The 144,179-nt window shown below is 39.4% G+C and overlaps 1 protein-coding gene across 4 annotated transcripts; it reads left to right on the top strand.

The window, feature by feature from the left end:
- The first annotated feature begins 31,130 nt into the window (after positions 1–31,130).
- PRKAR2B (protein kinase cAMP-dependent type II regulatory subunit beta) lies at positions 31,131–141,674 on the top strand. Of its 4 annotated transcripts, XM_019940604.3 has the most exons (11): positions 31,144–31,650; positions 61,533–61,568; positions 99,979–100,031; positions 107,191–107,274; positions 117,333–117,439; positions 120,891–121,044; positions 125,678–125,779; positions 127,189–127,263; positions 136,787–136,852; positions 136,981–137,119; positions 139,515–141,674. In XM_019940604.3, the coding sequence occupies exons 1-11, from the start codon at positions 31,350–31,352 to the stop codon at positions 139,646–139,648; spliced, it is 1,251 nt and encodes a 416-aa protein (XP_019796163.1). In that variant the 5' UTR covers positions 31,144–31,349; the 3' UTR covers positions 139,649–141,674. The 4 variants fall into 4 exon arrangements, with proteins under 4 accessions (XP_073665678.1, XP_033718785.1, XP_073665677.1 ...); XM_033862894.2 differs by lacking the exon at positions 136,981–137,119 and having other exon boundaries at positions 31,132–31,650; XM_073809576.1 differs by lacking the exon at positions 125,678–125,779 and having other exon boundaries at positions 31,141–31,650.
- Positions 141,675–144,179: the final 2,505 nt, after the last annotated feature.

Raw genomic sequence — 144,179 nt, 5'->3', positions numbered from 1 at the left:
CTCAGAGTTTTATAGTGTCTGGTCTTACATTTAGGTCTCTAATCCATTTTGAATTTATTTTTGTGTATGGTGTTAGGAGTGTTCTAATTTCATTCTTTTACATGTAGCTGTCCAGTTTTCCCAGCACCACTTATTGAAGAGACTGTCTTTTCTCCATTGTATATCCTTGCCTCCTTTGTCATAGATTAGTTGACCATATGTGCGTGGGTTTATCTCTGGGCTTTCTATCTTGTTCCATTGATCTATATTTCTGTTTTTGTGCCAGTACCATATTGTCTTGATGACTGTAGCTTTGTAGTATAGTCTGAAGTCAGGAAGTCTGACTCCTCCAGCTCCATTTTTTTTCCTTCAAGACTGCTTTGGCTATTTGGGGTCTTTTGTGTCTCCATACAAATTTTAAGATTTTTTGTTCTAGTTCTGTAAAAAATGCCATTGGTAATTTGACAGGGATTGAATTGAATCTGTAGATTGCTTTGGGTAGTATAGTCATTTTCACAATATTGATTCTTCCAATCCAAGAACATGGTATACCTCTCCATCTGTTGCTATCATCTTTCATTTCTTTCATCAGTGTCTTATAGTTTTCTGCATACAGGTCTTTTGTCTCCCTCGGTAGGTTTATTCCTAGGTATTTTATTCTTTTTGTTGCAGTGGTAAATGGGAGTGTTTCCTTAATTTCTCTTTCAGACTTTTCACCATTAGTGTATAGGAATGCAAGAGGTTTCTGTGCATTAATTTTGTATCCTGCAACTACCAAATTCATTGATTAGCGCTAGTAGTTTTCTGGTGGCATCTTTAGGATTCTCTATGTATAGTATCATGTCATCTGCAAACAGTGACAGTTTTACTTCTTCTTTTCCAATTTGTATTCCTTTTATTTCTTTTTCTTCTCTGATTGCTGTAGATAGGACTTCCAATACTATGTTGAATAAGAGTGGTGAGAGTGGACATCCTTGTCTTTTTCCTGATCTTAGTGGAAATGCTTTCAGTTTTTCACCATTGAGAATGATGTTTGCTGTGGGTTTGTCGTATATGGCCTTTATTATGTTGAGGTAGGTTCCCTCTATGCCCACTTTCTGGAGAGGTTTTATCATAAATGGATGTTGAATTTTATCAAAAGCTTTTTCTGCATCTATTTAGGTGATCGTATGGTTTTTCTTCTTCAATTTGTTAATATAGTGTATCACATTGATTGATTTGCGTATATTGAAAAATCCTTGCCTCCCTGGGATAAATCCCACTTGATCATGGTATATGATCCTTTTAATGTTTTGTTGGATTTTGTTTGCTAGTATTTTGTTGAGGATTATTGCATCTATAATCATCACTGATATTGGTCTGTAATTTTCTTTTTTTGTATTACCTTTGTCTGGTTTTGGTATCAGGGTGATGGTGGCCTCATAGAATGAGTTTGGGAGTGTTTCTTCCTCTGCAATTTTTTGGAAGAGTTTGAGGTTGCGTGTTAGCGCTTCTCTAAATGTTTGATAGAATTCACCTGTGAAGCCATCTGGTCCTGGACTTTTTGTTTTTTGGAAGTTTTTTTTTTTTTTTTTTTTTTTTGCGGTACGTGGGCATCTCACTGCTGTGGCCTCTCCCGTAGCGGAGCACAGGCTCCAGACGTGCAGGCTCAGCGGCCGTGGCTCACGGGCCCAGCCGCTCCGCGGCATGTGGGATCTTCCCGGACCGGGGCACGAACCCGCGTCCCCTGCGTCGGCAGGCAGACTCTCAACCACTGCGCCACCAGGGAAGCCCTGTTGGAAGATTTTTAATCACAGTTTCAATTTCATTCCTTGTGATTGGTCTGTTCATATTTTCTATTTCTTCCTGGTTCAGTCTTGGAAGGTTATACCTTTCTAAGAATTTGTCCATTTCTTCCAGGTTGTCCATTTTATTGACATAGAGTTGCTTGAAGTAGTCTCTTAGGATGCTTTGTATTTCTGCGGTGTCTGTTGTAACTTCTCCGTTTTCATTTCTAATTTTATTGATTTGAGTCCTCTCCCTCTTTTTCTGGATGAGTCTGGCTAGTGGTTTATCAATTTTGCTTATCTTCTGAAAGAACCAGCTTTTAGTTTTATTGATCTTAGCTATTGTTTTCTTTGTTTCTATTTCATTTATTTCTGCTCTGATCTTTATGATTTCTTTCCTTCTGCTAACTTTTGTTTTGTTTGTTCTTCTTTCTCTAGTTCCTTTAGGTGTTAGGTTAGATTGTTTATTTGAGATTTTTCTTGTTTCTTGAGGTAGGCTTGTATAGCTATAAACGTCCCTCTTAGAACTGCTTTTGCCACATCCCATAGGTTTTGGATTGTCGTGTTTTTATTGTCATTTGTCTCTAGGTATTTTTTGATTTCCTTTTTGATTTCTTCAGTGATCTCTTGGTTATTTAGTAACGTATTGTTTAACCTCTATGTGTTTGTGTTTTTTACAGTTTTTTTCCCTGTAATTGATTTCTAATCTCATAACGTTGTGGTCAGAAAAGAATTTTGATATCATTTCAATTTTTTAAAATTTACTGAGGCTTGATTTGTGACCCAAGATGTGATATATCCTGGAGAATATTCTGTGCGCACTTGAAAAGAAAGTGTAATCTGCTGTTTTTGGGTGGAATGTCCTGTAAATATCAATTAAATCTATCTGGTCTATTGTGTCATCTATTAATTTATTTATTTGTATTTGCTGTGTTGGGTCTTCATTTCTGTGCAAGGGCTTTCTCTAGTTGTGGCAAGCGGGGGCCACTCTTCATCACAGTGCGCGGGCCTGTCACTGTTGCGGCCTTTCTTGTTGCGAGCACAGGCTCCAGATGCGCAGGCTCAGTAGTTGTGACTCACGGCCCCAGCCGCTCTGTGGCATGTGGGATCCTCCCAGACCAGGGCTCAAACCCATGTCCCGTGCATCAGCAGGCAGATCCTCAACCACTGTGCCACCAGGGAAGCCCATATTGTGTCATTTAAAGCTTCTGTTTCCTTATTTACTTTCTGTCTGGATGATCTGTCCATTGGTGTAAGTGAGGTGTTAAACTCCCTCACTATTATTGTGTTACTGTCGATTTCCTCTTTTATAGCTGTTAGCAGTTCCCTTATGTATTGAGGTGCTCCTATGTTGGGTGCCTATATATTTATAATCGTTATATCTTCTTCTTGGATTTATTCCTTGATCATTATTTAGTGTCCTTCCTTGTCTCTTGTAACATTCTTTATTTTAAAGTCTATTTTATCTGATATGAGTATAGCTACTCCAGCTTTCTCTTGATTTCCATTTGCATGGAATATCTTTTTCCATCCCCTCACTTTCAGTCTGTATGTGTGGGTCTGAAGTGGGTCTGAAGTGGGTCTGAAGTGGGTCTGAAGTGGGTCTCTTGTAGACAGCATATATATGGGTCTTGTTTTAGTATCCATTCAGCCAGTCTGTGTCTTTTGACTGGTGCATTTAATCCATTCACGTTTAAGGTAATTATTGACATGTATGTTCCTGTTATCATTTTCTTAATTGTTTTGGGTTTGTTTTTGTAGGTCCTTTTCTTCTCTTGTGTTTCCCACTTAGAGAAGTTCCTTTAGCATTTGTTGTAGAGCTGGTTTGGTGGTGCTGAATTCTCTTAGCTTTTGCTTGTCTGTAAAGCTTTTGATTTCTCCATCGAATCTGAATGAAATCCTTGCCAGGTAATCTTGGTTGTAGGTTCTTCCCTTTCCTAACTTTAAGTATATCATGCCACTCCCTTCTGGCTTGTAGAGTTTCTGCTGAGAAATCAGCTGTTAACCTTATGGGAGTTCCCTTGTATGTTATTTGTCGTTTTTCCCTTGCTGCTTTCAATAATTTTTCTTTGTCTTTAATTTTTGCCAATTTGATTACCATGTGTCTCGGCATGTTTCTCCTTGGGTTTATCCTGTATGGGACTCTCTGCAGTTCCTGGACTTGGGTGGCTATTTCCTTTCCCATGTTAGGGAAGTTTTCAACTATAATCTCGTCAAATATTTTCTTGGGTCCTTTCTCTCTCTCTTCTCCTTCTGGGTCCCCTTATGATGTGAATGTTGTTGCGTTTAATGTTGTCCCAGAGGTCTCTTAGGCTGTCTTCATTTCTTTTCATTCTTTTTTCTTTATTCTGTTCCACAGCAGTGATTCCACCATTCTGTCTTTCAGGTCACTTACCCGTTCTTCTGCCTTGGTTATTCTGCTATTGATTCCTTCTAGTGTAGTTTTCATTTCAGTTATTGTATTGTTCATCTCTGTTTGTTTGTTCTTTAATTCTTCTAGGTGTTTGTTCTTTAATTTTTCTAGGTCTTTGTTGAACATTTCTTGCATCTTCTCGATCTTTGCCTCCATTCTTTTTCTGAGGTTCTGGATCATCTTCACTATCATTATTCTGAATTCTTTCTCTGGAAGGTTGCCTATCTCCACTTCATTTAGATGTTTTTCTGGGGTTTTATCTTGTTCCTTCATCTGGTACATAGCCCTCTGTCTTTTCATCTTGTCTATCTTTCTGTGAATTTGGTTTTTGTTCCACAGCCTGCAGGATTGTAGTTCTTCTTGCTTCTGCTGTCTCACAATGCAGATATTTAGATAGAAAGACTAAGATATTTTTAAGTAGCAATTGTCAAAGGGCAGGAGTGACAGCAGAGTAACTTCTGTCTTCCCCCCATCATCATCAGGCATGATGGCCCTTCTCCAGTTCATCTTGTAATCCTCTGTTTTTGGTAGAGGGAAAAAAAACAAATAAACAAACAGAAAAATCCCAGAAAAGCTAGATCGAGAAGGTCCACATTTTATGTGGAGGTTAGAGTCTAGGAAAACAACGTGAGAGTGAAATGACTTATAAAAGAAGATTATATTCTTACAAAATTGATATAAAAAGCCTATCCTCCCACTACCCATTATTTTTTATATTCTTTAATACTGTTTAACAATCATAGTAAATAATATTTAATAAAGCTTTATAAAAATACAAATTATTAATTTAAAAGACTAGTATTTAACCATGAAACTGTTTACTCTGGTCTTGATAGAAGCTATAAGTTACTCTAAGCCAGGCTCAGCAAATATTTTCTGTAAAGGGTCAGATGGTAAATATTTTAGGCTTTGCAGGCTACAGAGGATCCCTTTAAAAATGTAAACATTATTCTTAGCTCAGCTGTACAAAACATAATTTGCTGCCCCTGCCCTAAACTACTGCAGCAAGCATAAGGTCTGTAAAGGGCAGGAGGGCAGAATGGACGGATCATCTGTATCCACCTCCATCCCCTGCACAGATCTGGTCCATCTTGTTCACACTGTATCTCCAGCCCTTAGAACAATGCCTAGTGCATATTAGGCCTAAATCCATAATTGTTGATTCAGTAAATGATTGCTAGATTCAGATGGCTGAAGAGAAGTTGCAATTTGTGGAAAATCTTCAGATCCTCCTCGCTTCATCCTTCTTGTTCAAAACTAAAAAATAATTTGGTGTTGATTCTTTTCTACTATGAATCCTAGTGTTAAGAATCCCCAGTAATAGGCCTTTGCTCTCTTCTGGGCAACAAGAGTCTTATCAATAATGAGATGACTAAATATTATGACTTCTAGCACAATATGTTATACGTGGCCCAGCATCTAAATGGAAAACAGTATTAGAGATAGTTAAATATGTAACAGAGACCTGTTTTCCATGCTGATCATCCTGAAGAGAGGAATACAGGTATTTCCTGATGAGTGGAAGGAAACTAACAGTTCCTGACCAACTTTACACTAATGTGTTGTACACATTATTTAATATAATCCACATATGTCATGACAAGGTAGAGGATATTACATTTTATGGGTAGAAAACTGAGACTTGGGGAGTTTGAATAACGTGTTCAAGTTCCAAAAATTAGTAAAAAACCATGATTCAAATCCAAGCCTGTCTGTTCCCAAACGTCAGGGTTTTTATATTATACCTGACTATAGTAGAGTATGTATTTCTAGCTCCATCAACCACTTGCCTTGTGACCTGTGAGATGATCACTTTACCTCATTCATTAAACACAAATATAAATAGCTACCCACCTGTCAGGGAGTTGAAAGAATTCATGAATGTTACAAAATACAGCACATAGCACTACCTTGTCCTCAATAAATATTTGCTGAATTTGAATTTTGCTGAATATCTGAATTGGCTGACAGTCATGAGAAAGGAGAGAAAAATATGTGGAGCAAATGCCTGATTTATCATCCCTGAGAGGGAGAAGAGAAAGAAGTACGAAATGCAATTAAATGATTGTGTAGTTGAGGGTATAAACTCAGCCAAAGTGGGCTGCAAAGCAGGATTCAGAAAATAGAAGAAGTTGGGTTTCTAGGAGAACTAACATGAATGGTACGTTAACAATTTTCAAAGGATTTTTGTTTTTGCTTTTGTTAGCAACAGAGCCTTTCTTCAGAAATCTTATTTTAAAGCCCAGTATAGAAAAGAAATACAGACCTCTTCTTAGCCCTGGTTTCTGATTTCCATGGTGTCCCCCAAGAAACTTTTATGGAACCCCTCAGGCTAGCTCAGGGCGTGGTTTGAAACTTTCTGCTCTTATATCTGCCTCTTTCCTCAACACCCAATCAACCACAGGATGTATATTTAATAAAGGGGGCAATCTATTTCTTGTAATAACACTATAAATACCTACTCTATAGAGTGTTTTCCTGTTGATGGTTAACACAGTCAGAGGTTGAGGCATCCTTATGCATGGTTTGATTCGGGCTCTAAACGATGGGGTCAAGAATATCTGTCTCTCCATTTTTCTACATTGCATTCTCTGTGAATACTCCATTCTCAAACAGGCTCTCTCTACTTGTGGCAGAGATGGCCCTCAGCAATTTTGGGCTTAGATCATCCTCAGTCCCTACAATCTTGGGAAAGCGTGACCCTTGCTTAGTAGCACAAGTCCCCTTAAAAGATTTGATTGACTCATCATCAGTCATGTGCTCATCCCGATCCAATTACTATGGTTGGCGTAATTCAGAAAATGGTTGGCCAGGCCTGGTTCATGGTTTCACCCTTAGAGCTGGGGGGAAGCCAGTTCTACAAGAACACAAGGTTCAAGAAGGGTAGGTGTGAAAGGTGATGCCCCAAAGTGATACCGAGCACGGAAAAACACATGTCCACTCTACTGCTCAGAGATGTGATCACGATGAGCCCAGGCCAGGGAGATCTGAAGACCACGTTAATTGAAGTGATGATGTAAGAAAAAGGCAGAAGTAGAATTCAGGAACAAAAAGTAAAGAAAAAAGATGGAAAAAGCGTCCTGTTGGCGGTGTGGACTTGTGCTTCCACAAGGAGAAGGAAAGGACTTTCAGTCTCTGGAGGAAAGGCAAATATATTGTGAAGTCATCCAAAGAACTATTTGTCATCAGGAGAAGATAAAAAGTAGTCAACAAGGGCCTGCAGGAGGATCTTGTGTGGGAATTCAGATTGTAAACTCACTGGGGAAGACTTCAAGAGACATTTTTCACAAGGATTCAGTTGCCAAGGGTGAAAGAGCAGAGAGAGCAAGACTTGAGCCTTAGGAGTAAAGCAATTTCTTATTTATTTTGGACACAGTGTCTAAAGAGTTAGACCAGTTGGCTAGACACAAGTAGCACTAAGCCAACCAAAGATAAAGACCACTTCTGTGGCAGGGTAACATGGTGGTTAGATGCTCAAGCTCTGGAATCAAGTTGATATAGGTTTAAATACTGACTTCATTCATTCGTGATGTGACCTTGACAAGTGACTTGTTCTTCCTGGACCATGGCTTCCTCATCTGGAAAATGGGAATGATAATAGTTTCTAATTCACGGTCTTTCGTGATTTAGGATTAATAGAGATAACATTTGCAAAGGACTTCATACAGTGCCCAGCACATAATAAGGGAACATAAATTCTGGTGTTCGTATTATTTAGAAACAAAATGGTTGATAGTTACCATGTAGGTATTGTATGAATTATATCAAAACATGAAATCTAAATCAACTAAGTGAAAAACTGCATTGCCTCTGAGAAAAAAGTTGGAAAGAGACATAAATGAGAGTAGACCAGAATACCTGAATATTTTACTTGAAATAGAGATGCCATTGCAGTATATTTTTTCATTCATTCATTCAAGAATTTTTTGTTAAAAGCCATTAAGTGCCAGGCACTGCATATATGGTGCTAGGGATAGAAGGAAAAAGATAAAACTCTCAGCCTCAAATAACTCACAGTCTAGGAGAAACAGAGAAAGAAAAACATAAACGGTATCACAACAGCAGGATGAGAACTACCTAAGTAGAATTTTGTTCAGAGTGTGTGATGGGAACAGAGCAGTGAGCGGCCAACTCTGCCTCGACATTCTATGGCTCCAGACAGCATTTGAATACAGTCCGTTTCATATTTGCAGGTTGGAGGTAAAGAGAAGTTCAGTAACATATAATCTTAGAAGGTCACATCTAGAAACAAAACTGGCAAATGTTAATAATTGTTGAAGCTACGTGATAGGGATTCTTTCTATTATTCTCCCTACTTTTATGTGTCTTTGAAAATTTGCATTTTAAAACTTTTTAAAAATGGCAACTGAAATCTAGTTTCTCAGAGCCAGAAAAGAGCAGTGAGGCAGAGAAGCACATGGCAGTAGCCATAACCAGGAACATACAGATGCTTAGGCAAAAGAAAAAAATTGTGCCTCACTTGATACGGACAGAGGAGTAAATAGAAGAAAGTAAGGGGTAGAGGCTTGAGAAGGACCACTTAAGGCAGTGAGAGCAAGGGGAAAGGAATAGAAATGGAAAGACAAGTGGGAGCAAAAAAGGGGAAAACTAACGATGACCAGAAATTCTGAACACCCACTTACCAAAAAAAAAAAATAAAAAAGAAAGAAAAGGAAAAAACCGAGGAAGGAAAGAAAGAAAGAAAAATGAAAATGATCAAAGGAGACCTAGATGAAAGCATTATGGTGAAGCTGAATAACAAGGGTAAAGCACAAGCAAAAAATTATTCTCTGAGATGAAAAGAGATTAGGATTGTGCTCCAAATAAGTAATAGGGAAAGATAAAACAGAAAGATGCTCCACGAGGAAACCAAGTACAGAGGGAGACTAAGAGTTCAGAGAAGCTACACAACACAATGTCAATTTAAGGTGCTACAGTGTAAAGAAAATTTTCAGAGTGAGGTTGGGTTACTTTTGGGAAGATCCACATATACACCTTGACAAGTTCCTTCCTTCCTTCCTTCCTTCCTTCCTTCCCTCCTTCCTTCCCTCCTTCCTTCCCTCCTTCCTTCCCTCCTTCCTTCCCTCCTTCCTTCCTCCCTCCCTTCCTCCCTCCCTTCCTCCCTCCCTCCCTCCCTCCCTCCCTCCCTTCCTCCCTTCCTCCCTCCCTCCCTCCCTCCCTCCCTCCCTCCCTCCCTCCCTCCCTCCCTTCCTTCCTTCCTTCCTTCCTTCCTTCCTTCCTTCCTTCCTTCCTTCCTTCCTTGTAGTTTATTAATCTTGTTCTCTGGCAATAAACCAGAAAGTCAATCACAGAGCTTAGAGCCTAGCAACAGAGACAAACAACTAAACAAGCAATTATAATAAACTGTGGTGGATCCCAGACAGGTAAGTACACATGGCAGGTACTCACAGAGCAGGCTTCATTTCCATGCAGGGAGTTCCCCCAATCCAGGGGCTGGGCCTTGGGCTTTGCGGGTACAGAAAGCTGACCTGCTCCCATGCCAATATCCATCTCTTGGGGAAGGACACACTTTAGTCAAGCTCACAAAGACATAACCACCAGAAGGCCAATTTATTTATTTATAGTAAGAGAAACAAATATGAAAGATTTAGAGATTTTTATTCTCTGATGAGTACATTCTTTCATGATAGACAAATCTAAGTGGGCTAGGATTAATGAGACAGGAAGGAAGTGGGCAGGGCACAACTGTTAAAAGAATGAGAAGGGGGACACAGTATTGAGAAAAACAGAATATAACAAAAGCTGGTTAAAACCAACTAGGGCCAAGATGGTGGAAGATTTGCCTTCCATTAGCCATTGAGCCTCATTATACCTTCACTGTAATACATTAGCATGCTAAATGACACACCCACCAGCAATAGGAAAGTTCCAAGGCTGACCATAAAAAGCCAAAAAGTGGGAGGTGGTCCAATTTCTGGAAATCCCACCCCTTCCCCAAAATAGTTGGAGCAATCTTCCCACTCATTAGTGTATGAAATTACCCAGCCCATTAAAAACTAACAACTCCATACCCAGGGCCCTCTCCCCTTCTGAGACAGCCCATATTCTGTCAGTGGAGTGTGTATCTTCCTGTGTAGATCTGCTTTCACTCTACTCTCTACTAACTCTTGAATTCTTTCCTGTGCAAAGCCAAGGACCCTCACCTGGTGGCCCATGTCAGGGGCTCACTGGAGACCTGGGACGTGACCATTCATTCTCTCGTGCCCTCTTCTCCTTCATTACCATCAAAGGATTGCTAAAGAGAATGGGTCACAGCAAAGGGGTGAGAGGTGGATACTCTTCATGCCCAGTGTCACTGAGCAGTGGTAGCCCAGTGCGTGCTATCAGTCATTATCTGCCTCACAGAAGATACTGGTGTTCATGGGTCAGGGCACCATCCCTCTAGCCACTGCTAGAGAAACTGTCACAGTCTTTCTTTCTCAATATCCTTCTATTTATTTCTATTTACACATTCATTCTCTAGATGCAATCCAATATAATTAACTAAATATAATTTCCTTAGATACAATCGCCATTCAGTCTTGCCTCCCTAAAGTGATACACAGATGACCCAGATTATATTGGTGCTCAGTCTGTTGGGTCCTCTCAAGGTGGGTCTGGTTTTATCTATAATGTTTTAATTATTCCTATTTTCATGTTCAAAGTTTAATTTTAAACTCATTTTAGGGGGTGTGCTGCCTATTTTCCATTTATTAGGTCTACTCTTTAGCCAGCTAAGGTTGTGTTTGGCCAATAAATGGGACATCAGAGATCAGAGAGAAGGAGGAAAATGAGGTTGGGACATTTCTCCCCCTTTTCCCCTTTTGGCGTCGGGGTGGTAACGGTTCCTGGTGTGGCTAGTCCCACTGTACCTTGTTGGTCTCCCTAATTCCTGTTCACACCATCGTAAAGTCTCTTTGTTAAACTCTCCTCCATTATCTACTTTGGACATGCCATCTCTTCCCTGTTGGAACCATGGTATAAGTTGGTGTTGACTTTAAACCCATATATTACCAATGGGAGGTAAAGGTAAATAAGACTGGAGCACAAATATGTAGCCAACTAGTTATATAGTAATAAAACCCCAAAGAGCTAGAAATTTAATCTTTGGGGCTGTGAAAGAACAAATGTTAGGTATTACTTTCCTGAAAAATAAATAAATGAAGTAAAGTAGAATTTTGGGTTTGGTGGGGGGTTTTTTTGTATTTTTAAATTTTTTTTAATTAAAAAATTTCTTTTATTAAATTTATTTTATTTATTTATTTTTGGCTGCATTGGGTCTTCATTGCTGCATGAGGGCTTTCTCTAGCTGCGGCGAGTGGGGGCTACTCTTCGTTGCAGCGCGAGGGCTTCTCATTGCAGTGGCTTCTCTTGTTGCAGAGCATGGGCTTTAGGTGCACAGGCTTCAGTAGTTGTGGCACACAGACTCAGTAGTTGTGGCGTGTGGGCTTAGGTGCTCCACGGCATGTGGGATCTTCCTGGACCAGGGCTCAAACCTGTGTACCCTGCATTGGCAGGCGGGTTCTTAACCACTGCACCACCAGGGAAGCCCTAAATTTTTTTTAAATTGAAGTATAGTTGATTTACAATGTTGTGTTAATTTCTGCTGTACAGCAAAGTGATTCAGTTATACATATATATATATATATATATATATATATATATATATATATACATTCTTTGAAAATTCTCTTTCATTATGATTTATCACATTGAATACAGTTCCCTGTGCTATACAGTAGGACCTTGTTGTTTTATACATAATAGCTTATATAGGCTAACCCCAACCTCTCACTCCACCCCTCCCCCCATCCCCCTCCCTGTTGGCAACCACAAGTCTGTTCTCTACGTCCATGAGTATGTTTCATAGATAGGTTCATTTGTGTCACATTTTAGATTCTACATATAAGTGATATCATATGATGCTTGTCTTTCTGAGATACTTCACTTAGTATGACAATCTCTAGTTGCATCCATGTTGCTGCAAATGGCATTATTTCGTTCTTTTTTATGGCTGAGTAGTATTCCATTGTGTGTGTGTGTGTGTGTGTGTGTGTGTGTGTGTGTGTGTGTGTGTATATATATATACACACACCACATCTTCTTTATCCATTCATCTGTTGATGGACATTTAGGTTGTTTCCATGTCTTGGCTGTTGTGAATAGTGCTGCTATAAGCACAGGGGTTCACATAGTATCTTTTTGAATTACAGATTTGTCTGAATATATGCCCAGGAGTGGTATTGCTGGATCATATGGTAACTCTATTTTTAGTTTTTTAAGGAACCTTCATACTGTTCTCCATAGTGGCTATTACCAATTTACATTCCCACCAACAGTGTAGGAGGGTTGCCTTCTCTCCACACCCTCTCCAGCATTTGTTATTTGTAGATTTTCTAATGATGGCCATTCTGACCAGTGTGAGGCGGTACCTCATTGTAGTTTTGATTTGCATTTCTCTAATGATTAGTGATGTTGAACATCTTTTTCTGTGCCTATTGTCCATCTGTAGTAAAACAGAATGTTTAATTTTAAATGAAGCTTAAAGAGTGTCAAGTTTCTTAACAATGTATAAAATTGAGGCAAGTAAGGTTAAGTGGCTCACCTAAGATAACAAAGTTTCTTAACTAGAGAACTGAGAGTAAATTGACTTTCTGGTTCTTAGTCCTTTGCTACTCTGTTTCTTCCAGGGAACATTATTTTAGTTTCTAGAAGAAAGACAGCAACATGGGTGTTTTACAGTTTTCTTTCATCCAATAAGAATTCCAAAAATGGAAGGTAGAAGGAGGTAGATGTTGTGGTCTTAAAATATGCCCACAATTTCTTTGGTAATGTAACCAAGCAGGACCCCATCTTCCTAGGCTAGATCCTTCCCTCATATCCTCTGCTGTAGCTCTTCTCTGAAGTACCTAGATAGCAGCATCTGATGCACATTTCCTGAGTGGTTTTACAGATGCTAAAACCCTCGCTAAATGGAAGGCTTTAGCTACTTGAAGACCCAGAGCACATAGCAGCCAGGCCTAAGGATTAATGATGTTAACCCCTGTGACACCACCCTGTTACCTCACCATCAACCAATCAGAGTATTTTGCATGAGCTGATCATAAACCCTGGAACTCCCCTCCCTCGCCTGTCCTTTAAAAATGCTTTGTTGAAACACATCTGGGAGTTCGGGCTTTTTGAGCACGAGCTGTCCTGGACTCCTCGTAGGGTACATTGGCTCTACTGCATGCGGGTGAGCGGACCCAAGTTTGGTTTGGTAATAATAATTCTCCCTTTAAGAGGTGGAGCTAGATTCCTCTCCTCTTTAGCGTAGGCTGGATTTACTGACTTGCTTCTAACAACAGAATCTGGTAGAAAAGATTGTGTAGCACTTCCAAGACTAGCTCATGAAAGGAAATGTGACTTCCTCCTTGCTCTTTCTCTGGGACATTTGCTCTGGGGGAAGCCAGCTGCCATATTGTATGGACACTCAAGTAAACCTGTGGAGAGGAACTAGGACCAATTGCCAATAGCCCTTCGAGTGCGCCATCTTGGAAACCGACTCTCCAGCCCCAGCACAGCCTTCAGATGACTGCAGCCCTAAATTGCAGCTGACTTCCATCCAGAGCCAGAACCACTGCTCTAAGTTTCTCCTGAATTCCGAACCCACAGAAATTATTAGCTAATAAATATTTATTGTTTTAAGCCGCTAAGTTTGAGGGTAATTTGTTACATAGCAATAGTTAATACAGTAGAGAAGAGGAAGGAAGGAAGAAAAAGAGAAAAAAAGGAGAAAGAGTAATCAGGAAAAAATGCTGCTTATAAAACGTTCTTGTACAGCACAGACAAAAATGTTCAGAGAATAACTAAAAACCACAGAAGCCCAATGAGTTAGGGAGGTGCCAAATCAACATACTTGGAGCACAGAATGTCGAGGTTTCTGTAAGAATATATGAGAAAAATGTTTTATAATTTTAAAACGTGCAAAGTGCCACTCCGATCACATCGATCAGATCGTGGTCTGTACAAGCCCAATATTCTATTTATGATTGTGGGAGAAGATTTTGTGGGAGAATATGATTACTCTTTATGGCAATAATCTCTGAAGTCAAGAGAATATGCTCATTATTTATAATTTCACTCATATATATAAAATATATATTTATGTATACATACATATGTACACACGTATGTATATTTAGAGAGAGACCAAAAAAATATTGAGTTATCATCTTTTTTTTTTTTTTTCTTAAAACTGCCTCCAAGCTCCAAGAGTTGATCCTTCCATCTAAAATCCTTGTGACTGTCTTTGCAGGAAGATCTGGGAGCCTAGAGGCAAAGGAAGCTCTGCTAGTTGAGTGTTAATATTTGGGGAGGGGATGGCTATCAGGGACGTAAGCCCACATAAAATAACCAAAGTGACAGTAATTAGCCATCTCAACAAAAGATTTAATCTGAATGAAAATCAGTTGATCATATTGTCAGTTAATTCTCTGGTTTGGGTCTTCATGAAAGACACAAGTCCTTCTTGCTAAGTATAAATGCCTCACTATGAACCTCTCCTTTTGTGGATTTACGTTACATTTCATACAGGATGAGGGGGCCCTCTGAACTTTCTCCTGATTCTGATATTTGTGGATGTCATTCCTCCTAAGTGTGGATTATTTCTCGTCTAGTCTTTGATTCCTTTTCCATTCAGCTTTCATCTTCTCAGACTCAACTATGGACCAACATCAAGGAGGAAAGCAAAGCTAAAGACAAATATAAAAACTAAAGTTGAGGGGCTTCCCTGGTGGTGCAGTGGTTGAGAATCTGCCTGCTAATGCAGGGGACACGGGTTCGAGCCCTGGTGTGGGAGGATCCCACATGCCGTGGAGCAACTAGGCCCGTGAGCCACAACTACTGAGCCTGCGCATCTGGAGCCTGTGCCCTGCAACAAAAGAGGCGGCGACAGTGAGAGGCCCGCGCACCGCGATGAAGAGTGGACCCCGCTTGCTGCAACTAGAGAAAGCCCTCGCACAGAAATGAAGACCCAACACAGCAAAAATAAATTAATTAATTAATAAACTCCTACCCCCAACATCTAAAAAAAAAAAACCAAAGTTGAATTTTTTCGAACATGGTCGTATAAAACGTAATAACTTGCTCCCAAACAAGCAAGGACGTGTGATAAGAGAGTAGCTGCGCTTTGTGCTTGGAATCAGAAGAGTCATCAAGTAAAATGCCTAACCTAGCATGTGTGAGATTGGAGAGTGGGGTCGGGTTGCGAGACAGAGATGTTGAGGAGGAGGCCTGGAGTCGGCACGCCTAGCACCACGGAGGCAGCCGAAGGAGTGGGGGTCAATCAAGAAGAAGAAATCCCTGAAATTAAAGAAGAAATGAGTCTATCCTGTGATAACCCATAATGGAAAAGAATATAAAAACAGAATGCAGGGCTTCCCTGGTGACGCAGTGGTTGAGAGTCCGCCTGCCAGTGTAGGGGATGCGGGTTCGTGCCCCGGTCCGGGAAGATCTCACATGCCGCGGAGCAGCTGGGCCCGTGAGCCATGGCCGCTGGGCCTGTGCATCTGGAGCCTGTGCTCCGCCACGGGAGAGGCCACAACAGTGAGAGGCCCGTGTACCGCAAAAACAACAACAATAACAACAACAAAAAAAACAGAATGCATATATGTGTATAACTGAGTCACTTTGCTGTACAGCAGAAATTAACATTGTAAATCAACTGTACTTCAATTAAAAAAAAAATGAGTCAACCTAGCTTGGGAAAGGTAAAAGAGGGCACTGACTCGAGTAAGTTTTACTGAGAGACAGACTAATATATACAAGTTGGATGGAGGAGAAATTGGTCCTTGGTTTGATAGCTTGCTGGATGAGTAAGAAAGTAGGAACTAAGTAAGTAAAGAAATATCAGTAAAAAGAGAAGATGAAAACAATAGCAGAGTTTACCTAATGTTGGGCTTTTTTTTCCCCAGAGAAAAGAGAAGTCTGCAATAACTTGTGAGTGACACCAAGACTGCTAGGGCGTGATTCATGCCCATGCAGTCCCGCTCTGAAAGGAGAGCCTCTTAGGATTATGCAAGTATTAGGGGATGAAACAGGACTCCTTCTAATGCTCTGGGATTGTACTGTTTATTTTCCTAATGGGAGACTGTATTTTCAGTGGCAGAGGAAAACGTCTGAGAGTTAGAAAGCATAGTAAAGTTCAGGAGGAAGAAGAGAGAGTTCCTGGAACAGACTGACTTACCACTGCATTTGCACATAATTCCCCTACTGTTAAAAATAAGCCTTTGGCAGATAGATTCGGTTTTTGCTTCTGGAGAAAAGGGAAATAATAAAATCCATTACACCAGTGCTTTTGACTATTTCATTGAAGGAAGCTAACAAAAGAATAGCAGTAATTGGAGGTGCTCCACACTTTTTGATTCAGATTTAAGTTTTCATAATTTTATTGCAAAGACTAGTAGTAGCAAGCGACAGAATAATACCTCATGCCTAAAATTATGCTGCAAAAAGAAGATGACAGACTAGACTTTCCAGTATCTTAAAATCAATAACAGAATGACCAAAAAGAGCTTGAATGGTGCCTTTATCTGAAGAGACAGTCGTCAATACGAGACATAAATCTTTTAAAAATAGAGTCAGCATATGGGTTGCCTTCTGACTGTGTGAAATACATAAAAACGCTAGAAAAATGTGATTAGAATTCCAATACATTATGGATAAAGCTTGAAATAAGGCAAGAATATTCATGCAACCCTCTGCAATATGCATAACAATAGAAACTCTGAAAATATACTCCATGGTAAAATGCTAATGAAACATTAATAAGCAAAATTTTCTGTGCATAATCAGTGAAAGCAGAGAGCTGTTAAAGATTGGAAATCTCTTATTTAGAGAAAAGTGCAGCTATATAAATAAAGAGGACAGAATTAGAAATGGTAGAAGCAATCTGTTCGGTGGATCAAGGAATCAGGAGAAAATAATACATAAAGTATGATCCCAAACTTGCTTTAAAAAATAACAGCTATTGTCTCTGGATATAGGGAATACGTGAAATTCTAATATTTTCTCAGTATTTTCTTGTTTTTCAAATAATATCATGTATTATTATTTAAAATATTATTTTTAAAAATTGTGCCACAGATTTAAGGCCAGTACACTGTATCAATAAGGGAAAGAGCATATGTAAGTTGTAATCTACAAAAATAATATTATTATAAGGATGACAAGAACAGATGGATTCTGTTTTCATTTTGGTGACAAATACGTAGGTCTAGATTCAGTGTAAGCAACTATAGAGTGATTGAGGCAAAGAAGAGGAAAAAATGAGAAAAGAAAATTAAATTTTTATTAGAATCTTAAAAGTAAGATTTTTTAAAAGGTGAAAGGAGGCAAAACAAAATTGGAAGAGATATTAAAGAGAATGTTAAGCAGAGTTGATTTCCTATAGAGTTTAAAATTATAACATCTATGTACATTGTATAGGGTGTGAAGTATTTCTATTGAAACATACCTAGAATCATAGAACTCTAGATCTAAAAAGAACCTTAGAGATTACCTAGTATTTAATTCCTTCATTTTGTAGAAAAAACTGAGACCCAGAAAGGTAAAGTGCCCAAACCTAGTCGTCAGCATTCAGTGCTTGTTTTGTCTGGCTTTACTGTGGTTTATGGCATATGTAAGCATTGCAATCTTCCTCTTACAACTTCCAAAAAAGAGAAGGAACATTCATTAGGGCTGGGCCATGACATGATAGTGCATATTTTAAAGGGATGTGTTCAACTTTTCTAAAACTGAAGAGGATTGGATAACGGACAGGAAACTTAAAGAAAAGAGGTAAGCTACTTGTAAATTGAGTGGAGAAAATTGAATGGTGGGATGGGCACGAGGGATGTCAGTGAACTCAGAACTCAGGAAGCATGAGTAAAAGAGATTAGCCAGTGGAGACTGACCTTGAATCAAGGGTAGAATGTGACAGCTCTCTATAGAACATTGATGGTCAATGAAAATGGTGACATTGTAGGTGTTCAGGGTCTAAATTTGTAAAAAGATGGATAGACTCAGAAATAACTTTTCGTGGAAAGCCAAGTAGCCGAGTTTTCCAGAAGTCGTGAATGGAGAACAAAGGGTTAATAGAGTTCTTCTGTTCAGAGAACTATGACAAGTAAAAAATAGGAAGAAAAAAGAGGGTAGGTCAATCAGGAGATGTGTGACACAGAACACTGAACACAAGAACACAGAAATAAGTTAGCTTTTTAAGGAATTATTTGACATAAAATAGTGCATTCAAGCCTTAGGAAGAAAATTCTGGGTAAAAATAAAAATGCACAACAATCCCCAAAATATATAAAGAGTGGGTAGAGATATTTAAATTTAGGTTTCTGTTATATTAACAATTATTAAATCTGAACTATAAAATGAATAGAACTTCATGAAAGAAACTCATCAGTGTATAAATAATGAAAGGAGAAAAGATTAGCTTTGGATAAATATTACAATTATGAGTGTTTCAAGTTTTATCTCTTTTTATATCACCCAGAAAAATTGTTTTAAATTAAAAATATTGGGACTTCCCTGGCGGTCCAGTGGTTAAGACTCCACTCTCCCAATGCAGGGGGCACGTGTTGGATCCCTGGTCAGGGAACCAAAATCCCGTATGCCACATGGCACAGCCAAAATAAATAAATTAATTAATAATTAATTTACAAAATTAAAACCATTTATGAAGTCTTATGACTAAAGCACTGGCCAGCTTTAAAAAAAAAAAAAAAGGTTGTCAAGTGTTTTTTTCATGACTAATGCTGACCTGTTTGTCCCCCTACCCACTAGAATCAGAGGCTCCTGCAATTATACCATAAAGCCAGCTTGGTGGGGGACTCAACAGGGTCCCTGCACACTGTGGGGAGATGTATTTCAAGGGAGGTAGTTTTATGGAAGTTCTGGTAGTTTTGGTAGTATGGTAGTTTTATGGCTACATTTTGTCAACTGCTGTCTCGGGGGCTCTGGCTCTGAGCTGGGGATCTGCATAATGTTATCAGCTGCTCTGGCCCTGCTGCTAACATCCTCTGCCTCGATTTGATAGCAGAAGATGGCATGCTTATACCCAATACCAGCAGTCGACTAGGAGGACGCAATTCCACTCACCTCCAAATTAATTAGGTCTCCCAGTTTATACACTCTCAGACTCATCCTATATTTCTTCATAATTATGTAATTTGTTTTCTATTTATTTGTGTAATGTCAGTCTCCCTAACCAGAATGTAAGGACAGGAACCTTTTACTTCGATCCTAATTGTCCCTTTGTGTGAACAGAACTCCTAGCACAGTGCCTGGCACAGAGTAGGTGCTTTAAATAATGTTGACTTCATGGCAGAATTCTCTCAGAGAGCCACTACAGCTATTAAAGGAAATGTTCCTTAATCTATGTCAAACAGGTAACTTGCCACATTTTTTAATCCTGGAAGATAGGTGCATTTCAAATATCTTTCAAGGCTTATTCTTATTTATTTTGCTTACTGCAACTCTCAGCATTAGTATTTTTGATTCATTGGGATGTACTCCAAAAATAGGAAATCAAATCTAAATACATAAATTGGACCAGGAAGTAGCCTCCTGGACATATTATTATTCTTATGGATGATAAACTCTCTTCCCAATAGCTTCCCATCCTCCCTGGATTATTTCATACCAAAAAAGGCATGCTTCACAGAGCTCTTCGTCCTTTAAGTGTCAAGTTCTATTTAAATACATAGATAAGCCTTGTCACGCTGTGCTGTATTAAGAATGAAGTACTACTGTAAAGTAACATTGCAGTTAAAACAATAATTTTGGTAGCTTTCCATGCTTCTTCAATCCTTCCTCATCTTTTGGAGACCTTGTGAACTTCGGGCCCGCCTTAAAAGAAATTTTTAAAACATCAAGAACTAAGCAACAGCTGGAAATGCCATTATGATATTAACATTGTCATAGATGCAAGCATACACAAGCAGTAAATATGTTTGATTTCCTAATTATTGCATGATCCTAGTATGACAGTGTCTCTGAGAAATCGTGGGGAACACTATATGTTCAAATCTTTGCTCAATCCTTACATTTTGTAGAGTTTTTTGTGATTTTTAGCTTGTGTCCAGCCTTTTAAGACGATAGGCTTATTCTATTAGGATCCATGGAAAATAACACATTTCATGAGAAAACAAGATCTTGCCCAGCCTTGAAGTACCAAACAGTGCCTGCAAGAAATGATTTAACAAGATTTAACCTTAGGTGCCCTCACTTGAGTTACGATGATTCGTTTCAGATGTTATCTTCATTTTCCTGGTAGCACGGTAATATCTCAGAAAAGATGAGGTCACTAAGCTGCTCTACAAATACACCTTTCCAGTTGACGCAGTTTATATATATATCTTGCTGATTCTGTTTCTGCTACTAAATAGCTGGGAAACCTTGGGAATGTCATTTTTAATCTCCACCTGGCTTCATTTTCCTCGTTTACGAAGTAAAGGAGTTGCGTAAGATCAATGGTTTAAAATATTTGGCAACAAAACCCTTTCTTCAAATAAAATATTTTGTCAAAGCCTGAGGTATGGAATAGAATATGGCTCCAATTAACATAGCTTGAAAATCACTGATTCAAATACTATCTTATGTCGATTTGACTATGAAATATTATAATTCCCGTTAATAGATTCATGGTTCATATTAACAAATATTCACTGAATGTCTGCAGGTATTAAGCCCTGCAAGGATCTGCTGTATCATATGCAAGCCAGGCCATGACCTCTTTCTCCTAGTAGATTGTTTTCCAGAGGGAGACCACATAATTCCACAAATAAAATAAAAAGTTATAATACAAATACAAAAGGATACACAAAATAGGGAGTGGTTACTTCTGGCCAGGGGATCAAAGAAGTTTTCATGAATGAGGGGTGGCATTTGACCAAGAGGTAGGATTTTTAACTGTTGAAGATATGTAAGGGTTTCCAGGTGGGGCAAACCTGGAAATAGTAAGTAAAATAGTAATAGTAAAATAGTAAGTGAAGGTTTGGAGGCAGGAAATTGAAAGGTACTTTAAGAGAAAGGCAAGTGTCCCAGATTGGTTGTGGTATAAATGGCATGATGGGGACTTTGAGCTAAAGCTGGGAAATTAGGTTGGAATCAGATTATCAGAGTCCTTGAATTTCATGATAATGAGGTTTGCTTTTATTCTCCAGGGTACAAAAAGTCATTGGAAGATTTTTTTTTTTTTTTTAGCAGAAAGGGACATAAACAGAAATGTATCCAGGAAAGATTTTTCAAAATAATGTGTAACAAGAAATGGGAAAAACTGGAGACAGGATGGTTAATTAGAAGACAGTTGGCTGGAAAGAAGTGACAAAGCCCCAGCCTGGCACAGTGCTATGGACTGAAATGTGTCACCCCAAAATATCTATGTTGAAGCCCTAACTCCCAGTGCGACTGTACTTGGAGACAGGGCTTTTAGGAGGTTATTAAGGTTAGATGAGGTCATGAGGATGGGGTCCTAATCCAATAGGATTGGTGGTCTTATAAGAAGAAGGAAAGAGAGATTATCCTCTTTCTCCAAGCACACAGACTGAGGAAAGGCCATGGGAGGGCTTGGTGAGGAGGTTGTCAACAAGCCAGAAGAGAGCTCTCACCAGAACCTGACCATGCTGGCACCCTGATCTCAGAGTTCCAGCCTCCAGAAGTGTGAGAAAACAAACTTCTCTTCTTTAAGCCACTCAGTCCATGGTATTTTGTTATGGCAGCCTGAGCATACTAAAACAGAGACATTAGGAATGGCAGAGAGAGGACAAATGGCAGCAAGACAGCATGGAAATAGAATCAACAGGATTTGACAACTAATCCAGTTTGTGATGTGGGAGGCAAAGGTCAACAGTGACTGTAAGCCAATGACTAGAAGGTGTTATGATGCCATTTATGGATCTAGAGAACAAAGGGGAAAGAACAATTCTGTGGGGCCAGAGCTTAATTTTTGTTTCTGACAAGTTTGGTGATTGAATTTGAGGTGTTGGCAACATAGCCATGCAAAGTCTTCCAGCAGGTGAATAAAATTGTGGGTTTGCTGGTTAAAAGAGATGCCTGAATTAAAAATCTAATTCATTTTGGAGTCCTCTGCAGAGGGATAACATCAAGGACTGATTGCAGATGAACAAAAACATTCATGCACAAAAAGATCTGAATGACCCCGAGTCTATCAAAAATGAGAGCTCTCTCTATGTTTGCCATGTAGGCCTGGCTTATATGTGTTTTTACAAATTCTGGAACTTGGGCGGTAAAAGAGAGTTGGAAAATACAGAAGATCTACCTTTAAAATGGTAAATAAAATGTAATTTAAACACCTCCAAGTATCCCCTTCTGCTTTGATACATGTGTAATTTGTTTCTGTTGACAAGAAAAAGGCCAACTAGAATTTTCTTGACCATGCGGTTCGACAAACAAAAGATACTGTGACCCTGAAGCAGGGTAAAGGGTAAAACTTTTCTTCAAATAAAGCACACATTAGCTCTAAGAGGACTGAAAGCAAAAATGGAACATTCGATCCCAGAAGGATGCTGATTAGCAAGAGAATTCTACACCTGGGAACCTTGGTTCTTGAATTTCACAAGTGACAATGGAGTAACTAAATTGGAGACAGAACAACAAAAGGACATAACTGAAGTAGAATAAGATATTATAAAACAAAGGAAAATTTCATAAACATTCAACTCAGTGAGACAATAAATAGGACATTTAGAGAATGAATACCTTGAAGGTCCTTCCCTGTAAAAAGTAGCTACCTGTCTTAGGAGCAACTGATTTCTAAAATTCATGAAACTTGATGCAGGTTTGGGTTTTCCCATGAGATGTTCAGCCCACTAAATAAGGACTGGAAAACGACAGCTGTATGATCTCCTGAACCCAGAAAAAAAGAAAGAGTTATATGAAATGTGGGAATCCCTGTAACTTAGTACCTGCCATAGTAATTCATACTCTTTAGTTTAACAAAGTATCCATAGTATGTGTAGGTCATTCCCAGTTGCTGGAAACAACCACTTGCAGTTAAATTTAAGTTATTTCTTTTGCTACTTAATGACATATTTCTAAATAATATATATGTTAGCTATTTCTTGATTCTCCCATTAGATATTTCTATTGACTTCCTGTTACAGAATGTCAGGATTTAGTGCAGCTATGCCATGCTTCCATAACACATAAACATACACGCAGATGCACTCTTCCCTTTTTTCCTTTTCTGCCCAGTATAGTCATACCACAGTTTTTGGTTGAATCAGTTCTCATTGTTATGACTACATAAATATTGCTCATGGCTAAGTCACATAGTGTTCTTTGATTTTATTTCCTTTCTTGTTCAACCTTCTGTTTTCCCTGGAGTAGATCTTGCTGTTTTCTTCAGTTGTAGTTTTCTCTTAAACTATTGTTCATTCATTTCCCGAACTCTCTGCCAGAGGTGTAGTTTTCTCAGTATAATCAAACACATTAGATAATTTGTCAGTGCCTTTCTTCTTCCTTGGGGATTTCCTTCTGTATGTCTCTGATTTCCTGCTTCAACTGGGCCTGGACGATCTCTAGACCTGCAAACAGCTGCTATCTCAGGCCTTCTTCACCATCATCCTAAGAATTCCCTTAGCCTTCCTTCTGTGTGCATTCCCCTCCCCCAAACAACTTCCTCCTTTCTTTTCCCTTTCCTTCTTCCTTTTTACTCAGTAAATATTGAGTACCCATAATGAGTTCAGTGTTGGACGTGGTGAGTTTGAGGTGCCTATTAGACATCTCGCTGCAGCTGGATATAGAGGTATTGGGTTCAGAGAGAGATTAGGACTGGAGATGGAAATTTGAGAATCATTCAGATATAAATGGTATTGAAAGCCGCTGGGCTTGATCACCTGGGAAGTGAGTGTGGAGAGAGAAGCTATCTGGGGTGCCTCAACATTTAGAGGACAGAAGGATTAGACATATCCAGGAAAATAAGACTGAGAAGATATGGCCATGAGGGAGAAGGCGAACAAAGAAAAGTAGTGTCCTGAAAACTAAGTGAAGAGGACTTCCCTGGTGGCACAGTGGTTGAGAGTCCGCCTGCTGATGCAGGGGACACGGGTTCGTGCCCCGGTCCGGGAAGATCCCACATGCCGCAGAGCGGCTGGGCCCGTGAGCCATGGCCGCTGAGCCTGCGCGTCCGGAGCCTGTGCTCCGCAACGGGAGAGGCCCCAACAGTGAGAGGCCCGTGTACCGCTTTTATTCTACCTTTATTTTGCTGGATACAGAAATTCCGGGTTGAAAATCATTTCCTTCAGCATTTTGAAGATGTTGTTCCATTGTTTTCTAGCATCCAGTGCTGCTGCTAACTAGTCTGATGATTTTCTTTGTTTTTATACTCTTCTGTTTTTGTTACTGTTCTGAAATTTCAGTATTATAGGCTTGGTGAGAGTGTTTTCATTTATTGTCCCATGGGCTTGTCTATTGGTCCTCTCCAGTCTAGAAATTCATATCTTTCAACTCTGGCGAATATTCCTATATGATTTCTTTAACAATTTTATCCATTTCTCATTGTTTTCTTTCTTGAATTCCTATTATTCAGATATTGAGTTTCCTGGATCAATCCTCTAACTTTCTTATTTTCCTCTGCCATTTTCTAGATTTTTTTCTTTGTGTTCTATTTTCTGATGTCTTCAACTTTATCTTGAACCCTTTTATAGATTATATTTTTGCTATCATAGTTTTAATTTCTGAGAGTTCTTTCTTATTCCTTTCAAATACAGAAGACTGGCTAAAGAGCCAGACTGCCTAGGGTCCCATCCCAGTACTATTTGTGAGCTGTGTGATCTGGGCAATGACTTAACCTCTTTCTGCCTTGGTTTATTCATCTGTAGTATAATAATATTTATATCTCATAGGGTCCTTGTGAATATTAAATGAGTTAATAGACTTAATATGCTTAGAACAGTATCTGATAAACAAATGTTAACAATTGTTATATTTTTATTATATCAGAAGATATTAAAGTGCTTCTTGATTTTTCTTCTGTTCACTGCAGCCTTCACCTCTCTGAGTTTATTTTTTTAGTTCATTTATTTTCATCTCAGTCTTTCATACTAAAAGTTTTCCCTGGAGATTGGGTGATTCCTACCTGAATTCATGTTTATGAGATGTGTAGGGGTGGGGGTGGTTATTGACTGGTGAACTTCAAATAGGGTGGAAAGACAGAGAGCTAAGTTTTTCACCAAGGGAACCTCAAATGTCAGCATCTGTAGGTCTTGTTTCTTGGGTTGGTCAGTTCCCTAAAAAGGAATCCTCTGATTTCCTGCCTAGGAGGGTATCTGCAGAGTCCAAATCAGAATCTGCAGAGTCCAGTAGGGAAAGGAGGCCACTGATAAGTAGTTCACCAAATCAGAATCAGTCCCCTTCCTTTCAGTACAGAACTTTATCCCCACAATCAGCTGTGCCAACCTCTATAGAAAGTCAACGCCTCCATCTCCTGCTGGGAGTGAAGGAGAGCAGTTGCTCGCCTCTGTAGAGGAGGGGCCAGAGAGTGGAGAGTGTTGTCAACACCCGTTACAAACATTTCACTAACCCTTGCTCCTTCTCCCCCTTCAGGGGCACCCAGTGTCTTCAGATTCTCTGTTTCTGAGCCCTGGGACACAGAAGTGATCTTGCCTCTTGCTGGCTTCCTCTCACTGACCTCTCACCCGAGCTTGTGTTCCAGCATTCTCTAGTTTGCTCGGTTAGTTCCATAGTTCTGGTAGACAACTGTCACTTGCTCTCTTGTCTCTTCTCCTGTTTTTTTCTTTTAATTAAAAAAAATTTTTTTTAAGTTTTTAACTGTGGTAAAATACACAAAACGAAGTTTACCATCGTAACCATTCTTAAGTCTATAGTTCAGGAGTGCTAAATGTATTTAAGTCTATGTAGCGTCAAGTATATTCACATTGTTGTGCAACCAACCCCAGAATGTTTCCATCTTGCAAAACTGAAACTCTTTTGCAAATTAAACAACTCCTCATCTCCCTTTCCCCTAGGCTCCTGGAAACCACCATTCTACTTTCTGTTTTGAGGAATTTTGACTACTCTCGATACCTCATACAAGTGGAATCACACAGTGTTTGTCCTTTGTGACAGGCTTAGTTCACTTAGCATAACGTCCTCAAGGTTCATCCATGTTGTAGCATGTGGCAGAATTTCCTTCCTTTTGAAAGCTGAATAATTAAAATTTTTTATTGTTATGTAAAATTTTTATTATGGTTCTTTTGTCCTTATGAGTTTATAGTTTTATTTTCCCCATTCCTTTAGCCATTATTTTAGTAGAGTTTCAGGAAGCAGAGATAAACTTGAGAGTTCACCCTAGTCCTTAACAGGAAACCCACATTCTATTTATGCAACGTAGCATTTGAGGATCCATCCTCTATTGCTTTTGAGAATCTCTTTAACTTTGCAAGAGCCCTTAAAGGAGAACAGAATAATGAAGTTGCTTTTAGTCCTCATTTAGCCAAAGAAAAACTTACGCTCTGACGTTAAGCAAAAAAGTTACTTCAAACAGTTGTTTTCTCAGAACGCACATGGTATGTGTATAAACCCTTCCCTGGGGAATCTGGTGTAGAGGATCTCAAAGTGTGGTCCCTAGACCCACAGTATAAGCATCACCTGGGAGTTTGAGAGAAAAGCAAATTCTCAGGCTCCTCCTCAGACTTACTGAATCTGAAAATCTGGGGTATGGGCCAGCCACTGTATTTGAACAAGTCCTGCAAGTGTTTCTGGTGCTCCCTAGAGTTGGAGAACCATTGGTCTTCTAGAGGCAATCCTTTGAAAAGCTGCATCTAGAGATTAAACATTTTATCTTGTCTCAGTGCAAACGTTTACAAGATTTTCAGGCTATGAGGTGACCACCTTTTAGCATATAAGTGTGTGGTGCCTATACCACCGACAGTGCCCATGTTTGGGACTTCACTCTCTACTGAAGAGGCGGGCTTTGTCATGTATTTGTACTACCTAACCACTTTCTTTATTTTTTAGTATTTATTTATTTTTTTCTGTTTCCATTATGGTTTATTACAGGATATTGAATATATTTCCCTGTGCTATACAGTAGGACCTTGTTGTTTATCCATTCTATATATAATAGTTTGCATCTGCTAATCCCAAACTCCCAATCCAACCCTCCCCACCCTTCCCCCTTGGCAACCACAAGTCTGTTTTCTATGTCTATGAGTCTGTTTCTGTTTTGTGGATAAGTTCATCTGTGTCATATTTTAGATTCAACATTAGATATCATATGGTATTTGTCTTTGTCTGACTTACTTTGCTTAGTATGATAATCTCTAGTTGCATCCATGTAGCTGCACATGGCATTATTTTATTCTTTTTTATGGCTGAGTAATATTCCATTGTGTGTATATGTGTGTGTGTGTGTGTGTACATATATATATATATATATACACATATCACATCTTCTTTATCCATTCCTCTGTACCTGACCATTTTCTTATCCTGCACCCCACTGGCCACACTGACTGAACCAGGAGAGAACCTCTCACTCAGGCCAGCCAATCCCACTGGATTCTCTTGAGAATATGAACTAGAGGCACCAAAACTGTAGTCAGTGCTGAACTGTTAAAGGTATATGAGACTAAGAGTGATAGCCACAGTGGGCCCTGCGCAAGCCCAGCCCGTGTCCTTTCAATTTACCTACTTTTTTTTCCCTTGAGTGGGTATGTATTTCTTGCACCAAAGAGGTTTGATCAGGATATATCTATTGATGTATTACATAATCAATAGTTAATATATGAATTATTGAAGTGCTCTATAATTATAAGAAGTGCTGTATGATTGACTGGCCATAGTTATTATTATCCATTGTAAAGGTTGCCCAAACTATTGGCTTCTCCATGCTGTTGTCTTGTTTTAGCTGCAGCATATCAACAAACTGATGTCTCTGTCTAATATCTGTTTAATTTCCCATGTGCAAAAACAAATTTGGTAGCACTCTTATTTCATTCCAGTGCTGAACTCTGAGTCCTTTTGCAATTGCTTCTGATTCTCTGAGGAACTAGTGCAAATTGCTTCGTAAATCAACAACCAAAGAATCAATATCAATGATGTTCTTTTAAAGAAATCAAAGATAAATGGTCCTCATAAGTCACTGTCACTGTACTTCAACATTCAAAAGGAAATATTCGGAAAATGACAGCAAGGGAAATCATATAATATTACCAAAACAGTTATGGGATAGTGAATAAAGCCAGAATATGATTTGAGAAGTGAACGTTTGTTCTGAGAACAATATTAACATAATAGGAATATGAGGATCAAGCTTTACTTTTTCAGGCCATGGTTATTGATTTAAGAACGGACGCAAATAAAAATTGTTATCAGAGAGCTGTTTGCAAAGATGTTTTAAATCCAACATGTCTTCTTTTAATATTGTACTACTATAGAATATCCCAAGATGGAAGAGACCATATAGGTCATCTAATCCAATTATGCATTTCATGTTTGACTCACCTCTATACCCCTAAAAAAATGACAGCCACGTGACCCTGGCATTGTGGTTGATGACAGACCCATCTACCATGCTTCATACAGTAAATCTACGAAAAGGAATAATGGCATTTTGAAACACAAAATATAGGATGCTACTTTGAAATATGGCTCTTGTTAATGTTTGGGGAAGTAGTACTTTTTCTTCTGTCATTCCTGGGGGAAAGGGTGTTAAGCATTGTGGCAGACACCGATTATTGCTCCCAGAATTGGTTCTCCTGCATCTCCAAATGTTTGCTTGGCACAGGACTGCTCAAAATAAAGCTCAAATTCCCAAGCTTCCCTTATAGCCATGCATTTGAGTTACTATTGTTGTGGAAAGTAACAAATTACCTCAAAATGTAGAGGCTGAAAACAAGCTTTTTATTATGCTCAAAGATTTGGGATGGGGCATCACATGGCTGGCTGCTTCTGTCATGCTGGCACGACTTCTATCCATGCAGTCACAAGCCCACCCAGATTCAAGAGGAGGGCAATTAAGGCTTCAACTCTTGATGGGGGAGTGGCAAGGTCACACTGTTGAAGAGCACATGGCACAGGTGAGATTTCTGAAGCCACCTTTGGAAAATGCAATCTGTCACACCATAGGTGTGGCCGTTGACTAAGTTCTGGCCAAGAGGATATAAGAGGAATTGGTGTGTTTAACTTCCTGGAAGTGTCCTTAGATGGGGGATGTGTGTGTGGTTGGAGGGGAGGTTCCCTTCTCTTTTCCACTTTCCTCTTGGCTGAAATATGGATGTAGAAGGAAGGTAGAGCAGCAATTTGGACAACAAATTTAGGATTACATAGCAACAAGCTGGAAGGAGGCTGGGTGCCTAATGATCCTAGAACCACCATGCCAGCCCTGAGCTGCTTGCATTTACATTACAGAGAAATAAACTTCTATCTTGTTTAAGCTACTATATTTTGTATTTTCTTGTTAATCTTAATAAAAACATCATCATAAATGAAGAAAGATGATGCAAACTTGTCTTAAATTATTGGGTCTATAAAGATAATAATGTTTATATGGTCTATATAATATTTATATGGTTAGAGTTTGACTAATATCATGGGCCATGAAGTGAGGATCATAGTATTTCATAAAAGCTTAATTCTTAAAATGCTTGACCCTTACCATTAGAAGTACCTTACTATATTTAAAAACAACTTATTATTATGAAGTTAAAAAATGGAAATAAAGAAAACATTCACTCATGGAGTGAATATAAGTTGTGTCATAAACAAAGGATTAATGTCAAAATGTATTTTTATTAAAGGGACTAGTTTGTTACATCTTGATTTCTAGTCTTTGACGTTTCTGAACCATGTATGTACTTTTTTCTTTTTTTTTTTTGTGGGTAGAAAGATAAGCTAAGTGAGCTTGCTATTGAGATATTTTATTTTACAATGATGGTCATGGTAAAAAATGATGTGTTTTAAAATACCGTTTAATTGGCAAAAGACATTTTCTAATTCAAAACCGGAAACATTCGCAGAATAAGCCTCGTTTCAAAGTCCAGGACTTCTTTAAAGCACACATCTCGAATTCTATTTCTCTTTAGAGTGAAGTACATATTCCTATTTTTGGATATATAATTCAAAACCACTGAAAGCGTAAGGGAACTTTTTAAAAATAAACAATAACAGTTTAATCAGGTAAAGGTTTTTTTGCTTAAGGGCCATCTGTCCTGACACTGACATTTTATTCAAATTGCTGCACCATCCTGTTTGAAGGGCATCGACTGACTTTAAGTGCCTCACAATAAATGGCACATTTGTCTTAACAAGTAGTAACTGCATAGAGTGGACAATGGGATAGTATCAGTGAAGCAAAACAATAAAACAGGATGGACGGAGAAAGACTGGATAAAATGTGGCGGAAAAAAAAGAAAGGTGTCACAAAGATGGGGCATTATTTCTTTGTCCAAAAGATAACCAGTACCACTATACGACTTTAAACAAAAGACATCACCCACACTTATCAATCCAACTAGATTCTCGGAGGAAAATAAAATGCCGCTACCGAGGTGGAGGCCGAAGTTTCAGGGCAAATCGAGTGGCGCCAGCTCTGCGTGGACTCCGTTGGTGAATGACGCGTGGGAATTCTGCCGAGTGGCCCGCCCGCTCCGGGGCGTGCGGACAGGTGGACGGCCAGGCGCGCCTGGGCCGGGGGATGACCCGGGGGATGGCCCCCGCCCCCGCCCCCGCCCCGACCGCGCCCCTAGCAGCGCGCCCAGCCAGCCAGCCGGCGCCCGCCTGCGTTTTCAGTCCCTCAGCTGTCCAGGCACCCGGCGCCCGCAGGCGGAGGTTGCCATGGTTTCCTGGGGTCACGTGGGGCGCGCCGGCGCCCCCTCCCGCGCTCCGCTGCGGGGCGGGCGCGGGGGCGGGGCGGCCCAGGAAGGGGAAAGGAGCGGCCGCGGTGGGAGCGGGAGGAGCTGGAGATGCTTCCAGCTCTCCCGAGGCCGTGCTCGTTTAGCCACCGCAGCTGCACGGAGCAGCCGCGCGACGGGAGCCGCGGGCCGGGCCAGCCGGGCCTCCGGGGCCCAGTGCGCCGCGTTCGCAGCGGGTAGCGCAGCCAGCGTCGTCTCCGCTCGCTCGGCGGCCGAGGGGCCCGAGACCGGTCCGGGGAGGGGGCGAGCGAGGGCGGCGCCCCGGCGCCCGTTGGCAGGGGAGGCAGGATGAGCATCGAGATTCCGGCGGGACTGACGGAGCTGCTGCAGGGCTTCACGGTGGAGGTGCTGAGGCACCAGCCCGCGGACCTGCTGGAGTTCGCGCTGCAGCACTTCACGCGCCTGCAGGAGGAGAACGAGCGCAAAGGCGCCGCGCGCTTCGGCCATGAGGGCAGGACCTGGGGGGACGCGGGCGCCGCCGGCGGGGGCGGTACCCCCAGCAGGGGGGTCAACTTCGCCGAGGAGCCCATGCACAGCGGCTCGGAGAACGGCGAGGAGGAGGAGGCCACAGACGCAGGAGCGTTCAACGGTAAGGAACCGACCCCCGCGCGCCCCCTCCCACCCCCGCCGCTCCCCCTCGGCTCTTCGATCCCGCAGCTCGGCTCAGCCACCTCTCCCCGCCTTCCCCACCTTCCCTACCTTCCCTTCGCGCCCACCCCCTCAGCATCCATTTCTGTCTCTCCCGCTCGCCCACCTTCCTACTCCGCGCTCTCGTTGTGCCCTCCCCCTCGTCCCCTCCTCTGGAGGTGGGGAGCCCAAAGGTGAGGCTTCTCTGCCCACCCGCCCCCTCTCGTCCTGGGCTCGGAGGCAGAGGCCGGCCAGTTTGGGGTGGGCATCTGAGAAACAACTTTCACTGGGGTTGGAGAAATTTCCCTTGACGGATGTCACTGTGCATAAATGAAGCTGGCCCACTTGGCGTCCTCTTTCAGCCGTTATATTTATTAATGGAGTGTCCAAAGCGAAAAGGCGAGCGGTGTTCAATCGGATTGGCTTTACTGTTGTTAGGACGGCAGATTCACTAAAAGGAGCATGAAATTGGACCCACGGGGCAGAACAAAATTTATGGTGATAGCTTTGGCATTCTTGGAAACAGTCATCTATTATTTTCCAATTTAGCAATACCGCGTTGTACTATTTTGGGACACACAACAAAGGATCCCGTTTAGCCTGCAGTCCGTGGGGTGTTTGGAATGAGGAAACGAGCTAATGGTTTGCTTTTTATTTGAAACAAATATTGAATGATTTGGTGCCTTAAAAAAAAAAAAGTGTGTGAAAAACACTGTAGGAAGTTCTGAAAGCTTGTCGGTTGTCTTTAGAATGAAAAGCCAGTGAGTAATTGTAAGGACTGTGCCAGATACTGAAGCTAGTAAGAATGAATGGGAAAGAAAAAGGGATTTTCTCAAATAATTGCTCCTGGCAGGTCCTACCTCTTCTGCTTATAACCCTCTTTCTCTGACACACGCAGACACACTTACACATTAACAGCCTTCTGTATTTACACAACGTGCCTAAATCCCATCTTTGTGGCATCCCAAGCTAAAATACCCGGGTGTGCAAATGTGCAAGTGCTTTTTCTTTGTGGTGTAAGGCAACCATGCAGTCAGCATCGCACCGGCTTTTATTTATTTACACTTCTTGTGGTTTGTGTGTCCGCAGTGCATTTCATATAATGAAACCATTTTAAAGTGTCATTTCCTTATATATGTTCCTAGGAAGCTGTTTCTTTTCTTTGCAAAATTGTTGAAAAGTGTTATAAAATTAAGGTATTTTTAGTTTGTCTAAAGCAATCATAAAAAGCACTGGAAATTAGTGCTCTCTGAAGATAAACGGAAGATTGTTACTTTAAAATTTTTAATTTTGGACTTTTTAGTGTTTTCAGGGGTAGGATAATCATAGTCTTCATTGTTCATTTTGCAGAAGAATTTAATCGAATACTTTTCTTATTAGAAATGAGAAAAGGATAAAAGAGTACATATTTTAAACAGATGGGCAGGAGAAGCCAATGATGAATGACACAGAAGGGGTAGAGACATCTAATATATACTTCTTTTATGCTCCTGAGACACACATGAACACACGAGTACATTCACATGCACACGGACACACACAAAGAAAAAAAAAAGGACTAGTTTCCCAGATTGGAGAAAAGCAAAGACTAAGGGACTTGATAAAGAACGTATATTCGTTCAGTACAATATATTGTTAGTATAAGTAAAATATTTTGTTTGTATAATGTTTTTGAAGTACTTTGCATTTATGATTCTGTTTTCTCTTTACAACAATGTAGATTATACACAGAACAGATTCGATTTTTGTTTTGCAATGAAATAAGCCGTTAAGTTCTGAGTGGTAGGGATCATTTTATATGGTTTTATGGTCTCCAAAGCACCTTTATTGTAAAAATTACTCAGTGTGAGTTTTACTAAATATTTGTTAACCAATTGCCCTATTTATTCCCCATTCCTACCCGCCAAAGACTGTTCTGACTGCAACCAATTTGATCATTTTCCAGTGCACACATATGCATATATGTATAACAGAAACTTTGGTGATGTACTTCCCTTTTCTAGGTGTAGTAAAAAATATCTGTTTAGAGTATTTTCTATCCTAATCAGTTCTCTCTTAATTTTTTTAAAGTAAATTGTGAGACCCCCAGTTTAAAGAGAATTTTAGACTACCAGGGGTTGGCAAACTGTTGGTAAAGGGCCAGAAAGTAAATATTTTAGGCTTTGTGAGCAATGTATGGTCTCCATCGCATATTCCTCTTCTTTTTTTTTTTTTTTTAACTGCCCTTTAAACACGTATCCCTTCTGGAGGTTAAGGTTGTACAAAACTGGCCACAGACCAAGGCCATAGTTTGGCAACCCTCGGTCAGAGGGGAAGAAAAAGTCAAAATAATGCCATTGCGGGGCGGGGAGGGGGGGAAACAATAGGAATGAGCCTATCAGTTTAATGTCTAGGTCTAAAAAAGTGCTAGAATATAAAAAATACCAGATACTGGGTAATCCTCCTGTTATAGTAAAGAATTAGAAAAGTAAGTACTAAAGAAGAGTAAAGTACTAGAAGACAAGTCTTAATTTACTGAGACATAGCACAAGACCAAGTGGATCAATCAATCATTCTTAAACTTTGTATACATCTCAAGGATGTTTGATTCAGAAATGAACATTACCTCGTACTATTCTTGGAGAGCTTTTTTGAATAGGTTGGGGTGGACATCGGGTTTCTTTTTTTTTTTTTTTGCAGACATCCCAGCTCTTTCGGATATCTACAGTTGACTGACCACACTTTGAGGTATATTGGTCAACAGATAATGATGATTATAATATCACTTTCTCTTATTAACAGTTTAAAAATAGCTGCCATTTGTTGACATTCACTGTGCTAGGCACTATCTGAATGTTTTAATTCATTATCCCAGCTTTATAAGAAAGATGAGACAGACTGTCACTTGCCCAGTGTTTCACAGCTAGTGTGCTGCAGGGATTGGAACACCTGTGGGCCTGGCTCCATCCCTGTGCTCTTAAGTTCCAGATTTTATCTCTGGAAGGGGGTGGGGCTGGCATCACTTGAGCATCCCTTGTATGTCAAGCTCTACTTGAGGTCCTTAATGTGTTTTATCTTTAAGGCTCAGAAAAATTAACTTGTCCAAGGTCACACATAGGACTAGTAAGCAGCAGAGCCTGGTTTCTTACTCACATCTCTCTGACCCACGACCATCAGAGGTTTCTTTCTTAATGGAATTTGTATGATGGGCTGACTCACAGGTCAGGTTTTCCTGGTTATTTTTCCAGTAATGGTGATAAATTTGCTTTGATTGATTCATACCCACTCTCATGAATTCCTTAGGACAATGTATTTGTCGATGGTATTTGTGAGAGGTTGGGCAAAAAGGCAAGTTTTTGACCGTGAAGCTGGTGCCCATTGACTCACATAGAGGGATCAAGCATATGACCTTGAACTCATAGTATGGTGGTTGAATCAAGCAAGTGAACCAGGGTTTGGGACCATGGCCACCGATGGCCCTAGGCCAAAAGTCAGATGGGTGAAGGTGGTCTTGACTTCTCTCCTACCTTTCCAAAGGATTCCTTCCTCTGCTGATTGCTTTCCAATTCCCCTTGTATTCTTTTCTAATTTTATCACTTCTAATGTTTACTTTCAGTTTGCTGTCAATTCTTGTTAAAAGGGCAACCCTTAGGTGTTAGAATGGCATATGGCGATCCCCTTTCTGGGGGAAAGAAGCTATAATGGAGTCTCTGCCTCCCTCTTCCCCATCCTACAGAAAGCGAATATAACATGACATGTCTCTTCTGCAAGGGCAGTGTCCCCAGGCTTGGAATTTATTAGGAGGGTTACAGTAAGCCAAAGAGTTGGAATCAGTACCAATTTGGAGTGGAATCTGTGGTAATTAATACAGGCATCATAGTGAGATCTTGTGTTGCTCAATTATTTCTTCAGTGAAATGGCTGAAATTATAAAATGAAGTAAATAAAATTCTCAGTTGACAAGTAGTCAGTAACAAATTACATATGGATATACGAAGAGCAATCAAACTGGAAGAAAAATAAACAAGTATAAAATATGGAAGACCTATTGTTCTGTATTATGGAAGGCAAAGATCTGGAGTTCAAAGTGGGTACACAAGGCAAAAATATAGAACCATAGCTTATAAGCAAGCATGTCAAAGGTATATAAATAGAAATTTAGCATGTAAAATCTGTGACTTAATCCTCTTAACTCTGATTTACGTCAAATGTTTTTGGAGAACTTTATCTACCTTTGCATTTTTACAGTTTAAGGGGATTGTGGAGACTTTACCAGAGATCCTGAAAATTATGCAAAATATTGGGAAGTTGGAGCTTATGGTGGGAGATTAAGGGAACAAAGGTATTTATCATGAGAGGAAATGGTTGAAAGAGAGTTAAGAGTAACATTCATGTGTCTGAGAAGTTTTCTTAGAGGATTCTGAGCAAATATTCTTCATCTCTGTTATATACAGAATTAGAAGACTTAAGCTTCATTGTAACTTGAAGAATAAAAGTCAGAAATTCATCTGTCTGAAATGGCGTATGTGGTCTTCCAAAAATGAGGTGGCAAAGCAGGCGGGGTAATAGATTGACTTTTCAAGAATCTGCTGTGAAAATGTTCTTAAGCTTGTTCATACTGGGAGTGAAAAAATAGGTTGATCTGTATGTTGCATTCATGGCCTAATTGACAGCAGGAAACTGTAGAGAGTAATAATCATAGCTTTAAAAGAGTGTTGCTTTGGCCGATTTTTTAGGCCCACTTCTATGGGCCCTTATTTAAGAACTTGCTCTCTCGATGGCTATTAGAGACTGTTGTGGGACAAGGCAGCCAATCCTTAGCTCTTGCCTCCTACTTCATGTAGCTGTCAACATATGACTAAAGAAAGACATTTATTCTAGTGGTGGTACTTATGCAATGGACTGAAAGTTAAAATATCTTTTTAATATATTATGAAACTCTTAAATCCATTTAATCGGTTTGAAAAACGTGCATGGAAGTCAGTTTTGGGGGGTTAACTTTAAATTCAGACAACATCTATTTTCTTTTATGTATGAGGCACTGTGTGAGGCATGTTGACATGTTATCATAGTAACAGTGCCTGCCTCGTGAAGTTGTTAGCGAGGATAAATGGAGTAATATTGGCAAGGTCCTTACTGATAGCGCACCCAGCAAGCGCTGATTACCTGTTAAACAAATGATCTCATTTATAAGAAGTATTCCAGAAACGTGTTCTTTCTGAGTTGCAATTTCATTGTGCTTGGTGGAGATGAATCTAACGTTTGCACTTTATAGAAAGATGAAGTAGGAAATGAGCTTACTGGGCAGTTCCTCTTAGGATTTAATGTGAAGTTATGTTGCATAGTAATAAAACCAACATCCTTTCAGCTGATAATTTGTAGCTAAGCACACCAGGATTTTGTAATTAATGAGACTTTGTGGTCTTTGGCTATTACAAATTTATATAGTAGTTTTAAATCCTCCTGAAGTGGATTACATCCTTCGTGACAATGGCTAAAATGTTGAAGCCATTATTTTATCTATGAGCTTAAAACAGTAACGTTAGAGAAGATTTTAAAAATATTTTGAGTTGTAGATGGTAATTGTGATTTTTCAAAGAAGAACAGTTAAGAACATTATTCATTTTAATAGTAGTATTAAATGGATTGCTTTAGGAATTGAAATTGGGAAATCAAAGGATTTTGAAAGAGTGTCGTTTCTCAAACTCTTATCCATCTATTACTTTAAACTTTGGGAAGAGGGAGGGAGGGGAGGGATGGAGGGATGGGAAGAGAGAGAAGGCGGAAGAGAGGAGTAAAATTAGTTGGAACTTGTGAAGGGTTCTTTGAGTAACTTACACCTTTTCTGAAGGGATGGCAGAGAATGAAAATACCTGAACAAAAATTGAAGCACTGGATACTTTCATATCTTAAAAATCAAACTCTTTAGCTATTATTTAATGTAAGAGCATTATAAGCTTTCCATTTGAAGACATGTAAGTAAGCTTTCCATTTGAGGTCACACGTAAAGTGATGTACTGTATCTGGGTGGGACAGAGTAAATATTTAATGGTTATTTATTGTTGCGAATCTCACTCCATGGATTCCAGTATATTTCCAGCTGTCAAGGTTTTGTTCATAGCTGTGTCAAAAAACAAATGTGTTTCTTTTTCAGCTGTACTAACAAGAGACCTTTGAAATTGTCAAGGAGGAGTTTATTTGTGATCCATTAAAAAAGCCACTTAATGAGAGTAGTAGCAATAGGGAAGGCCTGCGGTGGAGGTTGGGGTTGATGGGGGCGAGGGTTCAGAGAATGTGATTGAATGACTGAGCTTGGGGTCTGCCTTAGCAGTATCAAGAGTCACAGAGTAAAGGGGCCAGAGACCTGGGTTAGCCCATGAGGAGGAGGAATGTGTATAAGTTGGGAAGTGGGATGCTGGGCTCATTCACTCACTGCAGACATATTTATAGAGAGCCAACTCCCTCCTTTTTTTTATTTTTAAGAAAAAAGAAATAATTATTCTCTTAAGTTTACTATCTCTAGACTTCTTAAGAAACAATCCTTTTGTCAGAGACTGTCTCATAGATAGAATATGTTGTCTATTTCGCTTAACAGATGGAGCAGCTGAAAGCCAGAGACGTTCCTTGCCCAGATTTAGTCTGCTTTGGTCTTTTTGTTCATAGAATTATCACAATTTGTGTGCTGTTTATATTAACTTACATACTATGAATCCTTTCTGTCTTCCATCAGGGTGATAGATAAGGTCTAAAAGTCTAGGCTAAAGAGAAGTACTTTTGTTCTTTTGCCTTCAGAATTACCAATTTTTTTTTCTCTTTGATTTTTTTCATTGAGGTGAAATCTAGCATTAGGTTTTATTTTTGTATCAAGTGCTTAAGAAGAGACAATGGAAAAGAAAAAAGAGTGCAGTGACTTTTCTGAGGTGGATGATTCTGATGATTCTGCAGTGACTTTTCTGAGGTGGATTATTGTCATCGTGTTCTTGGTCCTGTTCTTATTGTCCTTCCGCCTTATCCTTGCCGTTTAGTTGTGGTTGGGTTGGTCCCAAAACCCCATGTAAAAACCTCACTGTGATACTGATCATTATCTTTATTTTATGGGAGTTTTTGTGTTTCGGAAATTCAAAATGACTCAGACTGTTCCATTATGTAATTATTTTGTGGAAAGAATTTGAGCTAAAATTTTCAGGTCATGGCTTACATGAAAACAAAACAATCTAAAAAAATCAGAAATATAAACACAGTTGGTGTAACATTTATAAATGTTTCAGCAATAGGCTCTGCCATGTGTAGCTTAATATGTTTGGAAACTAAAAAAAAAAACCATCATTCCAGTTGCTACTGTTTAAAAAATGTTTCTGTGTTTTACAAAAAGACAAAAGGTCAAAATATAAACACATGTTCTACATAAAAGTGAAGCCAAGAAGATACACTGAATGCAGTGATTCCGGTATCCGTTTGGCTGGGGACTGACACTGTTTAATTTACATTAGCTGTTCTAAGACAAAACAGTTCATGCGAGTGATATTGAGGGGAATTTATTCTTTTTTTTGGATAAAAAAGAAGGAAAAAGCTTCCATTCGTTTAAATACATTTTAGTTAGACTCAAAAAGCATCTTTCCAAAAGGTTCTGAATTAATACATGACTCAGCTGTTTCATTTCAGTTGCTATAGAAAGCTAATGTTTGTTAAATGATATTCTTTTTATTTAATCATTGTTAACTTTTTTGGCTGCTTAAGTGCCAGACGCTGAATAAGGCTATTTATACATATCATTCAGCTCTCCCCAAAGTAAGTGGTAGAGTCAGGATTTGAACCTGACAGTCTGAGTTCAGAGCCCATCTCCTTAACCATGGTACACAGACTTCATTTTTAGTAACTCTTACAGCAGTAACATGGTTGAAAAGAACCACATATCAAAAAACAAGCTTCCAACTTTTCCCTCTAAAAATTTACAGCCTAGCTCAGCATTGATCTTTCCCTTTTACAATTTGTTTTTTCCGTCTGTTCTACACAAATTAGCACTTGGCATACTTTTTTTTTTTTTAAAGAGAACCTTTATTTTATTTTATTTTGGCCGCGCCATGCAGCTTGCGGGATCTTAGTTCCCTGAGCCGGGATCAAACCCAGGCCCTCGGCGGTGGAAGTGCGGAGTCCTAACCACTGGACCGCAGGGGAAGTCCCAGCACTTCATATACTTTAGAAACTCAATAAAACGCTTATTTTAAAAATGAACACCTCATATACTGAGCTGTTTAATTCTCAAAACCTTTTTGATTATGTACAGTCATTAGCAAAATATATTTGAGTAGACATATCCCATGTATGTTTTTATAAATTTTGTGCATGTACCAGTATATTAGCTTACTATGTATATGAGAAAGCATCCCACAGTATAAATTTTGAAAGGGAGAAGTAACAAGTAATTGTAAGCAAGTTCTAATTTTTACTACACCCTAAATGATTGCCTTATACTCTGCCTTGGGGTGCATGACCCCATTTTGGAGACCACAATCCTAACAGTAGAACTTAACCCATACTCTATTAATATGTAAGCTACCTGTAGTAAACTTTGGCTTCCTCTTTTAAGCTCCTGGATTATAAAGGACCTGCAGGTAGGCAGGGTCCTAATGTGTGTGTGTGTCTTTTTTAATAGACATTCATTAGGTAATTGTTTGACTTAGCCAAACTTTGGCAGAATAAAGAGGAAAATTCTATCTTATGAAAAGGAAATAAAATCATGTTACCTGACAGGTAAGATCTAGGCTTTTTCTTTTAAATCTGTATTCCTGTCTGTACCTTGAACTTCAGACTCGATTATAGAGTACTCATGTCCTTGGTGCACATATTGGGGATGTGACAAACAGAATCATACCATGTTACAGGTGTTTAGTTAAGCTTAGTCATGGAAGTGCCAATCAGAATTAGAAGAAAATCTAAAGTTTAAAATAGTTTAAAAGATTAGGACCAGGCAACATCCTAAGGAAAAACATAAAATAAAATAGTTTAAAAGAAATGCAGTTACATAGGGTATCTGAGGAAGGCCATCTCTGGAGATGACAGTTCGTTAGGAGGTAGCCTTTTCACTATCTCCCTTTTCGTAACTTTTGAAAAAAGCTTGTCATATACTTGTATTACCTAGTAAATACATTTTAAGTGAAAAAAGACATGAAAGAAAGGCGATTCTTTTATAAACGTCTGGTGGGTAGTAGATAAAACACTATAGAGGCACACAGTATGGTTCGAAATTGATGTAGCCAAATATTCTTGCCTAAGTTATTCTCTTGGTCCTGGGTACCCAGTCCTCTTTCCTTAACTTTCTGCCAAAATCCCAGTTTTTCTCCAAAGGTTAGCTTACAGTTCACCCTACCAGAAAATCCTTACGAGATTCTCTGGTTGACATGAGTGGTGTCAAAATGGCAGGATGAACGTGCCCTACTTCAGAGTAAGCTTGGCGGATGTCACATGTTCCTGGCACAGGCAGGCAAGGAAACACAGGAATGAGCTCCCTCCCTCCAAGACCTTCCTGCACGCATCTCACTTGGCCCACAGAAGGTGCTCAAATACACTTTAAATTACCCTCAAGTTGAATACTGAATGTCTCATAATAGTAAATATCTATAAGTGTATATTTCTAAAGTGATTGAAACCTTCTTGGGCGCATAAATATTAAAAATAGCCTCCTGATAATCCTTTATATTGTTGCATTTTAAAATGTTTTCATGAAATATAAAAGCCTTAGCCTGTGTTCAGTTTCGTAGGTTTAGACTTCATTATATTAAAAAAAAAAAAAGGTGGCATATTATATTTTGGCCTGATATTTGATCACTCTGCCACAAGCAAAGAACACAAGTGCACAGGCTCGCCTTGCGGGTGAGGATTGCACATTCCCATCGAGGAGACGTTCTGACCCCCCTAAACTTCCCATGTCACTGCTTCTGCTTCTGTGAGCCCTGTGTTAAATCCCAAATGCCTCTATTGCCCTGAACCTGCTTTGTCCTGTTTTCTCTCTCCATCTTGCCTCATTCCTGCCACCTTGAAAGCAGGCTGTCTTCCTCCCTTTATTGCATGAATCCTGCTCACCACCACCCCCCGCCCCCCCGCCCCGAGGTGAGCCCTCCAGTTTTAACTGTAGCTCCAGCGCAGACCTCTCGCCTTCAGATTTAGGTTGACATATCTCCCTGCTTACCAGCCACCTCTGCTTGCATCTTCTTCAGGCACCTCCAGATAATTTTGTCCTAAACTGAATGTGTTATCATCTACCTCTATTATTATTCTTTCCTACTCATGTTACTTTATTCCCGCCACTGATTTGATAAACACAGTCAATAGAACCCCTTTCCTCTGCCTCCTACTTCTTAAACCTGGTAGTTTATGGAAAACAAACAAAACAGTTTGCTTTTATTGCTGAAAATGTTTAAGTAGTGCTGAAAAATCAGCAACACTGGAAACTTTTTACAAATATGACTTCACTTTGGCGTAGGCTCTAGGTTTGAATCCTGACTCTGCCATTTATAACTTTTGGAACCTTAAACAAGTTACTTTACCATCTGTGCCTCAGTTTCCCCATCTGTGAAATGGGAATGATGGTAGGACTTACCTCAGAGGGTTCTGGTAAGAATAAATGAATTGACAGTGTGTGGCATATACTAAGCCTTATATATGGGTTTGTTAAAAAAAGAAGAGAGGAAGGAAGAAAGAGAGGAAGGCAGGTTTTAGAAGTTAGAACCTGATGGTTTTTAAAAATGAAGTTTGATTTGAAATGTAAGAAACTAGAGATTGTTTTCAAGGCAGTGTGATAATAGTCCTTAAAGAAAATGTTATTAATGAAAAATATAAAAGTAAAGTCTTCAGATCTTTCAGCTAAGTGTTTCAAACGTTTAAAAAAAACCCTGCTCTTTTAAGTCTCAAGTCCTCCTTTAATTCCTTTGAAATGCAAGGAAAATAGTCTGACTTAAAAAAAATAAGGTTAAAAAAAAGCAACGGGATAAAGCTTTGCTTTGTTTGCACACCATCTTCTCCCTTGAGAACCAGCGTTTAACTGGTAGAATAAATAAATTTGTGTGTGCAGGATCTCCAAGTTTATGGTTTTATTCAAGTTTTAATAAGTTATTTTAAAACAAACTTGGGAAAGAGTAAGTAGGGATATTGAAAATAGTTACTTAATTTAAATGAGGCAGATGCTTATAGTAAAAAACATGAATATGTGCCTGAAATATAAATTAATTGGAAAAAATTGGTTGTATTAACTTGACAGCTTGTTGCCATTTCCTCATATCATAATATTTATGAAAGTAAGCTCATGGTGGGAGAAACTTTTTTTTTTTTTTTTGGCGGTATGTGGGCCCCTCACTGTTGTGGCCTCTCCTGTTGCGGAGCACAGGCTCCGGACGCGCAGGCTCAGCAGTCATGGCTCACGGGCCCAGCCGCTCCGCGGCATGTGGGATCTTCCCGGACCGGGGCACGAACCCGTGTCCCCTGCATCAGCAGGCGGACTCTCAACCACTACGCCACCAGGGAAGCCCGGGAGAAACTTTTATACCTAAGTTTTACATTAGAATGTGGTTTTATTCTGAAAACCCATCATTCTGTACTTGCTCCACTACAAATTGCTATCTTAATAGATTTCAAAAAAAAAAAAAGACAGTTCTTTTGGATATCTTTGCTTTTACACAGAGTTATTCACAGGTCTTTGATTTTTTTTTAAGGTGTTATTGATTTTTTTTTTTTTAAACCCCACATTTGTTTATTTATTTATTTTTGGCTGTGTTGGGTCTTTGTTTCTGTGCGAGGGCTTTCTCTAGTTGTGGCAAGTGGGGGCCACTCTTCATCGTGGTCCATGGGCCTCTCACTATCACGGCCTCTCTTGTTGCGGAGCACAGGCTCCAGACGCACAGGCTCAGTAGTTGTGGCGCACAGGCTTAGCTGCTCCGCGGCATGTGGGATCTTCCCAGACCAGGGCTCAAATCCGTGTCCCCTGCATTAGCAGGCAGATTCTCAACCACTGTGCCACCAAGGGAAGCCCTGTCATTGATTTTTTAACGTTTGTTGTTTTTTTTTTTTAATTTTATTTTTGGCTGCATTGGGTCTTTTTGTTGCTGTGCATGGGCTTTCTCTAGTTGCAGCACGCTGGTTTCTCATTGTGGTGGCTTCTTGTTGTGGACCATGGGCTCTAGGTGTGTGGGCTTCCGTAGTTGTGGCTCATGGGCTGTAGAGCGCAGGCTCAGTAGTTGTGACGCACGGGCGTAGTTGCTCTGTGGCGTGTGGGATCTTCCCGGACCAGGGCTCGACCACGTGTCCCCTGCATTGGCAGGCAGACTCTTAACCACTGTGCCACCAGGGAAGTCCTTGATATCTTATTTTACTGTCATTAGCAACAGTTTACCAACTAAGCAATATTATGATCTTTGATTCCTCATAATACCTTAAAATAATTTCCTTATAATTTCTTAAAAAGAATTCAGAAGGTATTTTAGTGTTCAGATTTTAAGAAAAATGCATTTGCAGAAAGGATATTTAGTGAAATATATTTTAGGAGCACATTTAGCATTAAAAGTGCACAAGACTTCAGTTATGCAAGATGAATGAGTTCTGGGATCTAATGTATATAGCGTGGTGACAGTTACCAATACTGTATTGTATACTTGAAATTTGCTGAGAGGATAGATCTTAAGTTAAATCTTAACACACACACACACACACACAGAGTGGTGACTGTAGAGGTGATGGTTAAATTATTTAGCTTGATTGGGATGATCTTTTCACAGTGTATACATATATCAAAACATCAAGTTGCACACCTTAAATATACGTAATTTTTATATGTCAAAGGTAATAAAGTAAAAAAAAAAAAAGCAGTGTGAATTAATCTGGTTGGGCTGATAGCATTGAGTATACTGAGAGATTTTTATCTCCGAAACCAAGCAGAGCAGAAGTTTTCTCTCTTTCCCTCTCTCCCTCTTCTTCCCTCTCCCTCCCTCCCTCCCTCTTCTCTTTTTTAAAAATTATGAAATATTTCCAATATACAGAAATGAACAGACACTAAATAAGGAACACTCACATGAGCCATCCCCTGTCTCTAACAGATTTTAACGCTTCAGTTTTTTTACTTTGAAGAAAATATCACATGTACAGTAGGAGTCTCCTTGGATACCCCTCTCTTATCCCGTTCTCTTAACTTCCTTCTCCATAGATACCCAGCACTATGATGAATTTGGTGTTTATATTTCCTATGTATGTTTCATTTATGTAAGTTATCATCCTTCAGCTTGTTTTTTTTTTTTTTTTTCTTTTGCGGTACGCGGGCCTCTCACTGTTGTGGCCTCTCCCCGTTGCGGAGCACAGGCTCCGGACGCGCAGGCTCAGCGGCCATGGCTCACGGGCCCAGCCGCTCCGCGGCATGTGGGATCTTCCTGGACCGGGGCACGAACCTGCGTTCCCTGCATCGGGAGGCAGACTCTCAACCACTGCGCTACCAGGGAAGCCCTAAGCAAATAATTTTTAAGAGTGTAAAGAGGTTTTGAGACCACAAAGTTTGAGGACTGCAGTTCTAGGGTATATACCTAAGCGTAGAAAGGCTGGTTGTAGGGAATGCCCAGCTTTCACTGCACGTCATATTGCCATATTTGCAAAGCTGTTATACTAGTTTATACTCTCAGCAGTGGTATAAGAGTTCTTGGTTCTCCACATTCAAGCGACCATTTGATATTGTCAGATCTTAACCATCTTTGCCAATGAGACAGATGTTAAATTGGAATCTCATTGTAAATTGAATATTCTTTTCCCTGCTTACTAGTGATCTTGACCATCTTTTTTATCTTCATTGATCATATCTCTAGTTCATCTTCTGTGAAAAAAGTTTTTTTTCTTGTCATTTTTCCTGTCTGTGTTGTTCTTACTGATTTGTAGGAGTATCTCCTCTCCTCTCCTCTCCTCTCCTCTCTTCTCTCCTTTCCTTTCCCCTCTCTCCCTTCCATCCTGTCTCCCTGCCTCCCTCCTTCCCTTCCTTCCTTCCACATTCTGGTTACTAATCCTTTGTTGGTAACATGCATTGAAAAAAATTTTCTACCAGTTTTGTGCTTGTCTTTTCATTTTGTTTATGTAGGTTGAACAGAATTTCCTTTGTTTTCTCTTCCAGTGTTATTGAGATGTAATCGACATACAGCACTGTACAAGTTTAAGGTGTACAGCATAATGATCTGACTTAAGTACATCATGAAGTGATGACCACAATAGGTTTAGTGAACATCCATCATCTCATATAGATGTAAAAGAAAAAGAAAAATGTATTTTTTCCTTGTGATGAGAACTCTTAGGATTTACTCTCTTAACAGCTTACATATGTAGCACACAGCAGTGTTGATTATATTAATCACATTTTACATTACATTATTTATCCTGTAACTGGAAATTCATACCATTTGACCATCTTCATCCAGTTGCCCATCCCCTCAACCCTTGCCTCTGGTAACCACAAATCTGATCTCTTTTTCTATGAGTTTATTTATTTGTTTGTTGAAGTATAATGGACCTACAACACTATGTTAGTTCCTGGTGCACAACATAGTGATTCAGTATTTGTATACACTGCAGAATGATTACCATGATAAGTCTAGTTACCATCCCTTGCCATACAAAGATATTACATTTTTATTGACTATATTCCCCATGCTGTACATTTCATCCCCATGTTCTGTAACTGGAAGCTTGTACCTCTTAATTTCCCTCACCTATTTCACTCTTTTCATTCATGTTCATACCATTTAACTCAAGAACAGAATTTCCTGATTTTATTGTAGCCTAACATTAATCCCTTCCTTTATACTTATACTTTTTTGTGCCTTAAGGAATCTATCTCTACCTCGAATTAAAAAGATAAGCTCTTCATTTTCTTGTAAAAATGAAAAAGTCTTGAGTTTCACACTTAAGGTTTTAATCCATCTATAATTTATTTTTGTGCCTGGTATGAGATGAGAATCTCATTTCATTTTTTAAAAATATGCATCATTTATTGACTTTTTTCCCCCACTGATTTTTAAACATCAATTTTCCATTTTTATGTGAAGGTAGTTACAGTCTATTCTGTTCTGTTGGTTTGTCCATTCTTTCATTACTCTCTCTTTCTCCTAATATGACTTTATATGGTCCTGATATGTGGTAAGTAAGTACATCCACCTTATTTTTCTTCAGAATTGTTTAACTGTTCATGGGCTTTTATTATTCCACAGAACTTTTAGGACGAGCTTCTTCAGTGATGTGAAAAACTTTATTAGGTGTTTGTTGGAATTTATAAACAACTTTGGAGACATAAATATTCCATATACATTGCATATCTCCATTTATCTGGTCTTCCTTTCATTTCTTCAGTGTTTTATCATTTTCTCCGTAAAGGATTTTCTTGTCTTTTCTTAGTTTAATTTCTAAGTAACATATTGTTTTTGTTGTTATTATAACTGGGAGATTTTTCTGTTATTCTAATTAGTTGTTACTGAAAATATATAAAAAGAACTGTTAAAACTCAATAACAAAAAGCCCATCAATCTGAGCAAAATCCAACTGAGCAAAAGGCCTAAACAGTTTAATAAAGAAGACATAAACGAACATGGCCACGTGGGAAGACGTGGAGTTAGTGTCTCCCCACAGCTAGGGCGCCTGCCAGCCCATGGTGGGGGACTCTGATGCCCAAGGAGACGGGAAGAACCCCAGAGTGAACCGGTAGGATGTAGGGGGACTGGGGAGAAAGGAAAAGTGGAGGCCAGACAGGATCGGCGCCCCTGCGGCTGGGGAGATGAGGAGAGGCAGGTGGGGGGGACTCTCCAGGAAGAGCGGGAGAGGAGTGGAGGGCATTTGCCTGGCCCACTGGGGCCGGGGAGCCTGCTGAGCTCCCAGGCATATCCCCTGCCCTCCAAGTCCCCTCCAGGCTGCGTGGGTCCTTGGGGGCACAGGAGGGAGGCAGGGGAGAGCAGGAGAGGCAGGTGGGAGGGGCCCTCCCTGACTGGAGGAGCAGGAGAGGAGAGGAGGGCATTTGCCCCGCCCACTCGAGCCCAGGAAGCCTGCTGGACTCCCAGGTGAGGTCCGCTGCCCTCTGAGACCAGGGGTGGGGGACACGCCTGGGCCCCTTCTTGAGCCTAAGCCCCGCCCCCCACAGCCCCCAGAGCCTTTTCGAGCCTTCTGGGTCCTGAGCATTGGCCCCGCCCACCACCCAAACCTCGCCCCTGCTTAGGCCCCGCCCTCCACAGCCAAGGCCTTCCCCACCCACCTTTTTAAAAATTTTCCCTCCTCCTCTTTTTTACTATTGTGGTACTGATGTACCTTCCAGTTGTTTATTCATCTATATTTTTATTTTTATATTCTTCCTAACATATCTGTTAGTTTCCTAGTCTAATTTTATTTTTTCTTTGTTATTGTTGTGTGTTTTTTTGTTTGTTGTTTTTCGTTTGTTGTTTTTGCTGCCCCAGGTGGCTTGCAGGATCTTGGTTCACGAGCCCAGGGTCAGGCCGAAGCTCCTGTGGTGGGAGCTCCGAGTCTGAACCACTGGACTAACAGAGAACCTCAGACCCCAGGGAATATTCATCTGAGTGAGGTCTCATGGAGTTCCTCATCTCAGCACCAAGACCCAGCTCTACCCAATAGCCTACAAACCCTAGTGTTAGAAGCCTCAGGCCAAACAACCAGTAGGACAAGAACACAATCCCACTCATAAAAAAAAAAAAAAAAAAAAGACACAGCAAAAAAATATATCACAGATGAAGAAGCAAGGTAAAAACCTACAAGACCAAATAAATGAAGAGGAAATAGGCAATCTACCTGAAAAAGAATTCAGAGTAATGATAGTAAAGATGATCCATAATTGCGGAAATAGAATGGAGGCATGGATTGAGAAAATACAAAAAATGTTTAACAAAGATCTAGAAGAACAAACAGAGATGAACAACACTAGGAAAAATCAATAACAGAATAACTGAGGCAGAAGAACGATTAAGTGGGCTAGAAAACAAAATGGTGGAAATAACTGCTGAGAAGCAGAGAAAAGAATGAAAAGAATTGAAGACAATCTCAGAGACCTCTGGGACAACACTAAACACACCAACATTCGAATTCTAGGGGTCCCAGAAGAAAAAGAGAAAAAGAAAGGGTCTGAGAAAATATTTGAAGAGATTATAGTCGAAAACTTCCCCAACATGGGAAAGGAAATAGTCAACCAAGTCCAGGAAGCACAGAGAGTCCCATACAGGATAAACCCTAGGAAAAACACACCAAGACACATATTAATCAAACTAACAAAAATTAAATTCAAACAAAACATATTAAAAGCAGCAAGGGAGAAACAAAAAATAACATACAAAGGAATCCCCGTAAGGTTATCAGCTGATTTTTCAGCGGAAACTCTGCAGGCCAGAAGGGAGTGGCAGGATATACTTAAAGTGATGAAAGAGGAAAACCTACAACCAAGATTACTCTACCCAGCAAGGATCTCATTCAGATTCGACGGAGAAGTCAAAAGCTTTTCAGACAAGCAAAAGCTAAGAGAATTCAGCACCACCAAACCAGCTTTACAACAAATGCTAAAGAAACTTATCTAAGCAGGAAACACAAGAGAAGAAAAAGACCCACAAAAAACCCCCCGAAATTAAGAAAATGGTAATAGGAACATACATATCAATAATAACATTGAATGTAAATGGATTAAATGTCCCAACCAAAAGATACAGACTGGCTGAATGGATACAGAAACAAGACCCATATATATGCTGTCTACAAGAGACCCACTTCAGACCTAGGGACACATACAGACTGAAAGTGAAGTGATGGAAAAAGATATTACATGCAAACAGAAATCAAAAGAAAGCTGGAGTAGCAATACTTGTATCAGGTAAAATAGATTTTAAAATAAAGACTGTTACAAGAGATAAGGAGGGACACTACATAATGATCAAAGGATCAATCCAAGAAGAAGGTGTAACAATTATAAATGTTTATGCACCCAACATAGGGGCACCTGAATACATAAGGCAAATGCTAACAACCATGAAAGGAGAAATGGACAGTAACACAATAATAGTAGGGGATTTTAACACCCCACTTACACCAATGGACAGATCATCCAAACAGAAAATAAATAGAGACACACAAGCTTTAAATGACACAATAGACCAGATAGATCTAATTGATGTTTATAGAACATTCCAACCAAAAGTGCCAGAATACACTTTCTTCTCAAGTGCACATGGAACATTCTCCAGGATAGATCACATCTTGGGTCACTGATAATCAAGCCTTGGAAAATTTAAGAAAATGAAATCGTATCAAGCATCTTTTCTGACCACAGTGCTATGAGATTGGAACTCAATTACAGGGAAAAAACTGTAAAAAACACAAATACATGGAGGCTAAACAGTGCAAAACACAAATACATGGAGGCTAAATAACCAAGAGATCACTGAAGAAATCAAAGAAGAAATTAAAAAATACATAGAAACAAATGACAATGAAAACACGATGACCCAAAACCTATGGGACGCGGCAAAATCAGTTCTAAGAGGGAAGTTTATAGCAATTCAGTCTCACCTCAAGAAACAAAAATCTCAAATAAACAATCTAACCCTACACTTAAAACAACTAGGGAAAGAAGAAATGTACAAATTCTTGGAAAGGTACAACTTTCCAAGACTGAACCAGGAAGAATTAGAAAATATAAACAGACGTATCACAAGTAATGAAATTGAAACTGTAATTAAAAATCTTCCAACAAACAAAAGTCCAGGACCAGATGGCTTCACAGGCAAATTCTATCAAACATTTAGAGAGGAGCTAACACCTATCCTTCTCAAACTCTCCCAAAGAATTGCAGAGGGAGAAACACTCCCAAATTCTTTCTATGAAGCCACTATCACCCTGATAACAAAACCAGAAAAAGATATCACAAAAAAAGAAAATTATAGACCAATATCACTGATGAACATAGATGCAAAAATCCTGAACACAATACTAGCAAACAGAATGCAACAGCACATTAAAAATATCATACACTATGATCAAGTGGGATTTATCCCAGGGATGCAAGAATTCTTCAATATATGCAAATCAATCAGTGTGATACACCACATTAAGAAATTAAGGAATAAAAACTATATGATCATCTCAATAGATTCAGCAAAAGCTTTTGACAAAATTCAACATCCATTTATGATAAAAACTCTCCAGAAAATGGGCATAGAGGGCACCTACCTCAACATTATAGAGGCCATATATGACAAACCCACAGCAAGCATCATACTCAATGATGAAAAACTGAAAGCATTTCCACTAAGATCAGGAACAAGACAAGGATGTCCACTCTCGCCACTCTTATTCAGCATAGTTTTGGAAGTCCTATCCACAGCAATCAGAGAAGAAAAAGAAAGAAAAGGAATACAGATTGGAAAAGAATAAGTAAAACTGTCACTGTTTGCTGATGACATGATACTATATGTAGAAGATTCTAAAGATGACACCAGAAAACTACTGGAACTAATCAATGAATTTGGTAAGATTGTGGGATACAAAATTAATGCACAGAAATCTCTGGCATTCCTATACACCAACAGTGAAAAATCAGAAAGAGAAATTAAGGAAACACTCCCATTTACCACTGCATCAAAAAGAATAAAATACCTAGGAATAAACCTGCCTAAGGAGGCAAAAGACTTGTGCTCAGAACACTATAAAACACTGATGAAAGAAGTCAAAGATGACATAAACAGTTGGAGAAATATACCATGTTCTTGGATTGGAATAATCAATATTGTGAAAATGACTGTACTACCCAATGCAATCTACAGATTCACTACAATTCCTATCAAACTACCAATGGCATTCTTCACAGAATTAGAACAAAAAATTTTCCAATTCGTATGGAAACACAGAAGACCCCAGATAGCCAAAGCAATCTTGAGAAAGAAAAATGGAACTGGAGGAATCAGGCTCCCTGCCTTCACACTATACTACAAAGCTACAGTAATCAAGACAGTATGGTACTGGCACAAAAACAGAAATATAGATCAATGGAACAAGATAGAAAGCCCAGAGATAAACCCACGCACCTATGGTCAACTAATCTATCACAAAGTAGGCAAGGATATACAATGGAGAAAAGACAGTCTCTTCACTAAGTGGTGCTGGGAAAACTGGACAGCTACGTGTAAAAGAATGAAATTAGAACACTCCCTAACACCATACACAAAAATAAACTCAAAATGGATTAATGACCTAAATGTAAGACTGGACACTATAAAACTCTTAGAGGAAATCATAGGAAGAATACTGTTTGACATAAATCACAGCAAGATCTTTTTTGATCCACCTCCTATAGTAATGGCAATAAAAACCAAAAATAAATGGGACCTAATGAAACTTAAAAGCTTTTGCACAGCAAAGGAAACTATAAACAGGACGAAAAGACAATCCTCAGAATGGCAGAAAGTATTTGCAAATGAAACAACAGGCAAAGGATTAATCTCCAAAATATACAAACAGGTCATGGAGCTCAATATCAAAAAAGCAAACACTCCAGTTAAAAAATGGGCAGAAGACCTACATAGGCATTTCACTAAGGAAGACATACAGATGGCCAAGAGACACATGAAAAGCTGCTCAACATCACTAATTATTAGAGAAATGCAAATCAAAACTACAGTGAGGTATCACCTCACACTTGTCAGAATGGCCATTATCAAAAAATCTAGAAACAATAAATTCTGGAAAGGGTGTGGTGAATTAGGGAATCCTCCTGCACTGTTGGTGGGAATGTAAATTGATACAGCCACTATGGAGAACAGTATGAAGGTTCCTTAAAAAACTAAAAATAGAAGTACCATATGACCCAGCAATCCCACTACTGGGCATATACCCTGAGTAAACCATGATTCAAAAAGAGGCATGTACCACAATGTTCATTGCAGCTCTATTTACGATAACCAGGACATGGAACCAACCTAAATGTCCATCAACAGATGAATGGATAAAGAAGATGTGGCACATATACACAATGGAATATTACTCAGCCATAAAAAGAAACGAAATTGAGTTATTTGTAGTGAGGTGGATGGACCTAGAGTCTGTCATACAGAGTGAAGTAAGTCAGAAAGAGAAAAACAAATACCGTGTGCTAACGCATATATATGGAATCTAAAAAAAACAAAAAAAATGGTACTGATGAACCTAGTTGCAGGGCAGGAATAAAGAGGTAGACATAGAAAATGGACTTGAGGACATGGGCTGGGAGGGCGAAGCTGGGGTGAAGTGAGAGTAGCATCGACATATATACACTACCGAATGTAAAATAGTAGTGGGCTGGGATAGGGAGGATGGGAGGGAGGCTCAAAAGGGAGGGGATATGGGAACATGTGTATGCATATGGCTGATCTGCTTTGTTGAGCAACAGAAACCAACACAGTATTGTGAAGCAATTATACTCCAACAAAGATCTATTAAAAAAAACCCAAAAGGGCTTCCCTGGTGGCGCAGTGGTTGAGAGTCTGCCTGCAGGGGACACGGGTTCGTGCCCCAGTCCGGGAAGATCCCGCATGCCGCGGAGCGACTGGGCCCGTGAGCCATGGCCACTGAGCCTGCGCGTCCAGAGCCTGTGCTCTGCAACAGGCCACAACAGAGGCCACAACAGTGAGAGGCCCGCGTACCGCAAAAAAACAAAAACAAAAACAAAAAAACCCAAAAAACAAATGTCATTTGGAGTACTAAAGACTTGGGAAGTCCTTTAATTAATAAACCTGTTTTATTAAAAAAAAAAAAAAACTTAATGGCCAATAAGCCCATGGGAGGGTGCTCAGTATTTTTAGTTATTAAGGAGATTAACATTAAAACCACAGTGAGTTGCCACTAAACACAAGAATGGCTAAAATGACATACTTTATGTTAGCAAAGAGATAGAGCAACTGGAAGTCTTGTTTATTTCCTATGAGAGCATGAAATGGTACAAAGCGTTAGGAAATCAGCAGGTTTTTATAAGGTTAAACATTCACTCACCTATGAACCGGCATTCCCACTCTAGGCATCTGCTTAAGAAAAGCAAATGTATATGTTCACAAAACGATTTGTATAAAAATATTTATAGAAGTTTTATTCACAGTAGCCCAAACTGGAAAAAAAAAATCCACAGGAGAATGAATAAACAAATTGTAGTGCATTCACACAATGAAATACTACTCAGCAATAAAAAAGAACTATTGATCCTTTCAACAGTGAGAATAAATCTCACATTTATATGAAATTCACGGAACGGCAGAGCTAAGCTATGGTGGTAGAAATCCTAACAGTAGTTTCCTAAGGGATAGCGGGAATTGACAGTAAGGGGGCTTGTGGAACCTTTCCAGGGTGTTGGAAATGTTTTATATCTTGATTGGAGTGTTGGTCATATAGGTGTATGCATGTGTCAGAACTCAGTGAGTTGTGCATTTCATTGTATGTCAGTTTCACCTTGATTAAAAGTAAAACCGTTGGAAACATGGATGCTTTTGAAATGCTCTTTTCCACATTTTAATTGAGAAGTGTCATTGCTTTCTGCACTGATTATCTTGTGAAATTTTTCATTATTTTTGCTGGAAACTAGCATCTGGGTTACATTTTTGTAGTTTTGGGGCATAAGTGGGACTTATTTTTGCAGCTTGTACAAAAAGCCAAATGCCAGTCAGTCAAGGTCTACTGTTTTTAAGTCTATTTTACGTTTCAGCTGGTAATGTATTTTAATTTATGGGTTTCATAAATACAATATGTATATAAATTATCACTTACACTTGTCCAAATAATCTTTAAGTATTAGGGAATACCCTTATTGTACTAAGTTTTCATTAGCACTTTTCATTCAGTATTTGTTGAACCAAATACATATTATATCAAGCAGTGTTCTAGGCACTGGGGATACAGTAGTAAAACAGCCAAGGAAGGATACTGCCCTCTAGTAGTGTACAAAAAACACAGTAAACATAATGTACTAGATGTCTTCTGATAATGCTTGGAAGAAAAGAAGCAGGATGATGTGATTGAGAGGACCTGGAGAATGTTCAGAGAAAGGCTTCTTTAGGAGGAGACATTTGAGCTGAGCCTAGAATAGCAGGAACATCTTAATTCTGTGAAGACAAGGGGGAGGATTTGAATATGGTATTTTCTAAAACTGTACTTTTATGATTAGGCCAACCTTAATCACATTGCCCTGATTGTTTTCTCAGTCTTCATTTCAGAGCCCTTTATTTTCCTTAATTACCGTTTTCTGGGTCTGTTTTACTGTGACTTCAGGGATGTGTGACAGTTCAAACTCTCCGAGCTTTTGGTTTTCCTAGTATTGTTAGTGGTCTAGTCTGGAGCGTTCCCTCTTACAAACAAAACATTAGTTTCCATAAATCTGCTTCGCACATACATACTTGCACATACTTGATCCTATAAGTTTAGAAGAGACAGTTTTAGCATATGTGGAAGCAGAGATTGAATTGATGTAATTTTTTTTAATTAATTAATTTATTTTTGGCTGTGTTGTGTCTTCGTTGCTGCACGCAGGCCCTCTCTAGTTGCAGCGAGCGGGGCTATTCTTTGTTGCGGTGCATGGGCTTCTCATTGCTGTGGCTTCTCTTGTTGCAGAGCACAGACTCTAGGCATGCGGGCTCAGTAGTTGTGGAACGCAGGCTCTAGAGTGCAGGCTCAGTAGTTGTGGCGCACAGGCTTTAGTTGCTCCGCGGCATGTGGGATCTTTCCGGACCAGGGCTAGAACCCGTGTCCCCTGCATTGGCAGGTGGATTCTTAACCACTGTGCCACCAGGGAAGTCCCTGAATTGATGTAGTTTTGACAATGACCTTTCCCATCTCCTGCTTTTCTTCTGAGCCCACATTTTAAAATCCTAAAAGTATTTGGGAGCCTTTTTCTCGACATTGGTATTGCATCAGCTCTGTGTGTGGTTTTATATGCTTAGCTACCTTAGGACTCTGCTAGCTAAAGCTATATTTTTCTTCCTGTTCCTAAGAGGGTAGAATCCTCATGAATTAAAAAGTAAAGGTGGCTTCCCTGGTGGTGCAGTGATTGAGAGTCCGCCTGCCGATGCAGGGGACACGGGTTTGTGCCCCGGTCCGGGAGGATCCCACATGCCGCGGAGTGGCTGGGCCCGTGAGCCATGGCTGCTGAGCCTGCACGTCCGGAGCCTGTGCTCCGCAACGGGAGAGACCACAACAGTGAGAGGCCCGCATACCGCAAAAAAAAAAAAAAAAAAAAGGGACTTCTTAAGCCCGTGCGCCACAACTACTGAACCTGCGAGCCACAGCTACTGAGCCCACGTGCCACAACTACTGAAGCCCACGTGCCCTAGAGCCCGTGCTCCCCGACAAGAGAAGCCACCACAATGAGAGGCCCGTGCACCACAACGAAGAGTAGCACTAGCTCACCGTGACTAGAGAAAGTCCGCGCGCAGCAACGAAGACCCAACACAGCCAAAAAAAAAATTAATAAATTAAAAAAAAAAAACAGTAGAGAATCAAGTTCCTTTGTAAGCAAAAGTAACTAGGAGTGTATTTTCCCCCTATGGTAATAGTTATATTTTATGACCTCAGTATTTTAGAATATCAGTTATATTTTGAGGAGTTTGCTTTGTGAATAGAAAGAACAAAACCGTGCATCTTTTTAGTGGTCTTTAAAGCTGGCATTTTTTAAAAGCTGAATGTCTGTTTCATTTCATTCAGCCCTACCTGCAGCCATGCTCTGTGTGTAGGGTAGGTTGATGCCTGATCTCATGCTGTATAATCAAAAAGGAAGAAGAAAATTGGTCCCCCAAATGCCAGCCCCTCAAACAGTTTCCATCATGTCCAGTCAGAAGTACTGTGAGCAGACATGGCTTTAACAAAGACACAGAAAATATAGTCCTTTTCAATGTCAAAAATTAAACCTGTATAAAAAAGTTTGAAAATTATGCCTGTTACATTAATTAGCAAAATATTTCAGGTTTTGTTGTTGTTTATTTGCTTTCGTTGCTGTTGATATTTTAAAAAGTTAATTCTTCCTTGGTTCAAGGGTGAGCCTTATTTCAGTTTTAATTTTTGAAGCCCAGGCATAAGAGAAATTAATTTACTCTGAGCTAAGTATTTATTCTATCAAATATAATTAGTTAACATGGTTTCAATTGACATAATTTCTAGAATCTTTTATTTAGACAGCAGATTTGGAAAGTGTTTATTGCTAGAAAAGGCGACTCATAGGAGGTTAGGTGTGCTAATTATGTGCTGACTCCAAGATTGTTGTGTACATCTCACTTCAGGGCATATGAACACTCTTCTGCAAAAGTCCATTTAACCGGTGTGGCTCCAATATAGATAGGGTGGCTGTGTGTGTGTGTGTGTGTGTGTGTGTGTGTGTGTGTGTGTGTGTGTGTGTGTGTGTGTGTGTGTGTGTGTGTGTGTGTGTGTGTGTGTTTAATGACCATAAATCACAAGTCAGCGCTCGTATTTCTTTAACCTGGAACTTCTCTCCCAGCATTATGCTCAGAGGTGCAAACTGTCTGCATGACTATCAACCTGGCTTTCCTTTCTGAAGGCCAGACTCATTGGTTCATGCTTTCAATTGACTGCTTTTGTTTTTATAGAATTTCTTAAGTTTTCTAGTTTTCTACGGAACTTCTCTTTTTACCTAAATTTTTCTGTTAGGGCAGCTGCGTGTGTGGCATAAGCCCTTGCAGTCATAGTATGTGAAAATACCCCCGACTTGGTCAAGCTCTTCAGAGGCAGGGACTCTGTCACATTCCCAGTGCCCGGCATCCACATCCAATAAACAGTGGAATAAGTGGGACAAGGAGACTTGCTCAGTTTACTTCACAGAGTTGATTGATTCACGCCACAGCTGTTCACTCAGTGCCTCTTATCTACCAGGCACTGCTTATCTTGGGCTTCAGGCATAAAGAGGTGAGAAGATAAGCAGGTCCTGCTGGCTCCGCGAAACTCCAGTCACAGGTGTGGGAGGCTGTTTTCACTGCTAGGAACAGAGAGGCTCATTCAGCCACCTCAAGTAGTAGAGAGTTTTTCCTGTAAGGATACTCCAGGATTAAAGAAGACTTGAATCAGTTATACTTCTGGGGGCTGAGGAATTAAGACCCGTCTAGTTTGGGAACTGATGGGATCTCTGGATAGACAAGCGCAAAGACATTCATAGGAACACAGGACTCTCCGTATTGCGCTGGAATGGCGCTTGGGAGAAAGTCAAACCTACATAAACATTTCTGTATTTTTCCTTAGGATTCATTAAGATCTTAGGTTATATCTCCTTAAAATGTTAGGGGCGTTTAGTATATTCTTAAATCATATGTTTCTCCAGGCAGATAATACGTTTGCTATATTTTTCCTTCTATATTCTCCTAATGTGTGTGTGTGTGTATGTATAAATACACTTACAGAATATCTATAGAATAGGAAAATATAAAGGTGGAAACCAAGAGTCTGAGGAAACCTAATTTGACTTAGCACATTTTAAAGCATCATCTATTAACTTTTTTGTGAATTTGTGCTGCTGTTTACTTTGTATATGCAAAAAATGTAATGTTAAGATTGGTAATATTAGCTCATAGTAAACATCAGTCTCATATTTGAATAGGAATTTATAGTTTACGGGCACTTTCAAAGATGTTTATTTATTTTTTCATAAAACCCCCCTTGAATTACGGAGGGCAGATCTTACCTTGCATGTTTTTTAAATTGAGGATTTAGGTCAAAGTTATACGATTCATCCAAGCTTTCCGGGAAGGCGATGGGGCCAGCAGTGGAGCCCACGCCTCCTGACCCCAGTCGGCGCCCGGTGGTGCGTCCTTCCTCACCTTCCTCCTGCTCCCCTTCCCTGTACTTGGGTTCCTGGGAGAGAAAACACCAGGCACCCCAAGCCCAGCTGCACATCGCTTTACTTACAGCAGAGTCTCCACCCTGAATCTCAATCTTCTTCCCCATTTTGGTAACTAAACTAAAAAAGCTAGAAAAATTGTGAAGGTTACTGTTAGCTTGCCAAGAGTTGGTACAGGAAACACTTGTGTTTCATCCCTGCAAGTGGATATGAAGGGATATGTTTTGAGGGATTGGAGTTTTGGTAATTTTGTCAAAACCCAGTGTTTACCTTAACTACTGGGTACCACATGCCTGGTGCCCCCATCTTAACTGCCCAGTCCTGTGCCCCATTTACTATTGGGAAATGGAAGTCACAGTCATAGAACTTCTCTACGCACAATTTAAACATTGATATAATTTCTAGCAAAAGTATAAAGGAGAAATGAGGCAATTAATTTATAGTAAGTAAAATGTGTTTCAGCAGGTATGTGCTTACATGTACACAAGAAGACATAATGCACTTAGATTCTCCCACTTACATGTAGGATCACTAAGAATATGAAAGCTGCAAATGTAGTCTGATCAGGTGTATTGTACTGGTTATTCAGATACCACAAGTGATACAGCAGTGACATGATTTTTTTGAAATGATGAGCATCTATTAGTAAAATTCCAAACAAAACAAAAATACCCCCCAAAACCCCCAAATTCCCCCCAACATTGATTTATGTTGTATTTGTGTTGTAGAAAATCTGATGTATATTAAAACTGCATATAATAATCGTATTTATGTATAAACAGTGTTAGAATTTAGGCTCAGTTGGTTATAAATTGACTCGTTTGCCAACATGAATGTCCAGTGGGATATGTGAAAGTAGTGCAGGACAAGAGTTTTGGGATTCATGACAGTTCTCTGTTGTATAGGATTGTCCTGTACGTGGTCTGTCAAATGCCAAGGATGTCTTCTGAATTATTGTGACAGTTGAAAAAATTGCTCCCACAACTTTAGAATACACCTCCTAGATGGTGATGCCACTTCGTTGAAAATCTCTGCCTTAAACACTTCAGAAAGACACAGGGAATTCGCCGGCAGTCCAGTGGTTAGGACTCCCATGCTTTCACAGCGGAGGGCTGGGTTCAATCCCTGGTCAGGGAACTAAGATCCAACAAACCGTGCAGTGTGGCCAAAAAAAAAAAAAGGCACAGAAACCTAAGGGACCGCAAGGGAACAAAGATGTCCCAACATTTCAAACCAGAAGCTCACAGTGCTGTGATTTCATTGTCTAGAGAGACTAGAGGGGGAGGAGAGTATCTGCTCTGTTTTTTGCCCCAAGGCTGAGATATGCTTTTTGCCTTCATCTTGCCTTGGGCAGCCAGCACTATCTATTCTGCATTCCTGTGGTTGAAGTTTCCCCTGTCCTTGTAGCTTGCTGGGGAGGCTTTTTTTAGACTAGGTTCTGAAGGAGTTGTGCAAAAGGGGGTTGAAGGTGTCCAAGAAAACTGATGGAAGTTTTTTTGTGCGTGCGATATATAAAATATAACTACACTTTACCTGATGAAAGGTTTTTATATAAGTAATTTGTGATTTTGCAGCTATATGGCTGAATTATTTTGGTATATAAGTAGTGGGAATTTTCTCTTGCTCAGTTTAGAGTATATAATTTTGCTATACATTATAGTGTCTTAATAATTGGGTTTGTGAATGATTTCACACAGTTAATCCTTAGTAACAATGGAGATCAATATGGAAGGAAATAATTACCTATTACATGGTGATTTCAGGCGTCGGTATTTTTGCTTTCTGTTCTTGGTGGGGCAGCATTTTGGTGCTAGAAGTGTCTGCGTTGGAATTCTCAAGCTCTGCCACAGGGTGACTATGTGATCTAAAGCAAACTAATCCATATCTCCGAGCCTTACTGTAAAATGTTGTCATCAGTAATGTTGCGGTGCTGCTACTTAATAGAATGTTGCAAGGATTAGTGTGAAACATCTGACAGTTTTCTTCTAGTACTTATTCCGAAGCATCTATATTTTTTGTGCTCTATAACCATAATGCTGACAAAAATTTTAAGTCTTCTTTTCTTACTTGACCTATTTCCATAGTGTAAACAGTCTTTATAATTACTGTTTTAAAAGTATTGAAGTATTAAAAAGTATCATAGTAGACCCATGACATCCTGCTACTAAAATATACAGTGTAATACATGATGTCCTTTCTGTATATAATATGAATTGTAAACTTACCTGCTTCTCTGAAGAAATAAAGTTTTTAAAAACCTAATGTCTTGAGATAACTGTAAGGTATCTATAAGCAAAACCAAGAAGAAACAACAGAGCTAAGTTGAATGCAGGGCGTGGGCCAAGGGTGGGCTTACCAGCTGAGCAATGCACTCCCATACACCAGCCTGAAATTGCAGCCTTCCACAGATAGATTTACGTATCATAGACCTTTGGGTCGCACAAAAATTGTCAAAACCACAAATATACCATCCTTTACCTAATAATGATATCAGTATATGTGAGCATTTTTAGTTTTGTTTCCAAATATTTTCACTGTAAAAATGATGCTATTGAATAGATGTGTGTGTGTGCGCGCACGGACGTGTGTGTATCTTTTTCCTTCTCTAGTAATACTTCTTTAGGATAAATCTCTTAAAAGTAGAGTTACTCTCTTAAAGGAGACACACCTTTTATGACACTAGATGTAATTGCCAAATTGTTTACAAAAATATTATATAGATTGGCACTGTCTCAGTTAAGTAGTTTCAGCCACACATAACTAGGGATTTTCATTTAAAGTGTGTTGGGGGGACTAATTTAACAGGTGAAATATTGATTTTAATTTATATTTCTTTGGCTACTAGTGAATTTAAACATTTAATTTTCATATATTAATGGTTTTTCTTCTTGCATTATTTATTCATTCATATCTTTCTCCTATTTAATTTATGGGATCACTTAACAATTTAGGTCGTTTTCAGGGTTTTGGATAAATTAAAATTTTATCTAATCATATTATTCCGCTTTTCTCTTTCAGCTCCAGTAATAAACCGATTTACGAGGCGTGCCTCAGGTAAGTCTGATGATGGATTTTGCTCACTAATGGTGACATTTTTAAAATGGATTGGATAAGAAGGTATGAAAAGAATAATTGCTATAGAGTAATAACTTACTTGTCAGTCATTTTCCCAGAAAACACAACCATCTGATAAAATCAAGAACTAGGAAATAATTGGAAATACACACTGAGTGGCTAAACTTAAAACCACACTGTGCACTGAGGCTAATGGGTGGAGACTCTTGCCCCAATTTGTTTATTTCTGCTCTTGATAAATTATTATCTACATGGTTATCTGGTTTACCAGTCACAGTTTAGAAGAAGTAATTTAGAAGCTGGGTAAAGGACACTCTAGAAACAGGGAGGGATGGAGAGTTTTTAATAAAGGACAGGAAAACCCATAACACTCCAATATAAGACCTTGTCATCATGGGGTCCCATTCAGAATAGGAGCAAATTGCTTTATATTTGTTCCTGCCCCAGGGGCTATTGCTGTCCTAGAGATACCACAGTAACCTTCTGCATATTCACAGTGAGGGCGACCTTAACCATTGACAGGTGCTTAAATTTGGTTCACTATACTGGGCACCACCTGCATTACATTGGTGGGGAAGTAAAGCATTTCTATCCTAAATGAGTTTGGGAGCTGAAATGGATAAACTATTGTTTGGAAAATTCACTTCTGTGAAATACCTTCTTCTCTAAAGATAGAGGACAAGTGAAGTACTACCATGTTTGGTTTGAGAAAATGACTTTCTTTTATATATAACTGGAGTTTTTTGGTTGAAAAACACAAGAAATAATTTCAAACAGATCATCTTTGACATTTATATAATACAAATGAGTCATTTGTTTCATAAAATTACCTAATTTCCATCTGTGCTATATTATTAAATGTGTTTTAAGATTGAGTTTTAATTTGTCAGCAGTTACTGGTATAATTTACTCTTATTATGTGGTGACCAGGTCTATAGGGAAAAAGACAGGGATTAGGATAATACGCTGTATTGTGATGGTACCTACTTTATCCTCCTGAGCTTTTTGTAATGTTGAGGCATATCTATTTTTAATGTTGAAAACAAAGTGTAGATTACAATGCCTTTCATGGAATGAGAGATTATGTCAGTAAGGCATCAATCAGACTTTATCCCAGAGTAGAGCTATCAAGAGTGATCATATTCTGGTGTAATATGTAGTCTTTCATGAGCAGTGGTGGAGACAGAGAGGAACAATAAGACAGAATCAGTAGTGAGATATCTTGTCTCTGTGATGTAAGATTCTTTCTGTAGGAACATAGTTAAGACTCTTAGAATAAATTGTCTCCCTTTCTGCCTCAAACTGACATGAGACATTTATTTCTGGGCAAATTCCATTAATATTTGTTTTTCAGTATACTTAGCATCAGTTGAAGGATCAGGGGCTCTAGTATATAGGTTCATTCTGAAACACCCTATTTCACTCCCCACCACCACTGTTGAATCTGTGTCCAGTGTATCTCAGCAAGATTGGCTGGAAATGTAGACAAGCTAGAATGCCGGCAAAGAAATACACGTTCAAGTCAAATGTTGCATTTATTCCAAGTGACAGGCAATAGGAAATGCCAGTGAAAACAACAGGGAGCAGTTCGATTTAAAGAAAAATGAAATGATATCACGTTCAGGAGTCATGTTGTAAAAGCCTTAAAAGGTGTAAATATTGTTACCCTAATAATACAACATGCTGGAAAGCACTATGAGAATGAATTTTGACATTAATTATTGGAAGGAAAAGAGAATTGACTTATGGAATACTCCTGATGGGTCAGGCACTGTGGTAAGCATTTTATACACATTTTCAGTCTTTCAAGCAAGGGAAATAAAATTATATTTACTGCCTTGGATAAGAAGAACAATGGTCTTTGTCTTAAAACTTTTTTAACAAAGAAAGCAGAAACTGTCTTAAGACATCTTGGGGAGGAAATTCTACAGTTCTCTTTGTTAATTTAATCTAGTGGTGAAAAGTAATTCAATGCAGTAGTAGACTTCAGTTTCTTTGGAAGTAGCATTTCCTGAACATAAAAATAGACATCTACTTAAAATAGGGAAATTCGTATCTGATAATTAAAAATATTTCTTAGGATATGTTTTTTTGATAAAGTTTTAATTCAGAAATACTTTTTCTTTTCAGAAGTAAATTGTAACTTTAAATTTGTAATGTGATACCTGTAATTTAAGGGGAAAAAAATAAGTCAACCAGATATGTAGGATACAAGAGTTTACTTCTTGATACAAGAGTTTATTTCTTACTCGTCTATTTTTTTTAAAATTTATTTTATTTATTTATTTTTGGCTGCGTTGGGTCTTCCCTGTTGCGCGTGAGCTTTCTCTAGTTGCTGCAAGCGGGGGCGGCTCTTCACTGCGGTTCAGGCTTCTCATTGCTGTGGCTTCTCTTGTTGTGGAGCACGGGCTCTCGGTTCCCGGCATTCAGTAGTTGTGGCGTGCAGGCTCTAGAGCGCAGGCTCAGCAGTTGCGCAGGGCTTAGTTGCTTCGTGGCATGTAGGATCTTCCCGGACCAGGGATCGAACCTGTGTCCCCTGCATTGACAGGTGGATTCTTAACCGACAAGCCCCTTACTTGTCTATTTTTTAATAATAATTACAACAATAAGTACTGTATGTATACATTATAACAATAAATATACTATGTGTAGTGCTAGGTATTCAATCACTTTTGATTGAATGAAAATTTAAAAATAGTGTGTTATGATATATTCCTGATTTGACTGAGTTTCCTACATCTTTGAGGTTTTGGCTTTTGATATTCATACCGCACCTATCAAAAGTAAATATTTCAACCTGAATACTTCAAACAAAACATTTCTCCCTTTTATACATTTTTCTTTTGTTATGGTTCATGAGGATGAGGGCAATGTTTATATTAAGGATGTGTTTAACAAATACATAATTTCAGATCATTTTTATAAATAACACTGTTTCTGCTGAACTCTCCTCATGTGTTTTCAGTGCCTGCCCACAAACCTGTTGGTTTTTATTTCTATAAGTAAAAGGAATCAGTTTCACTCAGTATTTTCAAACAAAATTCATTCCTAGAATATTAAGAGTTTGTAGCGGTTTCAGGGTTTCATAAGTTAGTTTTCCACTTGGTTCAGGAATGAAAGGCATGTAGTGGAGTGTGATTAATGGATTAAAACAGGTGGGCATTTGGAACAGTAGGGTCTTGCTTTATATGGTAGAGAGGATAAGTTCTACAAAACTTATGATGATGAAACTGTCAGATTTTTTTTTTAACATCTTTATTGGAGTATAATTGCTTTACAATGTTGTGTTAGTTTCTGCTTTATAACAAAGTCAATCAGCTATACGTATACATATATCCCCATATCTCTTCCCTCTTGGGTCTCCCTCCCTCCCGCCCTCCCTATCCCTCCCCTCTAGGTGGTCACAAAGCACCAAGCTGATCTCCCTGTGCTATGCAGCTGCTTCCCACTAGCTATCTATTTTACATTTGGTAGTGTATATATATACATGCCACTCTCTCACTTTGTCCCAGCTTATCCTTCCCCCTCCCCGTGTCCTCAAGTTCATTCTCTAGTAGATCTGCGTCTTTATTCCCATCCTGCCCCTAGGTTCTTCATGACCTTTTTTTTTTTAGATTCCATATATATGTGTTAGCATACAGTATTTGTTTTTCTCTTTCTGACTTACTTCACTCTGTATGACAGACTCTAGGTCCATCCACCTCACTACACATAACTCAGTTTCCTTTCTTTTTATGGCTGAGTAATATTCCATTGTATATATGTGCCACATCTTCTTTATCCATTCATCTGTCGATGGACACTTAGGTTGCTTCTGTGTCCTGGCTATTGTAAATAGAGCTACAATGAACATTGTGGTACATGACACTTTTTGAATTATGGTTTTCTCAGGGTATATACCCAGTAGTGGAATTGCTGGGCCGTATGGTAGTTCTATTTTTAGTTTTTTAAGGAACCTCCATACTGTTTTCCATAGTGGCTGTATCAATTTACATTCCTGCCAACAGTGCAAGAGGGTGCCCTTTTCTCCACACCTTCTCCAGCATTTATTGTTTGTAGATTTTTTGATGATGGACATTCTGACGGGTGTGAGGTGATATCTCATTGTAGTTTTGCTTTGCATTTCTCTAGTGATTAATGATGTTGAGCATTCTTTCATGTGTTTGTTGAAAATCTGTATATATTCTCTGGAGAAATGTCTATTTAAGTCTTCTGCCCATTTTTGGATTGGGTTGTTTGTTTTTTTGATATTGAGCTGCATGAGCTGCTTGTAAATTTTGGAGGTTAATGCTTTGTCAGTTGCTTCGTTTTGTCAGATGTTTTTTGAAATCCAGGTAAATGTATCTCTGGTATCTTCCTGACAGTAGCCCATAACCTTTGTTTGCTTGTTTGTTTACTTATATTTTTATTGAGATATAATTGACATGTAACATTGTGTGTGTTTAAGGTACACAGCATGTTGATTTGATACATTTATATATTGCAGTATGATCATCCGTAACTTTACAGTACCCCATAATCCTATTGTTAAACAAAAGAAAAAGAAATACTGCTTTTGTTCTTTTTTAATCCATTTACACTCTGAGTAATCACTTCTTATCTTATGTCTTTTTAAATACACAGAAGTCATATACATAATCTATTTTAGAGTTTTGATAGAATTAGCACTGACAGTTTTGCATTTAATTTCTCTTAGAGCTTATTATGGACTTTCTGTTTTGGAAGATTATTCTTTTTGGTGGAAAAATGGGAAACATACCATTTATTGTTGTAATTATTATTAAAAATTATTGGTAGTAGTAGAGGTAGTAGCTGAATAAATCTTTGAAGAGTAAAACTTCAACCAAACCACAATTCTGTTGCTTTGCTGTTCATCTAGTATATTATATGGGAAAGACCCTAGGATGTAGAGTTACACAGACCTGAGTTCAAACCACCCATTTACTGTGTAAATTTGCTTGTAAGTTATTTACCTCATTGAGTGTTACTTCCTTATTTTCATTTTCTTTCATTTTGGGATCACAGCAGCTGTATTCACTTTTGTTATGATGGTTAAGTTAGATGGTTTTTATAAAGCAGAGTGTCTAGGCTCTCAAAAATGTTAGTGGTCAGCTCTCTTGAACATAGTTTAAGACAAAACAGAACAATAAAATGCTCATCTCTGTGTCTTAGTCTGTCATAAAAAGGCCTTAAAGAGTCATAACACTATTTGATGTTCATCCTTTAATATGGGCCTCTCTTTTTGTTGTTTGTACATTAAAGTTTTTTTTAAAAAAGAGTATAATGATTTTCCTCTGTGGTTTTGGCTCTGAATTGAAAAACAAATTGAAATGACCCATTAATCTTGAGCCAGTGCCTTCTCAGGAGGTCAGACCTCTCTCTGAATTTTTTTTAATCTCAGGATTTTATTTTGAAAAAATCAAGCTTATAGGAAAGTTTGAGGAATAGTTCAATGAACACCTTTATCTAGATTTCCCAGCTGTTATTAATTTGCCACATTTGTATGCTCTTTTCTTTCCTTCCTTGCACATGCACTGACACACACTTTTAGTTTTTTAACTGAACCTTTTAGGAATCCTAAATACCTCACGCATGTCTCCTAAGAACAAGGACATTTTCTGAATAATATAATGTGCAGGGAATTTAACTTTGATACAATGCTGTTATCTAATTTATAGTCTAGACTCCAGTTCCTCAGTTGTCTTGCTGTGTCCTCTCTCCCTCTCTCTCTCTCTCTTTTCGTTCAAGCTCATCCAAGGATTTTATATTGCATTTAATTGTCATGACTCCACTGTCATTGTCTTTCACAAAATGGCTCCCTGAAATTTTGAAATCTGCTTTTTTAGAGCTCTGACGGTTATCCCCAACAGTGGGGCAGTTCCCGGTTATCACCTGTTATGAGTTCTTACATTGTATGGGCATGTCCACTGTCTGGTCACGATGCCCCATTGATTGCCATGTATTGCTTTCACGGACTGCTGTTGAGCACTACTTGCTCTAATATGTCCTTATTTCTTATAATAGAAGTGAAAATGGAGCTCCAAATTATGGATTGGCTAATTTTCTTTTCACATGTAGATAATTAGCCACTCTTCTATTTTTAGCCATAACATGAGCATTGAATTTTATGGTATATTTTTAACAGATCTAAAATCTTCTAATTTTCCCTAAACTAGCATTTGGAATAATTCAGAGGTGAAATTAACTTTTGAATCTCACACACCCACTGTGTAAAATGGCACATTAAAAACTCAGTAAAATCACCCCAGACAGAAAATGATTAAGTCCCCAAGAAAAGTAGTGAAATAGCAGAAGTTCAGATCTTGTCTTGAATCTGATTCAGGGAACATATGCTTCCTTGATTCAGGGAACATATGCTTCCTTCTGTTTTGTTTTGGAAAGATTTTGTAGCCTTGGTATTAGTTTTTATTTTAAAGTTATTTGACAAGAGCTTTTAACCCCCAAATTATTTTTTTCCCAGAGGTCATTCTCATACTTTCAAACCAATTTGCTAGTATGAATATATTTACATTTATATTTTGTTATTAGAAGCTCATTTCAAGCTTGGTAATCACCAACACTAGATAATGCATTCCAGGAGAATACTACTTTAATTCATTTACTAATCCGTTCAGCAGATGTTTACTGATTCTTTACTTTGTGCCAGATACAGTGCTAGGGATGCAAGAAGAGTAAGATAGGGCCCTTAGGAAGTTCACAGTCTAGCAGGGAAGCTGGCTGTGACTCAGAGTGTGCTAAATACCACAGTATCCACAAAGTGAAAAGCAGAAAATGTATAGTTCTTCCCCGGCATGGGGCTCACAGAAAGGGTGCCATTTGAGCTGGTCTTTAAGGCTTATGACATGGGTTTCAGCAGGAAGATAAGAGTATTTGTGTTTTATCACTAGTAGGGGCTGTTTTTATTATAAGTCCTTTTTCATAGTATGCTGCTCTGCACTTGACCTCTGCCATCAGTCACCTGTGGCGTGGGTAAGCAGATGCCCAAGGCCATGGACAGCAGCGGCTGAAGGCCAGGAGTTATTTTTGCGTTTAACTTAACCATTGCTTCAAAATGTTAGCATCTCTCTTATCAGGGGAGGCAGTTTAGGCTCTGGATTGAGACCTGGGTTGGAGTATTTGCTCTGCTACTCACATATCCACTTACTAAAAGTGTGTGTGTGTGTGTGTGTGTGTGCGTGTGTGTGTGTGTGTGTGTGTGTGTGTGTGTGTGTGTGTGTGTGTGTTGGTCTTAGTTGCCTTTGTTCTCCAGGTAGAATATGGAGATAATACCTATCTCACAGAATGATTGTACTGATTAAACAGAAGATAATCCATGAAAAACACTTCACACTATATTCTCCCCAGTTTACTTTCACACTCTCAGCCTGTTGTCCACATGGGTCTCCTAGACGGGCAGGGGGCTTCAGGAGCCTGGACTGGATTTGAGGGGGTCAGAAGTAGCTCGTGGACTGCAAAGCTTGACACAGAGAATTCTTTAGAAAGGTGACACCCTGGGTGGGGCTGAGATCAAGAGTCAGACAGTTCCACTGAGACAGCTGGGTGAAACCAGAGGTGCCCGCGCTGGGCAGGGAGCTGCAGCTGGAGAGGGCCTCTGAGAGGCCAGAGCACAGGTCCCGGGGCTCTTTGTGGGGGGAGGGGTTCCAGACCACCTCCGTCCCTGTTCTCTTTCTGTCCCCAGGCTCCTGTTAAAACAGACTGTCCCCTGGGATTCATCACAAGTCAGAGCAGTTGAACAGATCAAGTGCTGCCCCCTTCGCACCCTCTGCCTCTTCCCCCCTCCTTCCTCTCTGGCAGTACTAGCTGACTGGGGCTTCTGGCGTGCAGTGCAAAACAGAGCCCAGTGGGCTCCACGGCGAGTGTTCAGTCTCTGGTTCTTTTTTGTTAGGCTCAGGAATGCTGATGAACTATCTCAAGGCCAGTGGGAGATGATCTCTTGAGCTTTATTGCATTTTCTGCAAAGTTCTCTCAGAGACCCCTGGGGAAGGGAAAGAGAGAGGCAGCATTAAAACCTTGATCTACATACAGATGAGGGCTGGGCAGGATGTCTCCTCTGCTCCCGTAGTGTCCTCAGACCAGAAGACGTGGAGGGATTTGAAAGATGGCACGGAGGCCTATGCAGCCCGCTCAGCCCCTTGTGTGCCCCGGTCCCTGGACACTGCCTGTGAAACAGACAGGAGGAGATAGAGTGGACATTTGAACTTATTGCAGCCGTCCTCTAAGTGTGATCAGAGTGGAGGTCACTGCTCTGCAAACTCTCCCTGTGAAGGCCCAGATCCTCCTGCGCCTTCGACCCCAGTCCACTGCAGGCCCTTCCTTTTGGAAACGGTAGTGAAATTGCCCCGGTGGTAACACATCGCTGTACCAGTTGTAATAGTACAACTATTGCTATTAGCTGCTCCCGCTCTCTGGACTTATCTCACTGTGTACACTGAGGTTTAGGTGACGTGACCTCAGTGTGATCTGTATGAGACATGAAAGTTCTCCTAAGAAGCTTTATAAAGGGAAAATGCACATTTATCTAAAGGAACTGATGATTAAAACAAAACCAAAAAACATATTTTACCACTTGGGCATTTTGTAAGAGCAGACTGCAGTGTGAGCGGTGCCCTTGGACAGGTAGGATGCTGGTGTGCGGGGGAGGGGAGGGGTGGGCCGGGCCGGCCCCAGGTTCGTGGCACACGTGTCCTTACCTCTGCTTCCGGCATCCATGTGCCTCCTCACGTTGGGAACGCCTCACGGGCTCCACTTGTCTGGCCTTGGGACAACTCACCCCGCACCGTGTTCCCCACCACTCAGCACTCTTTCTTTCTTTCTGGATGCCATCTGTGAATAGAGTATGCATCCATGCTGCTCTTACTGTTACACATCGTTTGATATTGTGGTTGTTCTCGTGTCTCTTTCCCTCTACTAAACCGTGAGCATCCTAATTAATGAACTGAGGGAAAAGGGCATTTCTGGATGAAGTCAAAGAAAAAAAAAGAAGGGAAAGTAAGGAAATGGGCATCCTAGAAAAATGGGAAGAATTGGCCAGATGTGTTATAACGGGGTTTAAGATTCCAGAGGAGTCATGACCAGCGTGTATTAGTTGCGGGGTGAGACTGCTAAAGTGGATATTGGATGAAGCTTTATTGGAGTCAAGGAATTAAAATAAAAATTGAGGGTGGGCATGGACATTGATGTGTTCTGTGATGATGGCAAAACTGGAGTGGAAAGAACACAGAGCTACATGCTGGTCTGGAGGGTACTTGAATGCCACAAATCTAAGGGGAACAGGGCATCGGCAAGGACTACCACGTCTGGTCTGGATGCCAGAGTGAGGAGCCAGGGGCACCCCTCTCTATTATTCGGATCCCACTGTGTGTAGGCGGTGGGACCTTCTGAGAGTAGTGGTTTACTTACAGTGGGGGGGGCAGGGGGGTGTCCCACAGGTCAGCTGTTGAGCAGATATTTATTGAGCAGTTAGCATCACCAGGCACAGTGCTGGGCGCTGGGTAGAGCAGCAGTAAACATGCCCTGCCTTCTAGGACCAGTGGGGAAGCTTAAAGTGTGGAGATGAAATTGGGGAAAGGTGGTTGTCTGGAGGGTCTTGCATCTTGTGGATGACCAAGGATGACAGAGCAAAGAGGGCAGAGTTGGATGGAGGGTGTTTCGGTTATAATTTATTCACTATGAATGCTTGTTTAACTAAACTTTCTTTAAGGCTAACTCTGTCAGGTTCCCAGTGAGAGCACCTTAACCTTCTGATGTTTACCGTGAGTACGGAAGGCAGGAGGTGTAGAAGCGAAGAGCTTGGAATGGCCATTCTTCCATTTATTGATCAAATATTCAACGAGAGCCTACAGCGTGTCTTGCACTGGTTTGGGCCAGAGGCCAACAGACGTAGTTTAGGATTTTAGTTGCATCATTGTTTAGCTCTATGAACTTGGGCAACTTACTTAAACCCTGTTCTGTAAATTCATGAAGAGATATAGGCAAAGTTTTCTTGGTTTGTTTGTTTCTTTGTTTTTTTAAGCACAGTGCTGACACACGAGTGCTAAATAAACTTTTATATATCATTAGGCTCAATTTGTCAAATTTTAATCTAATGAAAATGCCACAATATTAGTATCTATGATATTTTCTCCTGTAATCTCTCCCTCTTAATTTTAATTGGCCAAAGTGCATAATTCAGTGTATCTCTTATAGCTAATTCCCTTACTTCAAATTTGGATTAACTTAACACTGTATTGATATTTGTGGGGAGATGGGAGAGATTTCTCTCAAATGTAACATCCTTTAGCTTTTTAGATAAAAACAGAAAAGCAGCTTCAGTCTCCCCTAAATTATAAGCTGTATGATCTGCTTTCTAAGATTTAACCTTTCATTTTAAATGAGTGTATGTACAGCCCTCCCTTCCCCCACCTCAATCAGATTGAACCAGCTGCTTCTCGGAGGTGATTGCTGGAGAATGTTACTGTCATTGGATTCTGAGACTCTGAGAGGCCAACAGTGTCTAGCTAATCATTTGATCACGTTTTCTGAAAATTAATCGTACAGCTAAAAACCACAGAACGTATCCAAGTAATAAGCGGGTTTCACCACCACCACCATTTTTTCCTACCTTCAGTCTTGCATTATTAAAATCAGAGAACATTGATTTTGTTGTTGTTGTTTTACATAAGACTGTATGATCAAATTGCTAAAAAATGAAAATATAGATGAATGGTATATTGTTTTCAAGATGGTAGAAAAGAGGAGCCTTTCATTTGAAAGAGTAAACAGCTTATTGTATCATTATACATGTTTCATGGAATTATGAATGTTATCATCTTTACTGACCTTCATCAAAAAAGGTGGAACTGACCCTCTACTTAGATATTTTAAAGCAGAATTCTCAGTTATAGCTCCCATTTAAGAGCAGATGCACGTAGTTTGATATGCTCATTGCATAACATAAATAGGGTACCACGTGCAGAGTGCTCCAGAAAATGTACATGGCTTTCATGCTATAGGGTTCTTTTCACAGCTGAGTTTCAACAGGTTGCTGAGTAATGAGCTGCTGTAGTAACTGAAAACTTCAACTCTTGTGGCTTTCTAAAAATAAACCGCTACTTTCAAGTTACCTTTTTATTTGGCATTTTCACTTTATTCAGATTTTGTGGCCCTCTTATAGCGTTGCTTTTCTTTTCTTCAGCACATTTACGTGAAGGGGACAATTTAATCTATTTTAAGTAACTTTCTTAAATTTGAGAGCTATTCGAATCAGGCAGCGTCCCATCAGGCAGATAGAAAGGGGCTCCGAGGAGCTGCCGAAAATGAAATAATTTTATGGGCAGAAGGGAGTGGGAACAAGGAAGTTACACTAGGAAAAAAGTGAGTTGGTTATTGTAAGGTCCCTTTCCTTTAGGGAGTAGCAGGGTCTATCAGGCAGATGACCTCCCTAGGGCTGACCAGGCAACTCCTGATTGGCTGATTTAAGATTCAGTTTCTGGGAGAGCAGAAACTGTAATTAAGTCAAGTCTCAGTTTGGTGACCTGAGGCTTATTAGAGGCAACTCCATTTTGGGCCTGTAGTCTTGTTTTTAACAGTCATGAATGTTTTTCAGGAGTTTATAATTCCTAAAACTCTCCCCCTTGCTTTCATCCAAGAATAAATTTCTCTAACGAGAAGTTGCTCAAAAGCTTATTCAAAGGACCATTTATTTTGGTTATGAACCGTCGTAGTGTAATTTGTGAAGGTATTGTAGATGGTGATGATGATACTAAAATATATGCAGGATGGACCTGTGTGCCAGGCACTGCTTCTTAGCAGCCTTCCCCATGATAACCCACGAGAATCACTGCTGCCATCTTTGAAGGAGGGTTTCTTATTGTCTCCATTTTACAGGTGTGAAAACTGAGGCACAAAGAGTTTAGCATGCTTACGGCCATGTTTTTATTTTTTTAATATGATTAATTTATTCTTTAAAATTGAATCAAAGTTTTTAACAGTTTTATTAAATGGAATTCACAAGTTAGTAGTACTATCAAAATCTTGGACACTTCACAGCCAAATCAAGCCCTTGTTTGTGAAGATTCTGGAGTACACGAAATCGAACAACTCCTAGCTATATTTCCATTATAATTTTCATCCTGAATTTTGAAATTATGTTATATATTTTATACACTAAATTCCAACAAAGTAAAGGAAAAGCACTGGTTTCTAGTACCATTCTAGCATTGTATTTCTACCCATACTCGTACAAATAAAGCATTTAATTTATTGTTGTTGTTTGCTAACAGCCAAGGTTAGTCAAGTTTTCTGTGCCCAAAATTACAGAATGGTTTACATTCTGATGCTTTTAGCCATCAGTTTGAGTGATTCAGATTTTTTTTTCTTATTTTTCTTTCTTAGTATCAGAAAAGGTTTATTAAAAAATCGTCACCCTGAACTGGTGTAGCATTTGATGCTACCATTTATTAAAACCAACTTTTCCAACTTTTATACAAAGTGTATAAAAAGCAGTTCCTGGTGTGACTTATGCTCTGCCTCTGCCCCTTGACATCTTGATTCAGATTAATTTTAATCTAAATTTAAGTATTATCCCCTTTCCTTTTCAGCTAGATATCTGAAAATACTGTGTTGCCACCCAAATTAATGGATAAGTATCTGGAAATATTATAAACCATGATACTACTTGTTTATACATAGAATTAACTACATTTTTAGAAACGATTTGCTTGCAGTTTAGTTAGGTTTATTATGTCTCTTTGTTTCTCCCTGAAGGAAAAAAAACTATTAATATTGGGAAAAATCAGTTTAGTTTATATTGTCATGACTACCATCTGTATGCTTTTCAGATGTCTGCAAATCGAACAGAAGGTTAATGATGCAAGTGTACCTAAGGAAGGTGCTTAGAACTGAATAAGTCGTGTTTGCTTGGTTTATAGAATTGTATTATTGCAATTATGGATCCTCTAGAAAATAAAAAGACCTAGTTACATCTGTTTGTATAAACTAGGAACCACTGAGTCCAGCACTCTGAGCAGTCTAAAAACAGTATGTGAGATGCTCCGTGGGGACAGAAGGGAGAGGGTGAGATGAGAAGCACCAGGGGAGGTAGGCATGGACGGAGGGGAGGGCCGAGAGGTGATGGTTGTTCATTTTCTCCGTGTTGATTTGAAATCATTTTCGGCTCTCCCTTATCTTCGGCAACAATAAGTCAGCATATTTTTTTCTTTTTTTTTTTTTTTTGGCCTTTTTAATGATGAGGTCATTTCCCACTATATATTAAGTGCAACATTTTTTTTTTTTTCTTATTTTTGCGGTACGCGGGCCTCTCACTGTTGTGGCCTCTCCCGTTGCGGAGCAACAGGCTCCGGACGCGCAGGCTCAGCGGCCATGGCTCACGGGCCCAGCCGCTCCGCGGCATGTGGGATCTTCCTGGACCGGGGCACGAACCCGCGTCCCCTACGTCGGCAGGCGGACTCTCAACCACTGCGCCACCAGGGAAGCCCAAGTGCAACTATTAATATGTTTCTAAAATGGAATCTTTGTGAATCAGTAGTCATGGTTTCTATAGCTGTAATCAGTGCATAATGTACCTTTTTTATCATTTAGAGATTTTTTTTATTATAAAGTTGGTACATGCTCATAGTAAAAAGTGAAACGGTACAAAGGGTATAAAATGAACACTACAGGTGCTTGTTTCTTCCATTGTTCCCAATCATTGTCCTGGAGGTAACCACAGTTAATGGTTTCTTGAGTACTTTTCTGGACTTTTTTATGCACATACATATTTACTTAGAATTAAAATTATATCCAGCTTTGCATATTGCCTTTTTCACTTAACAGTATGCCCTGTACTACTCTTCATGTCCTTACATCTAGAGGTATACCTCATTCTTATTTTAATGACTGAATGGTATTCTATTATATGGACACATTAAAATTTATATAACAGGCTGTTTACATTTTAGGTACATGTGTCTTTGCATGATTGTGCAAGTAGATCCATTGGATATATTTCTAGAAGTGGAATTGCTTAGTCAGAGGTATGAGAATGTGAAATTTGTGTAGGCATTGTCCAATTGCCCTTTAAAATAGTATACTAATTTATACTCTTATGTTTAACATATAATTGCAGAATTTTAAAATTTGTATCAATTCGATAGATCAGTATGTTTTAGTTGGCATTTAAAAAAATTTATGAGTGAGGCTTGGCATCTTTTCATTAATTTTGGCCATTTGTATTTATTTTTCTGTTAACTGCCTGTTCAAAAAAATTTTTTTTTCCCTTACTGATCTAAGTGTTTGAGCTCTGAGGTCAGATGGCTTTGGGTTCAAATTTGGGCTTTGCCATTCACTAACTGCTTGACCTTGAGGGGGTTGTTTAGTCTCTTTGAACTTTAGTTCTTTTTCTGTGGTGGTAAGAGGACCTAATTCATAGGGTATTCTCAACTAATTGATGAGATAATCAATGTAAAATATTTAACCCATTTCCTAAAGAATAGTAAGAATATAATATGTTTCCTAGGAGCATTACTAGTACTACTGAGATTTTTTTTTTTTAATTAAGAATAGAATTTGTCAAATACCTTCATGGCATTCATACAAGCATTTGTTTTTTTCCCTTTTCACATAATGGTATGGTAAGTTGTCTTAACAGATTTTCTAATATTGAACTATCCTTATATTCCTAGAATGAATCTGCTCGATCATAACATCAATTATTAATTGTGTTCTTAAAATATAACTGACACACATCAACTATTATTTTAGTACAAGTCAAAACACATTTTGTAACACAGAATTCAGCTCTGAATTTTAGGTATATTTCAGAGAACATTGTTGAATACGCTTTCCCGTTTTAGGTGAATAATGAGGGATCAGAACTAGGAATGATCTATTTAGAAACTGTTGGTTGAAGCACCTCGTAAGCCCAACAAGAGGCATTAATTATGATTCAGATGTACTAGTCAGTATATATAACAAGCAACCATTGTTCTATCCAAACCATAGAGCAAGAAATGGCTTAGGGAAATGACATTTTGTTTCTGCATCATATTTTCATGTTCTTTGAGATTATATATACTTCAGGGCTTTTAAAATAATAATCACAGTGTAGTTTTATAAAACTGCAAGAACACTTTTTCATACATAGGAAGTTAGTATATGTTCTAATTTGTGCCTTTTAAGGACATGTGCAGCTCTGAAATAGTGTGTTGTATTGTTTCGATGACTCAAATTCGGTTACTTAAGGTTAATTTTAGACTGGGAATCTAGCAGAGAAATGAAATAAATACATGAGGAACATTTGTGTAAACCACTTCTCATGGTTTTCCTTCCAAAACCATTTTCATCCATAAATTACTGACTTCTTTTTTTTAATTCTTCCTTTTTAACTTCAGAAGTACTAAGGGCATTAGAAATGTGGTATGCATGAGGTAAAGATATTTTATACTGAAAAGTTAGAATTTTAGTTCCATGCTATGGATCCATTCTGTATACAAACTTGTATATAATTAGAACCTGGAATTCCACTGAGAAACCCTTTGAATAATCATAATAGTTACCATTTATTGAGGGCTTACCTTAAGCCAGGAACTGTTCTGAGTGCTTTGCATGTAGTAATTAATTTTATTCTTAAAGCACCTCTATAGAACAGGTAGTGTATTGTCCTCACATTACAGGTAAGGAAACTGATACACAGAGGTTAAGCCCTTGTCCAGGGTAACAGCAACAGAGGGGCAGGACAGGATTCAAATTCAGACCTTCTGTCTGCCAACCCTGTGCTCTTTCAAATACTCCATTCTGCTGACGAAGATGGAGCTACTGCCATTCAACAAATATTTATTGAGTGTCTTCAGTGTGCTGGAAATTCTTAATTGTAGATCTGAGGCATTGCTATGGTGAGCAAGATACACAAGCTCCCTGCTGTCATGAAGAGTACTTTCTTGTGGAAACAAAATAAAGGCATAAACTCCGTAGTTTATGAAGATCCTTCATAGGTATAGCCAGTTGTGTTTTGCAAAGGTATTTTATAATAACGATGAATGTTGTTCCCCTTTTCTCCATTTACCTAGTTGGTTCATGAAATCCCTGTCTTGGCTATCCGTGATATGTTTTGTTTTTATGTAGACTCAGGAGACTGGGCATTGTAGGGGAAAATTCCTGTGCTTTGGCATCTGAAGACGTGGGTAAGAATCCAAGCGCTCCATAGTGTGCTAGCTGTGTGTGAACTCTGGCTTTGGTGTCTTCATTTATAAACTGGGCGTTGGGTGCCCTACCCCCTACAGTGGTTGTTAGGATTAGGTGAGCTCAGGTCCCTAGCACAGTGTATGACATAGAAGGATCATCTATTAGTTTCCTACTTTCTATACCTTTTCTAGTCTTAATAATTTTCAGTGAAAGATACAAATGCAGGTAGAGGGAATAAACTGAGTTCCCTGTAAATGATGTTTAACTTTTTTCTCACCAGAATGCTACATTTGTTCAAGTAATTTTTATTTGAAATCATCATTTAGGCAGATGTTGAAGAAAGTTGATGTTGCAGAATAACTTAGAATATTCAAAAAAAATATCTTCTTGAAAGAGTTAAGTATAAAAAATGCATCTTAACAGACTGCTTTCTCAAAATGTTCATTGGTATATTATATTACTGTGCTAGAATTTACTTCTTGTTCTGTACCATAAAAATAATACGTTTTAATTTCATATTGCTTCTTTTTTTTTTTTTTTTTTTTTTTTTTTGGGGTACGCGGGCCTCTCACTGCTGTGGCCTCTCCCGTTGCGGAGCATAGGCTCCGGACGCGCAGGCTCAGCGGCCATGGCTCACGGGCCCAGCCGCTCCGCGGCCCGTGGGATCTTCCCGGACCCGGGCACGAACCCGTGTCCCCTGCATCGGCAGGCGGACTCTCAACCACTGCGCCACCAGGGAAGCCCCATATTGCTTCTTATTTGCTCATACTTAGTAATACCCATATTCGTTTCATTAGAAACATTTGTTTCTGATATTCAGTAACTCAGTGTAATGTGATAATCAGATTTGGTTGTACTGTAGTGAGTTCTTGATAGAAACCATACCTGTTAATTAAATTATTCATGTGTACACTTAATAACCTTGACCCTGTATCTAGTCTGTCACTGGATTAGTGCTGACTTTCACTGTGGGTTTTCCTTTCTTTCTGTTTCTATTGGCACCGTACCACTTACAACACACATAGGTCGCTGTAACAAGGCTAAGTAATCTCTCTTGCTTTAGTCTTCCTTCTTTTTCCTAATTCATCTGGCACATCTTTGTCATAATATGCTACATATCACATGTCGTAAATTCTATACATTTTAAATTGATATTCGACTCAAGGCCCTGAAGAACTTAGACTCAGTTACCCTGTAACCCTGTTTTCTGTTACCCCTAACTCAAACCTCCCCATCCAGTCTAGCTGTGGCTGCCTACTGTATTGTAAACATGCTTTGATTTAAAATATGCCATGTAATCCTCTCATCAACTTTTTGAGTAAGTTATTATTTTTATCCCCATTTTGTAAACAAGGAAACTGAAGCACAGAGAAGTTAAATAACTGGTCCAGAATCCTTCAGCTTGTCTGGGGAGTAAAGCTTGAACCCAGTGAGTTTCCCTATGGATGTGTGCTCTTCAGCCCAGACTTTCTTAGGAACTAAAGCCCCACTCAGGTGTCATCCTGAATAAGAATCTATGGGGTGACTCAGTTCTTCGCTGAGTGACTCATGACACCTGTTGACATGGGGGAGAATGCCTCTCCCAGGAGGTGACATTTGGGCCAACAGGTCGGAAGCACAGGGTGGCAGGGCTTGGGGGGGAGCGTTCCAGGGGAACTGTGTGTGCAAAGGACCGCAGCTTAGTCTCATTCATAGGCAAGTGTGAATGTTTATGTAGTCTACTCCGTCCTTATGTCTTTTGATAGCTTAAGCCAAATATGTCAGTCTCTTTTTCAAGGTTTACACCTCATGTGATTCTTATACAGCTGGCATTTACTTAATCACAGCAACTCTGTGAGGTAGGTCTCAATAGCCGCATTTTACTGCTGAGAAAAGTTGAGACTCATAATGCTTAGTGATGTCAAGAGGTCACACAATAAGTGGCAGGAAGAAAGTGGTAGAGCTGGGATACACCTCAGGTTTTTGTAAATCCCATGCCCTTTCCCCACACTGTAGATCAGTCACTCTGTATAACCACGGATAATAATTTATACTCCTGTCTTAGATGAATCAACCTCCCTAAGCAGGATATAAGCTAGTAGGGTGCAGGGACCCTTTTTAGTACTTTATTGTCATAAATACCAAGGACAGCTTTACAAATAGTCAGCAATGAAAGGTCGTTTGCGTGTGTTAGTTTTAGAGGCATTTTGCATATGGTAAAACAAAACTTTAATAGTTAAAAAATGAGTTGTTTGCAGAGTGCATGTGTCATTTTCATAAAAATAATAAAACTATTAAAAATACCAGTCAATGGTTCTGAAATCCATGGAACATAAAAACTAAATTGAAGACCTAAGGCCAACCTTATTTGTTCTGCAAGACAGCAAAACTTGGTGGAAGAGAAGAATTTCAGTTTTGCAGACTACCTTTATCATTTGCGTTCTCTGACTAATATCATAGATAAAGAATCATGGGTACTTCTGTCAGAACCATACATGGTCCCCGAGTTACGTATCACCCACTTTTGTTGTTAGAATTCCATTGAATAGTCATGAGATTTTGAACGTGTTATTTTGCAAATACTATCAAATACTGTCAATGACTTTTGCAAATACTTATCAATGACTGCTGTATGGTTTTATTTTTAGTTATTTTTGGTATTGGTTGGACCTTTATTATCTTGTTTTCCTTATTGTCCTGATCTTTCTGAACCAGTGTTCCCCTTAATTTCTGAGGTCTCCATGATTGTGAGTGACTGAAATGCACGTTGAATTCCATCAAGTGAAATTGGAAGGTTTATTGAAATAATGGTGGCGGTGGGGTTCTCTCAAAGTCATCCAGCCACAGGGAGGGCAGGAATGCAGCTGGGCACCTGGACTTTGAACAGTGGTAGGGACCTCCCCATCTCTTGTCTCTGATTCTCTCCCCTGCTGTAGGCTGCTTTCTCCACATGATGGGAATATGACCACCACAGCTCCCCACTTTACAGCAGTAGCCACCAGAAAGAGTCCCACCTGGCATTCCCTCTGGTTCAAGCCCCCCAAAGATCCCAGGAAAGGGTTCTAATTAATTAGGCCAACCATCCTGGATTGACCTGGAAGTTGTCTCGTTTTCCTGTCAGGGGTCTGCTAGGACACAGGGCTTGGAAACCCTGACCTCCCCAGGGAGTAATTTTATCTGCCCTATTTTGGGTTATTAGGATCCTGTCCGCTAGCTGATTCCTAGGTTAGAATGGCTGCCCTGAAGAAGCCCTCTGTGTTTGTGGAAGGCAGCTTCTCCCATGGCTCGTGAACTTCCTTTCCAGCCTAAGGGGACATCTGCAGTGTGCTCAGTACCTTTGTGAATCAGAGACAGTTGATGAGCCCTGAGCTCTGGGTGTGAGGGACGCTCCTGTCACTTGTTTCACCACCTGCCTGTATGACTACAGGTGACCCATTTGGATTTGTCTTTTTCTGTTGAGAAACAGTACCGTTTCATGATAGAATAATGCTTTACACGCAGAGTGACAGTAAATAACAATACCAGACAAATGTCGCTTCTCTTTAGAAGAATGGAACTATTATCAGAAATATCAATTCATCTGGCTACTAATGGAAAACGCCTCAAAGAAGAAATAATACTTTACATTTATGCAAGTTTTTCTAAGAGATAAAATGGGAGGCTAAAGGTCACTGTAATTTTCCTTTCACAAACTTTTTTTATGTTATTTTCTTCTGAACATTAAGAGCAGCCAACCACCTGGCTCCTTCGTATTTTGCAGTTATTGAATTTTTAAATCAGATTGGATTTTTTTTTCTAGACTTGCAAGGGTTTGTAGTTTGTGAGAGAACTGCTTTTTTTGTGCAAAAAAATGTTTGTTTTTGGAATGTTTATACTCTGATAACTGTAGAAGAGATGGCTTTGTATCTGGTTGGTTGTGCTGTCCCTTCAGTTAAGTTAAAAAGCATTGACCATTAACTCACTATTTGCAAGACACTGTTCAGTGAGATTGCTAAAGTTGTGTAGGATTTAGCTTGTGCCCAAGCCTTTGGAAGAGCTGACCTTGTACCCATGACTGCCCTACCAGACAGCTGTAGGACGGCACAGCAGAGCTGGGTTATGGCGCCACCGCTCTGATTCCATAGTACACACTCTACAGGGAGCTTGTGCACAAAGGAACAGAGGGACAGTCCACTCAGTGAGTTTGTGCCCTCAGTGGGTGAGGCGGAGATGGGCGTCTCCCCTTCTTGCTGGCTTGCTCAGTTCCTGTATGCCTCTCAGAGTAAGAGCACCTCTAGGGTTCAAAGGAATCCATTTTCCACACAACATGGCTTCTTAATGTAAGCCAGCAACAACTGCTGCTGCTCAACAGAAAAAGAAGCAAGCTGTTTTAATGCTGGAGAGAAAACGCATTGCTGTGGACTTAGAACTATATGGCCATCTTCAGCAATGGCTTCCTGTGGCATTTTCAAGAATAACATTGACTGTTGGAGATTTTGCCTCATATATTGTTTGGAATTTAGCCCCCCACATGATTCCACTGAAATGAAGATACAGATAAGGTGCATTCTGTGTTCCCACCTAGAAGGGAACCTTTAATTCTAACTTTCGTGCTTGGGGAAAGTGTCAGGGAGGATGTGGCATTTGTGCAGAGCTTTGAGGAGAGAGTAGGATTTTGATAGGTGGGAATGGGGAGTGGAAGGGATACATTTCCAGTGGGGAAACCATGTGAAATAATGTGTTGAGATAATAGTGAATAGTCTAATAAGGTTAGAAATATATGGGCTTTATTATAGTAGGAGGAAAGTCTTGAAAAATAGGTTAGAATCAGATCATGGTTTCAGGAGGGGTCCTTGAAAGACTTGGTAAGAATTTGGGCTTTATTCTGTATGTTGTGGGAAGCATTAAACATTTTGGTCAGAGATATCATGCCCAAGAATGGTCAAGATGGATTCCTGATGTTTCAAAATAAGTCCATATTGTCCCCCCCGACCCCTTTCACCTCAGTTATTACCCAGGAACAAACTGAGGAGAGGTGATCCCTTCTTGGGGATAGTCACATGGAACGATCAGACTGCCTTACTCAGGTGTGTGAAGTAGGAGTGGAAGTAGGAAGGGTTAGACTGTCAGCTCGCTGTTCTGTTATTGACATATGTATTATATATGTTACAAACCCAACCAGCTTGGTGTTATAATTATTGCTTTATGCAATCCTGTCTTTTAAAGTAAAAATTAAGAGAAAAAAGAGCAAATGTGTGCATTTATACAGTCTTTTATATTTACTCAAATGTTTATCTTTCCTGGTGCTCTTCGTTTCTTCCTGCTGATTTGAGTTAGCCTCTGGTGTCATTTCCTTTCAGCCTAAAGGGCATCCTTTAATATTTCTTATAGGGCACATCTGCTAGCAACACATTTTCTTAGTCTTTGTTTATCTGAGAATGAATTCATTTCACCTTCATTTTTAAAGGATAGTTTTGCTGGATACAGAATTCTTGTGAGAATCTTTTTCTTTCAGCAATTTGAATATGTCATCAGTGCCTTCTGATCTCCATTGTTTCTGATAAGGTAACCATTAATTATTTTATTTTTCCCTTATATATGATAAATCTTTTTTTAGCTGTTTTGAAGATTTTGTTTCTGACTTTTAACAGTTTAACTAAAATGTGCCTAGGTATGAATTCGTTTGTGTTTATTCTAGGCTATGGTTCATTGAGCATCTTGGGTCTGTAAGTTAACAGTTTTCATAAAGTTTGAGAGTTTTTTGGCCATAATTCTTTCCTGTTTTTCCTACGTCTTTCTCTCTTTTTGTGGAACTGCCATTATGTGCAGGTTAGTATGCTTGATGTTATCTTACAGGTCTCTGAGGCTTTCTTCATTTTTATTCATTCTTTTTAATCTGTTCTTTAGATTGAATTATTTCTGTTGATCTTTCTTCACGTTTCTTGATTCTTTTTTCTGCCAGCTCAAACATGGTGAACCCATCTAGTGAGTTTTCCCATCTCAGTTATTGTGCTTTTCTATTTCAGAATTTCATTTGTTTCTTTATCATAATTTCTACCTCTTTAGTGAGATTCTTTGTTGAGTTATTGTCATCATACTTTAATTTTTAAACATGGCTTCCTTTAGTTCCAAAGCATTATGGTTTGCTTTGAGGTCTTTGTCTGAGAAGGCCAACAGCTGGGCCCAGTCAGAGACAATATCTATTGACTGCCTATTTTCCTGAGTATGGAACACACTTTCGTGTTTCTTTGCATGCCTTACAAGTTTGCTGAGAGCTGGCATTTTAGATTATATTTTGTAGCAATTCTAAATTCTGATTTACTCCATCTCAGGCTTGTTTCTGCTGGTTTTTTTGTTTAGCAGCTTTGCTGGGCTAAATCTATGGACTCTGTCTCCACCATGGTATGTAGATGCTAACGTCTCTGCTTTTTAAATAAATTTTATTTACTTATTTATTTATTTTTGGCTGCGTTGGGTCTTCGTTGCTGCGCGCCGGTTTTCTCTAGGTGCGGCAAGCGGGGGCTATTCTTCATTGTGGTGCATGGACTTCTCATTGCAGTGGCTTCTCTTGTTGCGGAGCACGGGCTCTAGGCGCGCGGGCTTCAGTAGTTGTGGCTCGTGGGCTCTAGAGCGCAGGCTCAGTAGTTGTGGCGCACGGGCTGAGTTACTCCACGGCATGTGGGATCTTCCCGGACCAGGGATTGAACCCATGTCCCCTGCATTGGCAGGTGGGTTCTTAACTGCTGTGCCACCAGGGAAGTCCCTTAAATTTTTTAATTAAAAAAATTTTAACCCTGGCTCTCCAGGGTTAGCCCCTGTGTCTGCATGGCTTAGTGGTCAGTCCGTGATTGGTTAGAAGTTATAGTCAAATGCCTTTAGCTGAAGGATCTCTGTGTGAGTTGGGGAGCATGTTCAAATTTCAGGTAGCATTTTTTCCCCTCTGACAGCCATCAATCTGTTCTCTTTGTCTGTGAGTTGGATTATTTTGTTTGTTTAAAGATTCTCTACATGTGAGATCATACAGCATTTGTCTTTCTTTGCCTTATTTCACTTAGCATAATGGTCTCAAGGTCCATCCATGTTGTTGCAAATGGCAAGATTTCCTTCTTTGATGCTGAATAGTATTCCATTGTATGTAAATACCACATTGGCTTTATCCATATTCACCCGTGGATGGACATTTAGGTTGCTGCCACGTCTTGGCTATTATAAATAATCAAGACAGTGATTTTGTTTTCTTCAGATAAATACCCAGAAGTGGAATTGCTGGATTGTATGGTAGTTCTATTTTTAATTTTTTGAGAAACTTCCATACTGTTTTCCGTAGTGCTTGCACCAATTTAATAATGCAGAACGGTTCCGTTTTCTCCACATTCTCACCATAGCTTGTTATTTCTTGTCCTTTTGATAATTAATAGCCATTCAGACAGATGTGAAGTGACATCTCATTGTGGTTTTGATTTGCATTTCCCTGGTGCTTAGTGATGTTGAGCATCTTTTCATGTACCTGTTGGCCATTTGTATGCCTTCTTTGGAAAAATGTCTCTTTGGATCCTATGCCCATATTTTAATTGGATTGTTTGGGGTTTTTTCTCTTGAATTGTTTGGGGTTTTTTCTCTTGAATTGTTTCAGGTAGTTTTAAAGTGTATCCTAACATCTGACTGCCATCTCTGTGTTCCCTGCATGTGCTACAGTCTCATGTACAGCCGGGGATATTTGGATAGCTTGGGCCCTGTCTGGTTTCTCCTGTGTGCCCACACAGCCTTCCATTGGGCCCTGGTTGCTTGGAGAGCTTTTGAAGCTCTTCTGTGGTTGTCTCATTTTTAAAAATTTCTGGTTAGTCTGTTAGTGTGATGTTTGCTGCAGCCAGGACCACAACCTCCAGCTACGTAACCTGATAGCCTTGCTGTTTGTCTGCCACCGTGATCACCATTGCCAACTGTGTTGCTGGGCGTGGAGTTTTTTGCACTTTACTCTTAAGTTAGCCTTCTCCAGCGGCAAAGCTGGTGAAACTATGCTGCTGACCATCCTGGGGCTGGGACATTTGGGGTAGCAGTCCTAAGCAGCAATGCCATAGACTCCCTGTGAAATAATGGAAAAAATGTATACCAGTCTCTGTCCGCAGTTCCTGGTACAGGGCTCCTAAAACCCTTGTGATTTTCTAAGAGCGGTAGAAGCCTCTTTTGTCCTAATGTTTGGTCTTTGATCCTTGTTCCTAACACAGAGCTCCCAAATCCTTTGAAATTTCCTGGGTGATAGGAATGACTTTGTTCTAATGAGGAGACTTCTGGTGGGCTTGGGGTTAGCTTCAGGATGGGGGCTGGTCACCAGGAAGACCAAGCCGTGATTAGAAGCTTGGGACTTTCAGCCCTACCTGCCATTCTCTGGGAAAGGGAGAGGGGCTGGAGATTGCATTAATCATCATCAATCATGTGATGATGATCAGGCTATGTGAGGAAGCCTCCATAAGAATCCCCAAAGTACAGGGTTCAGTGAACACATCTACATGCTGGGAGGGTGATGCACCCCAACTCCACGGGGACAGAAGCTCCTGCACTCGGGGCCCTTCCAGCCCGTGTCCTATGTATCTCTTCATCTGACTGTTCATCTGTACCCTTTATCATATCCTTTATTATATAATAAACTGGTTAACATGTTCCCCTGAGTTTTGTGAGCTGTTCTTGCAAATGATCAAATCCAAGGAGGGGACCTTGGAGACCTAAAATATATAGCCACGTTGGACATAAGTTGTGGGTAACCTGGGGACCTACTACTTGTGATTGGCATCTCAAGTTGGGGGGGGTCTTGTGGAACTAAACCCTTGACTTGTGGGATCTGATGCTAACTCCAGGTAGATAGTGTCAGAACTGAATGCAATTGTGGACATCGGCTATTGAAGAAGGATTGGTCAACGTGGGAATCAGCTCTCTCTCACGTGTGGTGTCAGAAGTGTTGTGAATGTGGTAGTAGCTGGGAGTAAAGGAAGAGCGCAGGAGTGTTTTTACAGTCCCGCTGTTCTAACTTGAGGTTCAGTAGTTTTTCATGAATAAATGCTTTTCAATTTGTATGCCTTCGGTTGATTTCCAGAGTCCTGAAATGTTTTTGTTTTACTTTTTTTGTGAAAATTGTATTTTGTTTTATCACGGATTTTGGGGTGAGGAGTTGCCATACTCCTCACTCCGCTGTTCTGAACACCTGAAGATGATTTTCTAGTATTCAAGATGTAGAGGAAGCCATATTATTAGAAGATTAAGGTAGACATCAAGTCAGTATTTTTATTTTATGTGAAAAGTTCTGTTAGAAAGAGTTCAGTTTTACAATAATATCCTTAATGAGATTTTTTTTTTCCTAACTACTTTCTGATAAGTTTTTGTACCTTGATTCTGCCAATTGAAGAAGCTATATGTTTTTAGGAAGTATTAAATTATAAAAGTAATTTTGAAAAAGGATTAGATGCATTTAAAAGAAAGATTTTTAGCAAGGTAACATTTATTATGTTTTTAAGAAGCCCTTTTATGTTTGAGATATGAATGTTTCAAAGAGTTTTACAATCATCCCTTTTTGGAAAAAAAAAAACCCTTCTGATTATAAACACAGCACATTGAAAAAGAGGAAAACCTAGGAAGGCACAAATAGGAAAATTAGAATCATCACAATCACACCTTGAAGAAAAAAACCACCATATGCACTCTGGTATCTCCTCTGCAGACTTCATGCATACTGTCTGTGGGCTCAGGTCATTTATCTGTCTTGAAACCTGTTTTTTTAAACAAACAAACAAACAAAAAAATGACCTAATTCAGATTTGGTGAACACCTTCCTATGTTATTAGATATTTTTGTAAAACACAGTCTTTAAATGGATGTAGAGTATATCAGGAGTATGTATGGATATCTATCATAATTCATTTGTTTATTGTTGGGAATTTACATTTCTTCTGTTTTCAGCTGTCAGGATGTCTTCAGATTAGATTACTTGCAGAGCACTTGCTGAATTGAGCACGAACATTTTCAAGGCTTTTAATAACTATTTTCAGACTGACCCCTCCATCTCCACCCCACCCCCTGCTTAGAGTTTCACAGCAGCATATGAAAAAGTTCACTCTAAGCTGTGCACCCTCTCCAAAATGAAATTTGGGTAAAATCATGTCATTTTGCTAATTTATTAGATTTTAAATGCTTAATTGCTATTTTGTTTCTGTATCTCCTATCTTATCTTTATATCATTTTTTAAATTAAAAATTCTTTTAAATTCATTATCATTCATTGCCTCACAAATCTTGACTTTTTTTTTGAAGTTTTCCTTTAAAAAATTAGAAATGGATTTTTTCTTTGCTCAGAGAAGAAAATCCTACTAAGCTGCTTATTAGGATTAATTTCTTTTGACTTTAAATAATGAATAAGCTAGACTGACTTGCTTTTACTTGTATATATATATTATATATTATAAGTGTTTGGATGTTAGTATGCATTGTCTTGTTACGGTTAGATGATATTTTTCTAAAATAGCATCCAAATTCTTACTAGACTTCTGATAATCACATAGAGAGACTTAACTGAAAGATATTCCTGTAATGCTTACATTTAGTTTTATTACTAAATCTGGAAGCTGGGAATTGACTAAACTATTTTCCTGTAACTCTGGCTATATTTAAATCCAAATATCACATCCAAGAATCATCTTGACAAATGATACTGGTTCTGAAAGTTTATTAATAAATTAGAAGAATCTGTAGTTTTTCTGTTCCTGTAATCCTCTCATAGGCATGTTAGGCAGTGTTAGTCTCAAACAGTAAACAAAATTATTTTCAAGCTTTAAGTAGCTCTGCTGTGTCAGAAGGACAAAATTCTATTTTGATAAATATATCATTCATTATCAGCTAGAACTTGTATTCATATTACTTTAATGTGATTCAAGGTCTCAGACCAATGCCAAGAGGTGATCACATTATCTGAACAATAGAGCGTTTGCACAAACTCTTAGGAAACTGTTTGCTGGCCTTTTAATCAAAGAATTAGAAATCTTTTTTGATTTCTCCTTGGCTATTAATTTCTGAAAACCCACACTATGCATCAAATATAATTCTCAGAAGTTTTTCAGCAAAGCATAACTATAATTTCTATTATACCACTGTCCTCTAGTACAAACAGATCCACTTGCTGTCTGCCACTTAATAGTTCTGGAGAATATCTTTGAGGAATTGTAGTGACTAATAGCAAGCACATACAAGGGCTTTGAAGTATTAATGGTTATCAAAATATGTTCTCAGACTTATTCTTAAGTCCCTTTTATTGCATCTATTTGTCTTACTCTTGGTCATTTGTAAGTTTTTATACTTTTACTTAAAGAACATTTGTTTGGAATATATGATCTGGAAAATACCCAGAAATTGGGTCCTTTGATTACATGCACTTGACCTTTCTTGGATCTTCATATTGTTCATTTTCTTAAATCCTTACTGATGGAAGGAATGTCAGTAGCTACAGGGGGACCATTGTTCCATGTGAGAGGGAGTGAGGGCACATATGGTGTTTCCTCCATTCTCTGAATCCCACAGGCTACTCATAGCCTATGAACAGTGGTATTCTGTAGAGTATTTGAGCCTATCCTATTCTGGATTCCTCCTCACAGAAACACTTCATGTTGATTGACATGCTTCTTTTTATAAACCTGTTGAACTCTTTGTCCTCTTAATTGTGCCTTACTCCTTATAAACGAGTTAATTATTAAAAGAGGTGATGGGGCTTCCCTGGTGGCGCAGTGGTTGAGAGTCCGCCTGCCGATGCAGGGGACACGGGTTCGTGCCCCGGCCAGGAGGATCCCACATGCCGTGGAGCGGCTGGGCCCGTGAGCCATGGCCGCTGAGCCTGCGCGTCCGGAGCCTGTGCTCCGCAGCGGGAGAGGCTGCAGCAGCGAGAGGCCCGTGTACCACAAAAAAAAAAAAAAAAAAAGAGGTGATGGATATTTTATAGACTGAATGTATACGGGTTGAACATGTGGTGGAAAGAAAATGGATTGGGGATAGATTCAATGATTGAGTCCATGTACTTCATAACTAAAGTTTTTCATTGATTTGGAACCCAAGTCTAGAATAAAAATTTACTTGCCATGTGTATATGGGTTGTGACATAGTTAGTCCTTTGATTTTCCTTGGGAGGCATTTTTGAAGAAAAATTTACACTTAAAAAAATAGTTTATATACAATATTATGTTAGTGTCAGGTTTACTACATAATGATTTGATGTTTATATACATTATGAAATGATCACCAGGATAAGTCTAGTAATACCTGTCCGCATACAGAGTTCTTGCAATACTATTGACCATATTCCTTATGCTGTGTATTATATCCCTGTGACTTACTATACAACTGGAGGTTTGTACCTCTTAATCCCCTTCACTTATTTCATCCGCCCTAACACCTCCCTTCTGGCAACCACTTGTTTTGTTCTCTGTGTCTATTAGTCTGTTTTTGTTTTGGCTTGGTTTGGTTGTTTTGCTTCTTAGATTCTGCATGTAAGTCAAATCATGCAGTATTTGTCTTTATTTGTATGGCTTATCTCACTTAGCATAATACTGTCTAGATCCTTCCATGTTGTCACAAATGGCAATATTCCATTTTTTTATGGCTGTGTAATACTTCACTGTGTATATATAAATGTATGTATGTATATATTTATATATATACCATATCTTCTTTATCCATTTGTCTATCGATGGACATTTAGGTTGCTTCCTACATGTTTTTTAAAAAACAGATTAAAGAACGTTTTGGTTTCTGTAGCTTTAATAATAGGAAAATAGCAAGTGATGGGCAAATTCTCATTTGTTTGAAGCTCTCTGTTGCTGCTTATTTATGTATCTTAGTGACACTGATCCAGTAGTGTCCTGAACATGGTGGTTTACTTGTGAGGTATGAATGGTTCTTGATAAATATAACTAAATCACTTTGCTGTACACCTGAAACTAACACAACATTGTAAATCAACTGTATTCCAATATAAAATAAAAAAAAAATTTTATAGAGAACCAGAAGATGGTTTTGAGGGGCTGATTCTTAAAGCCCCATTGATAACCTTGGGGAGAGGTAAAACCAGCTAGATTAAGTGGAAGCTGTATTTCTTTCATTTCACCAAGACAGGATTATACAGTTAAGTAGCTTTGCTAAAATCTTTAAAATTTTTCTGACATGAACATAACTGATTTGGGAATTAAATATTCGCTTAAGTACTATTTAATGAAGCCTGCTAACATTCCTGCAAGATAAGTTCAGGATGTGTTTATATTGCTCTTTTTGTATTATAGCTGAAATATAGGCAGTAACATAGTAGATTATAATGAGTTTTTAAAAATTTATTTATTTTATTTTTGGCTGCATTGGGTCTTCATTGCTGCACGTGGGCTTCCTCTAGTTGCAGCAAGTGGGGGCTACTCTTCGTTGGGGTACTCAGGCTTCTCATTGAGGTAGCTTCTCTTGTTGCAGAGCATGGGCTCTAGGCACGTGGGCTTCAGTAGTTGTGGCTCGTGGGCTCTAGAGCACAGGCTCAGTAGTTGTGGCGCACTGGCTTAGTTGCTCTGCGGCATGTGGGATCTTCCCAGACCAGGGATTGAACCCGTGTCCCCTGTGTTGGCAGGCGGGTTCTTAACCACTGCGCCACCAAGGAAGCCGCTATAATGACTTTTAATGTTTTGATGCAGGAGATAGTAAAATGTTGTTATATATTGAATAACTGAATAGTAAATTACTATTTGAATGGCAGTTTTAAGGAAATGGTAATGATTCTGCTCAGAGTTTATGAGGCTTACTCTGTAGATTATTTATTTATTTATTTATTTATTTATGGCTGAGTTGGGTCTTTGTTGCTGTGCACAGGCTTTCTCTAGTTGCGGCGAGCGGGTGCTACTCTTCGTTGCGGTGCGCGGGCTTCTCGTTGCAGTGGCCTCTCTTGTTGCGGAGCACGGGCTCTAGGTGCGCAGGCTCCAGTAGTTGTGGCTCGCAGGCTCTAGAGCGCAGGCTCAGTAGTTGTGGGTCATGGGCTCTAGAGCACAGGCTCAGTAGTTGTGGCACACAGGTTTAGTTGCTCTGCGGCATGTGGGATCTTCCCGAACCAGGGCTTGAACCCACGTCCCTTGCATTGGCAAGCGGGTTCTTAACCACTGCGCCACCCTTACCCTGTAGATTTTTAAATTAAGTTTTTTCACTGTTTGTAAGTAAACTGTAAGGTTGATTTCAATACTCTCTCTCTCCCTCCCCTTCTAAGCCCCTAATAGAGAGAGAAGGAGGGAGAGGAATCCTTGGGTTTAGGGCCATCAGATGGTGTTCTTTCCTCTGGGCACATGGTAAGATCACACTTCCATGTCTCCGTGACATTAGGAAAGATCATGTCACTTGTCCTATGAAATGTGATGTACATTCCTTATTGGCAGAGGTGACATGCATCACTTCCACGCTGAAGCTTTGGGAGCAGAGGGGAGGAAAAATTCTCCAGTACCCTCTTTGGGTCTCTGGCTGGGCTTAACAATTAAACTGACAAGATTAAGAGAAGAAAAGCATACACATTTTATTGAAGTTTTACATATACACGGGAGCCTTCACGAGAAAATGAAGACCCAAAGAAGTGACCAGAGCAGGAGGCTTTTACACCTTTTAGACAAAAAAACTGTAAATTTGTGAATAATTGACAAGACAAAGGATTTGGGCTGTGGATAATTAAATGGTGAAGGAGTAACAAGGTTTGTTTATACAGCGTTCTCTGCCCTGGTGATAAGAATGTCTCCCTTCCTCCTGGTACAGGGAGAAGGTATCTTTCACATGGGAGGTTTATCTCCTACTTTCAGAGAAGAAAGGCAGGGGAAGGGGATGAAGGTCAGAGTGACCTCCCTGCTTCTGACATTTTCTCAAACTCCCTCAGCCTAAGATAGTATGCCAGTGTGCCATGTTTTGGGGTACCATGTTTTGGGGTGCTGTGTCTTGAGCCCCATCAGGAGCCAGTGAGTAATTTGCCACTGTCTTGGGGACTGGTGACATTCTAAATGGTGGCAGCTCTGTCAGCCTGCATCCCTCTGTAAAGAACACATGGGGCAGAGTACCCACTGTCCTGAGATGGACATATAGTGTAGGCAAGATGTAAACTTCTGTTGTTTTCACGACGATTTGGGGATGCTTGTTACTGTAGCATAAGCCAGTCTACCCTGACAGATGCAGTTTCCATAGGTCTAAGGGGCAGTGAAGAGATATTAAAATAACTATTCATTTCTTCAGCCATTTTTGTTAACATTTACTGTGTCCCATTCACTCTTCCAAGTGCTAGAAATACAGCAGTGAACAAAACGATCTCCTCTTTTCTCAGGACATTTCTTCCCATTCTTCATTAACTATTTAGGGAGTCTGTTTTTCTGCAAAGCCTTGTTCTCTGAGCAGCAGGTCACCCCTTTCTCTTCTGTGCTCCTACATACTTTGTACACACCTCCATCGTGGTACTAATGTTATTGCGGTTATTCTATTTCTATTTTCTTGTTTTCTAGTCTGTGATCACCTAGAGAACAAATGGTTTATACGTGGTACATAGTTCTATATAATATTTGTCAACAAGTACCTACTGTATAGCACAGGGAACTATACTCAATATCTTATAATAACTATAATGGAAAAGAATCTAAGAAAAGACACATGTATGTATAACTGAATCACTTTGCTGTATACCTGAAACTAACACAATATTATAAATCAACTATATTTCAATAAAAATTAAAAAAATAAAGTGATAAAAAATACATAGATGTAACAACTTACATAGTATAATACAGAGTGATAATATAGGTACTTTGCATCGTTCTTTTTTGCATCACCTCCCACATTTCAAAAACTATTTTTTTGAATGAATAAATCAGATTTCCTGTGGGTCCTTTCGCTTGAATGTGATTTGGGATCTAAATGTGAACTTCTGTATTTTGACATATTGTCCAAATGCTTTTGCTTTGTGAATTACACTCTAAGGTGATCACTGATATGTCATAGCGGGTAGGTACCAAGTTACCTGGGCAAAAATGTGAGTGAAGCGGGGAGGGGGAAAGTTTATGGCTTGTCATTGTGCCTCTTCCCTTTACTTACTTATAACTAGTAGACCTGTATACCCGTGTTGCGCAATCTTATTTGTATCGTTTCGTCTACCCCAAGTCTTCTTAGACTTTTTCTCCCTAACTGCCACACCCGCCATGAGACTTTAATACAACAGATATACTATGTATCTGGTTAAGAATTGCATGTATATCTGTGTTTTACATTGAAAAAAAAGGGTTGTTGTTTTTTTTGCCCCTTCCTCCAGCTAATCTTCTTGTTGGAAAATGCATGCCTTAAACTAGTATTTGTAAAAGGTACATTTATTTCCCTTTGTAGGAGGACATTTCCACTTCAATAAGCTAAGTTTAACCATATTGAATCAGAACTCTGTTGTCTAATACACCTGTGCTTTTATAATAGCTTTATTTTAATCTGATTATCATTTAAATAAGTGTGCTGGAATCTTAGTGTATTGAGAACATTGGGAAAGTAAATTTCATATATTTTGTAGAAGTCCATTTTTCCCTAGGTTTTAGGCCTCTAAACCATGCAGTCTTTCTGTACAGGCCACATTTGCTTTTGATTCCTTCAGCAAATATTTATTGAAGGTATACTGTGTGCAAGGCTCCGTGCCAGGTGCTGAGGCCCAGTGACTCATGGGGCTCGGTCTGCTGCCTTTATTCTTTGTTAGCTTTGTCAGAGCGCACAGGGTTATGTAAACTTGTCCAGGTCACAGTTGTTTGGACTGTACTGATTTTTATACATTCCTGACAAAGTATAGTGGGCACTTGGTGAAAAACCCTGGGAGTTGGTGTAATCCCTTGTGCGGTATAATAAGAGGGCTAACTTGGTCTTTGTCCCAGCGCCTGGCACAGAGCTTCCAAAACCCTGGGGATCTCCTGAGTTTCTTTGGTGTGCTAACCAGTGATTCTTGGCTCAGGGGCTCCTGGATAACTTCAGAATGGGGGCTGGTCCCGGAAAGACCAAACATTGATTGGAAGCTTGGAGCTTTCAGCCCAACCTCGGAGAAGGGGAGAGAGAGTGGAGATGGGTTTAATCACCAAAGGCCAATGATTTACCACTTGGTGCCCATGTAATAAAACCTCCATAGAAACCTCTAAATGACAGGGTGCAGAGAGCTTGCACAATGGGGAGCACATCAAAGAGCTGGGAGAGTGGCACACCCAGAAAGGGCGTTGACCCCCTCCCACTATACCTTGCTCTGTGCCTCTCATCCATTTGGCTGTACTTGAGTTGTATCCTTTATAATAAACCAGTAAGAGTAAGGAAAGCACTTCCTGAGTTCTGTGAGTCATTCTAGTGAATTATCAAACCTGAGGAGGGTGTCGTGGGAACCCCCAGTTTACCGCTGGTCGGTCAGAAGTATGGGTAGCTTGGGAATTGTGACTGGTGTCTGAAGTGGGGGCACTGTTGTGGGACTGAGCCCTTTAACGTGTGGGATCTGATGCTAACGGCGGGTAGGTAGTGTCAGAATTGAATTGAATTGTTGGACATTCGGTTGGTGTCAGAGAGTTGGAGAAATGGTGTTGGAAAAGACAACGTGTATTTGGCACCAGGAGGAAAAAAACCCTTGTCCCTTGTCTACAGTTGTCTGGCTGCACCAGTGCACATTACACTGTCTGCAATGTGGGAAACTACTTAAATTCTTGGAGCATTCTAGATGACTAATGTATTATCGAAATACATATATGCACAACATGACAGGAAAAACTCAATGTAGGGTTCACATAAAGAAAAAGACTCTGCTCTTCATTACTGTGTAATTGCCAAACAAAGAATGGAATATATAGCTTCAGCTCAATTTCAGATTGCCCAGGAGGGAGGGGGTGCCATTCAGAAAAACATTCGAGGCAGCTCAGGTTACCTGGAGGCTTTGGTTTGAGGGTCCATCTAGACATGGTCTTTCATCCATTCATTCCTTGTATAGATATTTACTGAACTCCTAATCTCTGTGCTTGGCCCCTTGGTGAACAAGACAAAAGGTCCTCATTTTCACTCAACCTCTCTGTCCCCATTGTTTTGGACATATGGTGTAGGATATTTTAACGAAAAAGAACAACTTTTTATTCATTCATTCATTCATTCTACGTGTGTTTGTTTGAGAGTGTATAATACAGGTAGACTACTGGGAGATGTTTAAAAGAGACATTGCGTTTGCATTCAAGGACTGTCAAGCTTATTTGTTCATCAATCAGTCATTCATTCAAAAAAATGCATTGAGCCAGGCACTGTGCCAGGTCAGTGCCAGGGAAATATAGAAATGAACAAAGCACACAGTCAGTCCCTGACGGGCTGCAGTTCCAGCCAGAAGGGGCAACAGGTGGTAATGTCTTTGGTAGAGTGAAGTGTGGTAGGTGATGGTAATGAGCTGTGCCCACACTCTAGGAACAGTGCAAAGGGAGCACAGCAGTGGGGTATCCTGAGTTAGCCCTGTGTAGGTGAGAGGTCAACAGGTGACTCTTAATCTGACTTTTTAGTTGGGGCTGGAGAGAAGGGATGGCTTGGAGAGGAGGAGACTGTGTCAGTGAAGATAAGGAGGTGTGAGCCACCATGGCTGTGCACAAAACTGCAGGTGCTGTATTTTGATTTGGGTGTAGGAGGTGGCAGTAGGTGAATTTTAATATAGTGAAACAATTGCACATCAGTGCCAAGAACTAAACCTAGTAATATTGGCACAATAAATGGTTCAATGAAATGGATAGCCCAGAAATAAACATGTGATAAGGTAGGCATCACAGATCAGAAGGGTGTTAAGTAATAAATAATACTGGGGCAATTGATAAGTTATTTAGAAAGAAAATAGATTCTTACTAGTGATGATTTTTCGTCAGCATTTAGGGGCTTGAAACTTAGAAATTAGAGGATTAAGATTTCATTCTGTGAATTAAAACTTAAGCTCAACACTAATGGATCAAGGCTCTATATAACAGGTTACCTCGAAGAACATAGTATCTTATCGACGCTATCACCTCACTGGACATATAGATCCTATGACAGTGGTTGACTTCACGGACCCCACCCTCACAAGGGCCTCTAATTTGGTTTAGTGTTCTGCTCTTGCCCTCTTAAAAATCTTAACTTTTGAAAACGGGCGTATGTTTTCATTTTGCACTGAGCCCTGCAAATTGTGTGTCAGTCCTGCCAGTGAGGTTGGTCAAACATGGAAACAGAAAGTTACGGAGCCAAGCTTTAGAGGTAGATGCTGTCCTGCTTTTAGGAAAGTTGCAGCAACACAGTTCAAGAGTCTGGGCCACGGGAGCAGGACCATGTGTACTGTGTATGGATGCCTTGGGCTGTCCCAGACTGACGCATTCAATAGTCAGTTTATTTGACAGACTCTCTCTTCCTCCCATCTCCTTCTCACCAAGGAACCTTTTAATTGTGATTTGGCTTCTCCTGTGGTCTTCCTGCAGGGACAGAGCTGGCTGGTCACGCTGACTCCATACTGATTCGGGAAGTTAGTTACTAAGCTGCCATTCTGGTGATATGCGTCAGTGAGGTTCTTTAATGGGAGCCTGTCCCGGGAAGACGGTCCCCTTCTGTTAGGTTTCTGAGGCGGAACGCTGATGTCCAGGCATTGAGCTGGTGAATTCACCAGAGCCGTCATGCACAGAACAGGGGTTAAGGACAAGGCCTTTGCATAAAAAGGAATGAGATTCTAACGCCTGCTACAACATGGATGAACCTGGAAGCCATCATGCTAAATGAAATAAGCCAGCCACAAAGGACAAATATTATATGATTCCACTTACGTGAGGTACCTAGAATAGTCAAATTCATAGAGTCTGAAAGAAGATTAGAGGTTACCAGGGGTGGGGGACAGGAGGAATGGGGAGTTGTTGCCTTATGGTTTCAGAGTTTTTGCTTAGGGTAATGAAAAAGTCTTGGATATAAATAGTGGTGGTGGTTATACACATTGTGCATGTACTTAATGCCACTGAATTGTATACTTAAAATGGCAAATTCTGTGTTATATATATTCTGCCACAGTTTTTAAAAGTTATAATGTGGTATACCAAAGCGCACTGAATGCACGCTTTTCATGGGCGAATTGTATGGCATGTGAATTATATCTCAATAAAGCCGCTTTCTAAAACATTAAGAAAAAGAAAAGAACAAGGCCTTTGGAGTCAGCCAGACAGCCCTAGGGTCAAGTCCTATGGTGCTACAAGATGATGTACGATGTTGTGTGATGTTGGCCAAGATACGTAACTGTGCCCTGTTCTTTCATCTGCCAGGTGGTGATATGACACCTATCTTGGGGTTGTTGCGAGATTGAAGGGGAAAATGTACACCAGGTCAGGGTTTCTCAGCTTCAGCACTGTTGACATTTTGGACCAGGTCATTCTTTCTTGGGGAGAGGGGGGGAGGGAGCTGTACTGTGCGGGGCGGGGTGTCTAGCAGCATCCCTAGCCTCCCCCAGCAGCTTCCTCTTAACGTCCCACAACTGTGACAACCAAAATGTCTCCAGACATTGCCTAAATGTCATGCTGGGGGGCAGAATAGGCCCTGGTTAAGAAGCACTCACTGGCTTAGGTGTATAGAGCAATGCCTGGAGAAAAGAAAGCTACTGGCAGGTTTTGTAATAGTAATGACAGTCGTTGAGCTAAAGATGGCAATACTCCTGAGACCATCCTGAGGCCCCTGCAAAGACATTTGTCAGCCCTTCACCTGTCCTCTGCTCTTACTTCTACATCCATGCCAGAGTCAAGTCCACACAGATTAAAGGGTAAATGTAAAAAGGTCTCCCTTTACAAACTGAAAGAAGAGAAGTGACAGATCTGTAGATTTGCAAATAAAGAAGATTTACAAATACCAAACTCAAAAGCAGTGGTACTTTTGTGATGTTTAAAATTGGGTTTAAATCATATTGGGGAATTTTCTTCGCTGATGTCATTACATTAAAAACAAACAGCATGCATAATTGATCAGAAAAACAAAGACAAAAAAAAAATTGGTAATTATAGTTAAAAAGCAAACTGGAGGGAATTCCCTGGTCGTCCCCTGGTGAGGACTCCGTGCTTTCACTGTCATGGCCCTGGATCAATCCTTGGTCAGGTACCTAAGATCTTGAAAGGCACGTGGTGTGGCCAAAAAAAAAATCAAACTGGATAAAATGATTATAAGAAATATGACAAAGTGGTATTGAGAAACTGGTATAAGTCAAAAAGAAAACCAAATACAAAAATAAATGCCTCAGACATAGGGACAAAAGAGGAAATACAGTCAGCTTACAATCATTTGAACATTGTTCAAATTCAGTAATACTTAAAAATTTAGATATTTTTTTCATTTAAATTGGCAGAGAGTTTGAGCATTAATATCTAAGTCTGCGGTACCATTTAGAGGAGTCTCCTTACACATTGCTTATAGGACACTGGATGGGTATAATCCCATTGGGAGGAAACATGGTGATAAATATGCCTTAAAAGTTGTCATACCTTTTAGCCCCCAAAATAACATTTGGGAATAATTCCACAGCATAATCTGAAATGTAGACAAATGTTTATGCATGAAGATGTTTATTGCAAGGTTGTTTTAACAGAAGTCAGCTTCGTGTCTAGCATTAGGGGTGTGGTAAATTATAGCTTATGGTAACTAGTTAGCAATCCTTAAAACAATATTTACAAAATGTTTCTAATGACATACAGAATTCTTAAGTGTTAAATGAAACAGCAGGTTTTAAAATTGTGGATGCGGTATGAACTCAGCTCAGAATAAAGACTGGAAAGGAATATGCAAAATATTAATAGCATTTGTTCCTGGAAGATTGAGTTATGATAATTTATGAAAGTTACTCATAACTGCTTGATTAAATTGATCATTTCAAAGCAGACTTAGACTTTGTGTGTGTTCTTTCAGGTAATTTTTTGATCTTATGCATTTCTGTAGCTTGGAAATGAAGATGAAAGAGGTTAGCTATGTTTCTCTGAATAAGAGAAAGGAAGCAGTTATCAGTGTCTTAAAGTGCAGCTTTATATTTTAGTAAATTCCTTATAAATTGCAGTAGCAAACTGGCTTTGGGGGGTAGACTGCTTGCCCTGGATGAGGTGAATTAATGGTTTTTTACACCACAGCCCTCTTTTTGTTCACTAATTTTTCAAGATACATTTATTGTAGCATGTTTCTTGGTGAAGGAATCTTTAAAATGTCCATTTTTATTTTTATAGTATGTGCAGAAGCTTATAATCCTGATGAAGAAGAAGACGATGCTGAGTCCAGGGTATGTAATTTACTGAATGCGTTAATTTTAAATTATACTCCCGTATTGGATAAAGAAAATAATAATAGAAAAGATGTTAACAGGCATATAGGTTAACACGGGGCATAATGGAATTATCTTGACTGTTTCTTTTCCTAGCCTTATCTCCTGATAGTTTACTTCTTCTTCATGTTCTGTATAATTACTTCAATCCAAAGCATCTCTCTCTTTGGATAAGAGGAAAGATGAACATAAAAACTCACTGAAGTTGTGGTTTTATTTCTCTTGCAAAAATATAGTCTGTGATGAAAAATGTTTTTAGCTATCTTTCCCAAAGTGATAATGTTATTTTTCTTAGACAAGTAAGTATTTCTAGGAAAGAAAAACGCTGGGAAAAGCCTTCTGCTCCTACTGTTTTATCACAACAGAAGCTTACTCTGAAACAACAACAGAAAATCACAGTAAAATTACATCTAAAATGTCAGTACAGCAGTTACTGTGTTTTAAAATCTGTGAGTCTGATAGTTTGCTCAGAAGCTGATTTCTTGGAGGTCTTGAAGTTTTCGCAAGACTTTGTCCAGTTTGGTTTGAAACAGTTTTTAAGCTGTGTCCTTTAGCTCCATTCTCCTATTATTTATTTAGTAGAAAGTAAACTCAATAGGAGATTACTGAGCCTGGAAATGGAAAGTAATCATGTACTTTTTTTTTTTTTTTTGAGTACATACTTTGCAAAAGTTTGTTTTCTTCTATTTGGCCTTAAATAAAAACAAAAATCTGTTTCTGTAGCTCTGAAAAATACTAAAGTAAGATTGAGTTTTAATATAGAAAAGCAGATACTGGATCCCTAAGTCATTACATCATTAAGCTCCCTGAAATATAAATAAAATCCAGTGGTAGAAAGATCAGGAGCTTTAAATGACACAGAAGATTTTGGAGAAAAATCCCATTTCACTCCTGTCCCCATGGGGATTCGCAGCACCAGACTTGCAGTGTTCATTTCTCAGTATATAACTTACATATTTTGATCAGGTCCATAAATTCCAGTCTGAAAATTATGTTGCCTTAGGATCACGGTATCGTCTCTAATGTGTAATGTGCTGTTACCCCTCCATGTAGTCTGAAAAACCCTCCCCTCTCCTACACTTTATTTATGTATCTCGCAGAAACACTAGTGGGTGACTTCGAAGACAATGTTCTTTGTGTATAAATGTATATGATAAACCTTGATAATTGAGATGTTTGATGAGCTTGTTTAGCTTAGTAAAAAATCTAAATTGGAAAGAACATTTAAAAATACAGTTTGAAAACAATATACAGTATCTCATAGACTCGAAAACTGTTAGCTACCATTTGGTCCACGTGATTGATAAGGTGTTTGGCTGGATCACTCCAACTAATTTCTAACAGTCTTGTTGGGGAGGCTATACCAGTTAAAATTCATTTGGCTGTGGGAATAAAACAATCACATTGAGATTAAATACAAAAGAAAACATTGGGGAATTATTGGACATATGCTTGGAAATCTTGTAGAATTCCTGGAAGTGTTAAAGAAAACCCTAGGCTGTGGCTAGCAGGCAGGAGCCAGCCCCCTCTGGGGTCCTTCCACAGCATTTGTGCAGCACCTAAGAGTATCGACATTGAAAGGGACTCAGCTGCCCGTCACTCTTATTGTGTCTCTCTCAGTTCAAAATCCCAGCTTCCCCGTGGAGAGTTTCTCACAGACTTGACTTTGGCTGGGGGACCCCACTTATAAATGAGGGCATCCTGCAAGCCTACTCTTGGGCATATACCCAGAGAAAACTCTTAATTCAAAAAGACACATGCACCCTTATGTTCATAGCAGCACTATTTACGACAGCCAAGACATGGAAGCCACCTAAATGTCCACTGACAAGGAATGGATAAAGAAGGTGTGGTACATATATACAAGGGAATATTACTCAGCCATAAAAAAGAATGAAATAATGACATTTGCAGCAACATGGATGGACCTAGAGATTATTCTATTAAGTGAAGTAAGTCAGACAGAGAGAGACAAGTATCATATGATATCACTTACATGTGGAATCTAAAATGATGTAAATGAACTTATTTACAAAACAGAAATAGACTCACAGACATAGAAACAAACTTAGGGTTACCAAATGGGAAGAACGGGGTGGGGTGGAGATAAATTAGGAGTTTGGGATTAACATATACACAGTACTATCTATATATAAAATAGATAACCAACAAGAACCTACTGTATAGCACAGGGAACTATATTCAATATCCTGTAATAACCTATAATGGAAAAGAATCTGAAAAAATATATATATGTATATATAACTGAATCACTTTGCTGTATACCCGAAACTAACATAACATTGTAAATTAACCATACTTAAATTTTTTTTTAATGCTTAAATTTTTAAAAAATGTTTAAAAAAATAAATGAGGGCAGTTCCTAGAGAAGGAGGCATCTTTGTGGGTTGGGCATTCACCCTGAGTTGTCCCTGTAACACCCTTCAATGTTACTTTAATTTTTAAAATTAATTTATTAATAATATATTCATCATTATAATGAAGTGTCTTGGGTTCTCCATTAGGTTGACTCTTCTCTACTAAAAACTGTAATTTTTTTTTACATACTAAAATAAAATATTAAACATTTTAATAAATATTAAAATATTTTAATATTTTTTGTCTTAGATACTATAAGGCACTTGTACCATAGCCCTTGGAAATGATTATTACAGATTTCAAAATGTAATCGGCTCTAAACTGATACTGGAAAATGTCTGTAAGGAAAACATGAAGTGTATTTTGATAAACTAACATTTCATTTGGACATTTTGTCTTATTTTAGAGACCCTATTTATATTATCAAATCCCAAAATCTCAGAGTAGTATAAATAGATACTTATTCTTTGATGTGTATTCAAAGAAAATTCAAACACTTAAGACTGATTTTGGAAAACAACAAATTAGATTTTGGTTGGAATACCTTTAACAAATGAAAATATAAGGGTTATATACATCTAGCATGTAGAAACTGGCAGAGAAGAGCTAGTAAATTTAAGAGTGGAGTATTTCTTTCTTCTGTATTCCCTGAAGTATTTTGGGAGTGCCTTCTGCATATCTGGCCGGGTGCTGGGTATACAGTGGTGAGCACGATGGAGTTCTTGCCGTCTTGGAGCTTAGAGTCTTAATAGCAGAAGCCGACCACAAGCTAGTAGATTAACAGTCACAAAATATTAAGTGCTAAAAAGACAGTGTAACAGGGTGTAGGAATTAAAACCAAACCAAACCCCCCAGACCAACAGCGTCCCTAATGAAATGGAATAGTTGGAGGAGGGCTCCTTGAAGTGAGACCAGAGGATGTACGTGGAGAGTGTCTTGCCAAAAGCCCAGGAGTGCACTTTGGGTTGACCCAAGCCCATCAGAGTGGGAGGAGTCGGAGGCTCTGAATAAAGGCAGCTGTGGCTGCGGCTGAGTGGCTGAGGTGAGGGTGGAGAAGGAGTGGGGATTAATTCTCTGTGAATGTGATGGACTCCACTGAGGTTTTAATCTGGAGAATGCGGTGTTCTGATTTAAAGTTTTAAAAGATTACTTTCACCTCTGTGTGGAGAATAGATTGGACAGGTATGAGAATAGATTGGACAGATATGAAAATATCTTGTACAGACTTGCCTTACTTAACAAAATAGACGCACGGTGTTTCCTTTAAAGAAAACATGTAAGTCAGTGTTACTTATTGTTTTTCTAATTTTTTTTTAATTGAAAGGCAACAGAGGTTATGGCAGGAGCTGACAGACTTTTCCTGTAAAGCTTTTTTTGGGGGGAATTTTACTATTTTCAGAGAATAAATACTTTAGGCTCTGGGGGCCGTGCTGTTTCTGTCACAACTATTCAGCTCTGCTGTTATAGCAGGAAAACAGACATAGACAACACATAAATGAACGGCTGTGGCTGTGACCCATGAAAACTTTATTTCTGGACATTTGAATTTGAATTTCATATAATTTTCATGTGTCAGGAAACATTCTTTCGATTTTTTCCCCCAATCATTAAAAAATGTAAAATCATTCTTAGCGTAGGGGTCATGCAAAAAGAAATTTGGCCTTCAGGCCATGGTCTGCTGACCCTGGTTTCTAGTATGAACTCTGTGGCCAGCCTACAGCTGCACTGAATCTCAGCTCTACAGCTTCTGAACTGTGTGACATGGAAGAAGTTACCTGGGCCAGTTAATTTTCTTACTTTTTTTCTCTTGAGAGATCACACAGTATTTGTCTTTCTCTGTCTGACTCATTTCACTTAGCATTCACCTGCTTCATGGGGTCTCTTACTGGGATAAAGCTAGTAATAAAGCCCTTTTTAAATTTTTAAAGCCCTTAAAACAGTGCTTGGCACATAGTAAGTGCTACATCAGTATTTGTTTAACCAATAAGATTTTTATCCTGAAATCAGAAATAAATTTTAATAAAAAACAAAGTGGCCTCTAGTATAATAAAAATCACATTCGGGCACATTGCCGAGGCCTTAGTTATCCAGATGCAGATCTTGTATGTCGGATCACACCAAACCCAACAGAAGGAAATGAGTCTGTAGAAGTAGGAGAGCGTCTTCTGAGCAGTTGGTACAGGGCAGGGGAGCCAGAGCTTCAAAGATTCACCCAATTTCTGACTGTGTGCTTTCCAGGACGCAGAGCAGGATTTTCATGGCCGGGGGTGGAGGCTATGATAGATAACGGACTCTGGGCACTGAGGAGTGATGGCAGGTAGACGGAAGAAAGGAAAAAGGGAAACAAAGAGAAGAGCAGTAGACAGTAGTAGGGGTGGCAGAATGGAGAAACAAGATTTGGACATATGAATTCATAAGAAGAGAAGTAGCTGGAGAGAGAAAGAAGAGGAAAAAGGTGGGTTTTTAAAAAATTTTTATTGACGTATAGTTGATTTACAATGTTTCAGGTGTACAGCAAAGTGATTCAATTATATATATAATTTTTTCAGATTCTTTTCCATTATGTATATGTATATATTTTTTACATCTTTATTGGAGTATAATTGCTTTACAATGGTGTGTTAGTTGCTGCTGTATAACAAAGTGAATCAGCTATACATATACATATATCCCCACATCCCCTCCCTCTTGCGTCTCCCTCCCACTCTCCCTATCCCACCCCTCTAGGTGGCCGCAAAGCAGAAGGTGGGGTTTTGTGTGAGGTGTTAATACAAAGTGAATGGGTCAGGAGAGAAAGACAAATTGATGACAAGGGTAAAGCAGGTACAAGCTGGTGTTAAAAATGATTTAAAAAGACAGTTTAAGTGATACAAACATTATTTAACACTGCACGAAGTGGGCAGTCTCCATTCCCAAGGGTCCAGAGAGCTGCAAAATGGGGTGGAGGGTAGGAAGCTTTTATAGGATAAAGAGTAAGGAACAAGGAAGTAAGCGTAGAGCCCAGATTTGGCTTGGCTTTGGGGGATTGGCTGACTGGATATACTGTGTTTCTGGCAAAGCGGGGCATTTATAGGGACACGAGAGTTATCTAAGCTTTGGTTTGCTGACGTGGCACCCCGGGCAGAGGTGGCTCCCTCTTGGGCCTAGGAGGTCATTTCAGCATCAGCGACACGTCATCCCCAACCTTTTCTCTCTGAGGACAGAGCTGCTCAGCAGGCAAACGTTTATGATTGCTTCAGTTCGGAGTTCCAGATGGCTTTTTTGAAGTGAGAAATAACTTTTTGTTTTATTGTGTTAGCCTTATTTGAAGTAGGCACGTGTGAATTTTGGTTGGCATGATTTAGTTCGTATCCAAATTTTTTAAGTTTTTTGTATAGCAGTGAGTTCTTAGACAGGAGGATCTGCTTTTTCTGGGCCCACGTGCCGTCGTAGAATCTAGGTTGAGGTGAATACTGATTGGATAGGAAACAAAAGTTTGCATATCCCTTACCCTTAGAGGAAAAACGGCAGCAACGTCCTCTCTCACTGGCTAATAGTAGGTAGCAGTATCCTGTGTATACTGCTTTTTTGTGTGTGTATAGTATATAAGCAGTACACACATAAATAGTACACATATACTGTACATTTCCTCAGTTGTTCTTGGGCCTCTGATTTTTAGCCATGTGAGATGGGTTTGAAATGCCGATTTTACTTTCCCGTCGCGCGTTTTGACACATTCACGGGCACAGAGCTCACCGCTGCCTGATCCCGGTTGCTGTGATGGTGGGGCTCCTGCTCTTCAGCATCTCTTCCAGTCACTCTGTGTGTCAACGTTAGGATAGGAAAAGGTGGTGTATGGGTCTCCAGGAGACCAACTCGATGTCTTCTGCTTTTAGGACCATCTCTTGCCTCGCAGACTCATCTTACAGTTACACAGTACCCGCGTTCGCAGAAGAATGGGCCTTCGGGGCCAAGTCCGTGAGCCTTCTGCTGGTCGGAAGGGACTCAGGAGAGTTGGCCGGCCACACTTACAGAAGGCGTTCTGTTGGCCTTTACCCTCAGGAATGAAAGTTTCTGAGCAAATAGTACACTGCTTTTCTTTGAACTCGTTCTCAGATGAGCGCACCAGGACTGTTGGATTCATTCTCCCTCAGATCCGTAGTCTCCTTGGTGTGACAGCGCGTGATTGCTTGCTCCCTGTGGAAAAGCAATCTCCGTGGGCGTAGTTATTTTATATACATTGTGCATAAAAATGTATTTAACATCTAAGCAATATACAGGTAAGAATTTACTCACTTCTAGAGACTTTATCAAGTCTTGAAGGAAAGAGCTACATCCTGAAAGAGTATTAAGTTCAATGGTAAAGAATATGAAACAGTATTAAAGAGTATTAAGCAGAATAAAGGCAGTGTGTAGATTTTCAACATAGCTGTTACAACATGTTGTCCTTTTGTATGTTCCCGCTGGCTGGAGCCTTGGTGTCTTTAGTGATTAGCCAATGCAGACCCTCACAGAATGAACTTGCTAACCTGGGGGAAACACTCCTTTGAAAAACTTTCAAGTACTGTATTGATGAATGTACACCACCTCCCTGAGACGAACTGTATTACTCTCCCCTGTTTAGCAGGCTGGTAGTTAATGTCTAGTCACCTAAAGTGAACCTCAGCACTAACCGTTCTTCCTTCTAATATCCTGCTAGGAAATTTTATCCCTTAAGAGCAAGATGAGTAGACTAATTGTTAATTTGGTGTCCTTTTAGATTATACATCCCAAAACTGACGATCAAAGAAATCGATTGCAAGAAGCTTGCAAAGACATCCTGCTGTTTAAGAACCTGGATCCGGTAAGATAAAATCTCAATAGTAGCAACGGTTTTTTTTTTCAGTGTCCGTGTGGAGAACCGTGCAGGATCTTGGATTTCACCCTCTTTACAAGCTAACATCACCCAGGGCGATGTAAAGGCCCCACTGCAGATGTCTACACAGGAAGTGGGTTGTGTTCTAGGAGCTGGGGAGGTCACTGCTGTCATAGCAAGGAGTGAGCGCCTGTTTCTCGGCGGAAGGCTTCTCATCCCTCAAGGTTACTTGCTGCAAACACAGCCCTGAGAAGTGGCCCAGGTGAAGAGAGGTTAAGACTTCGCATTCTTCGCCCACTCAACAGGAACACGTAGGGATGTGCAGGGCCCATGGGGGAATGCCTCTTTCACCAGTCAGTAATAGTCATTATTTTAATGTATGACTTTCATATTATACATATTTTTAAAGTAAAGTTTTACTTGGCTTTAAAGGTAGAGGGATTTTTTTTTCTTTGTAAAGATTTTGAAATCTCTAGTCTTTAGTTTGGGGTGTATTTCTAGAGTGACCGTACTGTTCAGACTTTGCCCTTAACCCTGACCTAAATGCTCTGCTTCCTTCATCATGGATTATGCTTATTCACTGCTATGTGGTCATTTGGGAAAGAGCCCCTGCTGCCATGTTCCCCATGTGAAACCTGAGTCAACTTTGGTAAATTACCTCGATTCTTTCTTCGGTCAAACTCAACATCTTAATAGTTTTCGGATTGATGCCCTAGAGAAGAACGCATTAATCAAGACCCACTCTTTTAAGATGAGGTCTTTTTAAAAAGGCCATTTTTTTGAAGAGGAAAGTACTACTTTATACAGTGTCTTCTATGCTGGGTTATATTATACCCTGAAATTATTTTTAAAAGCTCTTTTGTTTCTAATACCATTTATGCTAATGTTATGTCCTCCAGGATCACATATTATATTGTGTGACTTTGGAGATTTTGTTTTAGGGCCACATAACACAAGTTTTGTCCACTTTGATCCACGTCCTCTAGAGTTATCACCAAGTCTGCAAAACTAGGAGCTCTAAAGAAAGGGTTGCTGGTAGTTCTCTCTCATAATGGAAGAATAAGAAATGGGATTAAGATAGAAAATTTAGGAATTTCATTTATGAATGGAAAATCTTCCTGGTAGTATTAAATAGTAGAATAAGTGACTAAAAGGAACTTGTGAAATTTTGATGGGCTTCCAAATAAATCTCAGATTTATTTCTATGAAATAAAGGGCATGAAACTATGATCTCTAATGATCTCCCACCAGAATGAGACCAAATAATTATTAGTGGAAAGATACAACTTTATGTGTGTGTATAAGATGATAATTTTGCTATTGGAACTAAACTAAGTATTTAATTCTTTTGCTTCAGATACACACGGAAGACAGCTGTGAAATCAATCCTTAGTTTTATCCTTAGGGGTAGGCTTCAGCCAGGAAGGTTCTGTATTTTCAGGCCAGAGCTTTGCATGGGAGAATTTCAGGGTCACCAAAAACAGGGCTTCTCAAGCTTTAATATGCCTATATATCATCAGAGGATCTTGTGAAAAATGCAGATTCTGGTTGAGTAGATCAGTAGTGGAGCCTGAGAGTCTGCATTTCTCACAAGGTCCCAGGTGATGGCAACGCTGTCAGCCCACAACCATACTTTGAGTAGGAAGGACCAGAGCCCAATGTGAAAATGTTCGAGGTCAGTATTTTGGTACTATCATATGTTATTTTGTTTGCATGCTTCCCTATTCAATTCAACCAGTATTTTAATGCTTCAGCAGTGACCGAACAGTGATACTGTGGAGTCAAACACTGAGTGATGAACAGGCATGAGTGAAATCACTGCCAGTTATAATTTCCTGGCATGCTGCCTATTCTATTCCATCCTCTAAATTAAATTGATTTTTCTTCCATTTCAACTTTAACTCTTTTAAAGCATTGTGAAAATTTTGGTTGCATTTAAAATAATAAAAAAAAAACCTTTTCCTGGTATATTCTGGCAGGGAGCATCTTTAACTAAAATGGTTATTTTTATAAACATAGGTGTTTTTTAAGCCTTTTTTTAGATTTCGCTGCTCTGATGAAGGTCTTCAATATATATATTTTAAAGGTCACAGTTCATAGGGACAAAAAAGAAAAAGCCCGTTGATGGAATTACAAAGTTCATAAGTTACCATTATTGAATGTTTTATAGGGAGGAAGTAAATATATTTACATAGTTGTTTACAAAAGACCTTTTTTGAATTTGAGCTCATACCATCTTGATTTATTTCCCTACTATCTTAAATCCTTCTAAGAATGATACAAAATATAAATAAGTAACAATTAACTCTTCTCAGCAAATAACCACCTGGAATAAGAAATTTTTCCCCAAACATAGCAGATTGAAGATTTTAAGTTAAGTTCATATTTTAAGCAGCTTTCTAGTTTTTTATTGTATACATTTTTTGTCATAACCCAAATGCATTTAAATTGAATTATATATTCCACTTATATAATCTGCCTATCATATAGCAGCTCCTTTCAGGTCAATTCCTTGACCAACCACTGTGTTCCAAGGCCTGTATGAAGGCGTAGGATGCCACAAAAATACTTAGACATGGTTCTTGTGCTCTTGGAACTTATCATTTAGTGAGGGATTCAAATACACATACAAAGCAATTTGGTAAAACATGATAAATGCTGTAATACGGTCAGGGCGCTATGAGAGGATGAGGGTCTCTCAGCCCCACGTGAGGATCCAGGAAGCTGGAGAGGCCACCTGAGACGAGCCTCAGAAAATGAGTTGGAAATCGCAAGTTGAACGAAAAGCACAGAGCGCGTTAACGCTGGAGTCTAAAGTGAAAGACATCCAGTGGCGGGGCTCAGACGTGCGCGCCGTGTCAGGAAGGAGCACCGTGGCAGTGGACACATACTATAGACAGTAGCATTTTAAGCAGAGAAAGTAACAGTCAGGTGTGTCTGAGGTCACTGTGGCGGCAGGGTAGGGCGTGGAGTTAAAGGCGAGAGACGGATAGGTCAGGAACAAAGGAAAGGAGCGCAGTGAGGAGACCGCACTGCCCTCCGTGCCAGGAAATGGATCCAGGAAAGAGCCGTGCTGCGGTCCAGGGAGAAGAAACGCGCCCAACTAAGGAGAAGGGGGGAAGGGATGGTTTCATAAAATACTCAGGACGAGCAGAAGTTGGTACCTGCTGACTGAATGAATCGAGACCTGACAGAAATAGTCTCGGATGACCCCCAGTGTCTGGCAGCGGAGGTGGTACCGTTTCCTGAAATGGAAAAACTTGGAAGGAGGAAGGGGAAGCCGTAATTACTAACCGGCAAGAAGAACAGTCTTGGCGTTGCATCCACTATCTCACTTGACTTTCCTCAAGGCGTTGTTTAGCTTGAAAATCTAGCCCCTCCTAGACCTCAGAACAGTTTTCCTTAGAGTTCTGTATATTCATACACTGAGCACAGCATTTATAATTATTAACCTCTTTGAAGATATTCTTTTCATGAATATTTTAATGCTCGACTCAGCAGGCCATTTTTCTTCTGAAATATTTCTAATTTTAGGCAAACTGAAATAATCTTCTTATGCTATATGATAGGCTCTTTGATTAATGGAGAGTAAATTGTTATTTTTTAAGGGAGTCAAAGCCCTTTTACCGAGCTCAGTCTCTAATTTACATTCTGTAGGCGAATAAGATGTGGATTTCCTACAGTAGCTGTCAGTCACCGAGATAAGCCTCTGCATATTGAATATTTCCTACGTTCTTTTCACTCTGTGCATAATTATGGGGAAATTACATTTTGATTGACTAGAAGAGACACCTGTCACATAGAGAAGTTCTAAAAGAAATAGATGTTCTGTATTTTATCAGGGATTACTTTTTCATTTATCCATGTACAAATTCTTAAGCGTGATAACGTTTTAAAAGGCAGCTAATTCCAAGATAACAAAAAAAAAATTTACTATAGCGCTATATTTCATCTTTTTCTCCACTTGACATTCAGGGCTAGACCTAGCTAATCAATAAAGCCGATCGCCCCCCTCCATCTGCTCTAAACGAGTTGAAATATAAATAATAAGCAAAATAAAATGTTAGTAAACCATTTAATCAAACTTCATAATTTTAATAGGTGACCGTATGTCGCCTGGGTTGATGAACTCCCAATTAGCAGCACATCGAGAAGGCACTGTCTTACTGCCCCCCGTTGGCTTCGTCTTCAGCCCTGGCTGCTGTTTCACACATAGGTGCCAGAGCTTACACGGGAATCCAGGGAGGGGATGAAAGCCACGTCCTGCAAACCCATCACCATCTTTCTTCCCAAAGTTTTTCTTACCCACATGAAGATGTAATGTTATATTCTCTGTTTAAATGGAGAGTTTGGTTTTTCAGTTAATTAAAAAACTTAAATCAGTATGCATATAGAATTTACAAAAATTCAAAAGGAACAAAAGAGTAGTCAGTGAAAGGAGATCTCCCTTCCATCCCTGTCTCCCAGCAATCCAGTTTCTCAGGAGCCAAGTTCTTTTAGCACTATCGTGCATATTTTTCTAGGGTTACTCTATGTATATACAAGTATATTCTTTTTAAAATTTCGGTGGCAGCAAACTCTACACGTAGAGTTCTTACCCAGTTCTTTTTTTTTTTCTAACAGGTATTCTGTATTTATAGCGTTTTCATATTCTTTCTTAAAATTATTTTTATCAGTATATATTTTTATAAAAGTTTAAATTGGTAGCATTTATGTATTATAAAGCTAAACCATGAAAACACATTGCGTTTTGCTGTTGTCTAATGTATTAATATTGTATATACAAGAAGAGGCATCCCAAATAATATTGAAAAAGAAGAACAAAGTTGAAGGACTCACACTTGCCAATGTCAAAACTTATACCTCAAAGCTGCAGTAATCAAAGCAGTGTGTTGGACTTCCCTGGTGGCGCAGTGGTTAAGAGTCCGCCTGCCGATGCAGGGGACACGGGTTAAAGCCCCAGTCCGGGAAGATACCACGTGCCGCGGAGCGGCTGGGCCCGTGAGCCATGGCCACTGAGCCTGCGTGTCCGGAGCCTGTGCTCTGCCACGGGAGAGGCCACAGCAGTGAGAGGGCCACGCACCGCAAAAAAAAAAAAAAAAAAACCAGTGTGTTACTGGCATAGGGATAGACATACAGAACAATGGAATAGCGTTGAGAGTCAAGAAACAAACCCATACATCTATGGCCATTTGATTTCAACAAAAATGCCAAGATCATTCACTGGGGAAAGAATAGTCTTTTCAATAAATGGTGCTGGGACAACTGGGTATCCACACACAAAAGAACAAGGTTGGACTCCTACTTCACACCAAGTACAAGAATTAACTCAAAATGGATTAAAGACCTAAATGTAAGCTGTAAAACTATAAAACTCTTAGAAGAGCTTTATAGAAGGGCCTCGTATTCAGAATATAGAAAGAACACTTAGAACTCAACCACAAAAGGACAGACAACCCAACTTTAAAATGTGCAGAGTTCTTAAATAATAGACATTTCTCTAGAGAAGATATACAGATAACCAATAAGCACATGAAAAGATTCTCAGCATGGTTAGTCACTAGGGAAATACAAGTCAGAACCACAGTGAAATACCACTTCACCCCCACTAGGATGGGTATCGTTTTTTTAAAAAGGAAAATAACAGGTGTTGGCAAGGATGTGGAGAAATCGGAACCTGGTACATCGCTGGTGGTAAAGTAAAATGGCCCAAGCACTGTGGAAAACAGCCTGGCCGTTTCTCAAAAAGTTAAACATAGAATTACCATATGACTCAGCAATTTCACTCCCAGGTGTAGGTCCAAAAGAATTGAAACAGGTGTGCCAATAAATACTTGTATATGAATGTTCATAGTCGCGCTATTCACAATAGCCAAAAGGTGGAAAGAACCCAAGTGTCCATCGACAGGTGAATGGGTAAGTAAGTTGTGGTGTGTGTTCGTATATATATATAGTGGAATATTATTCATCCGTAAAAAGGAATGAAGTATGATATATGCTATAACATAGGTGAACCTTGAAAACATTATAATGAGTGAAGTAAGCCAGACACAAAAGATCATGTATTGTGTGATTCCATTATATGAAATATCCAGAATAGGTAAATGCACAGAGACAGAAAACACATTGGTGGCTGCCAGGGCCTAGCGGGGGGGGAGAATGGGGAATGACTGCTTAACGGGCGCACGGTTTCCTTTTGCGGAAACGTTTTGAAAGTAGGTACAGGTGGTGGTTGCACAACTTTGTGGCCACTAGTCCACTTTAAAATGGTTAATTTTAATGTGACATGAAATTTTACTTCATAAAAAATGTATATGTAATCCATCCGAACATGTTGATTTACTTTAGTTTTAATATTTAGTGGTTAGAACACACTTTAAGGATGAGTTTGGGATTAACATATACACACTACTATATATAAAATAGATAATCAACAAGGACCTACTATATAGCACAGGGAACTATATTCAATATCTTGTAATTACCTATAAGGGGAAAAAAATCTGAAATGTATGTGTATAAGTGTATCAGTTTGCTGTACACCTGAAACTAACACAACATTGTAAATTAACTGTACTTCAATCCTAAAAAATGGTTTAAAAAAATCAGCTGTTTACAGAATCGATCACTGAAGCACCTCCTCAAAATCCCTGGCTTCCAGAAAACAGTTTGAAAACCACTGAGCCCTTTTGACAGCATGTGGAAGGTGGTGAGCCTGTCTTGACAGGAACAGGGAGCTCATCTCTTTGCCCTGTCACTGCTAGAGAGCTGTCCTTCTTAGACAGGTCTTAACATTGTTCCAAAATCTCCAGAAACTTCCACCCAGCAGTCCCAGTCCTGGCCTCTGGAATCACCGACGACATCATTGTGGCTGCAGATAGCATGTGTTCGCTGAAGTTCCTCCTACATCAGGGTTTCAGATTTCCTGATTGCCCTTCTTTGAGTGTTCTCGTGCTTGTCAGCAACTCCAGTAAAAGATAGGGGTCTCAAAATCCATACTTTTTTTTTTTAATAGCTGCGTAGCTTTCCAATGCATGGATGTGTCAAACTTATTTATCCAGAGACCTGTAGATAAACTTGAGTTTTCAATTCTTTGCTATTACAATGCACATTTTGCAGTGAAAAATGCCCATGCACATGTCATTTCACAAATGTGTTATAGAATAACTTCCTAGACAAGGAATAGTGAGGTGACGGGTAGCGTGTTTGAAATGATACCGACTGTTGACAGTGCGCCCTCTGAGACCCGTTCCCATCAGCCGTCTGCCGGAGGAACCCTCCTTCCCACACCATCTCCACCAGTGTGTTAGTCTAACATTTTTATGTTTCTGAATCTGGCAGGTGAAAAAGGGTATCTCCTTTCAATTTTGATTTGCATTCCTCTTTATTTTGAAAGAAGTTGAACATCTTTTTATGTTTTTAAGAGCCCCTTCCCCCTTTTCTGGAAGCTTTGCAGGTCAGATCTGTATCTTTGATGTTCTAAAACCACACTGTCGTGTGTGTGTGGAGGTTCTGGTCCTTGATTGTGCCGGGCCCTTGAGTGAGCCCTTTCAGTCTGAAAACTTACATCCTGTGGTTCTGGAAAATTCATTGCGTATTTCTTTGATGATTTTCTCCCCTTTGTTATCTCTAATATCACTTTGTCTGGAGCTTCTGTCTTTTCATCTGTCGCCTTTCTTTGAAGTTTTTATTTTAATTTACCTTCTTAGTTCTTTTACGAGAAAATTCTGTAATGGGGGGTATATGTCACACATTTGTCAAAACGCACCAGGTGTACAGCACCGCACCAAGGGTGAACCCAGATGTCAGCTGTGGACTTTGTGTGATAATGATGGCAGTGTAGGTTCATCACTTGTAATAAATGTACCTGCTGGTGGGGATGTTGACAGTAGGGGAGAGGCTGGGTGGAGGCAGGGGGTTTATGGAACTCTTTATGCTTTTCGCTCCATTTTGCTGTGAACCTAAAACTGCTCTCAAAAATCAAATATTTAAAAGGCAGAAAAAAATGTGGTAATCATGTTTTCAGTTTTCAACTTACCCATTTTTCTCTGATTGGCTCTTTTTCTAAATAGCCTGTTTTTCATCTCATGGATATAACATTGTGTGAACATCTCTGGGTATACAAAGTAGAACTTGCTGAAAGCTCATCACTGTTGTTGAATTTTCTAGCTCATTTGGTGTCATACTGCTGTTTATCTTAGTCTTGTAGGCTCCCAGAGGGGCCACGGAAAGCTGATGTGGAGCCCTGAGTAAGCATGCCAGGGCTGTCCACCAGTGTCCTGCTGGTTGAGTGACAGGGGGCCAGCTGTTAACATGGGGGAACCCCTCATCCCAGCAAGTGAAGGTCCTTGTTCCAGGGCACCAATCTTCACAGTAGCTGTTCTAGTTCTCTCTTATTTATTTAGTTTCTCCCAAGAACCTGACTCTGATTTTTTGTCTGGGAAGAATTGGGGTTAATATTTGGTTGCCAGGTGTTCTGTGTTCAGGGTTGAGGCATTTGGAAGGAAGGTATCAACGGATCGTGGAGGATTTTGAATCGGTCTACCTGTTTCAGCTGTGTCTCAGTCCCGTTCTGACCGGACCGGGTGTTTCCCAGTCTGGAGCCTCTGGAGCTCTGATAGGTGGTCAGTCCCTCCGCACTGCAGGCCCACCTGCCCTTCTCTGGGCTGCATGCTCTCTCTGCCCCCATTTAACTTCCCTTTGCTCTAGAAATCTCCCCTCCAGTTTCCCCTTCCCATTCTCATGGTTGTGGAGTCGTACCTTGATAGTCTCTGTGAAATGTTAATGGCGTCTCAAAAAGAAGAGAATCGCACATGGTCTGTTCATGCTCTGATCCAGAATATTTTGTTTCTTCAACCTGTGTTTTCTACTTGCATCTTTTTCACCCTCTAATCTGTCTTCAGCTCCTTAATTTGTTTATAATACTAATTGATTTTGGCCTGGGAGTTACTTGAAGCCTTCTTATGACTTCTGACTTTTCTGTTACTGTGCACCATACTGTTTCTCCATATCCATTTGTTTTTAACTATTCAGACGTTTTTGAATTGTTCCTGTATTTGTTCTGAGGAAAGATTTCTTTTGCCTCCTAGTTTATTCTCACTAGGTAAGGTTTATCCTTAAGCCTTGACAAGCACACTTTAGCAGAATAAAAATTTTTAAATAGTTGTTGACTGATAGGTTTGATGTTTCTGGCTTCAGTTTTAATAAATCTGTCCTAGGGTGGTATATGGTTGCTTCTTGAAGAGAACCTTAGTGACAAAAGATAGTGGTGGAATATTGGCTACAATCTTTTTCGGTTTTGCTTTTGTTGGTTTGGTTTCTATTTTGTTTTTAGTGCTAAACCAAGAAGGATTGGAGTCAGGATTTAAATTCACTAAATATTTAGGTAATCTCTATATAAATTTTAGTGATGACTAAAATAGGGAAGTTTTTTAAAAGTTTAGGTATCTTTAAAAGACATTTGTAGTAGTTCTTTATTAACTTGATCATTTTAGTTGCTAAGGTTATATTTCACAAGGTATATGATGGCTTGGTGGTTAATTTTTCATATTAAAGTAGTGATAGTTGCAAATATTCTGAAATAGACTAATTATAATTACTTTTATTCAGGTACTGAATATGAGAGTAAATATATAATCATCTGGTTTGTATGTGGTGAGGAGGACTATTCTGTGTTTTTTTTTTTTTTTTTTTTTTTGCGTTACGCGGGCCTCTCACTGTTGTGGCCTCTCCCGTTGCGGAGCACAGGCTCCGGACGCGCAGGCTCCGTGGCCACGGCCCACGGGCCCAGCCGTTCCGCGGCATGTGGGATCCTCCCGGACTGGGGCACGAACCCGCGTCCCCTGCATTGGCAGGCGGACTCTCAACCACTGTGCCACCAGGGAAGCCCTCTGTGTATTTTTTTTTTGACAAGACTTAATGGCAGTGATGATATTTCCATTTCTTTGAGCTTGTTCACAGAAGTATAAGCTAATTATGGTTCTTTAAATATAAAGCTAAACATGTTCTAGATAAACCAAGATTGTCTTTTCTTTTTTGAAAAATAGGAGCAGATGTCTCAAGTATTAGATGCCATGTTTGAAAAATTGGTCAAAGAAGGGGAACATGTAATTGATCAAGGTGATGATGGCGACAACTTTTATGTAATCGATAGGTAAGTTTTGTGTAACTTCACTGCTGAAAGGTAATGAACCTTTTGTGGAAATCTCAGTGGCTATTGTAACGCCTGACAGATTAATGTACGACAATTGCTCTTCCCTCCTTACCCTTATTCCTGTGTAACTGGCCCTACACACCTACAGTGAACCCATGCAGTGAAACCGTGCTACATCATGGAAAGAGACATAGTGCATGGAAGACTGGTGACTTTTGGTTAATCTAGAAATCTGTCATTTACGGGGAGCCTCCTCATTTGTTAACTTCTGATGGAGAGGTAGTGATGCCTGTTACAGAGTTAGAGGTGGCTGTTACTGTGAGAATAGCAGCATAATACAACATCTGGGATATTGACTCCATATAACTCAATCTGTTATTATGTTTTCTAAAAAGTTTCTTGTGTTATTACTTAATGAAGTAAAACATGCTAATGGTTTAAAAGATTCAGGTATTTCAGAGGGGCCTAAGGTGAAAGGTTAGTCTCTCTTCCTACTGCTTTAGCAGCATCTAATCAGCAGAGTGAGTAATTTGCGTGTCTTTCCAGAAATTGTTCATGCATTATCATATTTGTCTGTTAAAAACTCTGTAGAGAAGTTATTTAAGTGAGAAGGCCTGCATTTATATTGAAAATCTAATTTCAGAAAGTTTAAGTTGTGCTTGACTTCATCCAAGAGCAGTGTGCTTTTCAGATGTAGAGAACAAACGTATGGACAACAGGCGGGGAAAGCGGGGTGGCTGCGGGGGATGAATTGGGAGATTGGGATTGACATGTACACTCTGATGTGTATAAACTAATAAGAACCTGCTGTATCAAAAAATAAAATTAAAATCAGCTATAAAAAATTAAAATAACATAAAAAAAAAGAAGAGTGTGCTTTTAGCAATACTTAGGTAACAATCCTAAGATGTAAAAGGTGCGCAGCCTGGACTGAGTCTTCATTTCTGCACTTCTGTAACATGGTGATGAGGTGTTGATGAGACGTTTGGATTCCCCAAGCACCCCACCACCACCACCAACGCCTGCGCTGTTTGCATGGAACACAAATCATCTCCCAGCCTGATTTGTCGGATTACATTTGCTTCTCTGGGCCAAGTTGTGTTCTACTCAGAGGCTCCGCAGAAAATCCCCCCCCCCCCCGCCCCCGTCTGCTTAGCACTTGTTCCCTGATCTGGGCTCTGTGGGTGGTACCTTTCAAGCATCAGTAGCACATGCTCTCTGAGTCCCTCAGTCCCTCACCCCTAAGTCCGTGGTGACCCGGGAGAGCTGCACTAGCCAGGGCTGGGGCTAGACTCTATGATTTTAGAATTGTCCCACATGTAAATTAAAGTCATGATTCTTGTACCATTAACAGCTTTCATCAACGAAACACCTCAGAAATTCTCTCAGCTGTTTAATCGTATTGAATTGTAGGGGTCTATGCGAACCCCAAAGGTAGTACAGGAATAATTTTCTTTTAGTAGGTATTTTGACTATAAAAACGCCTTACGTTTGTATATAGCACCTTCCCTTTTCAGTTAGATCCTCGTCACCCTTTCGACAGATGACAATTTTCAGGCCCACAGAAGTGATGCGAGTCGGCGAAGGTCACCCAGATGATGAGTGTGGAGCAGACCCAGCATCTGGGTCTCTTGGCCACTGTGTGTGCTCTTTTCGTGGCTCTGCCCTGCCCAGGGCTTCATGTTCTCAGGGGAGAAATCTATATGAAAATGCAGCACACGGTATTTTAGCAGATTTTTAGACTGATAAGATTTCAACTGGACTAGTAGCTCACTGTACTTCTCGTCAACACGTTTGTTGTGTATTTTATCCTATTCAAAGTAGAAAACATAGAAAACAGTTTTCGTGCAAACGTGTAAAGAGTATAAATAGAAAAATTAATCTGTACTTGAAAAATAACTATTCATGAAACAAATTCTGGAGGGTATCCCTGAAATAGCCATTCTAGCGGTGAATTATATTAAAAACCAGTTATTCTTATTCATGAATATCTTTTGTCTCTAATATCTTATGTGTTTGCTTTTGTGGTATCTTTACTATTCATAATCCTTTCTTAACCTTAAAAGCACTCCCTGTTTTGTCTTTGCTAGAGTTTAGCCAACAAAATAAAGCCAAAGAATTTCTCCTGTCTGCCCTCCCAGGTGTTTCAGCAAGCCTTGAAACCGTGTTCTCTGATAAGATACAGTACGTGGAAAACCAGTTCTCCACAACAAGAATGCAGTTTCCAGAAATATAGGGTCTGGATAATATGCAGCGCAGTGACTGTTTTACTTGCCTAGAAGAAGAAACCCAATTAAAAGATAAGCACAGAAAGACTATAAAAAGACCAGGATCAGATATTTAGCCTGAATTTCTACCACTTTTAGATTGTGGGGTCAGTCTAACATGAAGGGCCAGATGGTATAAAGAGCCAGAGCGTAAATTTTGCAGGCTTTCTGGGCCATGAGGTCTATGTTGCAGCTACTCAACTCTGCTGTCATAGCACAAGTCAGCTACAGAGAATGCAGAAACCGCCGGTGTGTTTGTCTTTCCAATAAAACTTGATTTACAGAAGCAGGCAGCCAGTCTTGGGCCTCAGCTTGCCGGCCCCTCCTGTAGATTATAAAGGACCCTGTAAGTACTGTACAGCAGTGTCTGACCAGGTTGTTAGAGCTATATTCTTTATAAAAATTATTTTCTTCTGCTCTCAAAAGTAATACATATTCATTTTAGAAACGAAAACTCTTTAATTACACAGTGAATGTCCCTAGAATCCTCCCCAATTCTTATACTCAGAGGTCACTGCAGTCAGCAGACTCACACACATTCCTTCAGGTGGTTGTCTTGGCATATTGCATTTGGTTGCAGTCTTAGTTATATTTTTATCATTTATTTCAATACCTTAAATATTTGTTGTTTAGTCTCATTTGCCCCAGACGATGAGACAACAGACACATGGATGGGCCTTACCCTCGTCCCGTGGATGCTCTCTTCTTCCTGCTTGTCCGGAACTGGTGGTGTCTTTTTCACATATTGATGCCCTTTTATTCCTTGTTGTCATTAGAGGGGAAAGGAAACTAAGAGCCCATCCTCAGCTGCCACCCTTGGGTGTGTCCTACATCTCAGGGAGGACCCCTGTTGCCTTACTGTGCCTGCGGAAGGCTCCCAGTGCACCCAGCCAGCTGCTTCCTGCTTCTCCCCGATGTAAAGACCTCTTCCAGGATGTAGAAGAAGCTGGGGGCAGTGGCGGATCTGGGAGGAAACTGAATGGCTGGGCCAGGGCACTATTCACCCTTCTAGACATTTAAATTTTAACTGGGTGAATGTGTTATGATGTCCCAGCAATAAGACTAAGCAATAAATGATTTTTTTTTTAAAAAAGAATGAGGTTGTATTTCCCAGGGCTCATGTTTCATCGTGATGAGATTTTACTTGAATTACTTTTACGTCTTCTTTTTCACATGTGCAACAGAGGAACATTTGATATCTACGTGAAATGTGATGGTGTTGGAAGGTGTGTTGGCAACTATGACAATCGTGGGAGTTTTGGCGAACTGGCCTTAATGTACAATACGCCCAGAGCAGCTACAATCACTGCTACCTCTCCCGGTGCTCTGTGGGGCTTGGTGAGTGAAGTATTTATTTGACCTGAATGTCATTTGTAAAAATCATTATGACAGAAGCCAGGTGGCTACAGTATTTTAGTTCTAATAGGTAGATTTATTTGGGATCATCATCAGTCATCAGGGAATTTATTAAGCAACTACTAGATGCTGAACTCTTGGACACTAGGACTGTGCTGAGTTAAATCTTCATGTTCTTTTCCCAAATTGAGTCAGGAGTTTAACCTACTGGCCGTGGGAAAGACACTCAGATCCAAAATGTTCCTCTTTTACTCACTCTTAAAAACCAACCAGCCACACAAAGGCTTCAGTGCTCTTTTTTCAGATAGCTGTCTGTGGTAAATATCATCATCTGTGGTTCCCAGAGTGTGGGCCCCTGACCTGTAGCCTCTCTATCACCTGGGAACTTGCTAGAAATGCAAATTGACGCCCCACTTACTGATTCAGGCCCGTCGACTCAGAAACTCTGGCGATGGGACCCAGCAGTCTTTATTTGAGCAAGCCCACTGGGTGATTCTCATGCCTGCTTGAGAAACCACTATGAACTGAGTCTCTCCGCGCTGTGTAAATGGATTGGTAACAACTTTGCATTGCCAAGCGGCCGTGTGGAGAAAAAATACGTGGTGCCTGTGCTTCTCACGTGGATGCACATCGGAATTTCTTGGAGGTGTTAAAAAAGAAAATTCTCTTACCTAGGCCCTACCACAGACAAACTTAATCAGACTCTCAGGGTTGGGACTCTCAGACCTGGGCTTTTAAAGAAAATTTCTTAATGGTGCTGTTTCTACAAGACTTAAAAGTTGGTTTAAAGACATTTGGGGGACTTCCCTGGCAGTCCAGTGGCCAAGACTCCATGCTCCCAGTGCAGAGGGCCCGGGTTCAATCCCTGGTCGGGGAACCAGATGCTGCATGCCACAACTAAGAGTTCGCATGCTGCAACTAAAGACGCCCGCACGCCGCAACTAAAGATCCCACATGCTGCAACGAAGATCCCATGTGCCGCAACTAAGACCCGGCACAGCCAAGTAAATAAATATTAAAAAAAAAAAAATTGGGGTTGGGGGGGAGGGAGATTCTTTTCATAGATGATCTTAGGATGCAGAGTAGCCGACCCAAGTCAAGCTGATGCTGGACTGTGTTTAATCTGGTGCTTAGGGATCACCTGGGAATCCAGTTAAAATGCAGATTCCGATTCACCGGGTCTGGGATGAGGCCTGTGATTCTGCATTTCTCACCAGCTCCCAGCAGACACCAGTGGCTGCCGGTGCCCAGAACACACTTTAAACAGCCCTGATTTAAAGGGAGTGTTGTCAATACTTGTATTTCCTTTTAAAATTGTTGAAAACATCCCATCCTATAGTTTTGACATGCGTTTACTCGGTTATTTCTCTCAAATCCTTTTGTGGAAGGAGACGAGGTTGAAGTAACAGGAAGTTTGCTAACAATCTCCTTCCCAAGGACTGTAGCTTCAGAGAAGTTACACATTATTCAGTCACCACTCAGCCTTTGACTCCGCCGTGGATCCAACTGATAAAAATAGCTCTTGATCAGAGAAACGACATATTGTGCATTTCTTCTTATTAGACCCAGGCAGTTGCTGTTTACTTATTCAAAATGTGATGAGTCACTTTTTAAGTGGTGGAAGCAAAATTGGAATTGTTTCCGGTAGAAGGGAGCTGAAGTGTCTTAAGGGTTATCAAAGACTGGAATACCCAAAGCCAGCAAAATAAACACTCCAAACTCCAGCGGACTTGGCCCCTAGGAAGCATTTGCCTGCCCTCACAGCCTCGGGTCTCTATCTCTTTCATTAAGGAAGGTATCATTTAAAATTTAATCATCCTGATAGGGTTGCCAGCCAGGGTCAGACTGTCACATGGTAAGGAAGGCTTCTCCCTGCAGGTCCTTGGAACAAGGTCACACACTTAGCGGGTTGGCCCTTTGAATACTGAAAGTTCTCAGCCCTGGAAGGTACCTTAAACTAGGGACAAAGGCCCACCATTTCCCAGTGCGTGTGATACTTACGTTCTCAGGTAGGATTAAGCATTTTCAGAGATTTTTGTACTAATCTGTACATGTTTCAAGCTTTATGAAAGTGGGCAGTTTGTGATGATCACCTTGGGGATGTGCCTAAGTGCAGTAGGTGTTTTTAAAAAATTATAATAATATAATCAATTAATACTTCGAACCTGCTTTCTTAGCAGCTCGCCTAACTAACCCCCTTTCAGCAAAAGCTGAGTAGAAAAGAGATTTTGCTTTTAAGACCAACAGGTTGGAGCTCTGCCACATAAGTGCAGGTGTAAAGATAAGCAAATCTCAAGAGAAAAGTCCTTTGTAGAATAGTCTTAACTTTGTAAATAAGACTAGGTCACTGTTAGCCTTGGGGGATCAACTGATCTATAAGACCATGCTGGTGATTCAGAGGGGCAATGATTGATTGAAATGACTAGAATGAAAACATTTGAAATGGGACTTTGTGGATTTTATTTATATGTCACAGTGGGTGTGAAGAGGTGGGCCACTAATAGAAAATTTTTCCTGAGATGTGTAGCTCATTACGGTTAATTTCTAAATTGCTAACCTATTTCTAGTCTTCTCTGTTTTGCAGTAAACTCTGTTCATAAAATGGTGTTGCATCTGGTTCCCGGACCTGATTATTTATCTGAATCACTCGGGGAGCTTTTACGAAATACAGATTATTGTAGAGTCCTATATGCAGAGATTTTGAGTCATTAAAGTCTGGGATGTTAGAATAAACCTTTTTTTAAAAAAACACAACAGCTGATTCTGATGCAGAACCAGACTTGGAAATTATTTCAATATTTTTACTAATCATCTTGAAATTTTTTCTCTTTTAAAAAAATGATTAAGAGTACAAGTCCAAATTACAGCCCTTCTAAAATTGTAGTAAACTAAATTGGAGAACAGGATGTTTAATTACCTAGAGACTTACATCCTCACTGGTATTTTTCTCCATCGTATGAGTTCATTTAAATTGAGCCCTAATGTGTTGGCATAGTAATTTACTAATTAAAGAACATATCCCAATTAATTTTATTTTATATTAAGATGGTATAGTTATCAGTGTATGCCGAAGTAACATAATTCTAGGGGCTCTTAACTGAGAACTAAAATAACGTTTTGTAGGAATTTTTAAAATATAAGATTTGTAGGAAAACCATTTTTTGAGCCGTTACCTTTAAAGTTTTCTCTAGTTCCTTAATTCATTGTGGTATCTTTGAGGTTAAGTAGTATAAACATAGGGACATTTTAGAATGATGAGCATGATAAACACTGGAATCAGAATCTACTCAAGAAAGTTGTAGTTTTTCTGTGCACCTTTTTAAAAAGGTGACAGAAACCCTAAAGTCAATAATTTTTCAGCATCTCTTTACATTGTACTTTCATGATTTAAAACCATTTTCTAATACTGGTTTTCATGTATTTTTTACCGCAACCCACAAGAAGCACATTAGGAAATGTCACCACCAGTGCATGTGTGTGTGTGCCTTTGTGTATAACTGAAATAAATATATAACTCAACACTTTACTAAAAGGGATGCACACTCAGATTTCCTATTCTGTTTTTTTTTTTTAATATAAAAATGCTGGTCATGGGTGAAGGGAGTCAACAGGTACAAATTTCCAGTTGTAAATACATCCTGGGGATGTAATGTACGGCAGGGTGACTACAGTTAATAATACTGTATTGTATATTTGAAAGTTGCTATGTGAGTATATCTTAAAAGTTTTCATCATAAGAAAAAAAATTCTGTAACTATGTGAGGTGACGGATGTTAACTAGACTTATTGTGGTGATCATTTCACAGTATGTACAAATGTTGAATCATTATGTTGTATGCCTGAAGCTAATATAATGTCGTATGCCAGTTATACCTCAAAAACAATGCTAGTCATGTCCCACCGAATTGTAACACTCCAGGGCTGTTATCTATAGCAAAAGAACTCAGTGCTAGTTTGAACTCATAGAAACGGAGTAGGATGGTGGTTGCCAGGGCCTGGGGTGGGGGGCGGTGCAGTTATAAAGTGAATAAGTTCTGAGGATCCAGTGTACAAATGATGATTACGGTTAACAATATTGTGTTACATACTTGGAAGCTGCTAATAGAGTACATCTTAAACGTTGTCACCACAAAAAAGAAGTGGTAATTATGTGAGGTGATAGAGGTGTTAACTAACCCTACTGTGGTAATCATTTAACAATATATATCAAATCAACATGTTGTGTACCTTAAACTTCCACAATATTCTGTAGGTCAATTATATCTCAAAAAGCTGGGGGTGGAAAACGAGCAAGGAGCTGGTATATTTTTTAAATGGTGCGACAGCGCCACCTAGTGGGTGTAGCCCGCCAGTTACATGTTGGTCAGATCTCTGTTCTGAATAAAAAGTAAACTTGCTTTCTTTAAAAAACATGAATATGGTTCTATATTTTTGCTTAAAGAAATAAAATCTGAAATGAGTCATATTAGAAGGATAGTAATGTTAATTTTCTACTTCAGAATCTTCAATTATTGTTTGTTCCTTACAGGGAATAAAATGAAACTATTTCTTCAAACTTTCTTTCTCCATAAAGTCTACCTTTTAACTATCTTTGTATTTGATATTCTGCCTTTAGGACAGGGTAACCTTCAGGAGGATAATTGTAAAAAATAATGCCAAAAAGAGAAAAATGTATGAAAGCTTTATTGAGTCACTGCCATTTCTTAAATCTTTGGAAGTAAGTATATGTTTGTGCTTTTATTTTATTTTGCTTTAAAAGATTCTGTTTTGTTAGAAATACTTAGTTCTGTAGAAGGTTTCTTTGAATAATAATCTATCCATATTTTCATTTGAAAAGATTACAGTGTTTTTATAGCTTAGTATCTCTTTTACTGCCTGTAACTGCATTTGTTTTGTCATTTACAAGTAATAGACCCCTAGGAGCATCTATAGCAGATTTACGTGTGGTCTCTATCTAAAAGCAGACTTAAACTAATCACCTAAATGTAGGCAAGAGCCTTTATAGGAAGAGGTCATCTAAATACAGAATGTCCTCACTGGCCTCTCCTTCTTTATTCCTTTCCTCCTTTCCTCTTAAAACTGACAGTCTAAGGTCTCTCTTTTTTCAGGCTACACTTATTCACACGGTGAACTTGGCAAATCCCCTGGCTTTAAATGTCTATTATGGTGATGCTTCTTAAAATTGACATCACCGGGCAAGGCCCTGCCCTTGAACACTAGGCTCATTTATCTAACTGCATAGTCAACATTTCTTCTGGGATGTCTAAAAGACATCTCAGACCTAACACATCCCAAACCTTCTTCCCTCTCTTCCCCACCTTAGCGAAAGCAATGCCATCCTTCTAGCATCTCAGCCAGAATCCTTGGGGTTGATGGACCAGTGTGCTAACATGTCTCTTTGTTGGCTTGTCAGTATCCACCGAGTAGCAAGCAATTCGGGCCACATTTCAGAACGCATATTGGGCAGCTGATCTTCTCCAGCAGTAGATATCTTTAAATAAAAATAGGTCAGGGGTTGGAACTTCAAATGCCTTCAGAGCTAGGTACATAAAAAGAAGAAATGGTAAACTTGAAAACATGTGCTCCATCTAAAGAAGCAGCTGCTAGTCCGCCAGAGTTTATTTTTTGCTGCATGGAAATAAGGGCTGAGTGTTGCTGAATGCCCGGATTCTTCAAGAGAAGCTGGAAATTTAAGTTTTTATGAAAAACTTGTTTAAAATGCTGGCAGTTAATATAACACACACATGCGCACACACAAACCCACACACGGCTCAATTTATTTGGCCTATAGGCTACCATTTTTAAACCCCAGAAATAGTTACGATTACCTACCTGATTAGTCTGTTTAATATAGTTGTCCCTGTGTTTCCACAGGGATTGGTTCCAGGACCACCCCGGTGGATACCAAAATCTGCGGATGCTCAAGTCCCTCACACTGGTCCCTCCTTAGCCCTCGGGTTCCACATTTGTGGATACAGAGGGCCCACCGTATATTTATTGAAAGAAATCTGCATATAAGTGGACCTGCACGGTTCAAACCCATTTATATTATCAAATACAAGAGTAATTATATTATTAAATACAAATACAGTATTATCAAGGGTATTATCTTTTTTTCCTTTATAGGTTTCTGAGCGCCTGAAAGTGGTAGATGTGATAGGCACCAAAGTATACAACGATGGAGAACAAATCATTGCTCAGGTATAATACTTTTTATGGATTCAGTTTGGGGTTATTTTCCAAAAGACTCTTATACACTGTAAGTCTTGATAAAATTTTCATGTGTGTCTATAATTAGTATGTAGTGATGGGTTAAATGAATATTCTATCAAATGACCTGTTAAAAATGGTTTAATTTACAGCCATGAAGCTATTTTGAGTATTTTTATTTTTGTAACTAACTCTTAATGAATATGTATTAAATCATCAAATGGATTTCTGCATAATTTTATATTTGTACCTGACATGAAGGTCACATGTATAAAGAATGCCATTTATAAGAGGAAAACAAATGGTAATCACTCCATGAGATTTATTAATAAGGACCCAGAATGTGCCTCGGAAGATGTAGAAGTTTGCACAATCGCTTCATTGGCAAAACTTCCTGAGGCTGCTTCCTGATGAAATAAACCAAGAAGGGAACACGCTGCACCATGTACTGTACTGGCTTCCAGGCGCTACAGGCACTAAGGGGGCCAGCATGCTCTTTAACCTCTAATGCTTTTCTAAGATCCCATTGGAACCAGAAGCAATACATACGTATCTTGGTTAGAACAGACCTACCAAGAAGTAGGATTTATGAAGACAGTTAAAGTTTACAGATAAAGCATACCAACGATAGTACCTTATTTCCTAGTTACAGTTTTGAAACATTGATTGCATGATTTAAACAGATTTTTAATAAATTCTGTAATTTTTGTATCACAATATTACCCTGTATTGTAATCTTTATCTGAAATATTGTCTCTTTCGATATATGTGAAACAAGATTCAAAGTATGTGAGGCTGAGAAAAGAGTAATTATTTTATTTTATATTATTATTTTTTAACATCTTTATTGGAGTATAATTGCTTTACAATGGTGTGTTAGTTTCTGCTTTATTACAAAGTGAGTTGGCTATATATATAACCCCATATCTCCTCTCTCTTGTGTCTCCCTTCCACCCTCCCTATCCCACCCCTCTGGGTGGTCACAAAGCACCGAGCTGATCTCCCTGTGCTATGCGGCTGCTTCCCACTAGCTATCTATTTTACGTTTGGTAGTGTATATATGTCCATGCCACTCTCTCACTTTGTCCCAGCTTACCCTTCCCCCTCTCTGTGTCCTCAAGTCCATTCTCTACGTCTGCCTCTTTATTCCTGTCCTGCCCCTAGGTTCGTCAGAACCTTTTTTTTTTTTTAGATGCCATATACATGTGTTAGCATACGGTATTTGTTTTTCTCTTTCTGACGTACTTCACTCTGTATGACAGACTTCAGGTCCATCCACCTCACTACAAATAACTCAATTTCATTCCTTTTTATGGCTGAGTAATATTCCGTTGTCTATATGTGCCACATCTTCTTTATCCATTCATCTGTCGATGGACACATAGGTTGCTTCCATGTCCTGGCTATTGTAAATAGAGTTGCAATGAATATTGTGGTACATGACTCTCTTTGAATTATGGTTTTATCAAGGTATATGCCCAGGAGTGGGATTGCGGGGTCGTATGGTAGTTCTATTTTTAGTTTTTTAAAGAACCTCCATACTGTTCTCCATAGTGGCTGTATCAATTTACATTCCCACCAACAGTGCAGGAGGGTTCCCTTTTTTCCACACCCTCTCTAGCATTGTTTTTACATTTTTTGATGATGGCCATTCTGACTGGTGTGAGGTGATACCTCATTGTAGTTTTGATTTGCATTTCTCTAATGATTAGTGATGTTGAGCATCCTTTCAAGACTTTGTTGGCAATCTGTATATCATCTTTGGATAAATATCTGTTTAGGTCTTCTGCCCATTTTTGGATTCGGTTGTTTGTTTTTTTGATGTTGAGCTGCATGAGCTGCTTGTAAGTTTTGGAGATTAATCCTTTGTCAGTTGCTTCATTTGCACCTATTTTCTCCCATTCTGAGTGTTGTCTTTTCCTCTTGTTTATGATTTCCTTTGCTGTGCAAAAACTTTTAAGTTTCATTAGGTCCCATTTGTTTATTTTTGTTTTTATTTCCATTTGTCTAGGAGGTGGGTCTAAAAGGATCTTGCTGTGATTTATGTCATAGGATCTTCTGCCTATGTTTTCCCCTAAGAGTTTTATAGTGTCTGGCCTTAATTTAGGTCTTTAATCCATTTTGAGTTTATTTTTGTGTATGGTGTTAGGGAGTGTTCTAATTTCATTCTTTTACATGTAGCTGTCCAGTTTTCCCAGCACCACTTATTGAAGAGGCTGTCTTTTCTCCATTGTATATTCTTGCCTCCTTTATCAAAGATAAGGTGACCATATGTGTGTGGGTTTATCTCTGGGCTTTCTGTCCTGTTCCACTGATCTATATTTGTTTTTTGTGCCAGGACCACACAGCCTTCATTACTGTAGCTTTGTAGTATAGTCTGAAGTCAGGGAGCCTGATTCCTCCAGCTGCGTTTTTCTTTCTCAAGACTGCTTTGGCTATTCAGGATCTTTTGTGTTTCCATACAAATTGTGAAATTTTTTGTTCTAGTTTTCTGAAAAATGCCATTGGTAGTTTGATAGGGATTGCATTGAATCTGTAGATTGCTTTGGGTAATATAGTCACTTTCACAGTGTTGATTCTTCCAATCCAAGAACATGGTATATCTCTCCATCTGTTTGTATCATCTTTAATTTCTTTCATCAGTGTCTTATAGTGTTCTGCATACAGGTCTTTTGTCTCCTTAGGTAGGTTTATTCCTAGGTATTTTATTCTTTTTGCTGCAGTGGTAAATGGGAGTGTTTCCTTAATTTCTCTTTCAGATTTTTCATCATTTGTGTATAGGAATGCAAGAGATTTCTGGGCATTAATTTTGTATCCTGCTACTTTACCAAATTCATTGATTAGCTCTAGAAGTTTTCTGGTAGCCTCTTTAGGATTCTCTGTGTATAGTATCATGTCACCTGCAAACAGTGACAGCTTTACTTCTTCTTTTCCAATTTGGATTCCTTTTATTTCTTTTTCATCTCTGATTGCTGTGGCTAAAGCTTCCAAAACTATGTCGAATAATAATGGTGAGAGTGGACAACTTTGTCTTGTTCCTGATCTTAGAGGAAATGCTTTCAGTTTTTTACCATTGAGAACGATGTTGGCTGTGGGTTTGTCATATATGGCCTTTATTGTGTTGAGGTAAGTTCCCTCTAAGCCACTTTCTGGAGGGTTTTTATCATAAATGGGTGTTGAATTTTGTCGAAAGCTTTTTCTGCATCTATTGAGATGATCATGTGGTTTTCCTCCTTCAATTTGTTAATATGTTTTATCACATTGATTGATTTGCATATATTGAAGAATCCTTGCATTCCTGGGATAAGCTGCACTTGATCATGGTGTGTGATCTTTTTGACGTGCTGTTGGATTCTGTTTGCTAGTATTTTGTTGAGGATTTTTGCATCTATGTTCATCAGTGATATTGGCCTGTAGTTTTCTTCCTTTGTGACATCTTTGTCTGGTTTTGGTATCAGGGTGATGGTGGCCTCGTAGAATGAGTTTGGGAGTGTTCCTCCCTCTGCTATATTTTGGAAGAGTTTGAGAAGGATAGGTGTTAGCTCTTCTGTAAATGTTTGATAGAATTTGCCTGTGAAGCCGTCTGGTCCTGGGCTTTTGTTTGTTGGAAGATTTTTAATCACAGTCTCAATTTCAGTGCTTCTGATTGGTCTGTTTATATTTTCTATTTCTTCCTGATTCAGTCTCGGAAGGTTGTGCATTTCTAAGAATTTGTCCATTTCTTCCAGGTTGTCCATTTTATTGGCATATAGTTGCTTGCAGTAATCTCTCGGGATCCTTTGTATTTCTGCAGTGTCAGCTGTTACTTCTCCTTTTTGATTTCTAATTCTATTGATTTGAGTCTTCTCCCTTTTTTTTAAAGATGAGTCTGACTAATGGTTTATCAATTTTGTTTATCTTCTCAAAGAACCAGCTTTTAGTTTTATTGATCTTTGCTATCGTTTCCTTTATTTCTTTTACATTTACTTCTGATCTGATCTTTATGATTTCTTTCCTTCTGCTAACTTTGGGGGGTTTGTTCGTCTTTCTCTACTTGCTTTAGGTGTAAGTTTAGGTTGTTTATTTGAGATGTTTCTTGAGGTAGGATTGTATTGCTATAAACTTCCCTCTTAGAACTGCTTTTGCTGCATCCCATAGGTTTTGGGTCATCGTGTTTTCATTGTTATTTGTTTCTAGGTATTTTTTGATTTCTTCAGTGATCTCTTGGTTATTAAGTAGTATATTGTTTAGCCTCCATGTGTTTGTACTTTTTACAGATTTTTTTCATGTAATTGACATCTCTAGTCTCATAGCATTGTGGTCGGGAAAGATACTTTATACGGTTTCAATTTTCTTAAATTTACCAAGGATTGATTTGTGACCCAAGATATGATCTGTCCTAGAGAATGTTCCGTAAGCACTTGAATAGAAAATATATTCTGTTGTTTTTGGATGGAATGTCCTATAAATGTCATTTAAGTCCATCTTGTCTAATGTGTCATTTAAAGCTTGTGTTTCCTTATTTATTTTCATTTTGTATGATCTGTTCATTGGTGAAAGTGGGGTGTTAAAGTCCCCTACTATGATTGTTTTACTGTCGATTTCCCCTTTTATGGCTGTTAGCTTTTGCCTTATGTATTGAGGTGCTCCTATGTTGGGTGCATAAATATTTGTAATTGTTATATCTTCTTCTTGGATTGATCCCTTGATCATTATGTAGTGTCCTTCTTTGTCTCTTGTAATAGTCTTTAAAGTCTATTTTGTCTGATATGAGAATTGCTCGTCCAGCTTTCTTTTGATTTACACTTTCATGGAATATCTCTTCCGTCCCCTCACTTTCAGTCTGTATGTGTCCCTAGGTCTGCCGTGGGTCTCTTGTAGACAGCATATATACAGGTCTTGTTTTTCTATGCATTCAGCCAGTCTGTGTCTTTTGGTTGGAGCATTTAATCCATTTACATTTAAGGTAGTTATCGATATGTATGTTCCTATTACCATTTTCTTAATTGTTTTGGGTTTGTTATTGTAGGTCTTTTCCTTCTCTTGTGTTTCCTGCCTAGAGAAGTTCCTTTAGCACTTGTTGTAAAGCTGGTTTGGTGGTGCTGAAATCTCAGCTTTTGCTTGTCTGCACAGGTTTTAATTTCTCTGTCGAATCTGAATGAGATCCTTGCTGGGTAGAGTAATCTTGGTTGTAGGTTTTTCCCTTTCGTCACTTTAAATATGTCCTGTCACTCCCTTCTGGCTTGCAGAGTTTGTGCTGAAAGATCAGCTGTTAACCTTATGGGGATCCCATTGTATGTTATTTGTTGTTTTTCCCTTGCTGCTTTTAATATTTTTTCTTTGTATTTAATTTTTGGCAGTTTGATTAATATGTGTCTTGGCGTGTTCATCCTTGGATTTATCCTGTATGGGACTCTCTGTGCTTCCTGGACTTGATTGACTATTTCCTTTCCCATATTCGGGAAGTTTTCAAGTATAATCTCTTCTAATATTTTCTCAGTCCCTTTGTTTTTGTCTTCTTTTTCTGGGACCCCTATAATTCGAACGTTGGTGCATTTAATGTTGTCCCAGACGTCTCTGAGACTGTCCTCAATATTTTTCATTCTTTTTTCTTCATTCTGCTCTGTGGTAGTTATTTGCACTATTTTATCTTTCAGGTCACTTATCCGTTCTTCTGCCTCAGTTATTCTGCTGTTGATCCCTCCTAGAGAATTTTTAATTTCATTTATTGTGTTGTTCATCATTGCTTGTTTGCTCTTTAGTTCTTCTAGGTCCTTGTTAAACGTTTCTTGTATTTTCTCCATTCTATTTCCAAGATTTTGGATCATCTTTACTATCATTACTCTGAGTTCTTTTTCAGGTAGACTGTCTATTTCCTCTTCATTTGTTTGGTCTGGTGGGTTTTTACTTTGCTCCTTCATCTGCTGCGTTTTTCTCTTTCTTCTCATTTTGCTTAACTTACTGTGTTTGAGGTCTCCTTTTCGCAGGCTGCACGTTCGTAGTTCCTGTTGTTTTTGGTGTCTGCTCCCAGTGGCTAAGGTTGGTTCAGTGGGTTGTGTAGTCTTCCTGGTGGAGGGGAGTGGTCCCTTTCTTCTGGTGGATGAGGCTGGATCTTGTCTTTCTGGTGGGCAGGACCACGTCTGGTGGTGTGTTTTGGGGTGTCTGTGACCTTATTATGATTTTAGGCAGCCTCTCTGCTAATGGGTGGGGTTGTTTTCCTGTCTTGCTCGTTGTTTGGCATAGGGTGTCCAGTACTGCATCTTGCTGGTTGTTGAGTGGAGCTGGGTCTTAATGTTGAGATGGAGATCTCTGGGAGAGCTTTTGCCATTTGATATTACGTGGAGCTGGGAGGTCTATGGTGGACCAATGCCCTGAACTCGGCTCTCCCATCTCAGAGGCACAGGCCTGACACCCAGCCGGAGCACTAAGACCCTGTCAGCCACACGGCTCAGAAGAAAAGGGAGAAATAAAGAAAGGGATAAAGAAAAAATAATAATAAAATAAAGTTATTAAAGTAAAAAGTAAAAACAAATATTAAGAATAAAAAAATTAAAAAGTAATAAAGAAAAGAAAAAGGAAAGAAAGCAACCAAACCAAAAAAAAAATCTACCAATGAAAAAAAAAATCTACCAATGATAACAAGCCCTAAATAAAAACTATACCAAAAAAAAAAAAAGGGACAGCCAGAACCCTAGGAGAAAGGGTAAAAGCAAAGCTATACAGACAAAATCACACAAAGAAGCATACACATACATGCTCACAAAAGGAGAAAAAGGGAAAAAATATATATACCTATATATTATAAAAAAAAAGGAAAGAGAACAACCAAATCAATAAACAACTCTACCAGTGATAATAAACTCTAAATACTAAACTGCGATAAACGTAAAACCAGAAGCAAATTAGATGCAGAAAGCAAACCCCACGTCTACAGTTGCTCCCAAAGTCCACCTCCTCAATTTGGGATGATTCGTTGTCTATTCATGTATTCCACAGATGCAGGGTACATCAAGTTGATTGTGGAGCTTTAATCCGCTGCTTCTGAGGCTGCTGGGAGAGATTTCCCTTTCTCTTCTTTGTTCGCACAGCTCCTGGGGTTCAGCTTTGGATTTGGCCCCTCCTCTGCGTGTAGGTCGCCGGAGGGCGTCTGCTCCCGCTCAGACAGGATGGGGTTAAAGGAGCAGCTGATTCGGTGGCTCTGGCTCACTCAGGCCGGGGGGAGGGAGGGGTATGGAGCGCACGGCGAGGCGGCGGCAGAGGCCGGCGTGACGTTGCACCAGCCTGAGGCGCACCATGCGTTCTCCCGGGGAAGTTGTCCCTGGATCCCGGGACCCTGGCAGTGGCAGGCTGCACAGGCTCCTGGAAGGGGGGTGTGTATAGTGACCTGTGCTCACAGACAGGCTTCTTGGTGGCGGCAGCAGGAGCCTTAGCGTCTCATGCCCATCTCTGGGGTCCACGCTTTTAGCCCCGGCTCACGCCCGTGTCTGGGGCTCGTTCAGGCGGTGCTCTGAATCCCCTCTCCTCACACACCCTGAAACAATGGTCTCTTGCCTCTTTGGCAGCTCTAGACTTTTCCCCGGACTCCCTCCTGGCTAGCCATGGCGCACTAGCCCCCTTAATAAGGCTGTGTTCATGCCATCAACCCCAGTCCTCTCCCTGGGTCTGACCAAAGCCCGAGCCTCAGCTCCCAGCCCCGCCCGGCCCAGCGGGTGAGCAGACAAGCCTCTCGGGCTGGTGAGTGCCGGTCGGCACCAATCCTCTGTGTGGGAATCTCTCCGCTTTACCCTCCGCACCCGTTGCTGTGCTCTCCTCCGTAGCTCCGAAGCTTCCCCCCACCCACCCCCCCGTCTCTGCCAGTGAAGGGGCTTCTTAGCGTGTGGAAACCTTTCCTCCTTCACAGCTCCCTCCCACTGGTGCAGGTCCCGTCCCTATTCTTTTGTCTCTGTTTTTTCTGTTTTCTTTTGCCCGACCCAGGTACCAGGGGGAGTTTCTTGCCTTTGGGCAAGTCTGAGGTCTTCTGCCAGCGTTCAGTAGGGGTTCTGTAGGAGTTGTTCCACATGTAGATGTATTTCTGATGTATTTGTGGGGAGGAAGGTGATCTGCACGTCTTACTCCTCTGCCATCTTGAAGGTCTCTCAAGAGTAATTATTTTAGAAGGCAAATAAACAAGTAAATCAATCAATCCTCCCACACTTCCCACATACATACAGATTAGCGCAGTCAGAGATTGGGACGACATAGAGACAAATTAGAGAACAAGGCTGAGGGTCTACGATATAAATTGAAAAACCGCAAAGTATAGAGCACTTTTGAAATGATTTTTTCAGATTACTTTGAAATAATTACAGGTTCACAGGAAGCTGCAAAAAGTCCCACGAACTCTTCACCCAGTTTCTCCCAGTGCATCTTGCATCGCTAGTGCAATATCAAACCTAGGAACGTGACATTGGCACAACCTACAGGACTTAATTCATTAGTTTTACATGCAATTTGAGCACGTTTTGAAAGCAAAATTACATGGCTGTCGATAGACCTATTATGATTTAAGATACTTGAAAATTTAACATGAAGCTCTTATGAAAACCTGATATAAAGGTAAGGGAAAGGAGATATGTATACTATACTTAGAATTTATTAAAGGTATCTTTAGATACTAGTTGTCTTTTAAGCATTTGTAAACATACACGTCTGCACTATAGTATAATATAATCGAGACTCAACATTCCTTGTGATATAATCTGATACCATATTTCTTGAATTGTACTAAAGAGTTTTGAAATACCTCAGTTTCTCCAGAATCACTTTGAGAGGCTTAGGGAGGTCAGTATCTGCGATCTTCTGTAATTATACTACTGTACTTAGTTCAGAAGGCATCCTTGGAAGTCAAGGCAGTTTGTTTAAAATCCAAAACGAGAATATGGCTATGTGTAGTTAGAAATGGCAACACTTCCTTTTAGAAATCTTTTTGGGGCCTTGAGGTGGCTTGTCGGTAAACTGGCATCTAGAGCTTGGTCCCCAGCCAGATGCAGGACAAACATCTGGGCCCACACATACTGCTCCCTAAGCAGTCTGCTTGCTTCCTTCTGTTTGGGAGTCGCTGGCTTATCTTGGGTCGCCATGCTGATGCTTGTAGATTAGGACCCACAGAGTGGCACATTTTAGCATGGGAGCAGCTGACAGAGGCAATGCTGCTGGGAAACGGTGCTAGCATTTCTAACTATGTATGTGCTTTATCCCGGCTGCAGTTCAGGCAAAATTCTTACCTCAGTGTTGTTGGCCATATTTTCTTGGCTAGTTTTAGCAGAAATACCGTGCTAGATAGTATATCATTTCAGATAATTTTTTACAAACGAAGTTGTTACAATGTAATTGTCGATCTTAACGTCTCAACTTAGAAGGGGACATAGCCTGCTCCTGTGGGGTTTCACCTTGCAGGCAAATCATGGTGGGATTGATTTCAGGGGTGTGACGGGCGCCAGGATTGCCATCAGCTAAACTTGCATTTTCACCCTCAGTTTTTGTTTTATTCTGATAGGGAGACTTGGCTGATTCTTTTTTCATTGTAGAATCTGGAGAAGTGAAAATTACCATGAAAAGGAAGGTAAGTCCTAAAAATCCATGAAATATGAGCAAGAAACATAATAGATTTTCCTTCTGATGTTTAGACTAAGGTTAACTTTTACTTTTCTTAAGCTGAGTCAAAGTTAATACTTTCCATCACCTTGTCAGGGTAAGTCAGAGGCGGAGGAGAACGGTGCAGTAGAAATCGCTCGGTGCTCTCGGGGACAGTACTTTGGAGAACTTGCTCTGGTAACTAACAAGCCCCGAGCTGCTTCCGCACACGCCATCGGGACCGTCAAATGTTTAGGTAGGACTCACGCAGCCCTGGGCATGCTTACCCTGGTTGAAATCATTCTGTCTGCATTGTACGTATTCATGTTGTACAGATTATCTTACTGGGTTCACAAGTTTTATGGTCCCCACAAAATACAACAAGTTTAGGATTCATTGCATTATAAAGTCGATTTGTAGAAGCCAACATTTTTCCTTTAAAATTTTTCACACACTTATAATTTTGTGTTCTTTTTTATAGGCATGAAATAACATTTTAATATGTCGTTAAAATAAGAATCCTGAGTACCAAGTTTTATATCGAATTTTTTAAATAAACAACATACACTGTGTTCCTCAAAAAAGGAAGGCTCAAACAGCATTTTTATAAGGTACACTAAGCTTTGAAGGGCAAGCTGGAATGTCTGTAAGAATACTTACTCGTCTTGTACTAGGAATCAAAGGTTCAAGCTTGTCGGAGCACAATAAAATCTTGTTCAGCTGTTTATTACTTCTGTGTACCACACAGCAGCTCAGCAGAAATGCCATCTTCAGCTGGAAGACATCTATATATAGCTGAGATTTTATATATGAGACATAACTTAGTTTAATAATGAAAAATATAGTTCAGGAGATATCAGTACAGGTGACATTTTCTCTCTTTTTTAAAAGATTTATTTTTATTATTTATTTATTTTTATTTGTTTTTGGCTGTGTCGGGTCTTAGTTGTGGTGCATGGGTTCTTCGTTGCGGCACGCGGGATCTTTCGTTGCGACGCTCAGGCGTCTCTCTAGTTGTGGTGTGTGGGTTTTCTCTTCTCTGGTTGTGGTGCATGGGTTCCAGAGCGTGTGGGCTCTGTAGTTTGCAGCACGGGGGCTCTAGTTGAGGCGCGTGAGCTCAGTAGCTGTGGCGTGCGGGCTTAGTTGCCCCGTGGCTTGTGGGATCTTAGGTCCCTGACCAGGGATGGAACCTGCATTCCCTTTATTGTAAGGCGGATTCTTTACCACTGAACCACCAGGGAAGTCCCTAGGTGACATTTTCTTCAAGGAAATGATTCAGAAGTAATTAGCCACTCTGTGCTCTTCATCCACAGTTCAGTAGCATAAATTTAGCTTCGATGTTCTTAAGATTTGCAAATATCCTCAGAATTTTCTTAGAGAATTGACTTTTTCAAAGGTTTTAAATAATATAATATTAATCAAGGGTTATAGTTGGATGAAAAAGAAGACAATTAGAAGCTGACAGGTAATTTCCCTGAGTAGAGGTATTAGACAGTAGGAGTAAAGGCGATATGAGTGAAATCCCATTAATTTTTTTCTATAATAAATTATTATATTCACATTAAATTTGAGAAATACAGAAAAGGTAGGAAAAAGTAAGAGTCACCCAATACCGCCACCACCCAGCAATTTCCACGTCCTATTATAATTCCTTCTCATCTTTTTTATTTGTATGGGTTTTCTGTTTTAAAACAGTTTTTTGTAAACTGCTTTTTTCATCCGTTATAGCTTAGGCATTTTCTCATATTTATTACATCAAACTGTAACATTAGGTAAATATACACATTATGAATTATTTAATCATTCCCCACTGTTAAATAATTTGGGGAGTTTTGGCTCCATTTTGGGGGGTCGGGGAGAGCTTTTTTGTGTGGGTGTATGCAGAGACTACTTTTCCACATATAGGACTTTTCCTGAGAAATGCTTTTTGGAAGTGGGTTTTCGATAAATATTGCCAGATCACTTTTATTTGTACTTATTTACATGTACCAGCAGTACAACAATGTTTGTTCACTCTATTGTCAACATTGCCTTTTTTACTTCTGCCAATTTGAGAGGCAAAAAATAAAGTACTTTAATTTGTATTTGTATGATAGTATGATCATATTTTCACGTGTATATTATAAATTCAGTTTTAGAAAATGCTCGAGATAGGCAAGCTAAGCGACATAGAGCACATACTTACACAGTGGCTAAAATCATTATTTTGGCTGCCATTTTGAACTGACCATAGTGTAAAAGAATAAAAATCATAAAAGGTAACATTTGGATTCTTCACAACATAGCATCGTAAACCCTGAGAAGGGAAAACGAGATAGAAAGCACTCCCTTGCTGCCCTTGAGTTCATATTACTAAGGTGGTGACATCAAAACTAGTTTATTTTTAAAATTCCAAGGTCTTGACATAAGAGTCCCTCATTCTTTTAACCTGGATCAGGAACCACCAATAGGACATCATATTGCCAAGGGACACTGGCTGCTTCCTTTCCGAAGTGGAATGTTTTTATCTTTATGCCTTCTTCTTGTATCTGGTATTTATCTAAAAATGCCATTGCGTCATTGACATATGCGGAATAGATGCCATAAATGACTTAGAAATTCTGCAGATTTGCAAAGAATGTTATTTTTCTTTTATTCTCCCCTCTTCTTAGCCATGGATGTGCAAGCATTTGAAAGGCTTTTGGGACCTTGCATGGAGATTATGAAAAGGAACATCGCTACCTATGAAGAACAATTAGTTGCCCTGTTTGGAACAAACATGGATATTGTTGAACCCACTGCATGAAGCAAAAGTATGGAGCAAGAAGACCTATAGTGACAAAATTACACAGTAGTGGTTAGTCCACTGAGAATGTGTTTGTGTAGATGCCAAGCATTTTCTGTGATTTCAGGTTTTTTCCTTTTTTTACATTTACAGTGTATCAGTAAACAGAGTAGTGATTCAATAGTCAATAGGCTTTAACATCACTTTCTAAAAGAGTAGATCAAAACAATATCGACATACTGATAAAATGACTTTCTACTCCACAAAATTATGATTTGACTGAAAGGTTTATTCAGATGATTATAATATACTGAAAGTATCTGTGTTTAAGAAGATAATTAAAGGATGTTGTCATAGGCAATGTGTGTTCATTTTGACTCACTCAGATTGATATGTTATGACTACGCCCATGTAAGAGGGAACTTGGCAGTGAATCATGCTATACAGCATGGCATCACATTCTTTTTACAACTCACTATATATAGTACGTACAATTTAGTAATGTTTGTTTTCGAGTTTTTCTGGCTTGGTAAGTTATGTACTGGCCTTGGCCTATTGGTGAAATGGTATAAAACATCATATGCAATTTTAAGACCTTTTCTATTTTTGCAATAAAGTACCTTTTGACTTCTTTGGCATAATGTCAGTAACCTACATATTCCAGTGGTTTTAAGGACAGGCAGTTTAATCATTACAATAATAGGGAAGACTCTTTTTAGGTGAAAGGTCATTATTTTTCTCATAAAGCATCTATCTATGCTTCCTTTTTCCATTTTGCAGTTCTCTGTATTTGTTATCTTTAAAAATTTGAGTTTGACATTTAATGTCACAATTTTTTTTTTTTTTTTTTTGCGGTATGCGGGCCTCTCACTGTTGTGGCCTCTCCCGTTGCGGAGCACAGGCTCCGGACGCGCAGGCTCAGCGGCCATGGCTCACGGGCCCAGCCGCTCCGCGGCATGTGGGATCTTCCCGGACCGGGGCACGAACCCGTGTCCCCTGCATCGGCAGGCAGACTCTCAACCACTGCACCACCAGGGAATCCCTGTCACAAATATTTTTAAATGCTCTTTAAACTTATGTGTTGTCTTCTGAAAGCCTAAGATCTTATATATGCTAAAAAAAACAGTCTCCTATACCAAAAATATTTGGGGTCCTTATCAACATGCGCTTAAGATAGCTCTGTGTTCTTCACTAGATGTACATAATACAATCCTTTTCAGACATCTGCTCCCAGGGGTTTCCTCCAAGGTGGGAGAAATAAATTTTTATAAGTAAAACATATATAAACATAAAAGGAATTTCTGTCCATTCCATATATACCATTAGGCCTTGCCACTTGCTTTAATGTAGACTCTCAAAAGTGCAGAATGAACTCAACTGAATAGATTTTTGTTGACAATTGACATGATTATTCTGCTACATAAAATGAATTTAATTATGTTCAACCAAAGGAATATATTCTTACATGATTTCTAGGCCTACATGACCCCAACGTCTAGAGAGATTAATTCTAACCAGTTGTTCCCTTTTAAATGAGCAATTTCATTTTGGGAAACATGTTTCAAAGAAATATATACATGGGTAAAAAGATTCTGTGGCTAGTGTGGTCTTACTAGAGAATGTTTATGGTCTTGCTTGTATAATGAAAACGTGGTTAAAATATGTTAATCAGATATGTATATATAAGAAGTATGTAAAGTATACCTTCAGCCACATTTTAGAACAGTTTTAACAATTTTGCAAACTTTCCCGCAGGAAGAGAGCTTACTACATGAAGAGGGAGGACTTGTTTTCTATTTCAGATTTTAAAAGCCATGTCTGCTAAACAAAAAACACAAAGAACCCCAAATTCCTCGTTCATCATTCTGTATTCTCAATTTTATTCACTTTTTCAGGTTACCTGTTTTGTTGCATAAGCTGATTGTTAACTACAAATGCCTGTTTAATAAAGAACTCTGACCAAGGCTGTAAATGCCAGTTACATTATTTTCAGTATTGTTGGTTATATTTAAAATTTCCTTATAATAAAGCACACTTTTATAATAAAGTGTTTTCAATGAGTTTTTTTTTTCCACTTGTTTCTTTAATGTGACTTCCATAGTGCACATTGTACTATGTGAAAAGCATGACAGAGATAGGGCATATGTGAAAGGTAAGCCCTGAGCATCATGCAGCAAGGAGGTATGGTTCTGTAGGGCAATAGGTTTTTAAAAATCTTAACTATTGGTCATATGTGATTTAAATAGTTGTGGTATGTTACAGACGAATTCGGCCATTTAGAATAACCAAGTAAATCTAGCACACTAGGGAATTTATGTGTTAAAGTAATTAAAACACCGCAAGTTTGAGTTGTGAATGCCATTATTTAATCACAGACCAAGAGTCCTTACTATTTGGAAATTCTCTGTTGATGTTTCATTCAAGGATGCATTATGTTGCTAAGAATTATGGGAGGACACTCTTTTAACACAAAGGTGCTTCCCTTTATGTAGAGAGAGAGAGAGAGTGTGCGTGTGCGCGTGCGTGTGTGTCCTGCCTTTCGATATGAACTAGGGTTTGGTGCATATACTTTATTTTTTAATTTTTTTAAACATCTTTATTGGAGTATAATTGCTTTACAATGGTGTGTTAGTTTCTGCTTTATAACAAAGTGAATCAGCTACACATATACATATATCCCCATATCTCTTCCCTCTTGCGTCTCCCTCCCAGCCTCCCTATCCCACCCCTCTAAGTGGTCACAAAGCACCGAGCTGATCTCCCTGTGCTATGCGGCTGCTTCCCACTAGCTATCTATTTGACATTTGGTAGTATATGTCTTGGTGCATATACTTTAACATAAATACTACTTGTGACGCATGCTGTGTGAATGTGTTTTTGGTTCATTCTTTAAACCCTGGCTAGCAGACTATTTAAAATGCTGCAAGCGAAACATACGGCATGAAGCAAGGAATTTTGGATTTTACTGAAATATGTAGGATTAAGTGCTAAGTCCTTTTCCTTTCTAAAGCATCTTTAAAATATGGATATAATTTTTCCTAATTTTTTTCAAGGAATGTTATATTTGTGACAAGGACTAGATGGCCTTTGGCATTCTTAAAGAATATGAATAATGTATAAGCCTAGCGTGGTAAGTAATACATCTGGATAAGCTGTATTATCAAGCTTAAACAACTGAAAAAGGGATTCTCCTATCTAAATAAAATGTTAATGCCTAAGAGAGAAATAGAACTATTAATACATAAGGCAGAAACAGGATTATTAATATATAAGGGAGAAATAGAATGATAAGGAATGCTGCCTTCTAAAATAAAAGTGTGAGGTACAGCCTCATGTTGAATATCAGAAAGAATTTTGATGAGAAGAAATTGGAGGAAAAAAAGAGAAAGAAAGAAGGAAATTGGAGAAAGAGTTGAGACCTTACCTCTTCCACGATACTTTTCAAGGCAGCAAAACTGGTTGAGCAACTGAAACTATACAGTTGTTAGTCTTTATGAGTATTTAAAAAAAAAACACCTTGAAAATAAAATGAATAATGGAAATGTTAGCAATAAGGTAAACCAGGTGTTTGTGGAGGACTTGTGTGCCCAACAATAATTACGAGAGGTTAACAATCCCATTTGTATAAGTGAGAAAAATCAGTGATTCCATCCAAGTCATTTACTTTGTGCATCCATGGCAGAACTCACGGGCAATCGAGATCTCTTGCTTCCTCCTGCAATTCTTGGTCTGTCACTTCAACAGAAAAAAAACCCCACACAGCCTAAAAGTTGTGAGATATTAATATATTTATTTGGGGACCTTACTGAGCGCTACAGCCCAGGCAACAGCCTCTCAGATAGCTCTGAGGGACTGTTCCAAAGAGGTAAGGGAGGGGCCAGGATATATAGGAGTTTTTGCTGAAAAAACAAAAATGTAGTCAGACATCAAAAGATTACTGCTAATCACACACACAAAAAAAGATCTCAGTGATTTTAGTGCTTTTCTGTGTATGGGGAGATGCAAGAGTCTGGGCTCATTGAAATTATTCCTCTGATATATATCTTAATTATCTAGGGCCAGTATCGTGTTTTTCTCCATCCTGAATTCCCCTCAGGGCGCACTGGTATGGGTGGCACCGTGGCTACTGGCTGGAGGGAAGGCAACATTCTTTGTTTACTGAAATGGTAGGTAATGTTTTTTTGTCCACACTCATATTCTCTTAATGATGTTTGAGCCTAGTATATAGAGAAATGTGTACAGAGTTTCCAAGGAAAACTATTTGACCAACAGATCTGGGTCTTCCTGTCCCTTTTTTATGCTCTAAGTTTGTAAATTTAAAGTTGCCTAGGAAATCCTGAAGAAGCATGTAACTTATATGAGGGAAGATGTGATGGTGGATGATACGGAGGTAATTGTCTCCACCTTAAAAATGAAAGGCCACCTGTTAGGTGTTGTTCCCAGATTCTGATTTAACCACAGCTGGGTCTTGCCGTTTTCCAAAAAGATTAAAACGTCACTGCAAAATGTAATATGTGAAATGTTCTGTTAGTACCAATTATAACTGAGTCTT

The sequence above is a fragment of the Tursiops truncatus genome, chromosome 9 (assembly GCF_011762595.2).
Source record: "Tursiops truncatus isolate mTurTru1 chromosome 9, mTurTru1.mat.Y, whole genome shotgun sequence".
In the NCBI taxonomy this organism is placed as follows: domain Eukaryota; kingdom Metazoa; phylum Chordata; class Mammalia; order Artiodactyla; family Delphinidae; genus Tursiops; species Tursiops truncatus.
The sequence above is the reverse complement of the archived record's forward strand: the minus strand, read 5'-3'. Positions and strand labels throughout refer to the sequence as shown.

Bases quoted from the DNA above. Each gene is read 5' to 3' on its own strand.
- PRKAR2B (XM_019940604.3), top strand. From the start codon at position 31,350: ATGAGCATCGAGATTCCGGCGGGACTGACGGAGCTGCTGCAGGGCTTC. The intron at 31,651-61,532 runs GTAAGGAACCGA...TTTCTCTTTCAG, and splicing joins AGACGCAGGAGCGTTCAACG to CTCCAGTAATAAACCGATTT. The intron at 121,045-125,677 runs GTGAGTGAAGTA...TTCTGCCTTTAG, and splicing joins CCGGTGCTCTGTGGGGCTTG to GACAGGGTAACCTTCAGGAG.